Source organism: Ranitomeya variabilis, chromosome 2, assembly GCF_051348905.1.
Source record: "Ranitomeya variabilis isolate aRanVar5 chromosome 2, aRanVar5.hap1, whole genome shotgun sequence".
Taxonomy (NCBI): Eukaryota; Metazoa; Chordata; class Amphibia; order Anura; family Dendrobatidae; genus Ranitomeya; species Ranitomeya variabilis.
In genome coordinates this window covers 881,510,798-881,630,940 of record NC_135233.1, presented here as the reverse complement: position 1 = coordinate 881,630,940, position 120,143 = coordinate 881,510,798, and the positions used below count along the sequence as shown (strand labels likewise).

The 120,143-nt window shown below is 44.7% G+C and overlaps 1 protein-coding gene across 3 annotated transcripts; it reads left to right on the top strand.

Moving 5' to 3' along the window:
* The first annotated feature begins 7,564 nt into the window (after positions 1-7,564).
* On the top strand, positions 7,565-61,853 carry TMEM44 (transmembrane protein 44). Of its 3 annotated transcripts, none has more exons than XM_077290359.1 (10): positions 7,565-8,075; positions 10,660-10,786; positions 11,955-12,048; positions 29,920-30,074; positions 32,821-32,907; positions 33,752-33,922; positions 36,193-36,348; positions 36,858-36,956; positions 37,882-38,058; positions 61,077-61,853. In XM_077290359.1, the coding sequence occupies exons 2-10, from the start codon at positions 10,739-10,741 to the stop codon at positions 61,284-61,286; spliced, it is 1,197 nt and encodes a 398-aa protein (XP_077146474.1). In that variant the 5' UTR covers positions 7,565-8,075; positions 10,660-10,738; the 3' UTR covers positions 61,287-61,853. The 3 variants fall into 3 exon arrangements, with proteins under 3 accessions (XP_077146474.1, XP_077146472.1, XP_077146473.1); XM_077290357.1 differs by having other exon boundaries at positions 7,572-7,910; XM_077290358.1 differs by lacking the exon at positions 37,882-38,058 and having other exon boundaries at positions 7,572-7,910.
* Positions 61,854-120,143: the final 58,290 nt, after the last annotated feature.

Here is a 120,143-nt window from a genome sequence, read left to right as displayed (position 1 = left end):
TGGCATGGTTGTTGGTGCCAGAAGGGCTGGTCTGAGTATTTCAGAAACTGCTGATCTACTGGGATTTTCACGCACAACCATCTCTAGGGTTTACAGAGAATGGTCCGAAAAAGAAAAAAAATCCAGTGAGCGGCAGTTCTGTGGGCGGAAATGCCTTGTTGATGCCAGAGGTCAGAGGAGAATGGGCAGACTGGTTCGAGCTGATAGAAAGGCAACAGTGACTCAAATCGCCACCCGTTACAACCAAGGTAGGCCTAAGAGCATCTCTGAACGCACAGTGCGTCGAACTTTGAGGCAGATGGGCTACAGCAGCAGAAGACCACACCGGGTACCACTCCTTTCAGCTAAGAACAGGAAACTGAGGCTACAATTTGTACAAGCTCATCGAAATTGGACAGTAGAAGATTGGAAAAACGTTGCTTGGTCTGATGAGTCTCGATTTCTGCTGCGACATTCGGATGGTAGGGTCAGAATTTGGCGTAAACAACATGAAAGCATGGATCCATCCTGCCTTGTATGGAGCATCTTTGGGATGTGCAGCCGACAAATCTGCGGCAACTGTGTGATGCCATCATGTCAATATGGACCAAAATCTCTGAGGAATGCTTCCAGCACCTTGTTGAATCTATGCCACGAAGAATTGAGGCAGTTCTGAAGGCAAAAGGGGGTCCAACCCGTTACTAGCATGGTGTACCTAATAAAGTGGCCGGTGAGTGTATATCTCTGCCAACGTGTACTAAGAGCTTTTCTGTGCTGACACAGTGGAATATAGTCATATCTAGACCACATGGCAAGAGGACAACTGCCTGGCACTGCCTCCCATTCATTGCTTACCAGGCACAGATCTGTATATTTGTACCACTAATGTCTGATTTTAGAAGGATGGGGCACAAGGAAATTTTAATTTTTTCAAAGAAAAGATGATTCTGGCAGCGGCTTTCTCCAGCCCTTATGTATGGGAGAATCGGGTGAGCTAGCTGGTTGCCTAATGAAGGTTTGGCCAGCAGTATAGGTGTAGCCAGCAGAATGGCGTGGGGAGGTGAGGCAACTGCAGCTCCCATGGAGTGGCCCTAAAGTGACAGGCTGGTGAATCCGCTGAGCACCGTTTCTTCCCAGGAGAGCAGCACACTTAATGCTTCTTTATACTCAATGTCATCTCTGTCACTGCATTACTACACATAGATAGCGAGGGAGATAACAGAGATGTGTATAAAGAGATATTAAGAGCTCTGCTCCTTGGGGGAGGGACTTAGTGAGTCTTGTCCTGCTTATATGTGCAGTGGAGCCATCTGAGGAATATTCTCCACAATGGCAGCATATTACATTTCAGCTTCTTGCTTTTATTAGATACTAGAAATAGGCCCGATGCTATCGTATCGGGAGTGCGGGTAACAGCCGCGTCGTTACCGCGCATGCGCGGGTAGAGTGCGCAGTTGTGGCTGTTACTGCACCTGCGTGGGAATAGCGGAGACGTGTATGTCACTTGCGCAAGTGACACTGCCGCGGTGCCTTATGGGATTCGGGGACAGTGGCCGAAAGTCCCACCTGGTGATTATTTATATTGAAGTCACTCCCACATACCTTCCCTTGGTGAGCTCATTTGGGGTTAATTAATGAGATGTGGTTAAGTCCCAAAAAATTATGGGATCCACATTCTTCAGGATATCTGCCCCCTGCAGGTTCCCGGGGGGAAGTTAATGCCCTATTTTCCATCATGACTTTTGCTTTCTATAGATAGGAGACATGGCATATCCAACTTTGTCCACCTGGCTGATTTTAATTCTTGGCTGATCAGCAGGCCGTACAGTGATGTAAGTAAATGCGTTACATTCGCCACTTCGTCATAACGCTGAAAATATGTCTCCAATAACTATAGGACCTACGCCGGTCACATAAAAACAACATTCATAACTGGAATCTGACTGCAAAGAGTCTGCTTGTAGTTCTTTTGAACATAGGAAGAGTTATCTCCTCAGGTGAAAAATGTGTTGCCTCCCAGGGTCTTGTACACACTGAGTTGTCCGGACTGTGTGTCTTCTCTCCAGCAGACAACCCACATTAATTACTAGTGATGAGCGAGTGTACTCGTTGCTCGGGTTTTCCTGAGCATGCTCGGGTGGTCTCCGAGTATTTTGGCATGCTCGGAGATTTAGTTTTCGTCGCCTCAGCTGCATGAATTACGGCTGCTGCACAGGCTGAATACATGTGAGGATGCCTGTTTGTTAGGGAATTCCCACATATTCAGGCTGTCCAGCAGCCGTAAATCATGCAGCTGAGGCGACGAAAACTAAATCTCCGAGCATGCCAAAATACTCGGAGACCACCCGAGCATGCTCAGGAAAACCCGAGCAATAATGCTATTCACTCATCGCTATTAATTAACTGTTCACAGCAGGGGGTCACAGTGTAACGGGTCAGATGTTAAGAGCGCTAGTTCTTGTTCCCTTTCCAAGTTATAATGAAGCCATGCTTCAATCTTCAATATGAGGATGACATGTCTTCTCCCAACAAACGGTTTTGATATTGGTTTCATTTTACTTTTTACACGTATGACATATGTTATATATTTTATCAGAGAAATTTGAAATTTATCAGAGAAATCACTCAAATTTCTCAATTCACAAGTAAAACCTGTATTCAGTAAAGACAGACTGTTACATTACTGAGATAGGAGATGGCTGTTGCTGCTGATAAGATTCTATGCAGAGGGGAGAAGGAAAAGGGAGGAGCTCTGCCTCTAGCTCCTCCCCTCTGCATAGAATCTCATAAGCAGCAGTGGCCATCTCTATCTCAGTAATGGGAAAGTCTTCACTGAATACAGATTTTGTGAATTGAGAATTTTAAGTGTGAATATTATCAGTCCTGGTGGAGAAAGTAGCAGATTTCTCTCATAAGATATATAACAAAACTTTTTTCCATGTGTACTATTACACTTCACCGCACACTCTCACAGATGCAATTACTTTATTACCATGTGAAGGCAAAACAGACATGCATTCGGACTTTTATAGCTGAGGAATAGAAGCGACATACTATGTTTCGACCAAATCCCAGGTCTTTGTCCCACAATTGCTGGTGGAGAGGTTGTAGCAGGCGCTCCCCCACCAATGTGTAGTCTGCAGTGGACTACCCGCTACTGGAGCGCCCCCACACCGCCGCAGGGCCGAGGGGTACCCGGAGCCGGGCCTCTGGGTCTCAGTCCAGGAGTTGTCACGGTGGCTAGACCCGGTCCGTGGCCCTGTCTGTCGGTGGGGGACGTCCGGTGCAGTAAGTGGTGTTGTAACGGTGCAGTTGTGGGGGTGCAGGTCGCGGTAAATAACGAGGACACCAGGTTGCAGTCTCTTTACCTCTTTACTGGAGATCTCTGAGTCCTCAGTCCAGAATACGGTTCACCAGGCTGCGCAAGTCCGGCCGGTCCAATGGCACCTCCAGAGTTCTCTTCACAGGTGGAAATCGGTGCCTTCCTTCTTAGCGCTATGTGTTGTAGTCCTTCCCTGCTGTGCTTACGGAAAGTACCCCACAACTGTTGTGTCTGTTTCTTAAGTTCCCTCACAACTCGATTAAATGATGTTCTTCTAATCGTCCGTCCCTTCCTGATGTTACAGTTAGAACGGCACCCGTTTGTCGGGTAGGCCTGGAGTTCTTCCGGGACCCTAGAGACGCCCCTCTCCCGCAATTGCCTCCCAAGACTTCATAGGTGATATGTGTTAGACAGCCCGCCTTAAACTGACTGTCCTGCCGCTGTTTAGAGTATTGCTTGAAGCTGAATGTTATAATACTCCCTCGGCGTTCCGGCCACCGGTAGTGCGCCTCAGTAGGGTGTTGCTTCGGTCTTACAGCACGACCCCTACTGGAATTCTCCTATTGCTTGATCTCGTTTCTCACTCAGCACAATCTATCTCGCTTCTAGTCCTTTCTTGGGCCCCGCCGCTTCCCGGAGCTGGCGCGGACCCGTTACGTTCTTTCCAATGCCAAGCCTCTGTCAGGATCCCACCCCTGACAGAGACCCTACTGTCTCTTCCTCCACAACACCCTCTGCCACTAGGTGTTGCTTCGTCCAATCCAGTCAGCTTTCTGATCTAACTTCCTGCCTGACCCCCAGTTTACCCACTATGGTGGGGAGTGGCCTAATGAATAGAACCCTTAGCTCCCCCCGGAGGCCCAGCTGTGAAATGTATTGGTGTCTGTGATACCTGATCAGATGAACTCCTTCAGTGCCATCGGACGCACCATGGCTCCCCATAGTGGCGGAGCCACAGTACTGCAACGACCAGGACTCTGGGGCGCTGCACTACAACCTCTCTACCAGCGACTGATAAAGACCCGGGACTGTGTCGAAACGTAATATGTCTATTCTATTCCTGCAGCTATAACAGTCTAAACGCATGTCTGTTTTGCCTTCACGTGGTAATAAAGTAATGGCATGTGTGAAGTGCGAGTCTGTGATGAATTTCCTCTCTACATGTTGCGGGGGGCCAGCACCTCCTTCCACCCGCACATCGCAATTCTGACTGTGCACCAATCTGGAGCTGCCCTTTTATTTATAAACTGAATGGGCAGGACCACATTGATCATTTTTATAGCCCAAAGTTCACAGAACACTCCTTAATTCCCCTTTTTCTAGCAAAAATCATGCCGGAATTTCCAGGTTATAGGATCCGTCATGGAGAGCTGACTCATCGTCTACAAAGCAGTGACTGAATGGTTACCGCTCTCTTAAGGTACCGTCACACTCAGCAACTTTGCAACGAGAACGACAACGATCCGTGACGTTGCAGCGTCCTGGATAGCGATCTCGTTGTGTTTGACACGCAGCAGCGATCTGGATCCCGCTGTGCCATCGCTGGTCGGTGCTAGAATTCCAGAACTTTAGCCCCCGTCACACTAAGCGAGGTCGCTAGCGAGATCGCTGCTGAGTCACAAGTTTTGTGACGCAACAGCGACCTCAGTAGCGATCTCGCTATGTTTGACACGTAGCAGCGACCAGGCCCCTGCTGTGAGATCGCTGGTCGTGTCGGAATGGCCTGGACCTTTTTTTGATCGTTGAGGTCCCGCTGACATCGCTGAATCGGTGTGTGTGACACGGATTCAGCGATGTCTTCACTGGTAACCAGGGTAAACATCGGGTTACTAAGCACAGGGCCGCGCTTAGTAACCCGATGTTTACCCTGGTTACCATCGTAAATGTAAAAAAAAACCAAACAGTACATACTCACATTCCGGTGTCCGTCAGGTCGCTTGCCGTCTGCTTCCCGCCACTGACTGACTGCCGGCCGTAAAGTGAAAGCAGAGCACAGTGGTGACGTCACCGCTCTGCTGTTAGGGCCGGCGCTCAGTCAGTGCAGGAAGCGGACACCGGGGGACGCGAAGGTGAGTATGTAGTGTTTGTTTTTTTACATTTTACACTGGTAACCAGGGTAAACATTGGGTTACTAAGCGTGGCCCTGCGCTTAGTAACCCGATGTTTACCCTGGTTACCCGGGGACCTCGGCATCGTTGGTCGCTGGAGAACTGTCTGTGTGACAGCTCCCCAGCGACCACACAGCGACTAAACAGCGACGCTGCAGCGATCAGCATCGTTGTCTTTATCGCTGCAGCGTCGCTAAGTGTGACGGGGCCTTTTATTTCGTCGCCAGGTTGGCGTGTATCGTCATGTTTGACATCAAAAGCAACGACGCCAGCAATGAGCATAGGGGGTGTCGCAGCGTCTCCTTCTAGCCAGTCGGTACACTCCGGCTGCTTGACATGGAGCTAACAACCAGCGAGAATGAGAAGTGAGTCGCCGTTACGTCACTGGATCGCTCCTGCATCGTTCTGGAGCTGCTGTGTTTGACGTCTCTACAGCGACCTAAACAGCGACGCTCCAGCGATCTAGTTTAGGTCGGATCGTTGTCTATATAGCCGCAGCGTCGCTGAGTGTGACGGTACCTTAAGTACCATTTGTATTTTTTATGTGTCACCATCACACCAATTTGTGGTTTGCAACCTGACCACACACATTTACATTATGTTGTGCTGTCGCATGCTGCGATCTTCAGCCAATAAGCATCTGTCAGAGCCATAGATCCAGTGTGGACCTTTGCTGAAGGACGCAATCAGCCGGCCTTATAAATGGGACGGAGATTGGAAAGCAGTGCTCGGACTGGCTGGCGGCTCTCCCGACCCGAGCGTGATAGCGTCATGCAGTTCCATGCAGCTGTTACCCTCGGGCCAGCAGAGCCACCGGCCAGTCCATGCACTGCATTTTGATCTTGGTCCGTCTGACCTAAATTTGAATAATTGGTTTATTAGCAGCTGCAAAAAAGATTTTTAAAAAACATAATAAACGTGGATATGTCATAAATAATCATACTGTAATTTCCCCTGGGATTGATAAAGTGTATCGTATCGTATATGGCTGGCCTGCAGAATAAACCATAGGCCTGTGCAGTTACTGATCTGGAGGGCAGCCATCTCCTGGGTATGGCCGCCATCTCCTGTGTATGGCCGCCATCTCCTGTGTATGGCCGCCATCTCCTGTGTATGGCCGCCATCTCCTGTGTATGGCCGCCATCTGCTGTGTATGGCCGCCATCTCCTGTGTATGGCCGCCATCTCCTGTGTATGGCCGCCATCTCCTGTGTATGGCCGCCATCTCCTGTGTATGGCCGCCATCTCCTGTGTATGGCCGCCATCTGCTGTGTATGGCCGCCATCTCCTGTGTATGGCCGCCATCTCCTGTGTATGGCCGCCATCTCCTGTGTATGGCCGCCATCTCCTGTGTATGGCCGCCATCTCCTGTGTATGGCCGCCATCTCCTGTGTATGGCCGCCATCTCCTGTGTATGGCCGCCATCTCCTGTGTATGGCCGCCATCTCCTGTGTATGGCCGCCATCTGCTGTGTATGGCCGCCATCTGCTGTGTATGGCCGCCATCTGCTGTGTATGGCCGCCATCTGCTGTGTATGGCCGCCATCTGCTGTGTATGGCCGCCATCTGCTGTGTATGGCCGCCATCTCCTGTGTATGGCCGCCATCTCCTGTGTATGGCCGCCATCTGCTGTGTATGGCCGCCATCTCCTGTGTATGGCCGCCATCTCCTGTGTATGGCCGCCATCTCCTGTGTATGGCCGCCATCTCCTGTGTATGGCCGCCATCTGCTGTGTATGGCCGCCATCTGCTGTGTATGGCCGCCATCTCCTGTGTATGGCCGCCATCTCCTGTGTATGGCCGCCATCTGCTGTGTATGGCCGCCATCTCCTGTGTATGGCCGCCATCTCCTGTGTATGGCCGCCATCTCCTGTGTATGGCCGCCATCTCCTGTGTATGGCCGCCATCTCCTGTGTATGGCCGCCATCTCCTGTGTATGGCCAGCTTTAGGTTCCGATCACACATTTCTTTAGGATATGTGGCGAATCTCCCGATGCGTTGGTATATGGACCTTCTTATGTGATTGTCACATGATATGCAGCGCATCAGTCCTGGTGAGATGCATTTGGCTGGCCTTTATTGGGGTAGTCATAACCCCCAGTATGAGCAGAGCTATCAATGGCAGGATCCATAAATTGTAAGCTGCAGCCTTGAGCGCAGGTAAATCGTGTTTATGACAGGGAAGGGCAGAGGTGTGGCCAGGATGCACAGGTGGAGCAGAACCTAGTGCCTCACCTGTGGAGCCTGGAAGCAGCCACAGACCAGCATGAGGCAGAGGAGGATGCGCTGCGCTCCGGCATCTACGTTGTCCCCCAACAAGGTCTGACTGCGGAGGAGGAGGAGGAGGACATGGACAGGGTGGGGAACATCACCGTGCAGGAGGGTCGCGATCCCGGACTTTGGAACCTGGACTACCTGATCGCCTGCTTCGCTGAGGACAAGATCTGTGTGTCTTTCGGGCTCTGGCTGCTTTCCTGCTTGTTCTGGTTCACCTCATTCTCCCTGTAATGTCACCTGTTCATTCCTTGTTTAGTTTGGCTGCTTCTCTTGCAGGAAACGCTCACATGCTCTGTCCGGATAGTGGCAGGGAAGGGGTTACATTCCCTGTACAGCGTTGACTGAAGTCACTCTTGCCCCACATACTTGAGCAAACATTTCTGTGTAGCCAGGTTTGTGCTGTGTGTGTATATTACAATACTTGGTGTCACAGCGACTAATCTCATCTTAAAGCAGCACCCCAGCCCTTTTTTATTAACTTCAGCTCTGGAATGGGGTCACTAATCCGTGTTTCCTGCCCCTGGCATTATACTTACCAGCAGATATCTTCAGCTATTCCTGGCACCACTCCAGTCACACTGCGGCATCCTGTGACCGTAGCATCTGACTTCCAATTACAAATGTAGTGTAGTTTTTCTGATTCGCTATGTCTCTTTCCTCATGTGCAGGGCATTGCAGGACCTTAGGTATCCATGGTTACGTCCACTGATAAAGTGATAGCTAGTTGCTAGTGCTCATAACCATGGATACCTAAGGTCCTGGAATGCTTGCATATGAGGAAAGAGACGTAGAAAATCAGAAAAACTATACTACATTTCTAATTGGAGGTACTTTCTAATATTTATTATTATTTCACCTACTACATATTGGGATAGGATCTTGGAGATGGGAATACCCCTTTCAGCCTCCTTCAGACGTCCGTGTTTCCAGTACATACCGTTTCTGGGGTTTTTCCACAGATACCACCTGTACCCATTATAACCTAAGCTGCTGTGCACATGTCTGTGTTTTTGGCAGCACAGATAAGGGCTAATACGAGTCTGTGAAAACATACAGCACACAGATGGCATCCGTGTTTAACATAGCAAAGGATAAGAGAAGCTTTCCAATATATTTCTTTATAAATCTGTGAAAGACAGTGATGACACAGGGATGGAAACCGCTGCTGACCTAGTACCAGTTTTTCTGGTATGTGTGAATGAGGCCTTACACTGAGAAGGGACCTCTGACTCGCCCAGTGAATACTGGAGCCATCCGGCAGGTCACTGCAGAAGATGCCCGGAGCGGCGCCAACAGCAGAAGGCTGGAGCTGGCATGTATGATACTGGGGCAGGGAACTTTATGCTACTCTTCTGTATAGTGGGTGGGGTTTGATCATGAAAATTCATGATCCATATGTGACAATTTTAAGAATTTGGCACAATAATGTCAAGAAATGCCATAAGACAAAAAAGAAAAGTGACTAAAAGCCTATGATATTTTTAAATGGTGCAAATTAATCAGTTCATAAATTGGCTTAGAGGATTTTTCAGGAGAAAACAGACGTCTGTGATACAAGGGCTGTGCTTGGCTCGCGATGCCAGCCCTGACATCCGTCTGTAGAGGTGGCTGCCTCTCAGGTAATTATGGCTGGTTATTGCTGTCTGAGCACAGTCTGTATCATAGATGTGGGAACACAGCCTAAGGCTGAGGCCAGACAGTACAGTCAAGGCGGTGAATAAATAAAGTGTGCATGTTCGTGTGTGCAAATATTATAAGCAGTCAATTCGACACATTTTTTTTTCTACAAATGCACTGTCTGACCTTACCCCAATGGTATGCGCACACTGAGACCATGATTCATCAAGGCAAAAGGATCGTATTATCGCCAGATAGTCAGTTGCTCACCCAACTATGAATGATTTGAGTATTGCGGCGGCTCAGCGTGTACATGTACGTTATGTACGTGTAATGTGCTAGTTTGTAAATGCAGATGATATTGTAGATTAATCTATACATCTAGAAATGTGTTCTTTGGCATTCTCCGCTTCCTTGTATCCTACACAGCTCCCTCAGGCCCTGCGTTGGGATAGGAGGCATAATTCAATGTGTTATTTTTGGGGCAGATTGTTCCTTTCATAATACATGAATATGTGATGCACATGATACCGAGTAGTGAAGCTTTTATATGGCACCATCACTCGGAGGCTATCCCTTCTGAACTGTTTACTTGGGTGTCTCCTGCTTTACCGGTTCTGAAATAAATATCTCTGCCAGCTGCTATTCTTTACTAGAAATTAGAATTGGTGCAATCTGATTTGTAGGACCCAGACCAGCAGCCAGGTCAGTAATCTCTGGCCGCTGGACAGGAACAAGGAGAACCGCCTCTTACCTCCCAACATCCTCAACTCTTTGGATTAGTCGGCTTGGCATCACACTGCAACAATGATTTGGGCCTGCCCGCTAATTGAAAGAACAGCCCCGGATTCTGGTAGGTAGGAGGCAGTTCTAAATGCTCCCGTCCAACCTCCAGTGATTACTGATCTGGCCGCTGGACTGGGTCATGAGAATTGGTTTCCACCAAATTGACTAGATTTATATCACTAGTTGTGCATATTGAGTTTTAGTTCTCATACGCAGAAAATTGGGAAGAGATGATAATTCCAGGGTGAGATCCACTCCACAGATGAGGAATCCTCTTGTATGGCATTTAAATTCCAGCGTTGTAGGGTTCCTCCGGGGCTCTACAAATGGAGATGTTCTATAGAAGCCTAATACCCGGTGTCTGTGAACTCTAAGTATTTATGTCATAGGCTTGTTCTGCAGATCTTTTATTGCAAATTAACTGGAAATTATATTACCATACATAATCCTGGTTTGCTGGAATTATGAGAATCTGTCTGTGTTCATTTTGCCCATCAAATCGATGGACACAACGATGGCTCTGGAAATACTTTATTGTAGGAATTCTAAAATATTTTTTTCTATATCATTTAGACACTTCTACTTGAGGTGTAAGCGAAAGTCAAGCTATGAAGAATCAGTGTTCTGGAACATATATGGGTTTTTTGGTTCTATGTGTAATACAATTGGGGCCTTATTGTCAAAACAGCTTACTATTCAGGTATGTATGATGGGTAATCATTGATATTGTGTGTCACAGAAAACATGTTCTGTTGTGACCCCCTTCCCTATTGATTGGCCAAAAATTTGCACGCACAAAGATTGGTGTACAGGCTCAATAAAAAGCTATAAACCATTACCCTGGTCTGCGCAAGGTCTTGTAGACTTTTTATTGAGCCAGTACACCACGCTATGCAGGAGTCGATGCATCTGCCTGCTGAACAGAGTGTAACAGAGCAGATTTTTAGTAACTTATCGGGATCTCCGTACCCGCACCTCCACCAATTTGCAAAACAAGAAAGGGCCCCCATCCATATTAGACTGTTGCTAATATCAACAGACAGTCTATTAAGTGTATGTGGCCATTGACAGATGATTGTTGGTGGAGTTTACAATCTGGCATGTGCGATTTTTGAGCTGCCAATCCTTTGGTTCTCTAGAGACAAGTCACCGGCAGAGATGTCCGGCAGTAGCACTCACAGAGGGTACAGGGACGCTGTATATCAGAAAGTCAGGTGAGATAGCCATCAGCCAATCAATTGGCCAAACCATAGTTTAGTCAACAGCTATCTATGGGGGGTGATTCTAAAGTGTAACTATTGTTTTAATTTTTTATTTCAAAAATCAATAATTTAAGACAAAATAAGAAACTTTGTAATATATCAGAGAAATCTGCTCTTTTCGCCTCCTGGACTGATTATTCATTTTCAAGTAGTAACTACCATAGCATCTCAGTAATGTAACAATGTCTTCACTGAATACAGGTTTTACCCAGGAATTGAGAACTTTGAAAATGATCAATCAGTTCAGGAGGAGAAAGAAGCAGATGTCTCTGATAAGATATATTACAAAATTGCTTATTTTCATGTGTACTATGGATTGATTAAATAAAAATTAAAATGATGGTTATACTCTTTTTAGGTTTAGTAAATATTGTACGTAATAGTAATATTTGCCGTTTTTAAAGGCATTTTCCAGGAAATTAGATCGATGGCCTATTCTAGACCATGATTATGTGGAAAAACGGGTTGTCCCATCGCTGTGACCCCCCCCCCATACACATGCACGCAGGCATGCACCATCTCCCACCTATCATCCTAATGTAAATATACATATATTTTATTCCTTTATATTACTACTGTATCATTTGTTTTTGTTTGTGTTAACAGATCATCACTGGAGCGTATATGGCATTATCGGATGTTATAGACTTTGTGTTGACTTTATTCCCGGCATGTAACTCCAGCTTCAGAGTGAGGATAAGTAAGTAATGCATCATTGTTTCCCATTAGGTGTGGGGTTATGTATGTATTTTCACATGACCGTGTATGGCCAATATGGCTCCCCTTATTATCCGACCCCACCCACCAATTGTGATAAACCAATCACAATACAAATAAAAACGTGCACCAAATTCTTTTGGATAATTATGGCCACAGCGGCCAGTTTATTAACAAACAAACAAAAACATTTTTTTCAACATTAGCATAATTTATGCAAATTAGAGGGGAGGGTTCTTGGAGCCCACCGGGAAAAATTCTGGCTTAAATTATTTTGGCAAAACCAAAAAACATAAAACACCTCAATTTTACCCCCAGCCGTACCACCAGCTCGAGGGCACCATAATTCCCGTTTTGGGAGAAATTAACCACCACCAGCTCCCAGGGTAAACACCCCGTCCAGAGCCTGTAACCAAAAATGCCAGAACACCAAACCCGTTTGACTGTCCGGAATTTCCTTCAAATTCCTTCACCGCTGAATCCGCATAAACTCCAAGAACCCCACCCCCCGCCCCAGCCACTGTGACAAAAATAGTATTAACCCTTACACGTGCCAACTAACAATCCTCGCTCTCAATAGATCTACCCCGTCAACCCCAACTACAACTAACCACCTACAACAAACCCCAAAAAAGGGGGAGGGCGGGTGGGTCTCTCTCCAGGGCTTCCTAACTGCCAGTGTGCCACATTTTCCCGCACTTATCATTATATAGCACCCCCACTCACAACCCCTCCCACACCTCCTAACGGCCAATCAAATTCACTCAATTTTATTTAAAAAGAGCCCATGCCCAAGCACAGTCATGGGGGGCCTCCATTCAGCTCCGCCTATTCCTGCCCCCTCCTGGATTCATCTAAATAGAAGTATAGCACCATGGGCACATTTTGCAGATTTACGCACAAATTGTCTTTTGATTCTTAAGGCGGAGAGGTTAGATTCTTACAGATAGCATCTGACCGTTCTAGCATTCTAGACATTGGGGCAGATTTGCTAATACTCATGCACTGCTGCTCATTTTCTGTCTAGCATGTGTGTCTTACTTTTGTCCATAAATTGCACATACTATTTGGACACCTATCATAACCATCAAATCCAGGTTTTTCATGAAGCCCTATTGCTATAGATATGATATCCAGCAGCAAGCCATGCAGTCTGCCTTTTGCTAACATTCCTGAAAGAATTGGTCAGTCACTGAATTTTAGCATGATGCTGTTTTATAGGATGTCACATTGCAATCAAGCGAGCTCCTGAAACTTCTTTACTCCTAAAAATTCTATTATCAACTGTGTGTGTTACTATTGAAAAGTAAGGGTGTGAACTGCCCTGTCCCAGAAGACAGCATCGAATCACAAGAATAGTGTTGTGCAGCTATTGCGCTTTATTGTGTCATGCGGTTTTTAGTAATGTAACGTATGGTGGTGTAGGTACTGATGCTGCTGTGTAAATACGGTGAGGCTATGTGCACACGTTGCGGATTTTGCTGCGGATCCGCAGCGGATCTGCAGCTGCGGGTCCGCAGCAGCTTTCCATGCATTTACAGTACAATGTTAACCTATGGAAAACGCAATCCGCAGTGCACATGCTGCGGAAAAAAATGCGCGGAAACGCTGCGGGTTACATTCCGCAGCATGTCAATTCTTTGTGCGGATTCCGCTGCGGTTTACACCTGCTCCTCTATAAGAATCTGCAGGTGGAATCCGCACAAAAACCGCATACAATCCACGGTAAATCCGCAGGTAAAACGCAGTGCCTTTTACCTGCGGATTTATGAAATCCGCTGTGGAAAAATCCACAGCCCTCAAAAATACATGTGCACATACCCTAAAGGTAATGCCTTATTGTGAGTAACATGCTCAGGTATAGAATAAGCACAGGATAACATGTAGGTGAGTGCTTAGGTTAGTAGAGAGTGACTGTAGATCATTAGGGCAAGATATAGATAAAGGGGTTTCCCACAAACATAGTACATTTTAATGAATAGCTCTTGGAATAAAAATAAGTTCCACAATTGGATGTGTTAAAGAAAAATGTTCCTGTGCTGAGATCTTATAAATGTGCCCTACTGTGTAATGGCTGTGTCTGACCATAGAGGAACATGGTCTGATCATACCACATCTGCTGGGCATGGGGGGGAAAGCAAAAGTGTGTTCAGACAGCATGTGATCGCAAATCATTCTTTTTGTGAGGTTAAACATTTTGCTGTCTGTTTTTAAGCAATGTTTTACCTGAATGAAAGAATCATTAGCGATCCCCTGCTGTAAGCTTTGTATACTGTATTTTGCTTTCTCCCCTGAACAGGAGATTAACTGCTTTCCGAAATCGGGCGTAAATTAACACCGATGTCGGACACCCTCCCTTTGATGTGGGCTCCGTCGGTGAACAGCTGACATGTGCCCAGAACAGCCGTGGGTGGAATCTCAATCCATCCGCGACTATTGACCCATTATATGCCGCTGTCAAACGCTGACAGCGGCATTTAACATGCACTTCCAGCAATCGCGCCGGAAATCCACCCATCGGTGATCCCAGTCACGCGATCGCGGGTCACCGATGGATTGGCATGACAACCAGAGGTCCACTAGAGACCTCTATGGTTGTCACTGCCGGATTGCTATGAGCGCCGCCTGGTGGTCGGCGATCATAGCAAGTGAGGTATTCTGCTATATACAGGTGATCTGATCATCGCTCGTATGTAGCAGAGCTGATCGGGTTGTGGCAGCTTCTAGTCTCCCTTGGAGACATTGAACCATGCCAAAAGTTTAAAAAGATGAAAATATATTATTGTGAGGCTGTGGCCTCTTACAGTTAGGGGGCGCTGCTTGTGCTCCCCAGAATGTGCATGCAGACGGATGAAGTCCAAGGGGTATGGGTGTGTCAGGTGTGCGAGGTGCACGTCAGTGTCAGCCTGGTGTGGGCGGATGTGCAGAGCAGAGGCCTGCAGAGCACTGGCTAAGTGCATGGAGGCACAGGCCAGCGGAGCAAGTGTGGCGCCCCAGGGTCCTGGTCGTCACAGTATCATTGCTTTCCTCCCGGGGAGAGTGATGTTACGTTTGAAGGCAAGAAGGGATAACTGTAACCAGGTACCACAAACATGCAACACATTCACACTCCAGGCCACCAGGGGGAGCTTTTGATCCTATTTACTAGGTGACTCCCCATATATATAAGGTAGTTTTGGAGGGAAAGTAGTCAGTCAGAGCTGGAGAACAGTTCTTGGCAGGAGACAGACTGGATCAGTCTGAGGCAGAAGAGGGTTTACGGAGCTGTGTAGCCACAGTGCAGCAGTTCCCGGAAAGAGACATTCAGAAAGCCGAATCGATTGCAGTGAACGTGCAGGAGAGCAAAGCACAGGAGAGGATATCAGGAGGAGACCAGCCTTGAGCAGGCTGCTTCCTTCTGAGGCGCAGAGACCGGTAGCCGAAACACCGAGGTTGTAAGGACCTCTATGACTTACATCAGAGACCAGCAGGACAGCTGAACTCCAAGTTACCTGTCCGACCTAATACCCAGGAGGCAAGGTGACATCCTTAGATGCTGGGGCGTGCTAGAGTCCTTATAAACCGGCTCAAGTCACCAGTCATACGGGTTATGTCCTATCCTATCCGGAGGACAGAGAAAGAGATAACATCTGTGAGGACCTTATGTGAAGCCATAGGCAGTAAGGGACTACACCACCACGGCGCTAGAGGAAGGCTTTGATTTCCACCTGGATAAGGGGACTGCTAACTTGCCTCCAAGCCGGCCAGACCCTGCCTGCCCTGTGATCCGGTGTCCTGGACTGTGGCTGCCTGAAGTCAACAGTAAACAAGGTAAAGAGACTGCAAACCTGTGTCCTCGTTCTTTACTGCGCCATTCACCATCTTCCATCCACACACCGGGAGCCCTAGGGATATACTTCACCTGTGGGAAGTTATACCATCTAGCTGCCATAACATCACCCCAGAGGACCCCTTAAAGCAGCATCAGTCCCCACTGACCGAATACCACAGGTGGCGTCACGAACATAAACTTCATTCCCTTCAAAGACCTTTCCCTTTTACATGGGCGCCCTGGGCCACGGCCCGGGTAGCCACCGTGACATCCTCCTGTGTACTCAGGACCCGGTACAGAATACCCCATGGCCCAGGCGGGGCGACTCACCAGCACCCAGGGCAGCTGAATAGCCAGGCACCCGCAGCGTATACAGTGATGCAAGTCATCCATGGTACTGGTCTCGGATGTGGACAAGTCCTGCGCCCGGAGGTGGATCTCCTGTGCCCGAAAGAGGACTAGCATGTGTAACGATTGCAAACAGGTGGATATGATGCCCGGCTGCTATCCGGAGGATATCCTGGGCTGTGTACGGCTGTGTGAGTAAAGAGACTGTAAGAGACTGTGATACAGCGATGCAGGACACCCACGAGAACTAGTCAGAGGAGGGCTGGCGTGTGTAGTGTCTGCAACATATGAGGCTGTGTGTATGGAGATGGTAATATGGCGTGCGGTCGCCCAGGGAAACTTGACAAGTGAAGTCTGGCCTGTTTAGGGACCGCAATCTAAAGCCATATGATTTGTATTGCTATGAACTGGTGTAAACTGAATACTGATAATATACACCGAAGTTATATGCATTTGTGTGAATTGGACTTTAATGCTGTGAAGAAACACATTAAAAGAGAGTTTTGTGTTTGAACTTCGTGGGTCACTGCCTCTTCACTGCGCATGATGCTACTACAATCTTACTATATATATATATATATATATATATATATATTATATCTATATATACATGGACCCGTAGAAGCGCAAACGCGCGAAACGGCCGTTGTCCGTCTCGTCCCTGCACATCCCTGCTCCCCTCACAAGCCCAAGCCGTCTCTGTGCCACATCCTATCATGGATATGTGTGTTCAAATAAAGAACTGAAGAAATAGATGGGGTGAGTGCTGCAATTCTTTCTCTTTTTCATGCAATATATATATATATCTATATCTATATCTCAAATCACCCCATTCAAAAAAAAAAAAATCAAACATACACGTAGGGTTGAGCGAAACGGATCTGACAAATTCAAAAATCGCCGACTTTCGGCAAAGTCGGGTTTCATGAAACCCAACCCGATCCTAGTGTGGGATCGGCATTGAGGTCGGCGATATGCGCACAAAAGTCGCGCTTCGTATGACGCTTTCAGTGCCATTTTTCAGCCAATGAAGGAGGACACAGAGTGTGGGCAGCGTGATGACATAGGTCTCGGTCTCCACCATCTAAGGGTACCGTCACACAGTGCAATTTTGATCGCTACAACGGCACGATTCGTGACGTTCCAGCGATGCATTTACGATATCGCTGTGTCTGACACGCTACTGCGATCCGGATCCCCGCTGAGAATCGTACGTCGTAGCAGATCGTTTGAAACTTTCTTTCGTCGTCTAGTGTCCTGCTGTGGCGGCATGATTGCATTGTGTGACACAGGTTGTATACGATGTGCGCACAGTAACCAACGGCTTCTACATTGCAAATACGTCATGAAATTATCGCTCCAGCGCCGTGTATTGCAACGTGTGACCGCAGTATACGACGCTGGAGCGATACTTATACGACGCTGCAACGTCACGAATCGTGCCGTCGTAGCGATGAAAATGGCACTGTGTGACGGTACCCTTAGAGAAGGGCATGACAGTGATTGGCTTGCTTTCTGCGGCGTCACAGGGGCTATAAAGGGGCGTGCACGCCGACCGCCATCTTACTTCTGCCGATCTTAGCATAGGGAGAGGTTGCTGCATCTTCATCAGAAGAAGGGATATAGTTAGGGAGGGAAGATTAACCCCCAAACTGCTTGTGCTGTAGCGATTTCTACTGTCCAACACTACCTTTTTTTTGCAGGGACAGTGGAGGGTATATTTTTGTGCATCAGCTCTGTAGCTTATTAGGCTGCCTTATAAGGCTCCCTGATAGCTGCATTGCTGTTTGCACGCTGCTGTGCAAACCAACCGCTTTTTTAAAAGCAAAAATCCTGTTGCTCCTTTCTGCACAGTTATCTTGTTTTTGTCCACACTTTTGTGTGCAGCAGTCCTTTTTATTGCTGCCATACTTGTCCTGAGATCATTGTAGGGAGATTGAAATTGTACTACAGTCCTTGTAATTTTTCATATATCTTCCAGCCACTTTCTGCCACTTACATTGTGTTGTTTTATACTGGGCTGCCTGAGTTTTGGTTCAGTCTTCCCCCAAAAAAGGTGAGATTCAAATTCTCACAAAGTGGATATACTTCAGTCCTGTTAGTTTGTCGTATGTCAGCCAGCCACTTTCTGCCACTTAGATTGCGTTGTTATATACATTGGGCCTGAGTTTTGGTTCAGTCTCCCCCCCCCCCCCCCCCCCCCCCCCCAAAAAAAAAGGGAGATTTAAATTCTCCACAAGTTTATATACACCTTCTACCTTGTTTTACAGTACCATATAACGGTTGTTATTTTGGTTAGATTTTCCAAAAAATGAGGAAGTCTGCTGGAAGAGCCCATGGGCGGTGGTTGCCAGCTGGTACTGATGGTGATGGTGGACGTGGGTGGGCCCAATCTTGGGCGACGGCATTGGCACAGGGTCCCTCAAAGTACAATGAAGTGTCTGACGGTGGTGGTGCACAACCAACGTCAGACACACCGTCGTAATATGAGGGGCCCTGTGCCAGTACCACCGCCCACGAGAGAGTGTTCCCCCCCCCCCCCCCCCAGCTCGAACAGTGCTCTACCACTTGCAATACTCACCTCTCCCTCCTCCACCACTGTGTAGTCTGTGCTGTTAAATCCTTCAATGGCACTGCCAACACAAATTTGTTGAAATGATAGTTAAAATATACAGGGGCCCTGGCCTCCATTTAGACCAGTTAATACTTTGCGCCTACTACCACTGTCTGCTACTCAGCAGAGGAGCCCACCCCTGTACCTAGCTATGACACCTGTTTTATTTATGAACAATTTTTTGGCAGACATTTACCCACTTTATTATTTGGGCCTACTAACTGTGTCTGCCACTCATTACAGTTTTCCTCCACTGAACAAAGCAATGCCGCCTGTTTAGTCCTGTTACCACATTTGAACTGCATTTAGCCTACTTTATTATTTGGGCCTATATCTGTGTTTCCTCCTCATCCTGCCCATTGCCCAGCCACTGCTAGATGAGTTTGCTGGTACATTGACCCAGACCACTACATTCCCCTTGCACTCTACACAGCCAGTATCTGACCCTGCTGAAAGTCTGGTTCCCCTTCCCGCATACTATACCACCTTACACAGGGACAAAGAGGAAGGTGCAGATGAAAGTGCAGGTTCCTTCATCAGGTGTGTCGTAGCTGTTTTCATTCTGACCCAAAATGTCAGCTGACATATCACCAGTGAGACCCAAATCAAGTAGTTACGCCCGTCATTTTACAAGCGCGCTTGGAGACAAAGGACACCTCACACATATTCCTGTGAGCAAGTCACTTTTATCTGATATATAAAAAGCCAAAGCAATGTTTTATACCATTTACATCAAATGCATTTCCATGTAACTCATGTAGCCCCCACCATCACCCAGGGTCATATTCTATTTACCATAGCTCAGAACATGTTGTGACTGACTATTGAGAACATACATGATAAGAAGTGTAGTCTCCTTGAAGGGGGAGACCATCAGACTACTGCGTCAACAGATTCTAGTAATTCTAACACTTAAAGGTAAAAGGCACTTAAAGGCAAACTATTAACCCTTCTATAACAATTTCCCCCTTTTGTAAATGGTATAACCTTTGCTACGGGGTCAGCTGATGTCCACAAAGGAACTACTGTCTCATGGGTCTAGTACCCACAAGGGGGCTTTCTACCTGCTTCGCCCATCCACCCTCAGTGTGGACACTCACCTTCCCCGTCAGCAGTGGCCATACGGGGCCTATGATACTCTACAGAAGGTTCAGCCTTAGGTAATACATATATTAGCGCTTTTACGGCTACATAAAACAATAAGCAAAGCAATAAAATTTGCATACAAGTCTGGAAAATACCAAAAATAATCCATCCTGCTAGGCCGCTAAGCCAATCGGCTGGATTTAAAAAGGAGTCTCTATATTGTATTAGTCTCATTAAGAGCCTTAAGGAACCTAGAAAACCTGAGTCCAAGTCTCATTGTGTATGCTGTGTGGTGTTAATACCCTCCTTGGCTCCTGGGGTATGGCAAAGTACAGCATAGTCCTTGCAGATACTGGGCTGTGTATACAGATCCAACAGTCCAGCAGTTTTGTCCTTGTCGACATTTAAAAGTTTATCCAGTGTCTCTGTAAGGTGCAAACATCCTACCACTGCCAGCAAGGTGATTAGAACAACAGTCTTTCTGCTAGTGAAAATATCTTTTTGCAGTGACTGGCATGGATCCAGGTGGGCGTTCCCTCAAGTGAATGTGGTCAGCTGGACTTTATAAAGGGCCGTCAAACCGTGGATATAGGCTCCTTCTCACGTGTCTGTGTATGACCACCCAATCACCTGGAATCAGAAGATGTGCGTCTGCACTGGCATTAAGATCTGGAATGGATGAAAACACATGTTTATGCACCACATTAAGTATTTTCTGCAAGGCCTGGACATGGGCTGTCATAGCACCGTGTTGCATTTGTAGCACCTGTGGGAAGTACAGACCAGTCTCTGGCAAACTACTAAACAGGACTTCAAAAGGGGACAAGCCTGTCTTTCTATTTGGAGTGTGTCTGACTGACAAGAGTGCAAGAGACAAGCACTCTATCCCGCTCTTTCCTGTGTCTGCCATGGCCTCTGAATTTTCAGTTTAAGTGTCCCATTTAGGCTCTCCACTTTCCCACTACTTTGTTGTCTATATGGTGCATGATATGCTTGCTGTACTCCCAGGGCCTGCATGACTTCCCTCAATATTTCTCCCGTGAAGTGTGTACCCCTATCGCTCTCTGCGGTTTCTGGGACACGATACCTGCAGATCAGTTCTTTCATTAGTTTGTCTGCAGTCACTTTAGCATTTGCACATTTTACCGGATAGGCTTCCAGCCAACCAGAGAAGAGATCTACACATACTAGGACATTTTTCACACACTCCTACCTTGGGTAGCTGTATGTAGTCAGTCTGCAGTCTCTGAAACGGGTAGAGAGGCCTGGGTGTCGCTTTCTTAGGGATTTTTTTTAATGTTTTACCAGGGTTGTGCTGTGCACAGATGAGGCATGACCGTACGAGCTTTGCTGCTGCGTAACTGAAACCAGGAGCGATCCAGAAGGCATCTACCATGGACACATGTGACATTTTGAGGTGTGAGTGGGGCCAAGTGTTGCTTGTGCCATAATTAGGAACAGGGACCTTGGTATATACAATTTATCCTTATTCTCCCAAAACTCTTCTTGAGTTTAGCTCAGCTCCCATTTTCCCCCGTGGTCCTTCTCTGTTTGGGCAGCTGGAGGGATTTCAGGACATCTAGGCTCAGTGTGGCTGGAATACGCTGACTCTCCGCCACCGTCCACTGCTCCCTAGGCCGCCGTGCTGCTACTTTAGCAGCATCGTCCGCCCTTCTGTTGCCCTCTACCTCCACAGAGTCACCGTCCGTGTGTGCTGTTACCTTGACGATGCCAACCTAGACTGGTAACGTCAATGCCTCCACTAATTGTTTCACCAGCTCTGCATTTTTAATGGGCTTACCGGCTGATGTAAGAAACGTTCTGCTTCTCCAGACAGGGTGATAATCATGGGATATTCCCCATGCACAATTCGAATCTTGTGTAAATATTAGCGACTTTACCTGCAGCAGCTCTACACGCCTCAGTGAGTGCCCTCAACTCTGCCTCCTGTACCGACATGTGAGGAGGGAGTGGTTCAACTCGGATTACCTCATGTGAGGATACTACTGCATGTCCAGTGTAGAATTGCCCATCCTGGTGGTATTTGGAGCCATCTATAAAAATAAAAAACCTCAACATATGCATTCGGAACAGGTTTTTCATGAACATATGTAAAACATACTGTCTCCTGACTCATCAGTTCCTATGCAGTCATGTCAACGTACCAGTGTACTTTTTTTTTTTTTTTCTAATGCTGTCACCAATTCCCCCTTTTCTGAATCCACAGGCAGATAAGTGGCTGGATTCAGAACACTATGTCTTTTGAGGGTGACGTATTCAGGAATTAGTATTAGAACAAATTCGAGTCTGATCTGTCTTATCCATAGACAGGTGTTTTGGTTGTACTTGTATGAGTATGGCATTAATGTCATGTAGGGAACAAATTGTCAAACGAAAGTCAGTGTGAGCTCACATGCCTAGCACTAATACAGCAGCTCTTACAACACAGACACACGTAGGAGACCCTCTAATCACTGGGTCTAATTGTGCTGAGTAGTAAGCTATTGGTCTCTGTTCCTCTCCACGTTGCTGTGTCAGTACTGTGGTAGCATGTCCTCCCTGCTCTGTTCAAAATAAGAAAAATGGCTGATCATAGTTTGGAATGCCTAAGGCCGGGGCTTGACACAATGAGCAGCTTCAGAGAATAGAAGGAATCAATTGCTTTTTGATTGTAGGGGTTTGATGACAACCTGTCATTGAGTGGTTGCATCATTTGTGAAGCAGACCTTAACCAAGGCCTACAGTAGGTCACCAAACCTAGGAAAATACGTAGATGCTGGTGTGACCTGGGTAAAGGGAGATTTTGTATTGCCTGTTTTCTGTCTTCAGTCAGGTGTCTTGTACATTCAGCAATACAATGTCCTAAAAATGTCACCTTTTGTTTGTAATACTGTAATTTGTCACGTGAGACCTTGCAACCCTTCTCTGCCAAAAAACACAGCAAGGAAACTATAGCTGTAGCAGGACGTCTGGTCCGGGCAGCAGAGCAAGAGGTCATCCACGTACTGCAATAGTACAGTCTGTGGATGAGGTGGTTGCCACTGCTCAAGAATCCCTGCAATCGCTGTTGAATAGATGGTTGGGGAGTTCTTTCCCCCTTTTGGGAGGACCGTCCAACAGTATTTACCTTCGTGAGTAAAAAAGAAAAGATGCCGTCAGTCAGGGTGCAGGGGTACAGAAAAGAATGCATTTGCCAAATTAATGACTGTGAAACATTTTGTGACCGTACGGTGTGTGTATTAGGGACAATTGAGATCACACTCACTGTAACATCATTAATGGCCTGTAAGTCCTGAACTATTCTGTGTCAGGGGAACCCTTGGGTCCTTTTTTTTTTTTTTTTTTTTTTTCCTTCTTAATGGGATACAAAGGGGTGTTGCAGGGGGAAGATCTTTGCACCAGAACCCCTGCCTTAACGCACTGTTTAATATCCCTGCTCAGGGACATTAATTTGACTAGACTTAAGGGGGTATTGCTTTAACCAAAGAGGAGTGGTTCCTTCTTTTAATTTAATCAAAACAAGGGGGAATGGGCAGTCGACCCACATCAGATTTTCCCCTTGCCCAAACGGTGTCTGGCACCTGACTCTTTTTCCTGTCCTCAGACATTCTGGTGTCAGGCATTACCTTCACCACTCTTGCCATATACACCATTTTTGAAATATTACACAAGTGTTTATATAAATCAGACACTAATGTCCAAATACTATTTATACCCGTATTTGATTGGGTAGAGTACCTCTTAAGAAAACTAAATTTGATTTACAGAATATGTTACCAAAAGAAAATTATATATATGAAAATATATATATTTACGAAAGATACTGAGTTATAAAATGGGAGAGCACAATGCCATAGGCCACAGCAAAGCACACACTTATTTTAAGAAGGTAGTAGCCCTATGTAAATCCATAACTAACAGTTCCAAATATAAAAAGAAGGGATTTGAAAAATACCAAATACCAGTTACTTGCAATAAGGTATAGGAAGTGGAAAAGACAAATAAACAGTGACTATGGTTTGAGCCAATATAATGAATGGCTAAAAAACTATATATCATATGAAGACAACCTAGATATACACGGTAACTATACCACCTTGTGTAAGGAAACTACTAAACTGGCAAATGAATGGAATTAAGCGTAACTATAATTGGGCATGATTTACCTGTGGTATAATGTGCACGTGGAAGACCATGGCGTCCCTCTGCACCAAGTGTTTATATGAAAGGGGACTTGTGACTGTAATACCCTCAGGAGAGTACTATATGATGGCCTAGCCAGCACTCAACTCTGCTCCCAGCAAATCCATAGGGGTATTGTCACTAACAGTAACTTTGTAAGCAGCTCTTCTAAGCACGATCTCGTGATTCTAGTCTTATTTGTTTAGTCATAGGGGCTTCAGTCGCTTGTCCTTCTACACTCACGCATTCCACAGTCTCGTCAGTAATCATGTCTGGCATTATCAAGTCTTTGTGTACCACAGTTCCAGCTGCCTCAGTGTCAATCAAGAATTCTGTCTCTTTCCCTCCCGGCATTGGTATGGTGGCCATCAAGGACGGACCAGGTCCGGAGGGGACAAGAACAGGGCACACATTTGTCACTGGGTTGTCAGTTTCCTAGTCTGAAGGTGAAGGAAGTGGTATATTGATGTCTGAGTGTCCATTTTCTCCACAATTCCAGCACTTTACTGTTTCTAAGTCTTTAGGTCCCTCATTACGTCTCTACTGTTTTCCTTGTACTCCAGCATACATGACACGTAGTCTTATTGTCCTAGTTTGTTCAACTCCTTTAGCAACTTTCAGGAGATCTTTTGGATCTACATTCCTCCATTCAGGTCTAGCTGTCTGTACTGCGTCTCGTAAGTCTTTGGTCATACCGTCAATGAATGTATTTACCAATACTTTAACATCAAGTGAGTTTACTGGACTGTACCCCATGTCTTCCCATTTCAGCTGTAACCGTCTAAAGTACATCTCTACACTCTCTCCTTTTGTCACATCCGTAAAAGTCTTAATTTGCATCTTAGTACGTCACCTGTTTTTGTGCTCACTAACTCCCTAGGCCTGCCCAGGTGGGTGCACTTATACGTCCATCATATTGTCTTTATCTGAAAAATGGGAAAGGTTGGTTCTTAGGGTCAGCCAATTGTTCCAGCATAGCTAGCTAGTCAGAGGGCCTCCAGGGATAACACTCCTGTATCTGTTTTACCCTACCTGTTGTGGTTGGTTCTCTGGTGGTGGGGGTGACTAGATGACCGGTTGGGGGTGACATGACATGCTGGTCTACAGCTCCTTCCCAAAAGGATTACTGTCAGCCTACTCCCAAAAGTTAATGTCCCCACTATCCACCAACCACAATCCTGTGTCAGCTTCTTATGTCACTACATGTGATCTTGTCCGGACAGGATTCAGTGTAATTCTCTTAGGTCGGGTTGCAGCACAGATCATACAAGTATTTCTCCAGTCTGGGTTTGTCTGACCACAGTCCATCTGTCTTGTCTGGGTCTCTGGTTATACAAAGGTATGACCGTAGCAGTAATGTGTCAGTCATAGTCGGACTTTTAAGCATCAAAACATTCATAATACACCTTACTTTCGTCCTTTGTCTGTGCCTTTTTGTACAACAAAACATCCACTCACTGGCATTTTTGCCTTTTTTCAATATTGGTTTCACATCTTTCACTGCTTCCTTTTTCCAATCTATACAGCGGTTTTTGGATCCCATTGGGGGCCCTGACTGCACACAGAATAAGTTGCCCATGGCTTCAACTTATCCGCTCAACAACACCGAGCAGGTTCCCTACCTACCACTCGGTGGACTTAAAGGATTTTACCGAGCAGGTTCACTACCTACCACTCGGTAAATCAGCTGGCTAGCACAGCTCCATGGACGGCAAGGTTACACCACCTAATGCCGTAGACTGACTGTAGCAGGTTACTCCGTACACTACATCAGCCGTGCAGTTGGTTACCTCCTCTGCTGATCCTCAATTTGCTATATCAATCACTCAACTTGAAGCAGGTGAATATTTTACCAATCTTTTCAATCACTTACAAGTTTTCCTCTAAAAATAGGCACAGTTCTTTATCACTTTCAATTTCATACAGTACTTATTGCTTTAAAAACAAATCTCTCAGCGTGTACCAAACCAAGGACAATATTTGAGCGTAGCTCCATGCCCCCCCTCCTCTAGCCCACAGCACCGAGGGGAGAAATTACAAGCAATTAGCGCAGGGGTCCGCTTCCCCCCTCCCATCTGGTATTTTGCACAGATAAGAGCTTGGTGACACCAACATTCATCCTCTCGGAATTAAAAACAATTTCTCTATACAGGCAAATCACTGCACAACTTGAATAAGCTGATTCTGACCGCGTCCGGCCAAACCACATATAGACATATCCACAACTCATTCATCCTGGACCTTCAACAACAGTTAGATAAGTAATGATACCTTCAACAACAGTTAGATAAGTAATGATACTTATGTGATGACTCATTCATACATGCTCATTCAGGGATTGTTTTTTTTTCCTTTCACTTTTTAGTTGATTTTACAAGAAGAAAATCCCTTATCTCAATCAGAGCTTCTCATGGACATACATACAAGGTTCACACAGCCTGCCTATTTTGCACTTTGGAATTAACACAACTCTATATAAATAAAACTGCAGCAGTGTCCACTGACACTCTGAAAACACTTTAAGGCCAAACAACAAAAACCACGGCCTTATACAAAATACAGCTTCATATAATGTACTGCCAATCCAAAATGACCAAAATAACAACACTGCACAGAGCCTATCCCAGCTCTTGTATTACACACACTAAACAAATACACAACCAATTAGGATATTGACAAATAATACAGATAACAATTATCACAATTATCATCTTATAACTCTATTATTCAACTCTCATACGGACATAACACAAAACTCACTGGTGATGTGTGGATTCTTTGAACCGTGTTTACAGCCTTTTACCCAGAGGTATGGAGAAATCCGGAAGAGAGATTGCAGGTGCAAACAGATTGTAAGAATAATATTTCTCACCTTTCTGCAGCTGTCGTTTGCATGTCCAATCTATCTCTCAGGAAGCTCCCACATACGGATTCCGAATAGGCTGGTTACACGGCCCCACGTTGGGCGCCAAAACTGTCGTAGCTGTTTTCATTCTGACCCAAAATGTCAGCTGACATATCACCAGTGAGACCCAAATCAAGTAGTTACGCCCGTCATTTTACAAGCGCGCTTGGAGACAAAGGACACCTCACACATATTCCTGTGAGCAAGTCACTTTTATCTGATATATAAAAAGCCAAAGCAATGTTTTATACCATATACATCAAATGCATTTCAATGTAACTCATGTAGCCCCCACCATCACCCAGGGTCATATTCTATTTACCATAGCTCAGAACATGTTGTGACTGACTATTGAGAACATACATGATAAGAAGTGTAGTCTCCTTGAAGGGGGAGACCATCAGACTACTGCGTCAACAGATTCTAGTAATTCTAACACTTAATGGTAAAAGTCACTTAAAGGCAAACTATTAACCCTTCTATAACAGGTGGGTGGGGGGGCATACTCGTTGGCGACGTCACTGGCACATGGCCCCTCATAGTACGCAAAAGTGTCTCTGCCAGTGGGAGGCGCCACCCGCCGTCAAACACACTGCCGTACTATGAGGGGCCCTGTGCCAGTGCCAACGAGTGGGCCCCCCCCTGCTTGCTCAGGATCACAGCACTTGCAAAGTTGAAATACTTACCTCTCCCTGCTCCACCGCCGTGACGTATTCCGCGTTTCATGGGCCCACGAAAATCTTGAGCCAGCCCTACCCCCCCCCCCACAACTTTAGCCAAATGACCCCAGTTTTCAATGCCTAACTATTATTATAAAGTAAATTAAGATTGGCAAGCTTAAGTAATAAGAATTGATGTTTTTGGCATTAAAATGGGCACTGTAGGTTTTTTTTCTGTCCTCCACTCACTGCCGACTTTGATTCCCCATTGGGTTTCGTGTTTCAGTCGGCCCCCGACTTTTCGCAATAATCGGCCGATTTCACCCGACCCGACTTTTGACAAAGTCGGGTTTCGCAAAACCCGACTCGATCAGAAAAAAGTAAGTCGCTCAACTCTACATACACGTATTTGGTATTGCCACGTTCAGAATCGCCTGATCTATCAATAAAAAAAAAAAAAAAAGGATTAACCTGATCGCTAAACAGTGTAGTGAGAAAAAAGTCAAAACTCCAGAATTACGTTTTTTTTTTTCTCGCCGCAACATTGCATTTAAATGCAATAACAGGCGAACAAAACGTATCTGCACCACAATGGTATAATTTAAAACGTCAGCTCAGCAGCACTCAAAAAAAAAAAAAAAAGCCCTCACCCAACCAGAGATCACACACACATACACACACACAAAAAAAATGAAGACTCTACAGGTATCGGAAAATTGCACAATTTTTTTCTTTTTTTCTTTTTTTTTAACAAACTTTTGAATTTTTTTCACCACTTAGATAAAAAAGAACCTAGACATGTTTGGTGTCTATGAACTCATAATGACCTGGAGAATCATAATGGCAGGTCAGGTTTAGCATTTAGTAAACATGGTGGAACAAAAAAAAAGTGTGGGATTGCACTTTTTTTTGCAATTTTACCGCACTTGGAATTTTGTTTCCCGTTTTCAAGTGCACAACATGATAAAACCAATGGTGTCGTTCAAAAGTACAACTCATCCTTCAAAAAACAAGCCCTCACATGGCCATATTGACTAAAGAATAAAAAGTTATGGCTCTGGGGAGGAGGGGAGCAAAAAATGAAAATGCAAAACCAGAAATGCCTATGGTCGTTAAGGAATTAAAATTATCTTCGTTTCTGGGAAAACCCCTTTAAGTGTTTGGTTCTGCAGTGGGAGGGGCTAGAACAAAAAGAAAAGGGAACCACTACCGGGTTTAGGCAGCTAGAAGAGTTTGTTTGCTAAGTGACAAAGTGAAGTTTAAGTTGCAGTGAGCTAATAGCAGAAGTGAGTACAAAGTGTTCTGGGCGGTATGAGGCTTTACAAGACTCTCTGCGGACATTCCTGCAATGTCTGGAACTTACGGCTCGATACAGGTGCTATGGAGAGCACCTTATCCCCTACTGTATAGAAGAACAAGAACCTGGAGCCGCATGAGGGAAATGAAATGGATCTCAGATATACTGTGGGACTGAAAGGGAAATCCTGGGGTTGACGGGATCAAAGGATATAGGGATAGTTCAGGAAGAATGGAAAGTAAAGTGGGAAATGTACTGTGTTACTGATCCACACACAGTCCTGACACTCAATGACACCAAACAAAAATGGGGTGAACAATAACAGATTGTGAGCCAGGCCCTCTCTTCCAACATTGGGGTCTGATCTCATCTTCTCAGTGAGTGGGATTTGTCCCCCATAGGAATAATTTTGCAGAAAGCCTTCTCGAAGAGTGGAAGCTGTTTTTAGCTACAAAGGGGAAAACCAACTCAATATTAATGCCTATTTATTTATTGTGGAATGCCGTAAAAGCTCCTGTAGGTTTAATGCCGTAGGTGTCCCAATACATTTGCATTATATGGGTGCATATAGTGTATATCATTCTGCTACAATAACAGTCTATTCAAATGTAACCAGAACTGTGTGCAAGGCTTTACCAGGCAGTAGAATGCTACTGTAAATCTACGCTAACATCAGTAGTATATATTAAAGCCCATCTCCAATCAAACGCTGTCTCCCCAGCTAGTAGTTAGTGTGGTACAGGTAGTAGATGGCTGCCATATGCAGGGTGCTCAATAATCCAGTCCTCTGGTTAACAGGTCACTGTGCACAGCACTCATGTTTTTTCTTATGTGGGGGAGTAACAGAATATTTCATTTTAACTTTGTTTTTTGCTGCTTGGTAAAACTGGGTTGAGGTGGGCATAATTAGAACATCATTGTCTTTTTTTTTTTTTTTTCTCCCTTTATGCAGGAAACTCCAGAAGAAAACAGAAGCCTGTATTTTCTGCTCTGTCAATCTCTATACTTATAAGTTTAGGGTACTGTTATTCCTTAGTAGAAAATGACCGTCCTTCTTTTGATTTGTCTCACGCTCCTCGTAGAAGGCTACTCGGGACAATGCTGCAGGTAATTGTCTACATTAAGAATGCTAATCTGAAACTTTACTATAAGAGTGTATCCTTCCGGGGTACCCAAAGTGTATGAAATCCATTGTTCTATTTTCAAGACCTACAGGGAGCCATTTTTTAACGGCTTTACACCACAGTAGTGGTGTTAAAGTGCAATTTTTTTTTTATTTTTTTTTCTTATTGATTTTTTTTTTGCCACATTATTTATTAATAATAATAATAATAATATTAATTCCATGGTGCTGTACATGAGAAAAGGGGTTATGTACAGGGTTATAGATAACGTTTACTGTAAACAAATTTGCAATGAGAGACTGGTACAGAGAGGAGAGGACCCTGTCCTTGCGGACTTACATTCTACGGGATAATGGGGAAGACAGAAGGTCCGGGTATAATTTAGTATAATAATTTACTAAGATTATAGCATGGGGTGTAATAGGAGAGGGTGTCTTATTTTATTATAATTAACAACAAAAATTATATCGGAAATAGTGTTGAGCATTCCGATACCGCAAGTATCGGGTATCGGCCGATATTTGCTGTATCGGAATTCCGATACCGAGATCCGATACTTTTGTGGTATCGGTATCGAAACAACATTAATGTAAAAATGTGTAAAAGAGAGAATTAAAATAAAAAAATATTGCTATACTCACCTCTCCGACACAGCCTGCACCTTACCGAGGGAAGCGGCAGCGTTCTTTGTTTAAAATTCGCGCTTTTCTTTCCTTACGTGAAGTCCCGGCTTTGTGATTGGTTGCGTCGCAGTCACATGGGCGACGCAACCAATCACAGCAAGCCGTGACGTAATTTCAGGTCCTTAAGGATTTTAAAATTACATCCCGGCTTTGTGATTGGTTGCGTCGCAGTCACATGGGCGACGCAACCAATCACAAGCCGTGACGTCACGGGAGGCTGGACACGCGCGCATTTTAAAATGCGCGCTTGTCCAGCCTCCCGTGACGTCCCGGCTTGTGATTGGTTGCGATCAACCAATCACAAGCCGGGAGGCTGGACACGCGCGCATTTTAAAATGCGCGCTTGTCCAGCCTCCCGTGACGTCCCGGCTTGTGATTGGTTGCGATCAACCAATCACAAGCCGGGAGGCTGGACACGCGCGCATTTTAAAATGCGCGCTTGTCCAGCCTCCCGTGACGTCCCGGCTTGTGATTGGTTGATCGCGACGCAACCAATCACAAGCCGGGAGGCTGGACAAGCGCGCATTTTAAAATGCGCGCGTGTCCAGCCTCCCGGCTTGTGATTGGTTGACCGCGACGCAACCAATCACAAAGCCGGGACGTAATTTTAAAATCCTGAAGGACCTGAAATTACGTCACGGCTTGCTGTGATTGGTTGCGTCGCCCATGTGACTGCGACGCAACCAATCACAACGCCGGAACGTAATTTTAAAATCCTGAAGGACCTGAAATTACGTCACGGCTTGCTGTGATTGGTTGCGTCCCGGCCACATAGGCGGCACGCGACCAATCACAAGCCGGGACTTCACGTAAAGGAAAGAAAAGCGCGAATTTTAAACAAAGAACGCTGCCGCTTCCCTCGGTAAGGTGCAGGCTGCGTCGGAGAGGTGAGTATAGCAATATTTTTTATTTTAATTCTTTATTTTACACATTAATATGGATCCCAGGGCCTGAAGGAGAGTTTCCTCTCCTTCAGACCCTGGGAACCATCAGGGATACCGTCCGATACATGAGTCCCATTGACTTGTATCGGTATCGGATTGGATCTGATACTTTGCCGGTATCGGCCGATACTTTCCGATACCGATACTTTCAAGTATCGGACGGTATCGCTCAACACTAATGGGAAACTATGCCTGGTGTAGATTTCAGTTTGTGGGGCACAAGCTATCCGAGATCCACATAAAATATGGACGTATTGGAAAGTCCCAAATACATAATACATTATCTAAAACCTGTACTTATGAAGGTAAATCTCATCTTACTGTGGTAGAGAGACTTTTATTATAGCACTGTTAAAGGGTTTATCCAGGACTAATTCATTTTTTTTTTTTACTACAAGCCTAAGAACTTTTACTATCTCCCTGTTGTGCCCAGCACCGATCTTTGCAGGTACAGAATGGTCACAAACAGCTCCAGCCAGTGATTCAGCATCTTCCACGGACGCCACATTGACAGAGCAGCTGCTTCACTTCCACTCCGCTCTGTTGATGGTGTGTGGCTGCTGACGTCATGCTGATTGTTTTCTGGCTCCCCACTGCCTAACTGTGGGGAGCCGTCTGTCAGTCAGCATGTCGTCGGCAGTCATGCCCTGTACACATAGCAGCCTGTAAGAAGAAGAGCTGCTCTGTCATTGTGGAGCAGTTGAATTTCTGGAGTAGCGGTCGGTGACTGTTCTGAGCCTGCTCTTCTGTTAGCAGCTACATGATTGTTAGTTTTTAGGCCCATATTAAAAAAAATAAAAATAAAATAGTCTTAGACAAGCCTTTGAAGCTCAACATTTTACACCATGATCACTTGTTCTGCTTCATTCTATTTTCCACAATAGTAGAAAGATTTTGGTATTAAATGTATATTTGGACTTATCAGCGCTAGAGACTGGGGGATTATAAGAACGGAAGGGCAGCAGCAAGGGTGAATTTATGTAAGAAGGTGAACATGACCGGCCTGCTACAACAGCTGCTGTGACCACACACTCAGCACCTCTCTACAGCTAACAATAACATGACAACTTGATGACAAGGCCTTTATGTCATCGTGTTCTAGGAAAATACAGATGTTGTGGGCTTTACGCTTGGGATTGTTGCCGTTCTTGTCTCCTGGACAGTGAAAGTGCCTGTCATCACAAGAGTGGTAAGTTCCCCATCGAAAACGTCACCGCCTGTGTAGATGCCAATTGCTGATAGGAAAAGGACGAGACCTGCACAATTACCGGTATGTCCCTGGACGTTTGTGTTATGATGGTTGTCCAGCACGGAGTCCCTTTGTCCTGTGTGCAGGATACAGTTTGCTTTGTGAACCTCCCTTTGTACAAAGCTTTGTATTCTATGATTATTGCATTTGCACCTTTTGTTGCTTTTCCTATATTTGTCCCAATATCAATCCCCAAACACCAGGAGATTGGGAACTCACTGGCAATAAGCCGTCCATATATACCGCAAAGCTGAGCTGTTGTGCACGTATTGCTGTGCAGACATCTCCGGACATCTACATACCACACATTACATAGGGGATCTTCAGCTCTTCGTTTAGGGTAGGTTTAGTTGATATTCAAGTTTTTCCAGTGAGCGTTTGGGTGAAAGTCACAGTATGTAAAACATTTCTGCTGTGGGCTGTGCTGGATCATTTTGTGCACTTCTACCTATAGTGTGTGGATTTGTTTTATCATAAATGTTGCTAATTATTAGTGGTTGACAATGATCAGTGGATACTTAATAAAAGTGAAAGAAAAGACAAAGGAGTTTTAGGTTTTTTTTTATTAATGCAAAAATCGACATAAATGACATAGTGCAGCTGCTCCGTGCCCATTTCTGAGCAGCAGTTGTTCCGGCGGTGTTGTGGTACAGAACAGGGTGTGTTCCTGACACCCAAAGCAATTCCGCTGTATGTTCAGAAATGACTATTATCAGATTCTATACTCTATATCTGCAAATGGGGTTTGTGTTTCACACTAATCTGTTCGCACATTTGTCTGCAGTGCAGAGGACAGATGTTCCCGGTCATTCGCGTGTGGGCCGTGCTGTTTTCAGCCTTGGCGAGTTTGATGTATGCAGCTGCCATCATGTCACATGATCGCCGCTCGGAATATTTTGTCAAAGCGATCCCTTGGTTCCTTATATCAATGGGCGCTGCTGCCCTGGACGTTGCTGTATCCTTTACACAGAGCCGAGCAGCTTACTTTATTATATGTGACTATTTCAAGATTTTAACTATTCTATTGATAGCTTTTCATTAGGGTAGAACATCAGTTTCTCATGGTGGTCTCATTCCTGGGACCTCTACTGATCAACCAAATTGTGAGACCATATTGCCCCAGTGAATTGGACTCAGCAGCTGTAAAATATTTTGTTTCGGTCTGCCTCTGTTCTCCTAATATCTGTATTTTCATTATTTTCAGCACATTGCCATGGGGACCAGCCACTTATTTTACACAGAATGGGCACAGTGTTTTACTTTACAAGCTCTTTCCTACAGAGCTTGTAAGACCTGCACTGAGGCCACCTGGGATCTCTAGTTTCCAATCCCATCTACCTCTCCCCAACCCTACTGCACTTCTGCATAGTGTTAATGTAGGAAAGTAATGCAAGCTGTGTGCTGGAATGTAGGTTAAAGGTTAGATTATTCCAGCAACAGACCACAGGAACAGATACAGTGAAATGTCTGGGACCAGCCCAGTATTTGGAGGGGGCATGTCAAGCAAAGGGGAAGCATTTAATTGTTTAGTCAGACACAATAAGTATGAGGTTTCGGTTCAAGCTGCTGGAGGCACGTGGAGTAGATATTGTTCTACCAACATTACTTTGTACCAAATTTCCAGGCACTGAGAAGTCTGCCTTAATCCCTTCCATACAGACAAAGCCGGATGGGGAACCACGTGAGGGGAAACATAGCGGATCTCGGTGATGCTGTTGGGCCAGATGAGAAATCCCTGGTGCTGACAAGAGGATCAAACATAGAGACAGTCCGAGCTGAACATAAGCAGTGGCTAGAAATCTACTGTGTTGATGAAACTGGAACTGGAGGGTGCTGTGCCAGAAACTGTGTGTTAAAGACTGTTGTATCTGAACTGAGCAGTAAAGTTGAATTTGTTATAAAGAACCAGGCGTCCTCTGATGTGTGTGCAGCTGATCAGCGGAGACTTCTGGCCTGAAAGTGAGTGCAAAGCAAACCTCATAGCACAATACATATGGACTGGGACATTAGTTGTGGGGTGCGAGGATGCGAAGAAGCAGCGGCTCGCCCATGGCTACCATCCTGGACACCTTACAACTGGACAGTTCAAGTTCATCAGATTGCAGCCAGCAGTATCAGGCACAACACTCTTTGTTTCTTTAACACAGTCCATTTCCAACATTGCTACTTCTCCTCCTGTCCCTCAGTGCACCCATGATCCTCTACCTTCCCTTCTCACAGTTCCATTTCCGTCGTCTCCTGTATGCGAAAGGATAAGGAACTCCTCCTAGTACCTTTACCTGAGCTCCAGATATTGCAGGAATGGTAAGGGTATGTGCACACAATCAGGAATTGGCAGATCTTTGGATGGACACATGCCGGCTATTGAACTCTGGTGAATCTGCATGTGTTCATTGAACCGTGCAGATTCACCGCATCCAATACATTGTACGGGTGACATTTATTTTGCGGAGGCTCACGTCTCCGCAAGGTAAATAAACATGCTGTGGCTTCTCCAGTTTCTTGAAATCCCATCCACTATGCTGTAACATCTGGACTCTGCGGTTGGATGGTGCATAATTATTCAGAGTCCAACCCGCAGCGTTTACTGATCGTGTGCACATACCCCAAGAGATTTCAGTAAGGCCTCCCACTGCCATGAACGACAGTTCCTTGCTGTCACCAGCAGTCCACTGCACTTGTACTTGACCCCGGTTACTGCACTTCCCTACCTGACTATCAGAAAGTCGTCTGCTTTATACTAGCATTAGCCCTATCCCATTGTGGGCTAGTCCCAAACATTAGCTGGCTGTACATTACCTTATGTCCCCAGCTAATTACAGTTAGTCTTATACCAGTATGTTATAGGCCTACTGTCCTAAATTCTAATCTAGATCTCACCCTATGCTGTATACATATGTGTATGTATACAGGTTACACTTAAGTATTACCTCTACATTACTCATGTTCTATACATTATCAGATAACAATACCTTAATATATATATATATATATATATATATATATATATATATATATATATATATACTTATATATACTATGTTGACTGCAGCTTCAGAGGTAGGAATGTGTTAGTACAGTCCAACATTCTTACACAAGGTGACACCTGTAATTGACAGGCTAGAATAAAATGAGGATTGAAATATATACACGGTCTCTTGATTATATCTTGCCCTTCTGTCAGTATGAAATCTGGTGTCATCCTTGACATTGTCATATCTGCAGTTAGTGTTTCTGTCTTGTATAATGAAGAATAAGCTGGTACAGCAGCTGGGACTTGTATTGGATGCATCACTGAATGAAGAAAGCTGTGAGCTGCTAGCGGTGGAAGAACAAATGGTAGAAGGGGCACGAATCCCTAGCACTACCACTGATGCAAAGGTTGGTTGTAATGTTTATTTGTAGGACATTCTAAAGGGTTAGAGCTATAAGAGGCTTCAGATATACAGCTTCTATCAAGTCATCGTCATGATGCAAAGAGGACCTGTCAGTAGGTGGAACGTGGCCAGATTTTGCTCTTAAATTCTTCCCTCTAATCCTGAATATTCCATTAGTTTTGGAGTTTTTATTTTTTATCTGTCATACACTTCCAGATATATGACCATTTTCATTTAGTTCTAATTTTTAGGGTCTTTTTCAAGGGAGCGATGCTTACAGGATTCTCTGGGATCTTGTCTTTAGGCTGCTCTACATTGCTACCCCGTGAGGGTCCAAATCTCTGGAGACATGTGCTAGTTAAAAAAACTGTTCAAGGGAGCAGCGTATATACTGTATAATAAAAGCAAAAACTGCCCATTCTTCTGACCTGGTGACAGTTCCTCTTTAAGCAAAGCTCTGTTTATGGACAATCATTAAGTAATAACTGTTTATTGTCAAACCCTGTTTTCCAGACCTCAAACTGGACCCCCCTGAATATGGCTCCTAACAGATATTTAAGCAAGGTATCACTTAGCCGTTTTGTGAGGCTGAGTGTTGAGAAAGTGCAAGAGGTAATAATAATAATCTTTCTCTTCAACAGCACATTTTTTTTTGTTTTGTTTTCTTTTTTTTTTAATCTGCCAATTCTAGAATGAAAAATATAGATGCCAAACCATTGACCCACAAAACAATCCCAGTATGACAGTATGGCCAAAGGATTCCGGAATTCAGTTTTGGATACTACAAAGTTGCATTTAGATGATAGAAATTGTATGGGGACAGAATAACTTTCCTATGATCAGGCTGTCATCATACAGCAAAGATATTGTGTGTAGCACATCGCCTGTTGTACATAGTTGATGGACTGCAAACAACTATTTTTTTTTTGACCGTGTAAACATCTAATCTATCGGTGAACAAGAGTATGTACCATTCACTTCCAGGTGTATAAGGCTATGTGCCCACAATCCGGAACTGCTGCGGGTTGGACGCTGCATATTTATACAGCATCCAACTCGCAGCGTCCAGATGTTACAGTATAGTGGATTGGATTTTTAGACATCCCATGCCCACTATGCGTCCACCAACGCCCGTGGATCACTTACAGACACTGACATGCGGCGCGTCTTTCAAGACAGCAGCATGTCAATTTCTCTTGCGGAGACACTGGGAAGCGAGCGTGGTCAATCAGAAGGCCCCCAATATGCATATCAGGTGGCATAATGGGGCATCAAACTCTTGGCCACACCAAGGGTGCACCGTAGTCCTATCATTTGTGCACGAATTAAATTATTTTTTCAGTCACTGAACCAGTAACAGATATAGTGCTGGCATGGTTTTTATAAAGGACTGTCTCCTTATGGATATTTAGTGGAGAGTACTGAAGAACATGCTATTTTCTAAAGACTGATCTGTTATAGGATACATTTTATATAAATTAAGAATGTGTTTTGACCCAGTACTGAAACTCGCCCATTTTTTTTTTTTAATATTCAGAATGATATGGGAGCAGTGAGACTCCCTGGGGATGGACAGACTACCCCTATGCACATTAATCATCAGGAACCTGTCGGTTACCTTGACCTGTCTGTGTATCCGCCTCCGCGTATCACGCACTCTACAAATTCCCCATCCTGCTCATCTGATGCATCTTCCAATACTACTGACCTAGAGGTTTGTAGTCTCTTTTCTGTTATCTAATATATAAAGCTGAATGTATGTGTGTGTGTGTGTGTGTGTGTGTGTGTGTGTATGTATGTATGTGTGTATGTCCGGGATTGGCATCTGAACCGTCGCAGCTACAGCCACAAAATTTTGCACAGTCACACGTCTGGACCCCGAGAGCGTCATAGCCTATGTTGTGAGGTGAAATTTTAACCCCGCGCTTTCCAATTCACCAAACAATTTTGCCCCTATCTACATAATGGGGAAAAAGTGAAAGGAAAAGTGTTGGAGGCGTCGCAGCTACAGGCACAATTTTGCAGTCACACGTCTGGACTCCGAGAGCGTCAAAGCTATGTTGTGAGGTGAAATTTTAACCCCGCGCTTTCCAATTCACCAAACAATTTTGCCCCTATCTACATAATGGGGAAAAAATGAAAGGAAAAGTGTTGGAGGCAAATTAACAGCTGCCAGATGTGAACAAGGGGGACTTAAAGAATGAGAGCGATGGCGCCAAAGAGTATATACTGTACAGTTGCTAAGGTGGGGCCCCAACATGGGATAATCACCACACCACCACGGGGATATGAACACACACACAAAATGCGCCACACACTACCACGTGCTCGAACACATATACCACCGTCAGCGCACATTTCCCCACACATACACCAACCTCGCCACATCAAAGTCGAAACACAAAAGTCGCCGCTCAAAACTCGCCACGCGCAAAACTCTCCACATGCAAAACTCGCCACATGGAAAACTCGCCACACGCGGAAAAATTGCCACATGCACAAAAGTTGCAACACATGCAAAAGTTGCCTCACACAAAACTTGCACATACTCAAAAGGCACCACACATAAAACTCGCCACGCGCAAAACTCGCCATGCGCAAAACTTGCTGCACACAACTTGCTACACTAACCTGTCACATGCAACTCGACACACAAAAAGTTGCTACACGCATGTCGCCACACAAAACTCATCTCACAAAAGTCGCTACATGCATGTCGCCACACGCAACTCAACACACACAACTTGACACACGAAACTCGCCCTAAAACACACACAAGTCTGGTATTATCCTTCAAAAAAAAAAATCTGATTAATAAGCAGACAAACTACAAGAGCAACAAATGTACCATATAGGAATCCGGCAGCTGTCAGTCACATGACCAGTCTATTATGTGTATGTGTGAGCTAATATATACTGCCAGGGGGTGGGCTTCCTGTAGGCTGGGGATTTATCAGGCTGCCAATTTAGCTTACAAATACTGAGGTAAAAATACTGACCAAATAACGTGTGAACGAGGTCTAATACAGGAGGAGATGACATACAGATATATACTATATACAGGAGGAGATGACATACAGGTATATACTATATACAGGAGGACATGACACACAGGTATATACTATATACAGGAGGAGCTGACACACAGATATATACTATATACAGGAGAGATGACACACAGGTATATACTATTTACAGGGGAGATGACACACAGGTATATACTATACACAGGAGGAGATGACATACAGGTATATACTATATACAGGAGGAGATGACACACAGGTATATACTATATAGAGGAGGAGATGACATACAGGTACATACTACATACAGGAGGAGATGACATACAGGTATATACTATATACAGGAGGAGATGACACACAGATATATACTATATATAGGAGAGATGACACACAGGTATATACTATTTACAGGGGAGATGACACACAGGTATATACTATACACAGGAGGAGATGACATACAGGTATATACTATATACAGGAGGAGATGACACACAGGTATATACTATTTACAGGGGAGATGACACACAGATATATACTATATACAGGAGGAGATGACACACAGATATATACTATATACAGGAGAGATGACACACAGGTATATACTATATAGAGGAGGAGATGACATACAGGTATATACTATATACAGGAGGAGATGACATACAGGTATATACTATATACAGGAGGAGATGACACACAGATATATACTATATATAGGTGAGATGACACACAGGTATATACTATATACAGGAGATTACATACAGGTATATCTAATATATAAAGCTAAATGTGTGTATGTATGTATGTATGTATGTATGTGTGTATGTCCGGGATTGGCATCTGCACTATCGCAGCTACAGCCACAAAATTTTGCACAGTCACACGTCTGGACCCCGAGAGCGTCATAGGCTATGTTGTGAGGTGAAATTTCAACCCCGCGCGTTCCAATTCACCAAACAATTTTGCCCCTATCTACATAATGGGGGGAAAAAGTGAAGGGAAAAGTGTTGGAGGAAAATTGACAGCTGCCAGATGTGAACAATGGGGACTTAAAGAATGAGAGCGATGGCGCCAAAGAGTATATACCGTACAGTTGCTAAGGTGGGGCCCCGACATGGGATACCACACACGGGGATATGAACACACACACAAAATGCGCCACACACTACCACGTGCTTGAACACATATACCACCCTCAGCACACATTTCACCACACACACACCAACCTCGCCACATAAAAGTCGAAACACAAAAGTCACCACTCAAAACTCGCCACGCGCAAAACTCGCTACATGCAAAACTCGCCATATGCAAAACTAGGCTCACGCAAAACTCGCCACACGTGCAAAACTCACCTCATGGAAAACTCACCTCATGCAAAACTTGCACACACAGAAAAATTGCCACATGTACAAAAGTTGCACCACATGCAAAAGTTGCCTCACACAAAACTTGCACATACTCAAAACGCACCACACATAAAACTCGCCACGCGCAAAACTCGCCATGCACAAATCTTGCTGCACACAACTTGCTACACTAACCTGTCACATGCAACTCGACACACAAAAAGTTGCTACACGCATGTCGCCACACAAAACTCATCTCACAAAAGTCGCTACATGCATGTCGCCACACGCAACTCAACACACACAACTTGACACATGAAACTCGCCCTAAAACACACACAAGTCTGGTATTGTCCTTCAAAAATAAAAATCTGATTAATAAGCAGACAAACTACAAGAGCAACAATTGTACCATATAGGAAATACAGCAGCTGTCAGTCACATGACCTGTCTATTATGTGTATGTGTGAGCTAATATATACTGCCAGGGGGGAGGGCTTCCTGTTGGCTGGGGATTTATCAGGCTGCCAATAGCAACCAATCACAGCTCAGCTTCTATTTTGCTACAGTTAATTAACCTGAGCTCTGATTGGTTAATATAGGCAACAAAGACATTCTCAGTATAACAAAGCTAATATATGTTAAGAAATGCTTCTATTAGCTTAGTTTTTGCCTTTTAATAATTACATTTCTATCTATTTGTTTTGTGGTTTTTGTGTGCAGAATAAATTTTTGTTAACACATTCTATTTTGCGAACAGCAGTCATTAACCCGGGCGAAGCCGGGTAGTACAGCTAGTTTATTATATATTTTGTAGCATGCAATGTTTAATATCTCGATACGCAAAAAAAGGTAACTGTTGGGAAAAGCAAAAGCTAGGAAAATGCTTTGTAAAGATTATTAACGATCCAATCATTTTGAGATCTGTTAAAGGAGAATACAATTTCAGCAAATGCATTTCTTTGTATGCTATTTAGTCATACAATATTACAAAATACTGTTGGATCAGTTCCTTGCAGTTCTCAAGATCTCTGCCTCCTAGCATTTAAAGGGAATGTCTGCAGGTTTTTGCTACCTCATCTGAGAGCAGTATGATTTAGGAAAAGAAACCCTGAATCCAACAATGTATCATTTAGTTTACTGTGTGCAGCAGTTATGACACTCTCCAGAGTTCTTAGATGTAACATGAAGTACAGCTGAGAAAGATAACCCCACCCTGCCAGGCTCTCTATGTACTTAGTCTATTTACAGTGTGCTGCTTATCACAAGTAGAGGCGGAGTCGGATGACTTTAACCCCTTTGATACAGGCTGAGCTCACATCTTTTCTGGCACATGACAGCTGATTTGAGACAGCTGTGGGAGACCAGAGGTAGGGTAAATGTTATTCCGGGCGTGGAACCCGAGGATCCCGAGTCAGGGATACCTGCCGTAGGGGTCGCCAACATAGGGACAGAGTGTAACCCGATAGATTTCCCCTAGAGATATTTGCAGGAGAGGTCAAGGAGACCCCACTGATCCCCGATCTAGAAGTGTCCCCTGGTAAGTTCGGGACAGCTCAGCTCCAGGATCCCACTCTGGCCCAGGCACTAGAAAGGATCATAGAAATAAATGGAGTGGCTCAGTAACCGGGTGTCGCGGCAGTTTTTCCCCCGCATGGGCAAATAAAATCCAGGATGAGGTGGTGGAAGAAGGTATTGCCCCAATCCTACCATCGCACACAAAATGGCTCACACCCACATGCTGGGAGTGCACTTGGGGGGCCAAAAAGAGACAGGAGCGCCTACTGCAGCGTTTTGTTTTCTTTGGTCTGGGGTCTACGCGGAGGTCCAGAGGTACTGTGATACATGTCCAGAGTGACAACTAACCTCACCCACCATGAACTACTGGAGTCCATTGGTACCTCTGCCCATCATAGAGGTACCTTTTGAGCAGATTGCGATGGATCTGGTAGGGCCCATAGTAAAATCTGCCCGGGGCCACCAACACATATTAGTGGTCGTAGAGTACACCACCTGGTACCTGGAGGCCATTACACTTTGGCACACCTCAGCTAAGCTTAGAGCCCAGGAATTGTTTGCCATGTTCTGTCGCCTTGGGCTACGGAAGGAGATCCTTACTGATCAGGGGACTCCTCCTTTTATGTCCAAGGTGACGAAGGAACTGTGCAGACTCCTCAAGGTAAAGCAGTTGCGCACGTCGTTGTATCACTCCCAGACCGACAGATTAGTTGAGCGCTTCGACAAAACCCTCAAGTCTATGCTCAAAAAGGAGGTCTTCCAAGGAAGGTAGGGATTGGGACATGTTATTGCCCTATCTTATGTTCACTATCCATGAGGTACTACAGGAATCAACAGGGTTTTCTCCTTGTGAGCTATTGTATGGCCAGCATCCGAGGGGGTTGCTGGATGTAGCAAAGGAGACATGGGAACAGGAGCCAACACCACATAGGAGTGTAATCGAGCATGTGGCAAGTATGCAGGACCGGATTGCGACAATCAGACCCATAGTAAAGGAGCATCTGAGGGATGCCCATGACGCACATATAACAAAAGGGCCACAGTCAGATCCTTTAAGGAAGGGAATCTGGTGCTAGTGCCCAACGCAGAGAGTAAATTTATGGCCAAGTGGCAAGGTCTATATGAGGTTCGTGAAAAAGTGGGGGAAGTGAACTACCGAGTTTACCAGCCCGGGAAGAGAAAACCCGAACAGGTATATCATGTGAACCTAATAAAAGAATGGAAAGGACTACTCGGTCACGGGCCAAGGACAAGGCTGAGAGAGGTAAAAATAGGAGACACTCTCTCAAAACAGCAGCATCGAGAGGTCCTGAAATTAGTACAAGAGAATGCAGATATATTCTCAGAACTACCCAGTCGTACCTCTGTCATCTAGCATGACAGGGCGAGCCCCACAAAAGGGTGCGAATGAAACCATATTGTGTGCCCTAGGCCCGGAGACAAGCCATCGCGAGTGAGGTAAAACAAATGCTCCAGCTGGGAGTAATTGAGGAATCCCGGAGTGACTGGGCTAGCCCGATTGTGTTAATTCCAAAGCCGGATGGATCATTACGGTTCTGTAATGACTTCCGTAAATGAAATGAGGTGTCAAAGTTCAATCTTTATCCAATGCCCCGGGTGGATGAGCCCAGTACTTTACCACGCTCGATCTGACCAAGGGTTATTGGCAGGTGCCTCGTAGAGTCAGCAAAAGAAAAGACCGCCTTCATAACACCGGACATAACAACGCCCTTTGGACTACATAGGGCACCAGCCACGTTTCAGAGGTTGATGGACATAGTGCTAGAACCTCATCGGAGTATGCGTCCGCGTACTTGGATGACATCATCATCTTTAGTACTGACTGGTATACCGACTTGTCCCGGATACAAGCGGTAGTAGATTCGTTCAGAGGCACAGGCGTGATGGCGAATCCCAAGAAATGCGTGATAGGGCTCGAGGAAGCCTGGTGCTTGGGATATGTGATCGGCCGTTGGGTTATCAAACCCCAAATAAATAAAATCGAGGCCATTCAGAACTGGCACTGACCTGTTACCACCAAACAGGTGACAGCGTTTCTCGGAATTAGCGGGTATTACTGGTGGTTTATACCTAATATTTCAGGGAGAACAGTACCCCTAACGAATCTCCTCAAGGGAAAAAAGTCGGTCATGGTTTGGTGGAACCCGCAGGCAGAGGAAGCGTATCTATCCATGAAGGTGGTGCTGTGCTGACAGCCCGTCCTCATTAGCCCCAACTTCCAGAAACGCTTCATCATACAGATGATGCATCTAACATGGGCCTAGGAGCGGTCCTGTCGCAGGAGGTGAATGGGGAGGAACTTCCGGTCACCTACCTAAGTAGGAAACTCACCCCGACTGAGAAAAATTATAGCGGCGTGGAGGAGGAGTGCCTCGCCATTAAGTGGACCTTGGAGTCCCTACGCTGTTATTTACTCGGTCGACCGTTTCCCTTGGTGACAGATCATTCACCCTTGATATGGATAAGAAATGCTAAAGAGAGGAATGCTCGGGTCACCAGATAGATTCTATCTTTGCAGAATTTTAATTTCACCATGGAACATCGAAGGGAAGTCACAGGGAAATGCGAATGCCCTGTCACGTGCCCCCTGTATGGTGACAAATGTTCAACCCCACAAGTTTGAACGGAGAAGGGGGGGTTTATGTGAGGCAGTGAGAGGTGTTATATGCGAGGGTCGCTATGTGTGCCCAGAATGCGCACAGCAGAGTATTAAATCCGCTGGAGTGCATTGCAGTCACAGGCATAGCTGTGGCTGCAGTGCAAAATAAAAGTGTGGATCTGGTCAAGTTATTTGACCAAGGCAATGTTTAGTAAAACCTGTTAAGGGTTTTTATTTTTGGAGTGAACTACAGGATGGTAGTGGGGCAGTTCGCTCCCTCCCGGCCAGGTTTTACAACCCACAGATTCCGTTTAAAAACCCTGCAGCAAAGGGTTGGTGTGTGTTAGTTTTGGTTTGCAAAATTGCAGAGCAGGTGGCTCTGCAAAGCTCAGCCTGTGTGAAGTAACATGGAGCCAAGCGAAGCCAAAAGGCCTGGCACCCCTAGCATGGTGGTGCAGTCACCCACGGCAACCGGTCTCCGATACGGACTGTCTTGATTCCCGTCTGCGATCTGGAGGATACCGTGTGCTGTTTACTTTGTGAGTGCTGGACATTAAAAGACGTTTGTTTTGAACTATCCTGGATCACTGCCTGTCACACTGCACCAACCCTGCTGCACTGCAGTGTACATACAGCTCTGGCAAAAATTAAGAGACCACTGCAAAATTTTCAGTTTGTCTGAATTTTCTTTTATAGGTATATTTTTGAGTAAAATGTAAATTTGTAAATTGTTCTTTTATTCTATAACTGCTTAAATTTTTGTACCAGGAGTGGCATAAGGTCACCCAAAAGCAGTGCGAAAGACTGGTGGAAAGCATGCCAAGACGCATGAAAGCTGTGACTAAAAATCATGGTTATTCCACCAAATATTGATTTCTGAACTCTTCTTGAGTTAAAATATTAGTATTGTTGTTTCTAAATGATTATGAACTTTTTGTTTTGTTTTTTGCATTATTTAAGGTCTGCAAGCAAAGCATTTTGTTATTTTGACTATTTCTCATTTTCAGAAAATAAATACAAACTTTATTGCTTGGAACTTCAGAGACATGTTGTCAGTAGTTTATAGAATAAAAGAACAATTTACATTTTACTCAAATATACCTATAAAGAGAAAAATCAGACAAACTGAAAATTTTGCAATGGTCTCTTAATTTTTGCCAGAGCTGTATATACAGTACCGGACAAAAGTTTGAACACACACGTTCATGCAATGTTTTTCCGTGCTTTCATTGGGATGTTACTCCTGTATGTCCAAAAAGTAAATACTATGTTACACACTTCTGTATTCATAACACAAAGCAATCCATCATGGCATATGACCGCCAGAATAGGAAAAGACTTCAACTCAAATGATATAAAAACATAATGTTTTATTGAAAAATATACAAAAACATGTACCATAAAAAGATCAAGAAAACCTCCAAGAAAGTGGGTCAGAGACACAGCAATATCCACCAAAAGCCTTGTGGGGTACCAAAATAAATGTATTGTATACTAATGATAAATGTAGAAACCCAAATCTATAGGGTAAAGGATGGATAACAACATGGAGAGCACAATAAAGGTAAAATGCTAGTCCACAAGTTTAGAAGGATATGAAATCCTACATTATCTCACTACTCCTAGCTATATAATTCCAGAGAGACCATATCCCTAATATACAGTCAGCAAAAATTGCAAAAGATATGGAAAGATAAATAGTGTGTTACCTAAATGCAGGGTGAGATTACAGTACATAGGGAAGGCTGTGTCTGCCCCACACCTTTTCATTGGGATGTGCACATTAATAAATTCTAACTGAAGGCAGCAAGACCACAAAAGAACACAGAAGGGAACAAGGAACAACAAACGTGTAAAACAAACCAGAGGTTGTTTAACCTTGGATTCCTCAGAATACCACCCTTTCATTCTGACCGCCTTACACCCCGTTGGCATTCTCTCAAGCAGCTTCATCACGGAGTCCCCTGGAATGGGTTTCCAACAGTCTTTAAGAAGTTCTCAGAGGTGCCGAGCACTTGTTGACTGATTTTTCTTCATTCTGTGGTCTTACTCATTTCAAACCATCTCAATTAGGTTGAGGCTGGGTGACTTATAACGACAATGTCATGTTAGGCAGTACTACATCCCTCCCCTTCTTGGTCACATAGCCCTTACATAGCCTAGAGGATTGTTTTGGGTCGTTATCCTATTTCAAACACTGCAAACCAGATGGCATGGCATGGCATGTCATTGCAGAATGTCAGTTTAACTTAAAATTGCCAAAAGTGTCATCAACAAAGTATCCTCACATTAATAAACCTCCCCCTCCATGCTTCATGGTGGGCATCACACATGTAAAAAAAAACAAAAACATATTTTCAGCATCTCACAAACGCTTGGCGGTTGGTACCAAAAATCTCAAATTTTTACTGTTAAGACCACAGTACATGTTTCTAATAATTGAATGTCCAGTCCTTGTATTGCTTGGTCTAAAAATTCTCCTCTTGTTTGTGGCTGTTATTTTCTTGTTGGCAGACAAATGATGTTGAGATATGTTTGTGCATCACTTAAAGGGAACCTGTCACCCCCAAAATGGCTGGTGAGGTAAGCTCACCGGCATCAGGGGCTTATCTACAGCATTCTGTAATGCTGTAGATAAGCCGCCGATGTTACCTGAAAGAGGAGAAAAAGACGTTAGATTATACTCACCCAGGGGCGGTCCCGCTCTGGTCCGCGTCCGATGGGTGTCTCCGGTCCGCTCCGGCGCCTCCCATCTTCATTCCATGGCGTCCTCTTCGGGTCTTTACGCCGCGGCTCCGGCGCAGGCATACTTTGTCTGCCCTGTTGAGGGCAGAGCAAAGTACTGCAGTGCGCAGGCGCCGGAAAGGTCAGAGAGGCCCGGCGCCTGCACAATGCAGTACTTTGCTCTGCCCTCAATAGGGCAGACAAAGTACGCCTGCGCCGGAGCCGCGGCGCGAAGACCCGAAGAGGACGTCATGGAACGAAGATGGGAGGCGCCGGAGCGGACCGGAGACACCCATCAGACGCGGACCAGAGCGGGACCGCCCCTGGGTGAGTATAATCTAACGTCTTTTTCTCCTCTTTCAGGATACATCGGGGGCTTATCTACAGCATTACAGAATGCTGTAGATAAGCCCCTGATGCCGGTGAGCTTACCTCACCAGCCATTTTGGGGGTGACAGGTGCCCTTTAAAGTGAACCTGTCATCAGGATTTTGCTACAGGCATTGTCAGCTTGGCGCTGTTATACCGATTAAAATGATACCCGAGTTGAAGAAATAAGTCTTGTGGTTCTTGTTTAACCTGAGTTTGCAGTTTTGAGATAATGAGATTCTCGTGCTTCAGGACGTGCTTGTGGGCATGTCCTTTTTTTTTTTTTTTTTTGGTGCTTTGGTCTTATTGTCATCATTCTGGCTTAAATGACAGGTCACTGAATCTTCAGTGAAATATGTAATAGAAACCTGGCACTCAACTTTTTTGTAGATGCTATTTTAATAATTCCAAGCGGAGGTACAGTAACAGCAATGCAAAACGTTTCGGTCATAAGTATGTGACCTTCATCAGTTGCATAAAGTGATTGCTGGTGGTGTGAATAGCCCTGTAATATAAGGCACTGTTCAGTGTACTCGGGTATGGGCACAGCCCTGTTGTGGTGCTGCTGACGCGGTATCCACACCACAATCTGTCTAACAGTGATAATATTCACGCCACCAGCAATCACTTTATGCAATTGATGAAGGTCACATACTTATGACCGAAACGTTTTGCATTGCTGTTACTGTACCTCCGCTTGGAATTATTAAAATAGCATCTACAAAAAAGTTGAGTGCCAGGTTTCTATAATATATTTCACTACGGTTTTGGAAACCTACCTGGGCACCATCATACCGAGCTGTGCACACGTTTTTTGTTCACACTGAATCTTCAGTGACCTGCCCTCTATTTTAAATACTGCGCTTGCACAGGTAATATTGTTGTAGTCTAAGAAAAAAAAATTTACTCCAGCAAAATGGCGCTGGTAGCTTCTATCGGCAAGCGATGCTCTTAATCTACACAAGCTCCATCCACTGGGGAGAGGTGCTTGCTCAGATTGAGAGCATCGCTTGCTGATGCATGCGCCACCAGCTCCATTTTGTTGGAGCAAAAAAATAAATTAGGTTCCATCAAAATAGATTCTACTGCGCATGCGTTGCTGCTATCAGCAAGCAATAGATGCTACTGCGCATGCAACGGCGCCATTTTCCTGGAGCCAATTTTTTTTTAAACACCAAAATATTAACTCGGTTTTGTACAAACCTATGGCTGTCTTGACAACTCATTGGCGCGGGCACACTGATGGGTGTATGGAATGACGCGTCCCTCTGCCAGTGCGTGTTAAATCCCGCTGTCAGAGATTGACAGCGGAAATTAACAAGTTTTCAACTGTGGAAGCTCCAATCCACCCGCGCACATGATAGCTGAATAAATGCTATCATTCTACATCCCCACATCCATGTGTCGTGGTCTGTGATGCCTGGACCTGCCGGGTGTCTTCTAACCTAAACTCAAAAGCTTAACAAGCATAAATGAGGCTGTCAAGTTTGAGTCAGGAGACAAAGGGGGCCATGCATTACAGTCCATACTCTGACCCCGACACATGGATGTGTGAATCTGGTGTAACGCTAATTAAAACTGATCAGAGAACGGTGACTGAATAAAGGTGCAGCGCCTATGTAGTGGGCAATACCCCCAATACACAATGCCAGAAAATATATTGACAAGGCCGCCACTTCTATAGTATTGATTAATGTACAGACGTTCCTCTATGCGACTGTATAATAATCTGTGCATGTGGTCATATCCACCACTAGAGGACACTGTGTGCAAGAGAAATGTAAAAAGGACAGTTTTCAAAGATTTGGCAAAAGATCCCAGAAACAGGCAGACTATGTACCCACGATCAGGAATTGTAGTAGCTTTTTGGTCGCAGCGTATTTTCATATATTCCTGATCGTGGGCACGCAGCCTTTTTAGCTTTAGTAAGTGAATCCAAATACCTCTTATTTCCTTCATTATAGATCAACACATAATTATGATATCATGGACAGTAAAATTCCTGCCCCCCTTGTGTTTGAGGCATTTCCCCAACCTCGGCCACAAATTGTTAAATTAAAGGGAACCTGTTAGCAAAAAAAAACCAAAACAGTATTTACTGTACCTGCAGCCATAGTGCAGTTGACGTGGTTGCATCACACTGATTGCTCACAGCTCCGATGCCGCGTCAATGACTGGAAGTGAGTGGCTGCAGGGAGAATATAACTTCATTTCCCCCCTGCAGCCATACTTCCAAGTTAAGCTGCCACATAGGTTCATAATGCCTATTTGCCTGCAGATCACCACCATGGCTTCAGGTAAATACCACTTTTTTTTTGCTGACAGATTTCCCTTAAAATTTTCATGTACTGATGAATTAAAAAACTGTTAATCTGTGTATTTCCAGCATGTTGCTGTGCAAGGTTTGATGTATGTAGAGAGCCACATAGATAGCAGCTGCATTGCATCTATCAATTTGTAGACCTTACCCTGAGTTAAATAATGGTTGGAGAATGTCTGAGTGAACAGGAATGTGGCAATTAACAAATATTACTGTTCCTTTCCCGCACAGATAAATTGTATTGCACACTATTTTTTGCATACCCTAACATGATTATTTGTGTCCAAAGAAACACAACTTTTGCCCATCTCCAACTAAGTTCTACATATTGGAGTGACAAGATGATTGGAGCTAGAGTTTAGGAGCACTCCACATGGATAATCTTTTACTTCTTAAGCCCCCCATACTCATTAGACTAATGTTGGCCGAACCTGTCGATATTAACAAATTCAGCTCTAATGTTCATGGGGCACCGGTCAACTGATCTTCTGGGAAGATGGGGATGTCCGATTTCGGACTGCCAATTGCTTAGATCTCCTGGAAATAAGCTGCCATTAAAGAAGTTTGTCAGTGGCTTTCTCGTAGAGAACACAGGAGTGCTCCTGTGTATGGAAGAGCGGGCCGAGATGGCGGTCAGCCAAACGATTGGCCAAAATCCATCTTGTGTGTATGGTCGGCTTTAGAAGAGTCTTTTGACAACAAGCTAATCACAAGGTTTCACCCTGCTGGGAACCTGAGTGATTAGCTGTGGTGTATGTGGAATAGTAACCGAATGTGTTACCCTGCTGCTCAGGGAAAAGTGTTACACGGTGGCCATTCAAATACATAGGTTATAGTAAGAGACTCTACTTGTAAACACTTCATTTTGGCCAAGGCATTACATAACCAAATATAAATTAACAACTTAACCATGCTAAATTTTAAAAAAATCATCCGAAACGATAAATTGGCAAATATTGTTACATTTAGAAGTACAACCAAGATATAAAATTAGTTCACTAAATCATCTGTAAATCCATAACCATAGAACCTGCCAAACGCAACTTAGCCCAATACGCTCACGTCCATTAACCATCAATCCTCTGTCCATCCATTACCTGGACAACTAACCCCAACCAGCCATCTTGCCTTTAAAAACTTTGTTGCCGCCAATGATGAGTGAAGTTACGCAGATTTGATATTATAAACTCAAGTGCATCAAACACCAGTAAAAGGGGGAATATGAAAGCCATTAGAAAAACCTTCAATTAGCATTTGGCCATCTTGCGGTTTGGATACCACTCTAGTCTAGCTGGCATGCTCTAGCTTTAGGGATGTCAAGGCTTTTGTTAAAATATTCCTTTTGCGGAGGGCTGACTGGGCAAGTAAGCTCTTTTAAACCACGTTATAGTGGAAAAAAAATGACGAACGGCTTCACAGGAGCGCCAAGCTGGTGTTAGGGGTGGTTAAAACGGAAGATACGCTGCAGCTCCAGCCGGATGCCTCGCAAGAGGATCAAACAAGAAGGGACAAAAACTGCCACCTGAGGAAGACGGAGCTATTCTGTTGAAACGCGTTGTGGAAACTAATGAATGAAGATTTTATATCAACTCACCGTCTTGCATGCACTCCTATGACCAGTTTTTTTGTCCCTTCTTCTTTTAAACCACGTTGACATAGGGTGCGCCCCTCCACAAAAGAGACACTCATGTTACTATTTGCATGCATTTACATTGTGAATCATTAAATGCAAAACAAGTCCCATTATTTAAATTAAAATTAGCCTGAGGGGAAGAGTTCTTTTCCCCCATTACCCTGGAAGGCAGCTTTTTTGTGTGTCTAATTTAGCCAGGAACTCCTTAGAGGCTGGCAGCAGTGACAGCAGTTCTAAAAAAAATGTATGCCAAGTTTTTTCCTTTCCAGTCATAGCTAAATGAAAACCTAATGGTGAAACGCGACCTATAAGAGCTTCCTTGTATCAGGTTTCCTCTATTTCTTAAATGCTTGGAGCTACTGGGGTGACTACGGAGTCCAGCTCCCCTCCTTCTAGCCCCTCTACCCCCTCCTTTAGTGCCTCCATAATTCTGACACATCTGCGACACAGGGGGACTGGCTGCAGCATAAAAAGGGTACCGTTTTGGGGGAAGTAAAATACCCTGCAGGGAAGCTACACATGTTTATAATTGGGATTGGACAGCAGGAAGTTCGGCTTGGGGTGGGGGGGGTACTGCACTCACCATTAGCGATAGCACTTCTTGACCGGTGGTCGACCAAGCCCTAGCCAGCTGACAAATGTGATGCTGCGCCATCCCGGGGTCCTCAATCCATGCATCGATGATGAGGAATACTGGATTCTTCTTTTCTTTGGCCATGCTCCAATTTGAATGCCCGGACCCTCCAATTACATCATCGCGACCTCCGGTGCCGCTCCAGTGACGTCAACTTTTGGGTTATTTCTCATCCTCACTGCTGCATTCAGACTGCCGGCGGCTTCCGAAGGGGAAATCGGGACCCGCTGAAGACATCCTATTCGACTCTTCATATGTACAAGGAGGTCTTCCATCTTCTGGACACTTTGGCAGCTTCAGGCAGAAAGCGCTGATGGTCTGAAAAGGACCCTCATCTCTGCCACCTTTTTTATCCCCACAGCATCCCTTATTTACAAACACGATGAAGGAGAGAAACTAGCAGCACTGTGCTTTTAAATATGGTGTGCTAGAGGAAGGGACTGGTGGTTCAGACTAATCGAAGTAGAAACCTCAACACCACAAAAAAGAAAATGGGACTGTATGTCTTGCTGCAGTGTTATTTATTTTCATCTTGCAAGGAGTCAAAGCAGGTATAGTCCAACGTTTCGACAGAACAGTCTTTGTCAAGGACATCTGTGTTTAGCAAAACCAGGAACCAAGAAAAGCAGCAGAGTGTAAGCTACAGCATTGCTTTTGCTACACGCATATCCTTGACAAAGACCATTCTCGATGGAAACGTTGGTCCATATCTGTTTTGACTAATTGGCGGATCAAAATAAAGAACACTGCAGGAACAACTACGGTCCAATTTTCTTTTTTTGTGGTTTCTACTTCGATTATTTACAAATACACTATATCCATCACAAATTGTCACCAGGGAAAACAAAATTCTTTTCCCAAGTGACAATTCATGACTGGTCAATCTTCCTACCAACCACCATGTCCTGGGCAGGTTATCGCAGCACATGGAGATTAGAAAAAAACAGCAGGAAAACTCTTTTCTCGCCAATTACCTGCTTCAGAAGGGAGTACACATTGTGTTATAATAATGCCATGTGCTATCCTCCTAAAGGGTCTGGGGATCATCATTGGATAAGAACCCAAACAAAGAACTCCCTTCTATTAACCAAGAATTCACTAATAAGGTTTATATAAATGGATTTTTTTTTATAGTAGGTAACACCTAAATATGTGGACAAGAAAACAAGTCTAAGTATATATTGATTTTTATTTTTTCTATATGCTGCCCCAAATACACTGCCTCCCTTCTCCTCTTCTTCTACTGTCTCAGATTTTGGAGTACATAGGACTCCCACTCCTCTACCAATCAGTGAGGTCTTTTACCCTCTTACTCAGAGGTATCTGTAAATTAGTGCAATTTTTTTTCTTACTGTTGAATTTAACTGCCACATACAGGGTTAATATTATTATTATTATTATTATTATTATTATTATTATTATTATATTTTTTTATTATTATTAAGAAGTCAAAACATTTTGATGTCCTAATGGAAAATCTTGTGATATGTCATCAAAGGACACCACTAACTACTCCCCCCAGCACACTACCCCATCAACCTAAATGACATCACTTTTATATTTTTGCACCATGTCTATATTACATCTGTTTGGAAATATGAAGACTTTCCACACTTGTAGAAATGAATTCTAATGAAACATTACATAATGTTTTTCCAGATGTTCACTTTACAATAGCAAACCTATTGGACCATAGATGGCTGTCGGCATAAACGCCTGACTCGCTCATACATTTTGCTGAGTGAGCATGGGTTATTAATGAGATAATGGGAATAGAGCTGGGTGTACACATGAAGTAGCTGTCTGTCCAACATTGGTTTGGTAGATGGCTCTATCTCCCGATTCCCTCATGCTCAAGTGTTCATGATTTCAAATGGGAAAGAGAAAGCTGGTGCCAATATCCTCTGGCAGCGGATTATATTCCATAAAAACAAAAGTATTGGTTGTCGAATTTCCAACTACCTGATCCTTCTCTTGATATTATTTGTCACATGTATTGAGATCCCAATACTCATTAGATGGCTTATTGCTCCTGTGGAATTTGGAGGATTTGATTGACTTTATTCAATCTGTATAGGGACTGTCACGCCCTGCCAGACACCTCTGATGAGAACAAAGGGACCATGTGGAAATCCACATATGCTTGAAATTTCCTTCCCCTGACATCATCTATCCAAGGAGAGCCGGGACAGCCATATACTCATTGAGGAGCTTTCCGGTCTCAAAAAAATGTTCAACTTGTGTGTAGGCACATTATGTGTAATTCAAAGCTTACATATTGGAGCAGGTTTGATGTAGTTTATTTTCAGGAAGTCTCAGAGAACTCATTTACTCTTTTTTCACTACTCCCGCTCCCCCTCGCCCCACCTTAGGGGACTGTAAATTTACATACATTTTGGGCCCCGTGCTCAGGGGCCACCCACCAGGAGCTACACTACCTTTAACTATATCGGAGTGCACAGCGCACCAACATGGGTAAACCAGGGCTGCACAGCTCACCGATATGGGTAAGCCAGGGCTGCACAGCATGGGACAATATGGAGAAATGGGGGTACAGGATTGAGAATTGGGAGTATGTGGGGACCATATGGAGTAGTCGGAGTGTGAGGGGATTGTATGGAAAAGTAGGGGAACAGTATGTAGAGATGGGAGCGTGGGGGGACAGTATAGAGATGTGAGAGCATGGGTACAGTATGGAGAAGTGAGCGCTTCAGGGACAATATGGAGAAGTGCGGTCACAGTATGGAGAAGTTGGATTTATGTACTGACAGTGGATCTAGTAATGGATTCATATACTGACCTTGGTACAGATCGTGTACAAATATACCAATCCATACTGATCAGAGGTTGTCACCAATGCGGTCACCACTTTGCCACTGGTTCCTTACTGTGGCTGACGCCAGCTTCCGAAGTCGGAAAGGCAAGCGCCTTAGAGACCCGAAGTTTATGTGAACTTTTATTGTATATGAGGGATGTTAACGTGAAGTACATTATCATGTGGGCAGTATGCAGATTAGAAAAAGTGTGGTTCTAGTGCTGTATTAATCTACTGACAGTGGTTCTGGCACTGCATTCATTTACCAACCGAGGTTCTGATGCTGCATTTATGTACTGATTATGGTTCTTGTGCAGCATTCATGTACTGATGGTGGTTCTCTGTATAGGGGAGCTGTTGGCCCACCATACTGTGTATAGGGAAGCTGTGTTGCATTATATTGTGTATAGAGTATTGTAGCCATCAAAGGTGTAAAATGTTTACACTTTTCTAAAGCATTTATCTTTTCAAGGGAGCAATTTTCAGCATCTAGCAGGCACAAATGAGGCATTTTAATTTGTAAGGGACACAGTGGTGGCATTATTAGTAGTGATGAGCGAGTATACTCGTTGCTCAGGTGATCTCCGAGTATTTGTAAGTGCTCGGAGATTTAGTTGTCATTGCCTCAGCTGCATGATTTACAGCTGATAGACAGCTTGATTCCCTAGCAGTCAGGCAACCCCCACATGTACTCAGCTGGCTAGCAGCTGTAAATCATGCAGCTGAGTGAGCAAAAACTAAATCTCCGAGCACTCACAAATACTCGGAGACCACCTGAGCGTGCTCGGGAAAACCCGAGCAATGAGTACACTCGCTCATCACTAATTATGTGAAATAGTAAGAGGAGCTCTGGTTTTGTGCCACACAGAAGGTGCCCCATATGACAGAATGACAGGAGTGGCTCAGTATTGGGGTATCTGTAGGCAGAGCCATTTATGCAAGTTGAGTATAGATGAGGATGGAGCTGGAAATGTGAGAAGTCAAATGTGTCTAGGTTGTTATAGCTGCAGACGAGTCGTGACTGGAAGAAGTTGTCACATCGGTCAGGGCCAGATGCAAAAGACTGAAAAATGAACGACTCCACCAGAAACCACGTCAGCTGTAATTTACTATATATAACTGCAGTATAGTTTACTTGTATGGTCTGCAGGTCTGATATCTACCACTATGCAGTCACCATATGGTGGTAATGTCAGTGGTGGTCGTTGTGTTTTGAGATTTATTTTCTGTAACAGCGCGGTCATCTGCTCAGGTTCCTCTATACACATGATCAGGGTTCACCACCGTAGTTGTACACATAGTTACCTGGTTAGGGGCCTACTCAAATGTTTCACCCCTCCTTTACTGAACCTCTAGCTATACCTCTGCTACTGCTGATTGACTGCAGTGCTCACATGGCATAATATGACGAGAGCACTGGGAGATCCAACGTTGATATTGCTGATGTGCAAAGTGAGCATCTGGAGAATAAGTATTTAAGAAGAGATTGTTTGTTTGATTTGTGGACAGTCCCATTAATAATATATTGCATATTAGTACCTTCCCACAAAAGGACATATCTCGATATAAAGAGGTCTCCATAACAAAACCTTCATATATAAGCTTGATCAAACCTCTCACATTGTTTTGTTAAGATTAGTGATGAGCGAATATACTCGTTACTCGAGATTTCCCTAGCATGCTCGGGTGTCCTCCGAGTATTTTTTAGTGCTCGGAGATTTAGTTTTCATCGCCGCAGCTGAATGATTTACAAGATAAAACATGTTCTGAAAATATTGTTCACACAAGTAGAAAGAACGGTTACACTTTAAATATATCTTGGCAATGGAAAACAAAGCCGCAGACCGTCACTCATTTGCGATTATTTTATGGCGTTAATGACTAAGACTATCAATTTGCATGGTCCATAGTTTTGCTAGATCTTAAGAGAATGGAAGCCATTTACTATTCTCAAAAAGGACCCTTTCCCTGAAATAAAATGCTGCGGTTACGTCTGCCCCTCCGGGTAATTCTCAAGGAAAACTGTTTGAACATTTGTCCAACATTTTTCCATTCCCATTTCATGTTTTGTTTTTTTTTTTGTCAACTCTTCATTTCTTAACTAATTCATTGGTGGTCATCCTATTAGAAATTTATTACAGCTGTTGTCCACCACATTATAATCTGAAAAACATGATCCTAATAAGGATTAATTTACTTAGGCAAGCACTGATTTCGATTCTGATAAAGGAAATCTGCCACCAGCGCCGACTTACCCCCCCCGCCAGCACCGACTTATTCAACTATACCAGGGTCATAGACCCCGGTACAGTTCAATGCAATGATGTAGGATATAACGAAGTGATACATAAGTGAGTATAAATAAAACCTACAGTTCCATGTACAACCACAGTTAACACAGTGATTACCATATGTGCAGCAACAGGGCCAAACCGAAGTGCAAAGATAAATGCAACATGTTGGGGGAAAAAAGTGCGTTGCATTGAAACTCCTTTCCACATAATTGTGCGTGTTGGCAAAAACCATGTACGGTCATAGTTAGACATTTTCAGGTCTCTCTAGAGATGCTCAATTGGGTTTAGGTCAGGACTCTGGCTGGGCCAGTCAAGAATGGTCACAGAGTTGTTCTGAAGCCACTCATATGTTATTTTAGCTGTGTGCTTGGGGTCATTGTCTTGTTGGAAGGTGAAGCTTCTGCCACGTCTGAAGTCCAGAGCACTCTGGAGGAAGTTTTCATCCAGGATATCTCTGTACTTGGCCACATATGGTCTCACAATGGGGCTGTGGATCTCATCCCAGTACCTAATGGCAGTCAGGGTACCTCTGACTAGCACAAGGAGGGCTGTGTGGCCCTCCAAAGAAATGCCTTTCCACACCATTACTGACCCACTGCCAAACCGGTCATGCTGGAGGATGTTGAAGGCAGCAGAATGTTTTCTCCAAGGGGACTCCAGATTGTCACATCTGTCACATGTGCTCAGTGTGACTCTGCCCTCATCCGTGAAGAGCAAAGGGTGCCAATGTCTAACCTGCAAATCTTGGTGTACTCTGGCAAATGTCAGCTTCCCTGAGCAGTGTTGGGCTGTAAGCAAAACACCCACTTGTGGATGTCGGGCCCTCTAACACCCTCATGGAGTCTGTTTCTCACAGTTTGAGCAGACACATGAATGTTAGTGGACTGCTGGAGGTAATTTTGTAGGGCTCTGGCACTGCTCCTCCTGTTCCTCTTTGCACAAAGAAGGAGGTAGCAGTTCTGCGGTTGAGTTGTTGCCCTACTACAGAACCCCTATCATGTCTTCTGGTGTACTGGCCTATCTCCTGGTATCTGCTCCATGCTCTGGACACTACGCTGACAGACATAGCTACACTTCTTGCCACAGCTCACATTGATGTGCCATCTTGGATGAGCTGCACTACCTGAGCAACTTCTGTGGGTTAAAAACACCGCCTCATGCTACTGTATAGTACCCCTAGGGGTGAGAACAATGACAAAATGCAAAAGTGATCAAGACAGTAGCCAAAAAGGATGAGACCAGAGAAACGGCCTGTGGTCACCCCTGCAGAATCACTCCTTTTATAGGGATTGTCTAGCTAATTGCCCATAATTTCTACCTGTTGTCTGTTCCATTTGCACAACAGCAGGAGAAATTGATTCACAATCGGCGTTGCTTCATAACTGGGCAAGTTGATTTCACAGAAGTGTGATTGACTTGGAGTTACAGTGTATTGTGTAAGTGTTCCCTTCATTTTTTTGAGCTGTGTTTATACACATTATACAGACACATGACCTGTACAGATATACGTGCAGCGCCCCAGGATCCTGGTCGTTGCAGTACTGACGCTCCGCCACTAAGGGGAGTGATGGTACGTCTGATGGCACTTAAGGAGTTCACCTGACCAGGTATCACAGTCACACATTACACTTCACACTCTGGCCACCAGGGGGAGCAAAGGCTTCTATGTATTAGGCCACTCCTCACAATCTGGTAAAAGTGGGGGCTGGATAGGAAGTTAGTCAGAAGCTGACTGGGTTGGATCCAGGCAACATCCTGTGGCAGAGGGTGTTGCAGGGGAAGATACAGGGGGGTCTCTGTCAGGGGTGGGATCCTGACAGTGGCCTAGCGAACAGAACAGAACGTTACGGAGCCGCGCCTGCACCCGTTGCGGCGGCATCCTAAGAAAGGAAACAAAGAGAAGTTTATTGTGGAGAAGTGAGAAACGAGATCACAGCAAAAAAGGAGATAAAGCCAGTAGGAGTCGTGCCGTAAGATCGAGGCAACATCCTACTGAGGCGCATAGCCGGTGGCCGGAACGCCAAGGAAGTATTAGGCTCCAAGCATTACTTCAAACAGCGGCAGGACAGTTAATTTTAGGTTGGCTGTGTCACCTAAATCACCTAAGCAGACATAGGGGGCAATTGTGGGAGAGGGGCGATGCTAGGGTCCCGGAAGAACTCCAGGCCTACCCGTCATACGGGTGCGTCCTATCCATATCATCTGGGGGACGGAGAAAGTACATCAGAACAGATACGAGTTGTGAGAGAAGAACATCAGATACAGACACAACAGTTGTGAGGACTATCCCGTGGTGCTCAGCAGGGAGGTACTACAACACACAGGCACTAGAAGGAAGGCACTGATTTCCACCTGCAAAGGAAACTCTGGATGTGCCTTCGGACCGGCCGGTCTCAGCCAGCCCTGTTAGCAGTACTCTGGATTGAGGATCCTGAAGCCTTCAGTAAAAGGTAAAGAGACTGCAACCCTGTGTCCTCGTTATTCATCGCGACTTGCACCACGCACCACCATCACACCTTTCATTGGACGCCCCTTAGCAGGGTCACGGACCGGGTCTAGCCACCGTGACAACCCCAGGACCGAGACAGAGAGGCCCGGTACGGAGTACCCCGCGGCCCTGCGTCTGGGGGGCGCTCCATACACATTATACTGTATACACACATATACAGACATATACACATTACACTTGATCTGTACATATACACATACACATATTATACATATACAGACAAATGAGCTGTACATATACATGTACAGTGGGGAAGTCCTGACATTGAAAATCAGCAGCTAGAGAGATGCTGGTATACAGGAGACCTACTGTCAGCCTTGCCCTGTCTCGACTGCTGAGCTGCCTGTACATTACAGGAGGGGGAGGATGTGTTGTGCAGCCACAGAAGAGAAAGAGCTGTCATCTCTCGCCTTTCCCCAGGGCGGCTGTATTCTCTTACAGACCTGGCTCCACTGACCTCTTCCTCTATTCTTTAAAGCCCCTATCCCCCGTTCATCATATACTCCCCCCAACCCTGTGACGCTGCGCCATTGCTCTGCATATAGATATCTCTGCTGTGACGTAACCAAAGAAAAGGACCACTGAGCGGGGAGGAGGAGCTGCAGTCCTAATGACAGCCCCATCATGCAGGGGAGTGTCTGTCAAACCCTGCACAGCGGCGTTCATAGAAGATAAAGTTTAATTGTTTTGAAAAAAAAAAAAGAATCAACCTACAGATTCGGGGCTGTTCACTTATGATCCAGTGCCCAGGACCCAGATCTATCGTATGTTCCTAGTGACTCCCCTGCTGCAGTGAATCTGCAAAATATATGTCTTGATAGGGAAAAGGGCATAAAAACGAAACATTCACAGGGATATATTTAGTAAAAAATATTGAAAATCCAGTCCTATTTAAATGTGTTTCTATTACTTTTTTTTTAATTTTTAGTGGGATTTTGAAGATTTAGATCAAAATTGGAGAAAGGACTCTGAATTTCCAAGTATACAACCCAACGATAGCTGTGTCTTAAAAGCCATCAATATTACTCCTGAACAACCGATCTCATCCACCATCTGGCAGAGCTTCAAAAACCCAGTGTCCTCTACAAGCAATAAGAACACACAATGTGCGGACCTGACCAAAATAGAACAAAGGTGAAAGAAAACAAAAAAGAAAATTGTTTGACTGAGCATCGGAAAAAGGATGTTTTGACTCCATTCCTCCAGTCATTACCCATTACAATAATTGCCAACTGTTTGCACAGAACATACAACGTCTGGGATGTAAAGTGGGTGAATTAAGAAAGCTGGTAACTTCATCAGGAATTTTTTTTTTTTTTTTTTATTATAACCCACATACTACTTTCTTGCATCAGTTTTTTTTTCCCATCAGTTTTTTTTTCCCACGGGAAGATGAATATTTTTTGTATACTTAATTTAAAATGTGAATTTTCTCGGTATATTTTCTATGCTTTGAAACTCACCGTATTTTTGAAATTTATAAATGAGATACAATATTTTGTATTGCTTCCTCATACTATAATGTTTTATTCAATTATTTTTTTCCTGTTTCAGTTTATAAAAATGAAGTTTACTTCTCCCGATGAGCATTCATGCCCATGCAAGATCTGTTGTCCTGTGTTGTAAGACCGGTTTTGTACTGATAGGATATTTATCATTCATAGTGGTTTTTCAGAATAAAGACCAATTTAAATGAACCAATAAATGTGTAAACGATCAATGTTGAGATTGAGACAAACAGTCTGTACAAGATGCCAGCGGATCTATGACTGTTGATGAGCCGATGTGGTCATTTAATGGCCGGCTTACATAGGTTGACCGCACCGCCATGCACGCTGAATGATCATTCTGTACACATAGAACACCATGATATCGATAGCAGGTGTCCAAATTTACAAGGAATAACGTGCTGCTGAATGCTATTATTTTTAAGCAAGCTTAAAAAGCATCTTGGCCAATGAAAGTGTTTGCTTCTTTGTCTGTTGACTGCCGGCCTATTTACCTAGGCCTATAATCAGGAAACAGACGTTTTGGGCACACTCCTTTCCAATTATCAACCTGTCAAAATTGGTCTGTACACCATAATTGTTTAAAGAAATCTTTTATATCCAATTTGTCTATTTGCTAAAGAAATCCCTCGCTGTGTGATGGAATGGGCACACACAATCGGCGAGCAACGATCATTTTTTGCTCTCATAAACTACTTCATGCATGATGAATGAGCCTTTTTGGACATATAATTTTGTGGTTCCCCCCATTTACATTACACAATGATTGTGCACAATGAGCGGTCAGCATTTGAACCTTAAAAATTACTAACTCTTCTTGTGTGTTTGAGAAATATATTTGTCCTGGCCACAATTTCACCGATATGATACAGGCTTCCCCTCTGTAGACCTCTAGAACTGTCTGCTGTCCCAGAAAATGAAAGATCCCTCTGCAGCTCGGCCCTGTTTAACCTGGTTCTTCAGCGGGGTGGGGTGCTGCATGAACTCTTAGCTTTTTCTGTGAGTCCAGTGATCCTGAACTGTAACAGACAGCCATGAATGTGGCAAGTGGAGAAAGTGCATTTCTATTTAACCCTTTCCCGTCTGGGCGATTTTCCATGGGGACGAGACATGGACTGTCCACTACATCTAATATTGGGATGGGATTAATGCTGCACATGCAGTTTTATCTGCGGGCTGCATGCTGTAGCGCAGGACCTGAATAGACCGATAAACTGTGTGGGGAAAAAATGAATTCTGACAAATTTTCTGTTCATTTAAATCGTCCCGACTTAGTGGTGGACCTTAGAGAGAGCTGTCAATCAAAGTTATACTCCAAAAAAAAAGAAAAACAAGGGATATAAATGAATACACGTTTAACTAAATCTTTTCCCCAAAATGTATATATTAATCTACTATGTTCTACTCTTTTAGATCAGAAAACAGGACAGGTTTCCAAAGTGTGCTATGTTTGCTTGCACTATTGATATATAAGGAAAAATGATTACATTTATATACAGGAAAGAAATATATCTTGGTACCGTGTTAGCCAGTAGATAGAAAAATATTTAGAAACATTCCTTATCTAAGAACTGGCCCAATATTTATGGACGTAACTGTTTATCACCCATGGTAATTCTGCATCATGTCACCTGGCTTATCCATGGTTTGTTTTTTTTTTTTTTTTTTTCCCCTCACCCTTTTTTTTTTCTTCCTATACTATGTTGTGCATAAATATGTGATTCTTCAGAATTTGTTTTAGTCTTTGCCTGATGAAGAGACGTATGTAGTCTCGAAAGCTTGCAATTTGTTACCATCTTTTCAGTTAGCCATTAAAAGGTATCAACCACTGAGGACTCTCAATTCTAAATATTTTTCTACATTTATATACAATTGTAAACCACCAACCCTTCAGGGGAGTCATTTGTACAATGTAAAATTTCTACATGAATATTTTCACTATTAGATGCATATTTTTACTTTGGAAAAATCCTGCAAACACCTATTTTATTCCCAAATATAGAGCTCAGAAAAAAATATATACTTGCAGCTGATGCTACAATGGTACGAAGTAGCACTGTCCGGGTCGCTCAATCGTCTTTTTCCCTCTTCTTCCTGTGGGGAGGGAAAGTGACCACTGTAGCCAATTGGTGTTGGAGGAGGAAGACCAGTGGGGGACTCAGGCAACGATACCAAGAAAAGGTGGGGGATTGATGGGTGAATACAGATGTAATTATTTTGTTCTTCCCAGACTATGCAAGGCCCAGTTTAAAAAAAAAATAAATTAATTAAAAAAAAAAAAAGGTGATCGTAACAAAGTCAGTCAAGGAAAGATTACAGAACTTGTCATTTCATAATGAAGAATAGGAATTGGATATAGCGTAGCAGCTGGTCTGAAATCTTTTTTTGTTTTCTAAATTCTACAAGCCCTGCCATGTTCACCCACCACTGCTTCCCAGTAGTATCTCCATTACCCATATACATTCTTTGGGGCTAATATGTCAGTATGCTGCTATATATTTTCTCTTGGTTACCTGTGCTATGATGGCTACTCTCTAGTCACGTTCTGTGTCTTGTTAGGTGTCAGTAGGCACTGCTAGAATTCCATTCTAACTGCTCTTTATCATTATATCACTATACTAGAGACTGTGCTCCTCATGTTGATAATAATTATTTTTATGAGGTGTAACTTTACTAAAGCGATACAGAGCCTTCATCCTTTATTCTGGATGTCAGCAGTAGTTGTAGTCGGTGCAATCTAGTTTACCTGTTTTCATATTTGGATTTAAATAAAGATGAATTACTTTTTATTATGGTTATCTTCTTATTTTTGGGGCATAATTAATGTTAGCCTTCATGTGATTGAAAATGAGCTATAAGAAGTGCCATTTATATTACTTATTGGACATTTGAGGAATACTAACCCATATATATATATATATATATATATATATATATATATATATATATATATATATATATATATATATATATATATTACTAGATGGTAGCCCGATTCTAATGCATCGGGTATTCTAGAATATGTATGTAGTTTATTTATGAAGATTTTAGAATACATTGAATACACAGGATTCGGCCGGCTGCGACCAATTAGCGAATGGACTGCGCATGTCACACGTAGTATATAGCACAGCCCACGTAGTATATTGCACAGCCACGTAGTATATAGCACAGCCCACAGAGTGTATAACAGCCCACATAGCATATAACACAGCCACATAGTATATAACAGCCCACGCACGCAGTATATAACACAGGCCACGTAGTGTATAACACAAATATATAGAAAAATAAGGCTAAAAGCCACAGCCAGCTCACCAACAGACCGAAAGAGCACGGAGATCTCGTCCAGACCAAGACGTGCAGCAATGGAAGATGAGGAAAAGGTGTGTACTCCAGCTCCTAAAATCTTGAAATTCTTTATTGGTGCATATAAATATAGCGTGATTAAAATCCTTGCACAAAGGTGGATGCAGTCATGAGGATAGACAACGCGTTTCGATCTATGCGATCTTAATCATGTCTAACAGCATATGAACATTGCCAGTATTTATAGTACTAAGAAACCAATCACTGTGGATTTCACAATCACATGACTGAGAAGTCGCAGGTCCTATTATATAACCATCTAACAATAAAACTAAGTATAGATATAAAAACCATTCAACAATAATGATATAATATTTCGTTTTTCTTATTTAAACCTAACGGTGATCTTGTTTGTAAAGTGCATATCCAATACGCATCCCTGGTTAGGAGGCGTCTTTTGATATCCTCACCACGATTTAAGCATTTAACCAATTCTATGCCCTGAACAGCCATCGCTGCAATATTACCTCCGTGGCAAGTAGCAAAATGTTTGGCAACCATAGATACATTTCTATTACCACCATAAAAATTACTTGTGTCTCTTATGTGTTCAGAGATTCTCGTTTTGAGCTTCCTGGTGGTACATCCCACATATGAAACTTTACACTGTGTACAATTGATCTTATATACCACGTTATTAGAGTGGCAATTTATGAAATCTCTAATTTTAGAGTTTTTAGAGTTGTCATAATTAGAAAATATATTGCCTGATTGACTTGATGCACATGTGCTACATGCGGTAGTGCCGCATTTATAGAAGCTTTTGCATTCCAACCATGTATTAGATCTGGATTTGGATGTACAGGTCCTTCTCAAAAAATTAGCATATAGTGTTAAATTTCATTATTTACCATAATGTAATGATTACAATTAAACTTTCATATATTATAGATTCATTATCCACCAACTGAAATTTGTCAGGTCTTTTATTGTTTTAATACTGATGATTTTGGCATACAACTCCTGATAACCCAAAAAACCTGTCTCAATAAATTAGCATATTTCACCCGTCCAATCAAATAAAAGTGTTTTTTAATAACAAACAAAAAAACAATCAAATAATAATGTTCAGTTATGCACTCAATACCTGGTCGGGAATCCTTTGGCAGAAATGACTGCTTCAATGCGGCGTGGCATGGAGGCAATCAGCCTGTGACACTGCTGAGATGTTATGGAGGCCCAGGATGCTTCAATAGCGGCCTTAAGCTCATCCAGAGTGTTGGGTCTTGCGTCTCTCAACTTTCTCTTCACAATATCCCACAGATTCTCTATGGGGTTCAGGTCAGGAGAGTTGGCAGGCCAATTGAGCACAGTAATACCATGGTCAGTAAACCATTTACTAGTGGTTTTGGCACTGTGAGCAGGTGCCAGGTCGTGCTGAAAAATGAAATCTTCATCTCCATAAAGCATTTCAGCCGATGGAAGCATGAAGTGCTCCAAAATCTCCTGATAGCTAGCTGCATTGACCCTGCCCTTGATGAAACACAGTGGACCAACACCAGCAGCTGACATGGCACCCCACACCATCACTGACTGTGGGTACTTGACACTGGACTTCAGGCATTTTGGCATTTCCTTCTCCCCAGTCTTCCTCCAGACTCTGGCACCTTGATTTCCGAATGACATGCAAAATTTGCTTTCATCAGAAAAAAGTACTTGGGACCACTTAGCAACAGTCCAGTGCTGCTTCTCTGTAGCCCAGGTCAGGCGCTTCTGCCGCTGTTTATGGTTCAAAAGTGGCTTTACCTGGGGAATGCGGCACCTGTAGCCCATTTCCTGCACACGCCTGTGCACGGTGGCTCTGGATGTTTCCACACCAGACTCAGTCCACAATCTTCCTCAGGGTCCGGTCACCTCTTCTCGTTGTACAGCGTTTTCTGCCACATTGTTTCCTTCCAACAGACTTACCATTGAGGTGCCTTGATACAGCACTCTGGGAACAGCCTATTTGTTGAGAAATTTCTTTCTGGGTCTTACCCTCTTGCTTGAGGGTGTCAATGATGGCCTTCTTAACATCTGTCAGGTCGCTAGTCTTACCCATGATGGGGGTTTTGAGTAATGAACCAGGCAGGGAGTTTTTAAAAGCCTCAGGTATCTTTTGCATGTGTTTAGAGTTAATTAGTTGATTCAGAAGATTAGGGTAATAGGTCATTTGGAGAACCTTTTCTTGATATGCTAATTTATTGAGACAGGTTTTTTGGGTTATCAGGAGTTGTATGCCAAAATCATCAGTATTAAAACAATAAAAGACCTGACAAATTTCAGTTGGTGGATAATGAATCTATAGTATATGAAAGTTTAATTGTAAATAGATATAAATCACCTGCGCTGGTTGATGGTATAGATAGTGTAGGACCTGTATGATGGTTACACTATAGGAAAACTAGAAAAGGGCTAAATATATTGGATTGGCAGGACGCCAAATGTTAAATGTTCGTTACACCAGTGCACAGAAATAAATATTAAGATCGGAGTGAATCACAGCTAGAAGCAATTAGTTAGGTTAACCTGATCATAGGTATAAACACATGCACTTACTAGATACTGTGCCTCAATGGTTCCGATGCTGTAAAAGGTAGCGGTCCTCCTTGCAAGAGGGTGCCTGCAAATTGCACCGTAAAATTGCGAGGAAATGACAGGACTAGCTGGGCTACGGGCGTTATAGATGGCGCGGTGCAGCAGTGAGTAAATGCCGCCAGCTCCTGGCGTGCTCCGGCCGGAAGCTACGCCGGAGCAGTGGCGGAGTGTGTAGGGGGCGTGCTACCTGTTGTGACGTCACAAGGTTTGGAGGCGGGCGCGTGTCAGGGGCAACCAATCCGACGCGTTTCGAAGGATACACTCCTTCTTCGTCAGGGCCCTGACGAAGAAGGAGTGTATCCTTCGAAACGCGTCGGATTGGTTGCCCCTGACACGCGCCCGCCTCCAAACCTTGTGACGTCACAACAGGTAGCACGCCCCCTACACACTCCGCCACTGCTCCGGCGTAGCTTCCGGCCGGAGCACGCCAGGAGCTGGCGGCATTTACTCACTGCTGCACCGCGCCATCTATAACGCCCGTAGCCCAGCTAGTCCTGTCATTTCCTCGCAATTTTACGGTGCAATTTGCAGGCACCCTCTTGCAAGGAGGACCGCTACCTTTTACAGCATCGGAACCATTGAGGCACAGTATCTAGTAAGTGCATGTGTTTATACCTATGATCAGGTTAACCTAACTAATTGCTTCTAGCTGTGATTCACTCCGATCTTAATATTTATTTCTGTGCACTGGTGTAACGAACATTTAACATTTGGCGTCCTGCCAATCCAATATATTTAGCCCTTTTCTAGTTTTCCTATAGTGTAACCATCATACAGGTCCTACACTATCTATACCATCAACCAGCGCAGGTGATTTATATCTATTTATTATTTTCCTTGTTTTACTTCAGACAGAGTTCAGCACAGACTCTGTCACATCACCAGCTGCTTCGATTTCTTTAGCCCCCCTAATTTTTGCCTGTTGGTGCAGCGCCAGTGTATATTTTCCTCAAAGTTTAATTGTAATCATTACATTATGGTAAATAATGAAATTTAACACTATATGCTAATTTTTTGAGAAGGACCTGTATATTGACTTGGAGAAATTATATCCCCTATGGTTGGAGCTCTTCTGGCTACTATATTTATATCGTCATTTAGTATATTTGACAAAATGTCATCCTGTTCTAAAATTGGTAGCCGCTTCTGTATAATGGATTTGATCTCATTAAAATGGGAACTATACTGAAGGCAAACATATGGTTTATTTTGCTTAGCTGCCCTATTTTTTTTAGATTTAAGATTAGATTTTAATAAATTCTCCCTATCTACTATATTTCGGGCTCTTTTTAGACACCATTTAGGATAACTGCGCTCATCTATTCGTATTTCCAAATTGTCAAACTCTCTTCATCTATTGCTTTGCTGCAATTTCTCTTGAGTCTGGTGAATTCTCCCACCGGTATGGATTTAATTGTGTGGGAGGGGTGACTACTCTTGGCGTGTAGAACCGTATTTCCACTCATGGGGTTAATATGTGTTTTACTATGGATAGATTTACCGCACTCACCCTCCAATTCCAGATCAAGAAACGATATACACTTTTTGTTGTGCCTGTACGTGAACCTAATACCAAAATCATTACCATTAACATGTTCCATGAATTCCGGTATGGCAGACACATCGCCTCCCCAAATAATGAGGGTGTCGTCGATGTATCTGCCATACCAGAACAAAAAATCAAGAAACGGGTTATCAACAGAATAAATGTACATAGATTCCCAAAAAGCCATAGTCAGGTTAGCAAGCAATGGGGAGTACTTAGCTCCCATAGGAACTCCAGTCCTTTGTCTGTAAATTGTCTTATGAAGTGAAAAAACATTATGCTTAAGTAAAAAAAATGTCACTTGCAACATGTACTGTATCAGATCCTGTGAATAAAGATTATAGTTATTAAGATGAAACTCCAAGGCTCTCATGGCAACATCATGTGGTATGCTTGTGTAAAGTGAAATTACATCACAACAGAGCCACGAAAGTTTTTAGTACTTCTCTAGAGTCCTTGATGTAACCTGGCATCCTTCTTACTAACGGTTGCAATAATGAATCCAACCACTCACACATATGTTCAGTCATAGATCTGACCCCTGAAACTATGGGTCTAATGGGTGGTATGCCATTACCCTTATAACACAGGCCACGTAGTGTATAACACAGCCATGTAGTATATTGAACAGGCCACGTAGTACATTGCACAGGCCACGCAGTACATTGCACAGCCCACGTAGTACATTGCACAGCCCACGTAGTATATAGCACAGACCACGTAGTATATAGCACAGCCCACACAGTATATAGCACAGCCCACGTAGTATACTGCACAGCCCACGCAGTATAGAGCACAGCCCACGTAGTATATAGTCCAGCCCACGTAGTATATAGCCCAGCCCACGAAGTATATTGCACAGCCCACGTAGTATATTGCACAGCCCACGTAGTATATAGTCCAGCCCACGCAGTATATTGCCCAGCCCACATAGTATATTGCACAGCCCACGTAGTATATAGCAATGGGGGCATCATATCCCTGTTAAAAAAATAATAATTAAAATAAAAAATAGTTATATACTCCCCTTCCAGAGCCCCCGGATCTAGGCGAAGCGTTTACCGATGCTCCTCGCGTGCTCCGGTCCCAAGAGTGCATTGCGGTCTCGCGAGATGATGACGTAGCGTCGCAAGGAGCGGGGAAGGCCTGTTGTGGATCCGAGGGGCCGACGGACGGTGAGTATATAACGATCGATTTTTTTTTTTTATTATTATTATTTTTAACATTAGATCTTTTTACTATTGATGCTGCATAGGCAGCATCAATAGTAAAAAGTTGGTCACACAGGGTTAATAGCAGCGTTAACGGAGTGCATTACACCGCGGCATAACGCGGTCCGTTAGCGCTGCCATTAACCGTGTGTGAGTGCTGACTAGAGGGGATTATGGAGCGGGCACTGTCTGCGGGGAGGAAGGAGCGGCCATTTTGCCGCCGGACTGTGCCCGTCACTGATTGGTCGTGGCAAAACAATCAGCGACTTGGATTTCCATGACAGACAGAGGCCGCGACCAATGAATATCCATGACAGACAGACAGAAAGACGGAAGTGACCCTTAGACAACTATATAGTAGATGATGGTCTCTCTCTCGATTGTGTGTGTTTAATATATATATATATATATATATATATACACATTATACAGTACCGAGCAAAAGTTTGGACACACCCCTTCATTTAAAGATTTTTCTGTATTTTCATGACTATGAAAATTGGAAATTCACACTGAAGGCATCAAAACTATGAATTACCACATGTGGAATTATATACTTAACAAAAAGTGTGAAACAACTGAAATTGTCTTATATTCTAGATTCTTCAAAGTAGCCATCTTTTGCTTTGATGACTGCATTGCACTCTCTTGGCATTTTCTTGATGAGCTTCAAGAGGTAGTCACTGGGAATGGTCTTCCAACAATCTTGAAGGAGTTCCCAGAGATGCTTAGCACTTGTTGGCCCTTCTGCCTTCACTCTGCAGTCCAGCTCACCCCAAACCATCTCGATTGGGTTTAGGTCTGGTAACTGTGGAGGCCAGGTCATCTGGCATAGCACCTCATCACTCTCCTTCTTGGTCAAATAGCCCTTACAGCCTGGAGGTGTGTTTGGGGTCATTGTCCTGTTGAAAAATAAATGATGGTCCAACTAAACGCAAACCGGATGGAATAGCATGCCGCTGCAAGATGCTGTGGTAGCCATGCTGGTTCAGTCTGCCTTCAATTTTGAATAAATCCCCAACAGTGTCACCAGCAAAGCACCTCCACACCATCACACCTCCTCCTCCATGCTTCACGGTGGGAACCAGGCATGTAGAGTCCATCCGTTCACCTTTTCTGCGTCGCACAAAGACACGTGGTTGGAACCAAAGATCTCAAATTTGGACTCATCACATTATATGGGGCATAATATTCTATGGAGCATCTTTTGGGGCCATCAACATTTGTGCAGCATTATATGGGGCATAATATTCTATGGAGCATCTTATGGGGACCATCATTAACCTTTTATGCAGCATTATATGGGGCATATTTTAATATGGAGCATCTTATGGGGCCTATCATGAACTTTATGGAGCATTATATGGGGCTCCTGATTGAATATGGATATTCAGAAACACTTAACCTACTGATGACTCAATTAATTTTACTTTTATTGGTATCTATTTTTATTTTTGAAATTTGCCAGTAGCTGCTGCATTTCCCATCCTAGGCTTATACTGTGGCAAAATTAGGGGTCTCAGTTTATACTTTGGTCGGCTTATACTCGAGTATATACGGTGCTTACAAATCCTGTGGTGGTGCGGCGGGGCTCTGTGGTGTGGTGGTAGCGGGCTGTGCTCCGGGGCAGTGGCAGCGGTTCTCTGTGCTCCATGGGGGGCTTCGCTGGCATTTCGTCAAAGCCCTGAGGCCCCCGCACATCCGTTGCTGCCATGTTGCGGTGGCCTCCGGGAAGATGGCCACCGGGCCTAAGGCAGCGCATGCTCAGATTCAGATCTCATCTCGAGATCTCGGGAGATGAGATCTCGGGACGAGATCTCGTTCCCGAGATTTGAATCTGAGCATGCACCGCCCCCGGGCCGGCAGCTTTCTTCCCAGAGGTCACCATAACATGACAGCAACGGATGTGCGGGGGCCTCTGGGCTTTGACAAAATGTCAGTGGAGCCCCCCACGGAGCACAGAGAGCTTCTGCCCCGGAGCACAACCCCCTGCCCCGGAGCACAGAGCCCCTGCCCCAGCACAGAGCCCCTGCTGCAGTACAGAGCCACCACCCCTGCACAGAGCATCCACCCCTGCCCCAGCACAGAGCCGCCGCCACCTCACCAGCTTGGGATGAGATTTCCCGGAGGCCACCGCACCAGCCTGAGCACCGAACGACCCCTGGGACCACTCCTCTGCCTGTGCCGATCCCTTCCCTGGTATGCTTAATTCGGACTGTAAGACCGACCCCCATTTGACATTTTTTCCCCTATTTTCCTTTGGAAAATTTGAGGTACGTCTTGTGGTCCGGCGGAGCCCCCCAAGGAGCACAGAGAGCCACTGCCACTGCATCGGAGGACAGCCCCACTGCTCTGGATCACAGCCCCCCTGCCCTGGAGCACAGAGCCCCTGCCCCAGCACAGAGCCGCTACCCCTGCACAGAGCCGCCACCCCTGCCCCAGCACAGAGCCACCGCACCAGCTTGGGATGGGATTTCCCGGAGGCCACCGCACCATCCTGGGGCACTGAATGACACCTGTGCCGATCCCTTCCCTTGTAAGCTGAATTTGGAGTGTAAGACGGACCCCCATTTGACACTTTATTTTTTCCTGTATTTTCCTTCTGAAAATTTGGGGTGCATCTTATGGTCCGGTGTGTCTTATATTCCGAAAAATACTGTATATAGTATGATGGCCCCCACTGCCTGTTCATATAAAAAATAATAAAGTTTATACTCACTTCATCTTGATTCCCGGCACCGCAGCCTGTGCTAGCATTTCTTCTGCGATGTTGCTAGCAGTGTGTCAAGAGTGGGAGAAGAGGGTTGCATTGACAATCCAACACAATGTGCAGCACTTTGAACACATTTTACAAGTGGTCATAAACTTGTAAATAACTCATGAAAGAATAAAGTTATGTTTAAACCAAGAACACCATTGTTTTTCTTGTGAAATCCTCATTAAGTTTGATGTGTCACATGACCCTCTTTCCATTGGAAAAAATAAAGTTGGATCAAAAATAGCCGACTTCAAAATGGTCACCACCCATCTTGAAAAGTTTCCCCCTCCCATATACTAATGTGCCACAAACAGGAAGTTGATATCACCAACCATTCCCATTTTATTTAGGTGTATCCATATAAATGGCCCACCCTGTATTTGAAAGGATGATCAGGGTATATAATGCTTTCATCAGAGTAAAAGGGGGATACTTGAATTCCTCCAAAGTTTAACACATATTCTGTTTGCTTCACACATGTTTACTTACTCTTGGTTTCCATGTATTCCTTTGTGTCTTTGAATCTAAAATGTGCACATTCCAAAAAAAAACCAGGTCATATGTGCCCAAACATTTGACTGGTACTATAGCCCTGTAAGATAAAATTTGGCTTCCTGTTGCTGTCACTGATAGGGCTCTCAGCATTTGGAATATGAAATAAGCCTAAGCTGACAAATCATAAAACATGCAATAATGGAACAGCACTAAAAGTAATGGCCATGCAGCCGACATAAAAGAAAATATCAGGTAAGTATTGAATATGGAGCTGTGATTTATTTTTTCTTTAAAATCCTTTTGGAATTATATACTTCTGCAAAATAAGTAACTGTGGAACCTGGAGTTTCTACTTATCAATGCTTGTGTTTTTCAGAATGAAGCGTTAAAATTATCTGTTTTTGCTAGCCTTGGGGTTCTGCTGACCTGAGGTTGTTTTCCTTCCATCATTGTATACGATTATTACAGCCACCTTTTGTAATGGCTTATTCATAACACACGTACACAGAACCTCTCTGCCAATGATCTACTACATTCTTTATCATTTGGCTTATGTCAACTCCAGTCTTCTGAAATCCTGCTCATAAACATGGCAAATTATTTACCCACATGGATCCAAGGCCATTTACTTCATTCCTATATTCTTCTGCTTTTCATTTTTATTTTTGCCTGCTTTACTATATTTGCTAAACACATGACATTTGCATTGACACTTGTATCTGTATTCAAAATACTGACTTAGTGCTGTAGATTGCCAATTTGACAAATGACGGAGGTCTTGTGCTGAGGTCATTGTGCTCATTCATTCTGTTGCTAACCATATTGTTGCTAATACCTGTTACACTTAGGTAAATCTTTTTTTTAATGCAAGCTATATGAGCCTGTAAGTTTTGTTTGTCTTACTTTTATTTAATAGTTGCAATGTTTAATTATACCAACAGTTTAACAAATATTCTTTTACCAGAACAAAACGTTTGCAAACGCATTTGCAGAATGCATTACAGTAAAAATATGTAAAAGTTCCACCTTGTTCACTTGCATCTTGTTATGTAGCAATGACCATACAGGAAAGAAATATATCTTTGTACCGTGTTAGCCAGTAGATAGAAAAATGTTTAGAACTGAGAGTCCTCAGTGGTTGATACCTTTTAATGGCTAACTGAAAAGATGGTAACAAATTGCAAGCTTTCGAGACTACATACGTCTCTTCATCTGTCTTTGCCTGATGAAGAGACGTATGTAGTCTCGAAAGCTTGCAATTTGTTACCATCTTTTCAGTTAGCCATTAAAAGGTATCAACCACTGAGGACTCTCAGTTCTAAACATTTTTTTGTTGCATAACCAGGCAGATTTGTCACTTGTTATGGAAGGCGACAATACATGTAATGACGTACATTTCCTGTTGGAATTTAAGAAAAAAATCTAGGCCAAGAACTTTTTAGCCGTATTTGCTTTCTCTGATCAGCTGAGGTCTGCAAATAGTACAGTAAATGAAATCACATTGCTGGAATTAGCAAGGAGATTTGGAATCTCGGTACAAAGTCTGAGTGCCAAATGATAATCTGTTGAGTTATGAAATGAACTATACAATATGACAATGTTGGTGACTTAAAATAGAAAAAAAGCTCTACAGCTTTTCAGAGACACATTGAGGTCACGTATATAAGCAAATAAGGTTTCCGTTCTATGTGGCGGCAGTTGTCATTTCTTTGTAAATTTACAGCTCATATAAATCCGTTCTACGAGAGCTTCTCTGTTAAGCTGCAGACATTCTTTTCTATTTAACAATCAGTTCTATCTTCAACTTAGTGGTGCCTTGGTGGGGGCTACATTCCCCCTATCTCTTGTTAATATGCATGTGGAATTGTGGGAGAAAAACTATTTTTCTTTTGTTATATTTATATCCTGTATGGTCGCTACATAGATGATCATCTCTTCTCCCAGGACACCAGTTAGACATCATAACATCAATTGAATTGGATTTTTGAGAAGCTTTTAGAACGAAACAAAATCACATTTTTACATGTTTTGTATTTCAGTTTAATAAAACTATAAACAGTTTAGCAACTGAAGGCAGGGCTGGCTCCAGGTTTTCCTGGGCCCCTTGAATACATACCTCTATTCATGGTACACAGATAAGAAATATAGGTATAGTACAATGCCAAAGATTTCACTTCTTGCCTTAGAATCATAGAATCATAAAATGTTTGTTAGAGTTGGAAGGGACAGACATCCTGTTTAACTCACTGCTCAATGCAAAATTCACTAAACCATCTCGGCCTTTGTTTGAAGTCTTCCATTGAAGGAGAACTTATCACCTCTTGTGGCAATTTGTTCCACTCATCGATACCCTCACTGTCAATGTTGAGTCCTTATCTGTCCCTGGCTTCCTAACTGTAGGAATCCAAGTGAAATGACACGCAGCACGAAAGGTTGTGTGATCATTTACAGGGAAAGCCCAGGAGCGCGTCTGACTCACTGAGCTCTACCCCTCCTTTATAAAAAGAGTTAGACATTTTACAGACATGCGCACAAGCGCTCATATTACACATCCTTTTACAATAACAGTCTATACAAGAGATAAGGTTCAGCTTCTAGTATGTAGGTAAAAGGTTACACTATCAAAAAGGAATGCGTCCATAAAAGGAAATGTCAATTTTGCTCTAGTTTCTTGATAAAAAAACCAGATGTCTCAGCAGAAAGACACAATGGATTCTTTCAGTCTAATCTCCACAATTCCCCCCTTTGACATATTCCTTTTATTTATTACCATAGGGCCAAAGACAAAGCCTTTATTTTTGGTATTACACATACACACACTTATATTATTAATAAGAGAATCAAATCTAGTATTAATTCTTCTATTGCAAATTATTTTCTTCTTTAGCAGTATACTAAAATATAAAAACAAAAATTAGTACAGTAATATTAATTAGAATCACTAGAGGATAACATAAGAAGGAAGAAAAAAAAAAAAACTTTATACTCTTGCATCTATTACACAAAGTTTATCTGTGCATACTGAGATACCCTTGAGCACAATCTGGAATAGTACGTATATGACTACAATAATCATAACTATATGTATTATGCTCTGCATAATCCCAGCAACCCACCCACCGATTCCTCTGAACCAGTTGGCTGGGTTAAGAAAAGAAAAGGTATCTGACCACCAGTTATCCTTATTCTGGTCATTATCTTTGTCATACTGATCTCTGAGTCGTTGTACGTCCTTTAATTTAAATCTCATACTCATAGTACTATTCGGGTCTATATAATGACAGCAGGTGGGTCCGATGATTTGACACATACCTCCTTGTGAGGCAGTTAGGTAATCCAATACCAGAGTATGTTGGTTGATGACTATTATAAGCTGATTCTGTACTGCTATACTAGTGTTTAGTATATCCAATATATCCCAAATTTGATCATCTAGATAGTCTGTGGCCCTAACCAGTTTATCCCACATTTGTGTAATCATAGGGTAAATAAAAATAGAACTGACAATTTTATTGGCTATACCCATTTGCACTATGTGTGGTCTCCCCGAGGGACGTGGTGAGTTATCTGCAGCTCTTTTATACAGTGTGTGCTTGGGCACGGCTTGCATATTCACTTGTTTGTTCGAAATTATGAAAGTAGCCGGGGTTAGGCGTCCTAATGTACAAGTACCCTTTATACCTACGGGAAGCCATTTATATGCTCCTTCTCCGCATATCCAAAATGTACCCTCAGGCAGATCCCACAAAGCTGAGTGCTGCAATACCAATCTGTGAGCCAAATCCACAAATCTAGATACATTCTGAAGCATACACCAAGAGGGTTTTTGTCCCAAAGGGCTACAGTACCCGGCTGCGGGATTTCCACATACAGGCATTCCATTCATATATTCATCGGATTCATTACAAACCAGGTTCCCCAGTTTGCTTGTACAATCTCTTTCATTACCTTGAGGGAACAACTCAGAATGTTCCCAATTTCTATTGTGTATGTATCTTTCCAATACTACAGGTTTGAAAGCATCAGAGGAAGGGACGGTTGTACTGAAACTGAGCTGTAGATTTTCAGTGGGGACCTGTCCTAGATCAGTTAATCCAGTCTTATTCCTAGGTACCCATTTTCCTCCCCTGAATGCTAAATATTGTAGATGTGTATTACTCCCTGAGAGATTACCCTGCCACCAAGGAAATTCTACCCATCCCACAATTGGTATGGCGATTGTAGTATTCCACAGCCTAGCATTACCAGTTTGGTTGTTGGCCAGTTTGTCTGAACAATTAGGCCAAGCGAATATTTCTTCTGCTGATACGGGAACTGCTAGAAAAGGTATACTTGTGGCTGATACCGGTGAATGGGTACAGATCCAACAATCTGCCAGGGGTTGTGTATTATTTAACAAGTCATGCACTAATTTTCTATGATGTTGTACGAATCTATTGTTCAAAGGGGTTAGAGAATTTAGTCTTTCCCATGCCTTTGTCGTGGTTAATACTATTAACATCAATATCATGAGTTTTGTACTGCTTTTTTGCAGTGGCTTGCATGTATCCATGATGCCTTTCCTTCAAGCTTGACTGATGTAGGTGTTGTCAACAGGACTTGGAAGGGTCCGTCAAATCTTGGTTCAAGAGCCTTTCTGGTGTGTCTTTTTACATAGACTTGATCACCTGGTTCCAACTTGTGACTTCCTTCAATGTTGTCAGGATCTGGAAGGGAAGCAAAAACTTGTGCATGCACCTTAGTTAATTGTTTCTGAAGATTTTGCACATAAGAAGTCAATGACTCAATATTTAACACAAGTTGTTGTGGAAAATAACATCCTAAATTGGCAGTCCTGCCAAACAAAATTTCATATGGAGACAGTTTAGTCTTACCCCTTGGGGTATTGCGTATTGAGTAAAGGGCCAGTGGAAGGCATTCTGTCCAAGGCTTTCCTGTTTCAGCCATGGCTTTCTGTATTTTTAATTTTAAAGTTCCATTCATGCGTTCCACCTTACCAGAACTTTGAGGATGGTATGGAGTGTGTAACTGACTTTCAACACCCAACATTTTCAGTACATTTTGAAATATTTCTCCAGTGAAATGAGTACCCCTATCTGACTCGATCACTTCAGGGAGACCGTAACGGGGTATCAGTTCGGCAACTAGCTTTACAGCAGTGTTTTTAGCTGAAGCCTTCCGAACTGGATAGGCCTCTGGCCACCCTGAGAACATGTCCACACACACCAACACATACTCATACCCATTACTTTTTGGCAGCTGGATAAAGTCTATTTGTAATCGCTGAAACGGATAGAGAGGTCGGACGTGGTGCTTCATAGGGGTCTTTGTCGTCTGTCCGGGATTATGTGCCAGGCATATAGCGCATGCAGCACAATAGTCTCTTGCGTAATTGCCAAAACCTGGAGCCAACCAGACTTGCTTTGCCAGTAGTGTCATTGCATTTGCAGACACATGAGTAGGGTGGTGTAGTCCACCAACTACAATCGGGTACCAGGCTCTAGGTAGACATATTAGTCCATCTTTCTTCCAAATTCCTGCTTGTTCTTCTGCCCCTTCCTTTTTCCACCTGTCCCTCTCCTCTTCTCCTGCATCTTCCTGTGCTTGTCTCAGTCTATCTTCAGTATTTTCTGTGGGGTTTACAGTATGAACCTGCTGTAAGGGTTTGACCGCTGCTGCCTTGGCTGCTTTATCAGCCCTATCATTTCCCCTAGATTCCCTAGTGTCGAGTCTCACATGTGCAGCTACCTTGATTACTGCTACTTCTTTTGTTTCTTGTACAGCCTCTAAGATCTGTTTGATCAGAGAAGCATGTTTTACAGGTTGGCCTGACGCTGTCATGTAACCTCTAGCTCTCCAGATTACTCCAAAGTCAAACACAATACCATGTGCATACCTAGAATCAGTGTATATATTAGCTGTCTGATTCTCAGCTATTTTTAGCGCTTCAATCAATGCTGTTAGTTCTGCTTCTTGTGCAGACTGTTTTGGTGGAAGTGGTTCTGCTTTGAGAGTTTCAGATTCTGACACAACTGCATACCCTGTATGGAAGTTACCTGTGTCATCTGCAAACCTACTACCATCTATAAACAGCTCTAAATCTGGATTTTGAAGTGGTGTTTCGGATACATTGGGTAAGCCTGCTGTTTCTTGTAAAATGAGCTCTGTACAATCATGTGTGTCTGTAGGGAAAAAATTTGCGTGTGGATCAGTGTCCTTATTCCCCCCTTCAGACTCGAGAGGTAGCAGTGTAGCTAAATTGAGAGTCTGAAGCCTTGCAAATGTGATAGTAGAGGGAAGCAGCAAAGAACACTGTAGCCGCAAATGTCTGGCCATGGAAATGTGTTTTGGTTGGACCTGGTTTAATATCCCATAAACATCATGCGTAGTTTGAACTGTGAGTGGATGCTCTAGAACAATTTCTGATGCTTTGTCCAACAATAGTGAGACAGCAACAACTACACGTACACAGGTTGGCGCTGCCCTAGCGACTGGATCTAACCTTGCTGAAAGATATGCAATTGGTCTTTGTTTCCCTGCATGCTTCTGGGTAAGAACTCCTGTAGCATGGGAATCAACTTCTGCAGCCATAAGCTGAAATGGTTTGGTGTAGTCTGGTAGCCCTAACGCTGGAGCTGAAACAAGGGCATCTTTTAATTGTTGGAACGAAATCTGACCTTCTTTTGTCAACAAATAAGGTTCACTTTTTACACAGTCATACAGTGGTTGCATTAGTTGACTGGCATGTATAATCCATTGTCTACAATGAGACACTATTCCTAAAAATGCTCGTAGCTGTTTATGATTTCTAGGCTCATTCATCTGTCTTATTGCTTCAGTTCTTTGAGGTGTAAGATGCTTTTTACCTTGAGAAATGCAATGACCTAGAAAGACCACTTTGATCTGACAAACTTGTAGCTTTTGTCTATTCACTTTACACCCTTCTTTTTCTAGAAAACATAGTAAACTTACAGTGGACCTTTCTGCAGTTTCTAAATCTGGGCAGCAAAGTAGTAGGTCATCCACATACTGCAAAATTACTACCTGTGATTCAGGTTCAAACCTTTGAAGAACTGTTTGTAAGGCATTTGAATAAAGAGTAGGGGAGTGTATCATTCCCTGTGGAAGGCGTGTCCACGCCAACTGTTTGCCCTTAAATGTAAATGCAAACAAATGCCAACTATCTTGGTGTAAAGGAACCGAGAAAAATGCATTTGAAAGATCTATTACAGTAAACACTTGAGAACTGGCTGGTATCTGTGATAGTAACGTATGAGGATTGGGTACAACTGGGGTGATTGGATCTAGAACTTTGTTTATTTCTCTTAGATCATGTACCATACGATATTTGGGCATAGAACCCTTATCAAGAGTTCTCTTCTTGACTGGATACAGAGGAGTGTTAGCAGGTGATTGTATCTCTACCAGAACTCCTTTCTCTCTATATCCCTCTATCTGTTTTGTAATTGCTAATTCCTGCTGGGCACTCACAGGGTATTGTCTGAGCTGTGGGAGAACAGCTCCTGGTTGCACAGATAATTTTACAGGAGAAATATGCAATAATCCCACATCAGTGTCACCCTGTGCCCACAGTGTTTCTGGGATCATTGAGAGGTCTAGATCTGTGGTGTACTCTTTTTCTTCAGTATAATCCTCAAAAGCCTGAATTCTGACATATTGTTCTAATGATTCTGCATCATCAGGGATAGTCAGCATAACTGTGCCATCTTCCCTAAATTTGATGTTAGCTTCTAATTTCTTTAGTACATCAGTTCCTAACAGACATGTTGGGGCACCTCTGGCATACAAAAATCTGGATGCAAAACATTTAGGTCCTAATGAGACCTCTAGGGGCACAGTATATGGCAGTGTTCGAATTACCCCATCATAACCCTCAGCAAAAGTTGTTTGTTCTGAAATATCTTCCGGATTCGGAAGAAAATCTTGATTCAAAATTGAGGAAGTTGCACCTGTATCTATCAAAAATGGAATCTCTCTCCCCCCCACATTCACCTGTATCATAGGTCTTCTAGCTGGTAGGGAAGTTTGTAACACATCGAGTCAATCTGAATCTGGTATGGGACCATCTATGATGGTAGATTTCTGCTGGTTGTCCGTTTGGGAAGGGTTATTTCTGGGAACAAATTTGCCTGACTTTATATCTGCCAACTTCTTCCTGCACTCTCTTTGGAAATGACCTGGCTTTTTACAGTAGTGGCAAGGAAAATTGTGTCTCACTCTTCCTCCTGTATTAGCTTGTGCTATTCTAACAGGCTTACGATTCTCTCTCATATCCATGGCTATTCCTAAACATCGTTGTTTCACAATATTTGGTTGTTCAATTGTTCTCCAATCTGGAGTAGAGGATTTAAATTTTTCTCTGATTTTCGGATCTAGCCCCTCTATTAATTGTTTTGTAAAAAGTCTCCTTACTGAAGCATCAGTCAAATCCAATCCTTCATCCCTAAAGCTATTTTCTAGTTCTTGACTATATTCTTCAATACTTTGCCCAAATTTCTGCATAATCACACCTGTAGACCCCCTTTCCCTCTGTTTTCCTCTCATGAAAATTATTAATGCCTCTGTGAACTGGGTACCTGATGCTTCTGTCTGTAAGGCACCCCCTTCTGCCACTGGTCTATTGGGCTGTAGGTGTGTCAATAATTCCTGAAAAAGTCCGGGGGACATTTTCATTCTACATAATTCTTCCCCGTCCGCCCAGACCCCAGCATGAGTCTGCATGATTTGTTGTATATACTGCGCAAATCGGATAGGATATTGAGTGGGATCAGGCGCATTATGCAGGAGGGACATACCCTCGGCAGGGGACCAAGGAAAGTATTGTCTGGTCTGATGATATCTGGTGTTCATTACCCCGTCAGCACCAGCTTCTCTAAAAGGTCTTGGTACTACCCTAACAGGGGCAAGTACAGCGCCATATCTAGGTGTACCACAGGCTAGGCAATCATTTCTCCAATCTGGATTTTGTTGTCCACAGTGTGAACATTCCCATCCTCCTACCCCACCAAGATTGGGATACAAGGCTGGAAATTGTTTTCCTCCTTCTGCTCTTCCAGATGGTACAAATGATTGGGCTTTTGGATCTAGGTAAGGTGGCGGGATTATGTCACAACTTTTTCCCTTCCCCATGATCCATTTGGAAGTGTCTGGATCATACTTCCAATTCTCCTCTTTAGCTGTTTTTGAGACCTCTATCATACAGTGTATGATTTCTTCCCACCCATTGTCTTTGATAATTCCACCTCGTTCTTTACTCAGTCTTTCCCATTCTGTACTGAACATAAGTGCTTCTGAAATTCCCAATTTTTCTCTTACCCTTCTAATCTGCCTTCTGACTGTCTTTCCACATCTTTCCTGTATGATATCTGCTGCTTCCACTTGTCCTAAGACAGTTTTGGTCTGTTTATTTCCCATTTTTCTTTTCAATATTAGCTATGACTACCCTAGGTGACGTTTGGACAATCACTTACTCTATGGTGATGTCTCGTTGCCTTCTCTCCTAGGGAGCTAAAATATTGAAGGGCCAAAGAAGCAAAATGGGGGCACCACGGTCAGTGGGACTCAAACCTAGGCCCAAGGACCATTGTAAAGCATATAGAAAAAGAAAAGAGTAGGCCTAACAAAGTGGGAGTCACCACCATATAAATAACAAGATAACAACTTTATTTCACACATATGCAAGAGACAGAACATTTAAAAACATTAAAAAACAAAGGGATGTGACATATCCCTATATGAACAAAAAGGCCCATAATACGGCCACATTATGCCGTATTATGGGCCTTTTTGTTCATATAGGGATATGTCACATCCCTTTGTTTTTTAATGTTTTTAAATGTTCTGTCTCTTGCATATGTGTGAAATAAAGTTGTTATCTTGTTATTTATATGGTGGTGACTCCCACTTTGTTAGGCCTACTCTTTTCTTTTTCTATATGCTTTAAAATATTGAAGGGCTTGTCTGCTCCGTTTCTTCTAATATGCAGGACGTACTTAAGTGCTATTATGCACACAGACAGACCCAGCAACACCATACAGATCACAAAACTTTCTGTGTCAGTTAGCATACTTGTCCCAGGCTCATGAAAACCCGCGTCCTGGGCTCATTCTATCAAACCTTATCCAGAAATGAAGGAAGTTAAGCACTTAATTGGAGTCAAGCATGGGCGGAGGTCTCCCAGAAGGACGCTACCACATGACCCAGTTAGGCTGACTTCCGTGTATAAGGCTTATACCCCAACTATTTCGGCTTATTTTTCTACGCACTTTTGCTCTTCTTTCACAACATACCACAACCTTCACACTGTTCACACACTGCCAGGGACAGGACTCATAAGTCTATACAATATGGTAACCCGAGTTTTATAGGTATCTACTCACTACTAGACTAACCCAGCGTGACACGGCTCATAGAGATCTTTCGGATAATACAGGGCAGATAAAAGAGAACTAATAATGTCTCTTACCTGGCCAGGTTTTTCAGTTCATTTGCCGTCCATTATCCCAGATCTCCGTTGTCCGTATCCGCAGGTAAATCTCGAGCAAATACTCTTATCTCAGGTCCCTGTTCGGTGCACCAGAGAAATGTTGAGTCCTTATCTGTCCCTGGCTTCCTAACTGTAGGAATCCAAGTGAAATGACACGCAGCACGAAAGGTTGTGTGATCATTTACAGGGAAAGCCCAGGAGCGCGTCTGACTCACTGAGCTCTACCCCTCCTTTATAAAAAGAGTTAGACATTTTACAGACATGCGCACAAGCGCTCATATTACACATCCTTTTACAATAACAGTCTATACAAGAGATAAGGTTCAGCTTCTAGTATGTAGGTAAAAGGTTACACTATCAAAAAGGAATGCGTCCATAAAAGGAAATGTCAATTTTGCTCTAGTTTCTTGATAAAAAAACCAGATGTCTCAGCAGAAAGACACAATGGATTCTTTCAGTCTAATCTCCACAGTCAAAAAGTTTTCCTAATATCTAATCTGTGTCTCCTCTCTTTCAGTTTCATTCCATTGCTTCTCATGCTTCCATGTGCAAATGAGAATAAGAATGATCCCGCTACATTGTTATATCCCTTCAGATATTTGTAGACCATTATTAAGTCTCCTCTTAGCCATTTTTTTGTAAGTTATACATTCCCAGATCCTTTAACCGTTCCTCGTAGGACATACTTTGCAATCCGCTCACCATCCTGGTAGCTCTTCTTTGAACTTGCTCCAGTTTATCAATGTCTTTTTTTAAATGTGGTACTCAGAACTGAACACAGTATTCCAGATGAGGCCTGACTAAGGTAGAGGGGGATAATTACATCACGTGATCTAGACTCTGATTCCCTTAATACATCCTAGAACTGTGTTTGCCTTTCTTGCTGCATCACACTGTTGACTCATGTGTAGTCTGTGATCTATTAGTATACCAAAGTCTTTTTCACATGTGCTGCTGCTTAGTTCTATTCCTCCCACTCTGTAGATGTATTTTTTTTTCTTGCCCAGCTGTGGAATCTTGCATTTCTAAAAAAAATGGTTGCACATCCAATTGGAAGAGTGTTTCAAGTGGAGTGCCACTATATGAGTGATATTGTAAATATTGTAAATTCTACAACAGTTCAGAAATAAGCAAATCATTGCAGCGCACAGTACAAAGAGTGCCTGCAGACTTTATAATTTTGGACCGTACAGTATAATCCTCCATACAGTATGATGGGCACCACATAGTCCTAGAAAAACCAAAACCAAAAACAGGCAAAGATGCTTACTTATCTAACTAGGCATCAATACAAATGCACGAACAGGGTGCAGAGGACCCAAGTAAAATGGCAACTGCATAGGTGCAATAGTACCAAATGAGACAGCCAGACTTCAATCAGGGATTGGGCGTGTGGCCCACCAGTGCAAAAAAAAATATTATCTGTATGTGGCAATGTTCACACAAGGAATGCAGAGCATCTGGTTCTCAGCCTATTAATGATGCCCTATGGCTAGTTGTCCAGTGCTAACTATAATGCATCCCGTGTGAACAGAGGCCACAGTTTACAGAACCATTTGGGCCCAACTGCACCCCGAAAAAAATATATAAAGTGCACAAAATCATATCAATATACAGTGCCTTGCGAAAGTATTCGGACCCCTGGAACTTTTCAACCTTTTCCCACATATCATGCTTCAAACATAAAGATTCCAAATGTAAATTTTTGGTGAAGAATCAACAACAAGTGGAACACAATTGTGAAGTTGAACGAAATTTATTGCTTATTTTAAATTTTTGTGGAAGTTCAAAAACTGAAAGGTGGGGCGTGCAATATTATTTGGCCCCTTTAACTTAATACTTTGTTGCCCCACCTTTTTCTGCGATTACAGCTGCAAGTAGCTTGGGGTATGTCTCTATCAGTTTTGTACATCAAGAGACTGAAATTCTTGCCCATTCTTCCTTGGCAAACAGCTCGAGCTCAGTGAGGTTTGATGGAGATCGTTTGTGAACAGCTGCTTTCAGCTCTTTCCACAGATTCTCGATTGGATTGGGGTCTGGACTTTGACTTGGCCATTTTAACACCTGGATACGTTTATTTGTGAACCATTCCATTGTAGATTTTGCTCTATGTTTGGGATCATTGTCTTGTTGGAAGACAAATCTCCATCCCAGCTTTAGGTCTTTTGCAGACTCCAACAGGTTTTCTTCAAGAATGGTCCTGTATTTGTCTCCATCCATCTTCCCATCATTTTAACCATCTTCCCTGTCCCTGGTGAAGAAAAGCAGGTCCAAACCATGATGCTGCCACCACCATGTTTGAAAGTGGGGATGGTGTGTTCAGGGTGATGAGCTGTGTTGCCTTTACACCAAACATATAGTTTGGCATTGTTGCCATAAAGTTTGATTTTGGTTTCATCTGACCAGAGCACCTTCTTCCACATGTTTGGTGTGTCTCCCAGGTGGCTTGTTGCAAACTTTAAACAACACTTTTTATGGATATCTTTGAGAAATTGCTTTCTTCTTGCCCCTCTTCCATAAAGGCCAGATTTGTGCAGTGTACGACTGATTGTTGTCCTATGGACAGACTGTCCCACCTTAGCTTTAGATCTCTGCAGTTCATCCAGAGTGATCATGGGCCTCTTGGCTGCATCTCTGATCAGTCTTCAACTTGTTTGAGATGAAAGTTTAGAGGGACGGCCGGGTCTTGGTAGATTTGCAGTGGTATGATACTCCTTCCATTTCAATATGATCGCTTGCACAGTGCTCCTTGGGATGTTTAAAGTTTTGGAAATCATTTTGTATCCAAATCCGGCTTTAAACTTCTCCACAACAGTATCACGGACCTGCCTGTTGTGTTCCTAGGTCTTCATGATGCTCTTAGTGCTTCATACGGAACCCTGAGACTATCGGAGCAAGTGTATTTATACGGAGACTTGATTACACACAGGTGGATTATAGTTATCATCATTAGGCATTTAGGACAACATTGGATCATTCAGAGATCCACAATGAACTTCTGGAGTGAGTTTGCTGCACTGAAAGTAAAGGGGCCGAATAATATTGCTCGCCCCACTTTTCAGTTTTTGAATTTCCACAAAAATTTAAAATAACCAATAAATTTTGTTCAGCTTCACAATTGTGTTCCACTTGTTGATTCTTCACCAAAAAATTACATTTGGTATCTTTATGTTTGAAGCATGATATGTGGAAAAAGGTTGAAAAGTTCCAGGGGGCGAATACTTTCGCAAGGCACTGTATGTAAGGTATTGGTTGATATTCTGGCCATAATATGTAACCTGGCAACCCGCAACACTTGCCAGTCCTACTCTAACATAACCACAAAAAGAGGAAAAAATACTCCAGTATAACATACACCACATAGTCCTCCACACAATATTATGGGCACCATATATTATTATTATTATTTATTTATATAGCACCATTAATTCCATTGTGCTGTACATGAGAAACGTTACATACAGGGTTATAGATATCATTTACAGTACACAAATTTATGATGACATACTGGTACAGAGGGGAGAGGACCCTGTCCTTGCGGACTTACATTCTACGGGATACTGAGGAAGTGACAGAAGGTCGGGGATGTGGCAGCTCTGGTGATGGTGAGGTGGCAGCTCGGGCGGTTGGTGAGGCGGCAGCTCGGGCGGTTGGTGAGGCTGCAGAATAGTTATTGAAGGCTGTAGGCTTTCCTGAAGAGGTGGGTTTTCAGGTTCCATCTGAAGGATCCGAGGGTGGTGGATAATCGGATGTGTTGAGGCGTGGAATTCCAGAGGAGGGAATATTCGGGAGAAATCTTGGAGGCGGTTGTGTGAGGAACGAATAAGTGCGGAGGAGAGCAGGAGGTCTTGGGAGGATCGATATATGTATATGTGTATATATATAGTGTATAGTCCTCTATACAGCATTATAGGCACCACATGGTCCTCCATACAGAATTATGGGCCGCATATAATGCTCCATATAGAAGTATGGGCACCACATAGTCCTACATACAGTATAATGGGCTCCATATAGTGCTCCATACAGTATAATGGCCCCACACAGTGTTCCATATAGTATAGTGACCCATATATTGCTCCATACAGTATAGTGACCCCATATATTGCTCCATACAGTATAATAGGCCCCATATATTGCTCCATACAGTATAATGGGTCCCATATTTTTTTTTTTTTATTAAAATAAATTTTTATTAAGAATAACAAGATAAAGGACTTACAACATTCTTATTTTTAATACAAGTCATACCCTCCACCCCCCATCCCTCAAACCATCCCCTTTAGACCCTCCTCCCCCCCTCCCATCCCATTAGAGCAGCTCATCTTGTTTATTTCTTTCAACATAAATCCAATAAAATATCTAATCCTTCAATCAGTAATATAAGCCACAATTTACATTACTATTAATTAGTTCCGTTAGTTACTTTTCCCCTATAATACTTCATCCCATGGCAATCCACGGAGACCACATTTTATCGAACGTTTCAGTTTTCCCTCTTTTTTTATAAAATCCCTTTTCCAGTGTCAGACCCTGTTTCACATACTGGAGGAATTCTCCTCTTGACGGTGGTTCCTCCCTAATCCAATTTCGAGCAATAACCTTCCTTGCCATGTATAATAGTCTGGCAATAGCTATTTTAAAATGATTATCCACTCCAATCTCATCTACACATCCCAGCAAACACACAACTGGATCCCTAGGTACCTTACATCCGTATGCACCATCCACACGGCTCAAGATTACCACCCAAAAGGCAGCCAGTCTCGGACACGTCCACAACATATGAAATATATCGGCATCCACCGTTTTACATCTTGGGCATTCTGAATCGTCACGTATACCAGCCTTATAAAGCACCATCGGTGACCTATAGACCCTATGTATCACATAGAGCTGTGACATTCTATACGGCTCACTCAATGACAGTTGTGGCACCCATTCCAGCACCGACTCCCATGTCTCATTCTCCAATGGACCTAGATCCTTTTCCCATTTAGCTCTTGCCACCACTGGAAATCCCAACAGAAAAACATGCAACAAATCTTTGTACAGAGTAGATATGACTCCCCCATTTGGTACATGTATTGTATCCCTTTAACCTGCCATTCTTTCAGTACCCCCATTGCCGCGAGCTCCTGTAAATTGCTATTATGCCATATCGGTGAGAATTTAGTCAAACTCTTGACCCCCCGTATATATCTCAGCCTACCCCACAGTTTGCGTATCAGTAACATAGTCGGGTATAGTTTCCCCAAAGCCCCCAGGGATCCATCCTCCAAACATTGTACCGCTGGCCTTCTTTTTGTCACTACTTCCATCAGCCGCTGCACCGCTCCAGATGACCCTTCACACGCCCAGCCTTTTAAATGTTGACTTTGGGCTGCAAGAAAATACATTTCGGGATTAGGCAATGCCAATCCTCCATCTTCTTTGGGTCGCTGAAGTGTCTCCAGTTTGATACGCGGGTGTTGTCTCCCCCATATTAAATTCCTAAACAGAGAATTAATCTGTCTAAATCTCCCGCGTGGTATCCAAACTGGTGTATTATGAAGGATATATAGTATTTTCGGCATCAAGATCATTTTAATTAGGTTCACCCTACCTACCACAGACAAATGCAATTTAAGCCAAGCATCCACTTTCACTTTAAGAACATCCAAGACTGGAATCAGATTTTTATGAATATAGTCAGTAACAGGCAAAGACACCCATATTCCAAGATACTTAAACTGGTTAGTCACCTCCAGTCGCCCTTCCTCCAGCGGTTCCCCATCATCATCATCTACCTTAAGCAGGACCGACTTACTCCAGTTTATTTGGAGCCCTGACACCAATCCGAAACGTTCAATAATCCCAATGGCACCCTCCAAGGACTTCCCCGGATCAGCCAAAAATAACAGAATATCATCTGCATATAGCGCCACTTTTTCTTCAATCATCTCATATTTAAACCCCGTCACCTCATCAGACCGTCGCAGCTTAGCAGCCAGAGGCTCCACAGCCAGAGCAAACAGAAGAGGAGAAAGCGGACACCCCTGTCTCGTCCCTCTAGCCAGTTGTATAGTCCTTGACAATTCTCCATTTACCCTGACCCTAGCCATCGGCATCGAGTACAGCAGTTGAATCCAGGATATAAACTGTGGTCCAAACCCCATGCACCGCAACACCTGTCAGAGATATCCCCACTCTACACTATCAAACGCCTTGTGGGCGTCTAAAGATGCAATAACTCTCTGGCCATAGTTGTCAGCTCTGAGTTACAGATTCATATACAACCTTCGTAAGTTGATCGCAGTAGATCTATCAGTCATAAAACCAGACTGGTCCGAGTGCACCAGGCCGGAAATGACAGCCGTCAATCTCATCGCCAACACCTTAGCCAGGATTTTAACGTCTATAGTAACCAAGGAGATCGGCCGATATGAATCCGGCTGTGTCGGATCCTTCCCTTCCTTGGGAATCACCACTATGGTGGCCTCCCGCATAGATGCCGGTAATCGACCACTCCTCCTTGCCTCCTCCAGAAGCATCTTTAATTTAGGAATCAACACTTCCCCAAAGCTTTTATAGATTTCAGCAGGAAAACCATCTACTCCAGGTGCCTTCCCATTAGCCATAGATTGCAACGCCCGACCCAGTTCCTCCTCCGTGATAGGAGCCTCTAAATCCTCTCTATCCGTTTCACTCAACCTTGGGAGCTCCAAATCCCCAAGGAACAACATCGTATCCTCCATCGACCCACTCACCCGAGAGGAGTATAGATCTGCATAGAAATCCGCAAAGATTTCCAGAATCTCTGAAGTCTCAGAGACAGCCACACCTCCCCCCGATACCAGAGAGTGAACAAAAGAAGTACTTCTCTGAGCAGCAGCCACCGTCGATAACAAATGGCCCACAGATTCACCCTCTTGGTAAAAAAACAGATTCATAAAATCTCTCTTCCTTTCAGCCTTATCCAACAATACCTCCTTCAGCTGCTTCTGAGCTGCCTTCAACCTCCTCTCAACCTCCGGGGTTCCTTGTATTACCATCTCATCTTCAGCCATCCTCAAACCATCAATCGCCAACTTCTCTGTCTCTTTCGACTTTCTCTTACACCTGCTAATATCCCTAAACAACAGACCCCTCAGATACGCCTTCATTGCTTCCCACACAGTCAGGACATCCACACTTCCCTCGTTTATTTAAAAAAATTCCACCAACTCCTTCCCTATCCGCTCCAAGTCCATACTGTGTAGCCAGTTAGGGTGAATCTTCCACTCCCTCCTGCTCCCCATCCGTGTCCCCATTGGCCGAAATTCCACCTCAACTGGACTATGGTCTGAGAGGGCCCTAGGCAAATATTTCACATCCCTTACCATCGTATCAATTAACCCGTTACCCAGCGTCAAGTCAATCCTAGACAAAGTGCCATGAGCTGGCGAATAGCATGAGTACCCCCTTTCCTCACTATGTCTAACTCTCCATAAGTCAATCAAACCTACTTCCTGAACATAAGTCCCAAACGTAGTGATATGTCCCCCTGTTCTATTCTGGGGATTTTTGTTTTTGTCCCAAAAGTCATCACAGATGTTATTAAGATCACCAATAATTAAAGTTGGCAGCGGTTCCATTCGTTCTACCCCCTCCAGTACCTCTCTTATCTTCTTACTTGAATACGGGGGTGGAATATACATTGCCACTATACACAACACCACTCCATTCATTTTACATTGCACCATCACATACTGACCATCCACATCCTCTTTCACCATTACCTCCTCATATTGCACTCCTGCAGGTATTAACACAGATGCCCCCCTAGAATACGAAGAGAAAGTAGAATGATATGCCCTCTGTATCCACCGCCTATTCAACACCTCCACTCTATCTCGCACTAAATGTGTCTCTAACAAGCATATCATTGAGACTTTCTGTTCTCGGACATACTGTAGACTTGCTGCCCGTCGTGTCCTATCCGCCAATCCCCTCACATTCCAACTTAATATTTTAATACAATGTCCCATCATGTGACTTATCATTTCTCACAGTAATCAATTTCCCAAGTATGAGCTGCCCCATCCCTCCCACCCCCCCAATGTAACACATTCTTCCTCTCATCAAGAGTGGGGCTCCACTGCCCATTGCGGACACTCTCCCTTACTTTACCCTCACCATTTGCGTCCCGCTACCATACCAGCCACAATCTCCCCCAACTTTCACTTTATTATAACTTAACATTTCAATTTATATGAGCATATAAAAGAAGCACCGAACCACTTTACAGTACTCGGAGTAACCCTCCTCCCCCATACTTTATAATCGGTACTATCTCCTCCAGCCTTTCCCTTAACATGGCTCATCAAAACTTCCCAACAGATGCACAACTTTTTTAACCAGTGCTAACGAATACGGGTCTCCCCTCCACTAGCAGAAAAACAAATCTCAACTGGATCTCGCCAAAATATCAGTCACCCATTCCTTTAAGCTTTTTCTCATTGGTATCAAGCCACTGGGTAGCGTCCTCCGGTGTGAGAAAAAAGTGAGTCTTATTAAAAGCCACCATTCTCAGCTTGGCGGGAAACATCACTGAATACTGTACTCCCAGCTCTCTCAGACGTCGCTTGACACCAGTAAACTTCATCCGCTGCTTCTGAACTGCAGCGGAATAATCCGGATAAATGGCGACTTTTTGATCTCCAGCCGTCAGATCCTCCATCTCTCTAGCCTTTCTGAGGATAATGTCTCTGTCCCTGTAATTAAGTATTTTAGCAAGCATGGTACGAGGGTTCGCTCCTGGGACTGGGGGTTGTGATGGGACCCTATGAGCCCGTTCCACCGCAAAGACTTTTGTCAGCACCTGGCTCCCAATCTTCTCCAGCAACCAGTTTTCAACAAATTCTGTGGGATTTCTCCCTTCAATCTTTTCAGGCAGTCCCACTATGCGTATATTATTCCTTCTGGATCTATTTTCCAGATCCTCATTTTTGGCAGCGAGCTCGGCTATTGCTTGTACAAACTTCTTTTCAGCTTTCTGTAGCTTAACTATGTGATCTTCTGCCGTGCTCACCCTCTCCTCCACCACTCCTATACGTTTATCCATTTTCTGCAGGGCTGCATTAATCTGTGCCGTGTCCCCTTTAACCTCCTGCATATGCTGGGCCAAGGAGTTTAGGGATTGCTGGCACAAGGAAATCATAGTGATAACATCCCTAAGGGTTGGTTCCTCTCCTTGCGACACATCTTCAGGTCCCCCACTAGCCCCCGCCATATTGCCTCCTTTACCCTTTTGTACCTCATGCTGCTCAGCCGTGGCTTGTTCCTCCTCTTCCTGGTCAGCTTCAGCTCCGGATTCTTTCTCTGCCTCACCAGCAGCTTCCACTCTGGCGAACTGCTGCAGCTTTGCAGCGACCTCCATGCGCCGCTGGCATGCGGCGTTCTCCTTTTCGGCATTCTCCCTCACTTCGGCGCCATCTTGGCCGGCTCCTGCATCGCCGGTGCCAGCATCCTTTTGCCGCCTCCTCGTCATCGCTGCCGCCTCCGGACCCGCCGCTCTGCACCTCTGCACTCACCGGCCCTTCAGCCAGCCGTATTTTAAGGAAAGGTGCCCGAAAATCGGGGTTTAAGCAGGATTTTTATCCTTCTGGCAGCGGGAGCGCTCTTCCCTGCATCCGCTCACATGGCCAGCTAGGACACGCCCCCAATGGGTCCCATATTTTGAACTATACAGAATAATAGCTCCATATATTCTTTCATACAGGATAATGTGCCCCATATAATGCTCCATACAGTTTAAGGGGCCCCATATATTGCTCAATACAGTATAATGGGCCACATATATTGCTCAATACAGTATAATGGGTCCCATATATTGCTCCATACAGTATATATGAGTCCCATATATTGCTCCATGCAGTACATATGGGTCCCATATATTGCTCCATACAGTATATAATGGCTCATTATATTACTCTATACAGTATAATGGGCCCAATATATTACTCCATACAGTATAATGGGCCCCACATATTGCTCCATACAGTAAAATGGCTGCTGACAGTGCTCCATACAGTATAGTGGACCTATATATAGCTTCATACAGTGTAATGGCCCCATATATTGTTCCACACAGTATGAACCCCAAATATTGCTCCACACAGTAAAATGGCCCCATACAGTGCTCCATACAGTATAGTGGTCCCATGTATTTCTCCATACAGGATAATGGCCCCCATATATTGTTCCATACAGTATAATAGGTCCCTTATATTGCTCCATACAGTATAATAGGCCCCATATAATGCTTCATAGAGTATAATGGACCCCATATAATGCTCAATACAGTATAATGGGCCCCATATATTGCTCCATACAGTATAATGGGCCCCATATAATGCTCCATGCACAGAAAAAATAATCAAATACCTATCCCGTTCGACGCAGTGTTGGGCTCCTCAGCGTCTTCTGACTTTCTGCAGTGCTCAGCACAGCAAGGCTGAAGACACTGGAGCTGCGGGAAATGAGGAGAGGTGAGTATTTATGCGAGGGGGCGGTGCCAGCACTGGCATCGTGCTCCCCTGACTCATGGGCCCCTTAGCATGCTGGTGTCCCTGATGGTGAGTGGGCCTCCCATTTTTCCAGTAACCTGGCACTTGTCCTACTGTGGACGCTGACCCTGACTGCAGCCAATGTTATACTGCATATTACATCCTACCCTCCTGCTTACATTTTATAAACTATTCTGAATGGTGAAGTGACTCTTGTGAGAACAAATTGTCCCTCTTTATTCACATTCTCTTTGATAACATAAGTGAACAATGAAAATTTCATAGTGGGTCCCAAATAGAGCCACAAGTATTGGAAGATATGCTGAAGAACTATAACAATACAAGAAATTAGACCAGTCAAATGCTGGTCTCCTGAATGATGCATACAGTTTTCAAGTATTAATTCTTGACAATACACAGAATTTAACATGTTAACCTTTATGCATTCCATACACATTTGAGCAATGGTGGCTGAACTCACCGATATCCAGTTTCAGGCAGAAATCTAATGTGTTTAAGAGGTCCAGACAATTTTTCAGGGGAAATGATGATCCAGCATGTCTCATTTCAGACTGATAAAAGTATTGCTCACCTGTAGAAAACATCTCATAGAGAACACAGGAGCACTCCGCTGAGTGATAACTCTTGTTCATGGGAGAGATGGCCACTCACAAGAAAGGTGATACCTTGATCGGTGGGCATCCGACCACTGGAATATGCATTGATTGGCAGAATGAGAAACTTTTATCCCCATCAGAATAGAACGGCAATGCACATGTGACCAGTGCCCTATTTATTCCCTATGGGGCAGTTGAGTGCTGCGCCTGCGCTTGACTTTTTCCTATGGCCCCATAGAGAATCAATGGAGAGGTATTTAGGTGTCTGACTTGCTGCACCATTTGTATCTGGGAAAAAAAGTTCCACAATATGACGACTGGTAGGAATCCCACCACAAGGACCTGCACCTATCTCCAAATTATCACCCATCCGGTGGATAACTTTTTTTCACTGAACAACCCCTTTAAGTCAGCCCCTCTTGTATATATACAGTACATCTGCTGCAGAGAAGAGGTGATCATAGCAGTTTAAATGAGCTATTAGTAAATTCCCTTCATACATATGCTGACACGGGAAACTCTATACTGTGTCGGGTACAACTCAAAAGAGGATTGGTTGGGCTGCAGCTTATAGCTCAAGTGCTGAGTGAGCACCTTTGGAATATAAAGAATATTCGTAAGTTGTATAACTTATGAATTTAAGCAAATTTGAGAACAATTCTTTTTAGCTGGATAACCCTTTCATTAGTACAGGACAAATAAGGGAATATAACAGAGATATTGAGCAACATTACATTGTAACACTTCCTGTCTAACTCAAGACCTGTCAGTTATCACGTGACAACACGTGCACCGACTGTTGATGTAAGTTCCTTTTCCGTGTCTCTTTTGGTCACAAAAGGTAGAGCAAATAGGAAAAAAAGAACAGATACCTGATGATTTTTTTAAACTGTGGAGCAGGAATTACTCCATATCATTAATATCTTTCTATGTTGTATATATACAGTACAGACCAAAAGTTTGGACACACCTTCTCATTTAAAGATTTTATTGTATTTTCGTGACTATGAAAATTATACATTCACACTGAAAGCCTCAAAACTATGAATTAACACATGTGGAATTATATACTTAACAAAAAAGTGTGAAACAACTGAAATTGTCTTATATTCTAGGTTCTTCAAAGTAGCCACCTTTTGCTTTGATGACTGCTTTGCACACTCTTGGCATTCTCTTGATGAGATTCAAGAGGTAGTCACCGGGAATGGTTTTCACTTCACAGGTGTTCTCTGTCAGGTTTAATAAGTGGGATTTCTTGCCTTATAAATGGGGTTGGGACCATCAGTTGTGTTGTGCAGAAGTCTGGTGGATACACAGCTGATAGTCCTACTGAATAGACTGTTAGCTGCTTTTTTCTTGCCATAATACAAATTCTAAGTAAAGAAAAACGAGTGGCCATCATTTCTTTAAGAAATGAAGGTCAGTCAGTCCGAAAAATTGGGAAAACTTTGAAAGTGTCCCCAAGTGCAGTGGCAAAAACCATCAAGCGCTACAAAGAAACTGGCTCACATGAGGACCGCCCCAGAAAAGGAAGACCAAGAGTCACCTCTGTTTCTGAGGACGTTTATCCGAGTCACCAGCCTCAGAAATCGCAGGTTAACAGTAGCTCAGATTAGAGACCAGGTCAATGCCACACAGAGTTCTAGCAGCAGACACATCTCTACAACAACTGTTAAGAGGAGACTTTGTGCAGCAGGCCTTCATGGTAAAATAGCCGCTAGGAAACCACTGCTAAGGACAGGCAACAAGCAGAAGAGACTTGTTTGGGCTAAAGAACACAAGGAATGGACATTAGACCAGTGGAAATCTGTGCTTTGGTCTGATGAGTCCAAATTTGAGATCTTTGGTTTCAAACACCTTGTCTTTGTGCGACGCAGAAAAGGTGAACGGATGGACTCTACATGCTTGGTTCCCACCGTGAAGCATGGAGGAGGAGGTGTGATGGTGTGGGGGTGCTTTGCTGGTGACACTGTTGGGGATTTATTCAAAATTGAAGGCATACTGAACCAGCATGGCTACCACAGCATCTTGCAGCGGCATGCTATTCCATCCGGTTTGCGTTTAGTTGGACCATCATTTATTTTTCAACAGGACAATGACCCCAAACACACCTCCAGGCTGTGTAAGGGCTATTTGACCAAGAAGGAGAGTGATGGGGTGCTACGCCAGATGACCTGGCCAGTCACCAAACCTGAACCCAATCGAGATGGTTTGGGGTGAGCTGGACCGCAGAGTGAAGGCAAAAGGGCCAACAAGTGCTAAGCATCTCTGGGAACTCCTTCAAGATTGTTGGAAGACCATTTCCGGAGTCTACCTCTTGAAGCTCATCAAGAGAATGACAAAAGTGTGCAAAGCAGTCATCAAAGCAAAAGGTGGCTACTTTGAAGAATCTAGAATATAAGACATAATTTCAGTTGTTTCACACTTTTTTGTTAAGTATATAATTCCACATGTGTTAATTCATAGTTTTGATGCCTTCAGTGTGAATGTACAATTTTCATAGTCATGAAAATACAGAAAAATCTTTAAATGAGAAGGTGTGTCCAAACTATGGTCTGTACTGTATATATTGCAAACACACAGCTTAAAAAAATTAGGAGAACATTTATATCGCACATTGGATCTCGATGAATGAATAATTCAAGTTAAAAATCTTGACTGATTGTTGCATGCACGCCACTCAGTATATGATGGCGATACAAAGGAAGCATTAGTTCTTTGGAATCCTGGGGAAATCTCAGTCAGGGAGACCATTAATCATATTTCTTAACAGGAGAGGGGAGGTAATAGTTTACAGGCACAAAGCTAAGTAACCGTTCTGAGCTGAAGTTGATCACACCGGTTTTATTCAAGCTTCTTTTCATCACCTCCCTTTATTCAGTGCTTCATCAACAAATATGAAAGTCTCTTTACAGATATCTGCTCTTCACACATAACAACTTCTCTTCACGCACACTGTCTTAACCTAAGCAGAACTATAACTTGGTCATGCAGTGAGGTGGAGGGAGGGGGATGAGTCCAGTGCAGTAGCTCTCTCACTTCTATCTTGAGTAGGAGGAATTGTCGACTGGTGGATCTGCGGCAGTCGCACTATGTGCTTATAAATATTTTACATCAGGTGAGCAGTTACATTACTGGCGAATCTTCTCTTAAATTGTGAGATAAGACACAATCTGCGCTTTTTCTTTCCTACAAGGTATATTACTTCTATCTTGAGGTAATAAAGATGCTCTTGGCTGTCTTGACTGCTTCTTTGATTACAGAAATTGCTTCTGTGGAAGAACTGGTCTATATAGCTTGTCTGATTTCAGTCTGTCAGGAAGTTCTCTTAACAACTTAAGGTACCTTCACACTAAACGACTTTGCAGCGATAACGACGGCGATCCGTGACGTTGCAGCGTCCTGGATAGCGATATCGTTGTGTTTGACACGCAGCAGCGATCTGGATCCTGCTGTGATATCGCTGGTCATTGCTGAAAGTTCAGAACTTTATTTGGTCGTCAGATCGGCGTGTATCGTCGTGTTTGACAGCAAAAGCAACGATGCCAGCGATGTTTTACAATGGTAACCAGGGTAAATATCGGGTTACTAAGCGCAGGGCTGCGCTTAGTAACCCGATATTTACCCTGGTTACCATTGTAAAAGTAAAAAAAAAAAACACTACATACTCACCCTCTGATGTCTGTCACGTCCCCCGGCGTCCGTGCTGCTGCTCAGAGCTTCCTGCACTGAATGTGTCAGTGCCGGCCGTAAAGCAAAGCACAGCGGTGACGTCACTTACACAGTGCAGGGAAGCGGACGCCGGGGGACGCAAATGTAAGTATGTAGTGTTTGTTTTTTTACATTTACAATGGTAACCAGGGTAAACATCGGGTTACTAAGCGCGGCCCTGCGCTTAGCAACCCGATGTTTACCCTGGTTACCCGGGGACTTCGGCATCGTTGGTCGCTGGAGAGCTGTCTGTGTGACAGCTCTCCAGCGACCACACAGCGACGCTGCAGCGATCGGCATCGTTGTCGATATCGCTGCAGCGTCGCTTAGTGTGAAGGTACCTTTACTCTTGGCTCTCCTGGACACAATAACAACTTTCCCAGTATCCCCTGGGGCTGAGCTAACCACTCCCTGTCTGCTATAACCAATTTAACCCCTATAGTTGCTTGATCACCATCAGAGGGGTGGTGAGCATATACAGAATTTGTTTGTTCGTATTTAGGGTGTGATTCGTTTTATTTAGAATATCTGGTGCTATTTAGAAGGTCTGCTGCCTAATTTAGAGAGTGTGTATAATTATTTAATTGGGGGTTCTAGTGCTTTAGGGATGTCACACTGTAGAGAAATCACCTTTATTCTCATTTGCACATGGAAACGCGAAAAGCAATGAGATGAAACTGAAAGGGAGAAGATACAGATTAGATATTAGATAAACCTTTTTGACACTGAGGGTGGTGAATGAGTAGAAAAGGCTAGCACGAGAGGTGGTGAGTTCTCCTTCAATGGAAGTCTTCAAACGGGCTGGACAGACATCTCTTTGAGATGGTTTAGTGAATCCTGCATTGTGCAGGGGGTTGGACACAATGACCCTGGAGTTCCATTCCAACTTTAACATTCTATGATTCTATTGTATGATTAAGGGGTCTGCTACTTAATTAACTTCATCTAGGTGTCTGGTGGCTAAATATCTTAATTAAATGAGTCTTGCTCCTAATTCATCTTATTTAGGAGGTCTGGTGACTAATTTGGTTGTTGTGGTGCCTTGCATCTTATTAATTTCTCTTAGAATATTCATATACATGACAACGAAACTACTGTAACAGCACATTTTTTAATTAATTTATGGGGTCGGTGTCTAAATATATCAATATATTGAGGGCTTTGTGGTTCGGTATCTTTCAGTTACCTCCCTGCTTTGTAGCCACATCCTGAGTCTTCTTATTAGGGCAAGTGCACACGACCGTTCTTCTGTACATTTGAGTAAAAAGGGGCAATTATGCTGATCAGTTGAATGGCCACCAAGGTCTCCCCCCTTAGACTTTATCTGAAGGCAATTGTCTATGCAGTGAAGATGTGAGATGTGCAGCATCTGAAACATGGGATACTGGAAGCCTGTGCTAGCATTTCTTCTACGGTGTTGCTATCAGTGTGTCAAGAGTGGGAGAAGAGAGTTGCATTGACAATCCAACACAATGGGCAGCACTTTGAACACATTTTATAAGTGGTCATAAACTTGTAAATAACTCATGAATGAATAAAGTTACATTAAAACCAAGCACATCATTGTTTTTTGTGAAATTCTCAATAAGTTCGAAGTTTTGAAGTCGGCCATTTTGGATCCAACTTTATTTTTCCAATGGGAAAAGTGTACACATGACACTTTTCCCATTGGAAAAAATAAAGTTGGATCCAAAATGGCCGACTTCAAAATGGCCACCATGGTCACCACCCATCTTGAAAAGTTTTCCCCCTCCCATATACTAATGTGCCACAAACAGGAAGTTAATATCACCAATTATTCCCATTTTATTTAGGTGTATCCATATAAATGGCCCACTCTGTATATATATGTTTGTATGTGTCAGCCAGATACCCTCATTAATAAAATGGTACATAAAGAGTTAAAAAAAGACACACACACACGAAATTTGTGTGAAATGCAATATCTGCTTATTTTTCAAAAATTTTTGAAAAAAAAATTGCGTGGGCTCGCGCATAATTTCCATAACCAGCAGAGGGAAAGCCGACAGCTGAGGGCTGTTGTTAATATTCTGGGAAGGAGCCAATAGCCATAAAGGTTCCCAGGTTGTTAATATCAGCTCACAGATGTTTGCTTAGCCTTTACTGCCTAGTTTACAGGGGAATCCCAGAAAAAAATTGACCTGGGGTCTCCGTATTAAATCAAACCAGCAAAGGCTAAGCAGACAGCTGCGGGCTGATATTAATAGCCTGGGAAGGGGCCATGTATATTGGCACCCCTCCAGGCTAAAAACATCAGCTCTACTGCCCCAGAAATGGCACATCTTATAGATGCACCAATTTTGGCACTTAGCCTCTCTCTTCCCACTTGCCCTATAGTGGTGGCAAGTGGGGTAATATTTGTGGGGTTGATGTCACCTGTGTATTGTCCAGTGATATCGAGCCCACGGATTAGTAATGGAGAAGCGTCAATAAGACACCTATTCATTACTAATCCTATAGTTACATGGTAAATAAAGACACAGCCAGAATAAAGTCCTTTAATAATCTTAATTAACCATACTTACTGCATCACCTAATCCCCGAATCCCACGATCTCCTGCAACAAAAATAAAATAATAAACCAACACAAATACTCCCTGTCCGCCGTAGTCCATTTACCAAGTGTCCCACGACGATCTCACGTGTAGAACAGTCACATCGGGAGACTGAAAGGGAACTATCACACACTCAAAAGCTAGCAACAGTCTCAGATAAACCCATCAACCACCTTCTCCTACAAACCAACAACCACCTCCAGCATTGCAACATAAGCTAGCTCTGACAATGAGTGCTAGCTAGGGCCTAGTTTATATAGGAGATGGGAGTGGCTAACAGTGCACAGCTGAGAGCCAAAACACTCCAGGAACTCTCAACAGAGCAGATTAGCTCCTGCACTGCCAAAAGAAATTTACACCGTTTAATAAGAAGGTGAAGTGTTTCTAATCCGTTTGACCTCGATAAAATAATAAAGCCTATGCTCACCTCCTGTGTTGGCGCTGTTCCCGCAGTATTAGCACTTGCTCTCCCTGGGGCTGTGATGTGGTGTTGTGAAAAGTGATGCTGGCTCCCAATTAGTGCTGGCATCACTGTCTCCATCTTCGGACATATTGAACATGAAGCGTAAGCCAGGGATCAGCTTCTGCCTGGCCTTCCTCTTCATGTTCCGTTTGTCCAAATGCGGAGACAGTGACGCCAGCGCTGTTTGGGCACGGATATCACGTGTCATTCGACCAACAAAGCCGGTATGGGAGGGGAGCATATGCTTTATTATTTTATAGGGGCCAAACATTTAATTTAAGAAGAGGTTGTCCTTGTAGTGGACAACCCCTTTAAGGTTTATGGCACTGTAGCCAACCTCCCTGGATGTGGCCACAAGAGAAAAATTGATAAATTGAAGAGACAAACAATATGAATCCTAACAAAAGAGCCCAGAACAACTTTCAAAGAAATTAGAGGTGAACTCCAAGATCAAGGTACACCAATGTCAGCTCGCTCCAACCATTGCTGGGTAACCTAAAGTGAACTTCATGGAAGGCGACCGAGAAGGAAACCACTGTTGAAAGCAAATCATAAACATATCAAGACTAAAATTTGCCATAATGCATTTTGACAAGCCATAAAGCTTCTAGAAGAATATCCTTTAGATAAGACAACACTAGAGCGTCTTATTATGTCCCATTAGATTCATGTTCGAATGGACAAAAATTAAGCATACAAAAAAAAATACCATTGTACCTACTGTGAAACATGGAGGAGGATTGGTTTTGTTTTGGGGCTGTTTTTCTGCATCTACCACATTGTGTTTTGAATCTGTGCAGGGTACAATGAAATCTCAAGGCATTCTGAACCAAAAGATGATTCCCACTATCCTAAAGCTTGGTCTAAGTTACAAGTCAGGGGTACTCAAACAGGATAATGTCCCAAAGCACAGAGCTAAAAACATCCAAGAATTGCTAAGCTATTAGCAAACAAGCTATGAATTGGCCAATTTATGCACCAAGAACCTTCATTTTTATAAGTATATTCTTATCTAATATATAATTGCCTAGAATACTACTTCCTGCAATTTGTGCCAACTTCCGTGGCTTTGTCCGGAGCTATTGTCCGGAGCTAATGTCCGGAGCTAATGTCCGTAGCTAATGTCCGCAGATAAGTGACGTCACCAGTGTCCTACACCCAGGCAGAGCACAGTGGCCCCAGGCAGAACATGGGGCCCCAGGCAGAGCACAGGGGCCCCAGGCAGAGCACAGGGGCCCCAGGCAGCATATGGGGCCCCAGGCAGAGCACAGGGGCCCCAGGCAGCATATGGGGCCCCAGGCAGAGCACAGTGGCCCCAGGCAGAGCACACACCAAATCGGAGGCCGAGGGGCCCCGCCAACCAAATCAGAGGCCGAGGAGCCCCACCCACCAAATCGAAGGCCGAGCGGCCCCGCCCACCAAAGCGGAGGCCATGGGGCCCGGCCCCGCCCACCAAAGCGGAGGCCGAGGGGCCCCGACCACCACATCGGAGGCCGAGGGGCCCCGCCCACCAAATCGGAGGCCGAGGGTCCCCGCCCACCAAATCGGAGGCCGAGGGTCCCCGCCCACCAAATCGGAGGCTGAGGGTCCCCGCCCACCAAATTGGAGGCTGAGGGGCCCCGCCCACCAAATCGAAGGCCGAGCGGCCCCGCCCACCAAAGCGGGGGTCGAGGGGCCCGGCCCCGCCCACCAAAGCGGAGGCCGAGGGGCCCCGACCACCACATCGGAGGCCGAGGGGCCCCGCCCACCAAATCGGAGGCCGAGGGTCCCCACCCACCAAATCGGAGGCCGAGGGTCCCCGCCCACCAAATCTGAGGCCGAGGGTCCCCGCCCACCAAATCGGAGGCCGAGGGTCCCCGCCCACCAAATCGGAGGCCGAGGGGCCCCGCCCACCAAATCGGAGGCCGAGGGGCCCCGCCCACCAAATCGGAGGCCGAGGGGCCCCGCCCACCAAATCGGAGGCCGAGGGTCCCCGCTCACCAAATCGGAGGCCGAGGGGCCCCGCCCACCAAATCGGAGGCCGAGGGGCCCCGCCCACCAAATCGGAGGCCGAGAGTCCCCGCCCACCAAATCGGAGGATAAGGGGCCCCGCCCACCAAATCGGAGGCCGAGGGGCCCCACCAACCAAATCGGAGGCCGAGGAGCCCCGCCCACAAAATCGAAGGCCGAGCGGCCCCGCCCACCAAAGCGGAGGCCGAGGGTCCCCGCCCACCAAATCGGAGGCCGAGGGTCCCCGCCCACCAAATCTGAGGCCGAGGGTCCCCGCCCACCAAATCGGAGGCCGAGGGTCCCCGCCCACCAAATCGGAGGCCGAGGGGCCCCGCCCACCAAATCGGAGGCCGAGGGGCCCCGCCCACCAAATCGGAGGCCGAGGGGCCCCGCCCACCAAATCGGAGGCCGAGGGTCCCCGCTCACCAAATCGGAGGCCGAGGGGCCCCGCCCACCAAATCGGAGGCCGAGGGGCCCCGCCCACCAAATCGGAGGCCGAGAGTTCCCGCCCACCAAATCGGAGGATAAGGGGCCCCGCCCACCAAATCGGAGGCCGAGGGGCCCCACCAACCAAATCGGAGGCCGAGGAGCCCCGCCCACAAAATCGAAGGCCGAGCGGCCCCGCCCACCAAAGCGGAGGCAGAGGGACCCCGCCCACCAAATCGGAGGCCGTGGGGCCCCGCCAACCAAATCGGAGGCCGAGGAGCCCCGCCCACCAAAAGTAAGTGCGCCCCCGGGTGCAAAAGTAAGTGCGCCCCCGGGTGCAAAAGTAAGTGCGCCCCCGGGTGCAAAAGTAAGTGCGCCCCCGGGTGCAAAAGTAAGTGCGCCCCCGGGTGCAAAAGTAAGTGCGCCCCCGGGTGCAAAAGTGCGCCTCCGGGTGCAAAAGTAAGTGCGCCCCCGGGTGCAAAAGTAAGCGCGCCCCCGGCCCCGGGTGCAAAAGTAAGCGCGCCCCCCAGTCCCGTGTGTGAAAAGTGCTGCTGTAAAGCTGGTAGCGCTGTTCAAGCACCATGTATTTCCTTCAGGAAATGCCCATCTAATATATAATTGCCTAGAATACTACTTCCTGCAATTTGTGCCAACTTCCGTGGCTTTGTCCGGAGCTAATGTCCGGAGCTAATGTCCGGAGTTAATGTCCGGAGCTAATGTCCGGAGCTAATGTCCGGAGATAAGTGACGTCACCAGTGTCCTACACCCAGGCAGAGCACAGGGGCCCCAGGCAGCATATGGGGCCCCAGGCAGAGCACAGTGGCCCCAGGCAGAGCACAGTGGCCCCAGGCAGAGCACAGGGGCCCCAGGCAGCATATGGGGCCCCAGGCAGAGCACAGTGGTCCCAGGCAGAGCACAGGGGCCCCAGGCAGCCTATGGGGCCCCAGGCAGAGCACAGTGGCCCCAGGCAGACCACAGGGGCCCAAGGCAGCATTTGGGGCCCCAGGCAGAGCACAGGGGCCCCAGGCAGCATATGGGGCCCCAGGCAGAGCACAGTGGCCCCAGGCAGAGCACAGGGGCCCCAGGCAGAGCACAGGGGCCCCAGGCAGAGCACAGGGGCCCCAGGCAGCATATGGGGCCCCAGGCAGAGCACAGGGGCCCCAGGCAGAGCACAGGGGCCCCAGGCAGCATATGGGGCCCCAGGCAGAGCACAGGGGCCCCAGGCAGCATATGGGGCCCCAAGCAGAGCACAGTGGTCCCAGGCAGAGCACAGGGGCCCCAGGCAGAAAATGGGGCCCCAGGCAGAGCACAGGGGCCCCAGGCAGAGCACAGGGGCCCCAGGCAGCATATGGGGCCCCAGGCAGAGCACAGGGGCCCCAGGCAGCATATGGGGCCCCAGGCAGAGCACAGTGGCCCCAGGCAGCATATGGGGCCCCAGGCAGAGCACAGTGGCCCCAGGCAGAGCACAGGGGTCCCATGCAGCATATGGGGCCCCAGGCAGAGCACAGTGGTCCCAGGCAGAGCACAGGGGCCCCAGGCAGCTTATGGGGCCCCAGGCAGAGCACAGTGGCCCCAGGCAGAACATGGGGCCCCAGGCAGAGCACAGTGGCCCCCGGCAGAGCACAGGGGTTCCAGGCAGAACATGGGGCCCCAGGCAGAGCACAGGGGCCCCAGGCAGCATATGGGGCCCCAGGCAGAGCACAGGGGCCCCAGGCAGCATATGGGGCCCCAGGCAGAGCACAGTGGCCCCAGGCAGAGCACAGGGGCCCCAGGCAGTATATGGGGCCCCAGGCAGAGCACAGTGGTCCCAGGCAGAGCACAGGGGCCCAAGGCAGCATATGGGGCCCCAGGCAGAGCACAGTGGTCCCAGGCAGAGCACAGGGGCCCCAGGCAGCCTATGGGGCCCCAGGCAGAGCACAGTGGCCCCAGGCAGAACATGGGGCCCCAGGCAGAGCACAGGGGCCCCAGGCAGAGCACAGGGGCCCCAGGCAGCATATGGGGCCCCAGGCAGAGCACAGTGGTCCCAGGTAGAGCACAGGGGCCCCAGGCAGCCTATGGGGCCCCAGGCAGAGCACAGGGGCCCCAGGCAGCATATGGGGCCCCAGGCAGAGCACAGGGGCCCCAGGCAGCATATGGGGCCCCAGGCAGAGCACAGTGGCCCCAGGCAGACCACAGGGGCCCCAGGCAGAACATGGGGCCCCAGGCAGAGCACAGGGGCCCCAGGCAGCATATGGGGCCCCAGGCAGAGCACAGGGGCCCCAGGCAGCATATGGGGCCCCAGGCAGAGCACAGTGGTCCCAGGCAGAGCACAGGGGCCCCAGGCAGAAAATGGGGCCCCAGGCAGAGCACAGGGGCCCCAGGCAGAGCACAGGGGCCCCAGGCAGCATATGGGGCCCCAGGCAGAGCACAGGGGCCCCAGGCAGCATATGGGGCCCCAGGCAGAGCACAGTGGCCCCAGGCAGCATATGGGGCCCCAGGCAGAGCACAGTGGCCCCAGGCCGAGCACAGGGGTCCCATGCAGCATATGGGGCCCCAGGCAGAGCACAGTGGTCCCAGGCAGAGCACAGGGGCCCCAGGCAGCTTATGGGGCCCCAGGCAGAGCACAGTGGCCCCAGGCAGAACATGGGGCCCCAGGCAGAGCACAGTGGCCCCCGGCAGAGCACAGGGGTTCCAGGCAGAACATGGGGCCCCAGGCAGAGCACAGGGGCCCCAGGCAGCATATGGGGCCCCAGGCAGAGCACAGGGGCCCCAGGCAGCATATGGGGCCCCAGGCAGAGCACAGTGGCCCCAGGCAGAGCACAGGGGCCCCAGGCAGCATATGGGGCCCCAGGCAGAGCACAGTGGTCCCAGGCAGAGCACAGGGGCCCCAGGCAGCATATGGGGCCCCAGGCAGAGCACAGTGGTCCCAGGCAGAGCACAGGGGCCCCAGGCAGCCTATGGGGCCCCAGGCAGAGCACAGTGGCCCCAGGCAGAACATGGGGCCCCAGGCAGAGCACAGGGGCCCCAGGCAGAGCACAGGGGCCCCAGGCAGCATATGGGGCCCCAGGCAGAGCACAGTGGTCCCAGGTAGAGCACAGGGGCCCCAGGCAGCCTATGGGGCCCCAGGCAGAGCACAGGGGCCCCAGGCAGCATATGGGGCCCCAGGCAGAGCACAGGGGCCCCAGGCAGCATATGGGGCCCCAGGCAGAGCACAGTGGCCCCAGGCAGACCACAGGGGCCCCAGGCAGAACATGGGGCCCCAGGCAGAGCACAGGGGCCCCAGGCAGCATATGGGGCCCCAGGCAGAGCACAGGGGCCCCAGGCAGCATATGGGGCCCCAGGTAGAGCACAGCGATATTTTGGACCACTGTGCGGTGTTTGACCCCCTGTGTGATGTCTGGGGCCCTGTTCTTAAGTATATTAAAGATTAAAGTAGCGTATATTAAAGTATATTATAGATCAAATTTGACACGTTTATGAGCACCATTGAGTGATATACTCAAGAATGACATAATTTTTCAACATTTTATGGTTTCAAACTGTAAACACTCAGAGTTTTTTTTACTTCAACCAGAAAACCTTAACGGTTCATAAAAAACTTGACTGTTCAGGATATGATAAAAGTCATAGTATTCTGAATCTTTAACTTATAAAGATACCTTTACATGGGGTGATTATTGGTTCCAGAGAGGCTTTCGGCCGATAATCGTACACATGGCTGGTGACAGGACAATACAATATAAACGTTCAAAGGTAAACACTGATAACATTAAAATCTAATATATAATTGCCTAGAATACTACTTCCGGCAATTTGTGCCAACTTCCGTGGCTTTGTCCGGAGATAATGTCCGGAGATAAGTGACGTCACCAGCGTCCTACACCCGCTCAGGGTGGACAAAGATATATGCCTTCGTGGTGCGCGGCACTTTTCTGATTGGTTGCCGCCTGCCGCGAGCGACCAATCAGAAATGTGCCGTACTGTCAAGAATTGTCAAGAGCTGGTGAGTGCAGCCATTTTTTGTTCTTTCTTACTATTATTTATTAATTGTATTATTCTTACATTTGAATAAATAAAGTATATATGGATTCTAGACTCCCGATTCTTTAGAATCGGGCTGCCATCTAGTATACTATATTCCCTATCAGTATGTCTTTGGAGTGTGGGAGGAAACCAGAGAAACCGCAGGAAACCCATGCAAACACATGGAGATCATACATACTCCTTGCAGATGTTGTCCTTGGTGGGATTTGAACCCAGGACCGCAAGGCTGCAGTGCTAACCACTGAGCCACTGTGAGAACAGATTATTACATTAAATAAACAAAACATTTAAGATGAAGATAAATGTTAGTTTCAGACCATCCCTTTAACAATCATGCCGTGATCTGGCTACTTCAGTGACTATACAGTCCAATCCTTAACCATTGCATGAAATATCATCAAATCATACATGTAGCCAATAAGTCATCTGCAATTATACAGTACATGCCTTATATGGAAACAATAAGAGTAATCCATTCTAATACTATATCACACATATTACTAATATAATAGCAAGCTTTGTGCACACAGTACATTTCTCTCCTAAAACCACAAAAAAAACTATACATTGCACGTAGTTATCCCAGTACAAGGCCATACAGAATCCCCTGGGCCGTGAAAGTACAGAGATAAGCTATTATTATTATTTATTATAATAGCCCCATTTATTCAATGGCGCTTTACATGTGAACCACAGTGATCATAAATACAGGGTCCTGAGTACCCTGTTTGGAGCAGTGATGGACATGAGCACTGGAGATCCATTCAGAGTTTTTTAATACTGATAACAGTAACTGAGTGAAATACTCTTACGAACTTAACACACACTCACTCACGGGTATCGGAAAAAGGGAAGACCTACTACAGGGAGATGCAACTGTTCCTTGAACAGACTAGAAAGATCCTAGCCGCCCAACTCAAAAGCACCACCTCAGACCTGGCTCCCTAAAAGGCCACCGAGGGGTTTCTCATACCTCTTGAGTAAGCACAGGGGAGGCCACAACACACTGTCAACAAGAGGAGAGGAAAGTGTGCAGAAAGATACGAAAACACAGAGTAAAAAGATTAAAACACGCTCATATAGGGCTAAAGCGAGCCAAAAGTAAATAGAACAAGTATAACCTCCCAGAAACCTAAAGAAGTGAAAGGAAAAGGAACTGGGAAGGAAAACAAACAGACTCACTGCAGAAATTCAAATGGTGTTTACCATGCAAGGTTAGCTGAAGGCCTGAGCTCTTAAACCCAACTCCATCAAGAGGTATAGCCAGCAATGAAGTGCAGTGAAGCATAAACATCTAAAACCCAACCCAGAATGTGATAGGGCAGACCAAAACTGGAAAATGTAAAACACCTGGAGAGTATCAAACTGAGAAGGGGGAGCAAACACAATTGGAACCATTAGCATTTAGATAGGAAAGAAAAGGCAATAGCTCACCAAACAGGGGAACTGACCATGCAGCAACAGGTCAGCGGATCGAATTTCCAAACTGACCCTTGACACTCGCAGGGCCAAGACAAGGTATTTTGGTGTCCTTGGCAGATGAGTGCTGCTTTGCCCCTTTCCCTGTGTTTAAGTGCATTTCCGTCTATAAAACGTGAATGCATTTTAATACAGGAAGGTCTCCTGATTCTCTGTGAGCTGCAAGAAATCATTTGGTGGTCCGCATGTGGCCTGCGGGCTGTATGTTGTGCCGCCTCCATCTCTTATATCTTGATTAGCAGTGGGTGCTGGGTGGAGCAATACAGTTGTGTCATTGCTCTGCCCAATGTCCGTGGCGCCACTGCCATCAAGATGCAGACTGGAACTAGCCTGCTCCGTGCTGGTGCTTACATCAATTGCAATCGTATGTTAAAGACACCATACCATTGAGTACAGGCAGTGAATGACAGACGGTGTGCAGCCAGAGCGTGGTGAGCACCCAGTGTTAATAACTCACTGACACTGCTCACCTGTGCCAGCTCCTCACCCCGGCTGTCGTGTGCTGAATTCCGGCAGCCAGCACAGCACTGACCATATATACAGTATATATATTTTTTTCAAACTGTGCTTCAGTAGGGATACAAGAGGTAGCTCCATAGGCAGGTGCCTACCGTACCTAACCCTCGTCCCAGCCCTGACTACTTGGCTATCCACATCAGTCCATCAGTCCAATAGTTTTTGTAAGTAGTGACAGTGTCCATGCTTGACTATTCAAACCAGGTTTTTGGGACTCCTGTTGATCAGTAGTATTAGGCTAAAATTAACGAGAAAAGGTTTCATGTAACATTTTTTAATATAAAATAATCTTACAGAATGTATGAGAATAATGAAACTTAACAAAAGAATCCCATATCCAGTGCACTAAGGAAAACCCTCTCCAAAGCTTTGCAGTGATTCTCGAGAAACATAAGATGAATTGCCTACATTAACTTGAAATCTGGAGAATGAGACAATGGAGAGATTGGAGGAGACAATGAAAGGAAATTCTTTGGCTGTATTGCCTTTTCCCATTAAGATAAGATAGTGAAGGGACTTCATTTATTTTCACCCAGTATACACCACAATGAGAATGTCTGCTCTGACTAATGTGCTTAAGTGGACCTCAATCAGAGGTTCAAAGTCAATGACCATTTGTAAAAATGACAATAGAGGGAATTCGGGAGTGAAGAAAGATTAAGTGTGGTTATCCAGATGTTAAGCATGTTCCCATACAATTTGCAACCAATGAACCACTATTTATACTGTATTTTAACAGAACAAATATTTTGATATATGGGAATGTTTATTCCTTACAATTCATTAATGAATATAATTGGCACTAAAAACAGTAATAATTACATTTTATAAGATCTAAATTCATACAAGGGGGAAACTCTTGTTAGGGTGAACACAAACAAGTAATTGAAAGGTCCTTCAGTAGTCAATCACTATTTTATAGTTACAGATGGACTAGAGATTGTGCCAAATGGCACACAAAACATAGAGCTGTTTGGTTAACCTTACATTAACCCCTTCATGCTGCAGCCCATTTTTGTTTTTGCGTTTGTTTTTTGCTCCCCTTCTTCCAAGAGCCATAACTTTTTTATTTCTCCATCAATATGGCCATGTGAGAGCTTGTTTTTTGCGGGACGAGTTGTACTTTAGGACGACATCATTGGTTTTACCATATCCTGTACTGGTAAACAGGAAAAAATTTGAAGTGCTATGAAATTGCAAAAAAAGTGCAATTTCACAACTTTTTTTGTTGTTTTTTTACCATGTTCACTGTATGCTAAAACTAACCTGTTATTATGAATCTCCAGGTCATTATGAGTTTGTAGATACCAAACATGTATAGGTTCTTTTTTATTTAAGTGGTAAAAAAAAATCCAAAGTTTGTTAAAAACATTTTATGAGATCTGTGGCTGGGTGAGTGCTTTTTTTTGCGTGCCGAGCTGACATTTTTAATTATACAATTTTGGTGTAGATATGATCATTTGATCGCCTGTTATGGCATTTTAATGCAATGTTGCGACAACCAAAAATACATAATTCTGACGTTTTAACTTTTTTTTTTTTGCTGCGCCATTTACCAATTGGATTACTTCTTTTCATATCTTGATAGATCGGGTTATTCTGAATGCATCGATAACAAATATTTGTATTTTTTTTTTTATTTGTTTTATTGTGAATGGGGCGAATGGGGGGGGGGGTGACTTTAACTTTTATTTTTTTTAATTTTTTTAATTTTTTTAAAAACATTTTTTCTTTACTTTTCATTTGCTTCAATAAACTCCATGATCAGATTGCCATTGTGTGTAGCAGAAATGCTCACTTGCTATGGGCGCTCATAGCAATCTGACACTGACAACCACAGGAGTCTCCTGCAGACCCTGAATTGTCATGCCAACCAATCGGCGACCCAAGGTCATGTGACATGGGTGCCGATGGTTGTTAGTAATTAGTGTTGTCCCAAATGCGTACAATGTGAGGATCACGGGAAAGGGAGTGGAACATAAAACTCGAGCATGTGTGCCAGACTGCCAACAGCCAAGACTTCCCTGTCCCCACCAAAGGGTTGACTGCCCATGTTGTCCTCCTCGTCCTCCTTCTCATCCTCTATCTCCTCGTTTTCAGGCAATCCAAGCTGGACAGATGGGATGAAGGTTGTGTGGGTACTACTGTGTTATGGTTCTGGTGGTTAGGAACACATGAACTGACCTGATAGGTAAACCAAAAGTAAGGACAAGCTCTGGGAATGTGGGAACTATACTGACCGCAATCCTGATCCTATCAACACACACTATAGGCGCGTACCTGACTCGGCCTAGACGCCTCTTCACAGCCTGAGAAACTAGCTACCCCTAGAGAGAAACAAAGCCTCACTTGCCTCAGAGAAATATCCCCCAAAGTGTAGACAGCCCCCACAAATAATAATGGTGAGTTAAGGGGAAAACACAAACATCGAAATGAAAACAGGTTTTAGCAAATGAGGCCCGCTAATAACTAAATAGTCAGAATATAGCAAGGAATCTGTGCGGTCAGTATAAAATACTACAAAATTATCCACGCAGAGAATACAAAAAGACCCCCACACCGACTCACGATGTGAGGGGTGCAACTCTGCACCCAGAGCTTTCCAGCTAGCAATAAAATAGCATATAAGCAAGCTGGACTGAACTCATAATATACTGAGAAACATTTTCAAAAATCAATGAGCAAAAATGGACTAGCATGAACTTAGCTTCTCCACGAGGAGACAGGTCACAAGGGAAGTCCCAGAGAGATCTGAACCAGTACTGAATACAACGACAGCTGGCAACAAGTAAAAGTCCAGATGGAGTTAAATAGGCAGCAAGCCTAGCAGGAAACGAGGCAGCTGGAGTCCAGCTACAGGCCAGCCGTAACACTCAAAGCCACCAGAGGGAGCCCATGAACAGAACTCACAAAGTACCACTCATGACCACAGGAGGGAGCCCGAGAACGGAATTCACAACACTACTGCCTGTAGCGCAGGCAACCAGCTCCTGTTCCTCCTCCTCCTCATTATCACCCAATTCATGTCATCTCTCCCCTTGTGCTCTGCTGTCCTCGCTCTGCATGTCACCTTCCAATATTGTGTCTGTGACTTCATTGTCCATCACCTCGTCATGCACTTCCAACACCCATTGCCCGCCCCCTGTCATAACAACACCACTTGTTGGAAATTGTGTCTCATCATCATCGACCTCTCACGACAGTAATTGCATTTTCCCACCATGGCCTTCTTGAGAGCATGGCTGCTCAAATATTTGGGCATCACTATATGCGATCTCCTCATGTCCTGCTTGAAATGGGCAGGGCGAGAGGCCAGAATCTATAAATGGAAATATGAACAGCTCTTCTTAGTGTCCAAGTGTGGGATCACTTGTCTCTGGGCACTAGGCATGGTAGGAGGAAGGAGAGTCAGGGTGAGGATTATGTGGTCCAGAATCACGGCTACTGAGACTGGACCATGTGGACGACAGAGTGATGCTGGCAAACTGACTGGATGCATTATTGCTATCCAGCCAACAACCTTTTCACACTGGTTTGACTTCAATAGTGGTGTTCCGCCCCCACCTAGAAAGTGGAACAGGAAGCTAGATCGACATGATGTGTCTGAATAATGTGGTCCCGTAAAAGGCACAGTTTTACCTTGCCCACAACCTTGGCCTCTGTGCTCACCATAAGCATCATGTCCACTTCCCCATCCCTTACCACGCGCCTTGCCCATTTTAAACTATGTATAATATATCCCTGTTGAGAAAACGTTACAGAATTACAATGGCAGGAAAATTATCCCACTTCAGATGGAATTCATAAACTGCAGTATCAATATAGCGATGTTATTTTTAACCAAACAAGTTTTTTGGGTGTTTTGAGGCACAACTGGAGCACGATAAATGCCATATAAAATTTCACTGCTGAAAAAAATTGCAGCTTAACAATCACAGGAAAATTTGCCCACTTCAGATGGACTTATAAGACTGTAGTATAAATATAGTGATGTTATTTCTAACCAAACAAGTGTTTTTTTTGTGTTCAAGGCACAACTGGAGCATGATAAATGCCGTCTTAAATTTCACTGCTGAAAAAACTGCAGTATTACAATCGAAGGGAAATTGGTCCACCTGTCATGAATCCCCAATGGCTAGGGATAGCACAGGATAAGCAAAGTAATAATAAATATCGGACGAGCTCTAGGGTGATGGAACCTGGGCTGACCGCTGCCCTACGCCTGACAAACGCAACTAGAGATAGCCAGGGAGCGTGCCTACGTTGGTTCTAGACGCCACGCACCAGCCTAAGAGCTAACTAGTACTGCAGAGAAAACAAAGACCTCACTTGCCTCCAGAGGAATCAACCCCAAAGGTACAGTTGCCCCCCACATGTATTGACGGTGAAATGAGAGGAAGGCACACACATAGAGATGATGTATATAGCTTTAGCAAATAGAGGCCCGCTGAAAACTAGAAAGCAGAATGACACAAAAGGGGACTGAGCGGTCAGCAAAAAACCCTAATCAAAAAAACCATCCTGAGATTACAAGAACCCATGTGCCAACTCATGGCACATGGGGAGAACCTCAGTCCACTAGAGCAACCAGCTAACAAAGAGACATTCTAAGCAAGCTGGACAAAAAACCAAACAACTGAAAATCAGCACTTAGCTTATCCTGAAAGATCTGGGAGCAGGTAGGCAGGAACCAAACAGAGCACATCTGAACACATTGATAGCCGGCAAGGGAAATGACAGAAAGGCCAGGTAAAATAGGAAACACCCAGCCTCTGATGGACAGATGGAAACCAAAGGCCGCAACCCACCAAAGTCACCCAGTACCAGCAGTAACCACCAGAGGGAGCCCGCAAACAGAATCCACAACAGTACCCCCCCCTTGAGGAGGGGTCACCGAACCCTCACGAGAACTCCCAGGGCGATCAGGGTGAGCTCTATGGAAGGCGCGGACCAAATCAGTCGCATGAACATCGGAGGCGACCACCCAGGAATTGTCCTCCTGACCATAACCCTTCCACTTAACCAAATACTGGAGTTTGCGTCTGGAAACACGAGAATCCAAGATCTTTTCAACAACATACTCCAATTCTCCCTCCACCAGCACCGGAGCAGGAGGCTCGACCGAAGGAACAACAGGCACCTCATACCTCCGCAACAACGACCGATGGAACACATTATGAATAGCGAACGATGCTGGGAGATCCAAACGGAAAGATACAGGGTTAAGAATCTCCGAGATCCTATAAGGACCGATGAACCGAGGCTTGAACTTAGGAGAAGAGACCTTCATAGGGACAAAACGAGAAGACAACCACACCAAGTCCCCAACAAGAAGTCGGGGACCCACGCGGCGACGGCGATTAGCAAACTGCTGAGTCTTCTCCTGAGATAACTTCAAATTGTCCACCACCTGATTCCAAATGTGATGTAGCCTGTCCACCACCACGTCCACTCCAGGACAATCCGAAGGCTCCACCTGACCAGAGGAAAAACGAGGATGAAACCCCGAATTACAAAAAAAAAGGAGAGACCAACGTGGCCGAACTAGCCCGATTATTAAGAGCAAATTCGGCCAGTGGCAAAAAAGCAACCCAGTCATCCTGATCAGCAGAAACAAAACACCTCAAATAAGTTTCCAAGGTCTGATTAGTTCGCTCCGTCTGGCCATTCGTCTGAGGATGGAATGCAGACGAGAAAGACAAATCAATGCCCATCTTGGCACAAAACGTCCGCCAAAATCTAGACACAAACTGGGATCCCCTGTCAGAAACGATATTCTCCGGAATCCCATGCAAACGAACCACGTTCTGAAAAAACAAAGGAACCAACTCAGAGGAGGAGGGCAACTTAGGCAAGGGCACCAAATGAACCATCTTAGAAAAGCGGTCACACACAACCCAGATAACGGACATTTTCTGTGAAACCGGGAGATCAGAAATAAAATCCATGGAAATGTGCGTCCAAGGCCTCTTCGGGATGGGCAAGGATAACAACAACCCACTAGCCCGTGAACAGCAAGGCTTAGCTCGAGCACACACTTCACAAGACTGCACAAAGGTACGCACATCCCTAGACAAGGAAGGCCACCAAAAAGACCTGGCCACCAAGTCTCTTGTACCAAATATTCCAGGATGACCAGCCAACACAGAAGAATGGACCTCGGAGATGACTCTACTGGTCCAATCATCTGGAACAAACAGTCTTTCTGGTGGACATCGATCCGGTTTATCCACCTGAAACTCCTGCAATGCGCGTCGCAAGTCTGGGGATACGGCGGACAATATTACCCCATCCCTAAGGATACCAGCAGGCCCAGTGTCTCCAGGAGAGTCAGGCACAAAACTCCTGGAAAGAGCATCTGCCTTCACATTCTTTGAACCTGGCAGGTATGAAACCACGAAATTGAAACGAGAAAAAAATAACGACCAACGAGCCTGTCTAGGATTCAAACGCCTGGCAGACTCAAGGTAAATGAGATTCTTGTGATCAGTCAAGACCACCACACGATGTTTAGCACCCTCAAGCCAATGACGCCACTCCTCAAATGCCCACTTCATGGCCAAAAGCTCCCAATTACCCACATCATAATTGCGCTCGGCGGGCGAGAATTTTCTAGAGAAGAAAGCACATGGCTTCATCACCGAGCCATTAGAACTTCTCTGTGACAAAACCGCCCCCGCTCCAATCTCGGAAGCATCAACCTCCACCTGAAAAGGAAGTGAAACATCTGGTTGACACAACACAGGAGCAGAAGAAAACCGGCGCTTAAGTTCCCGAAAGGCCTCCACGGCCGCAGGAGACCAATCAGCAACATCAGCACCCTTTTTAGTCAAATCAGTCAAAGGTTTAACAATACTGGAAAAATTAGCAATGAACCGACGATAAAAATTAGCAAACCCCAAGAACTTCTGAAGGCTCTTAACAGATGTAGGTTGTGTCCAGTCACAAATAGCCTGAACCTTAACGGGATCCATCTCAATAGTAGAAGGAGAAAAAATGTACCCCAAAAAAGAAATCTTCTGGACTCCGAAGAGACACTTTGAGCCCTTCACAAACAGAGAATTGGCCCGCAAAACCTGAAACACCTTCCTGACCTGTAGAACATGAGACTCCCAGTCATCAGAAAACACCAAAATATCATCCAAATACACAATCATAAACTTATCCAGATATTCACGGAAAATATTGTGCATAAAGGACTGAAAGACTGACGGAGCATTGGAGAGTCCAAAAGGCATTACCAAATACTCAAAATGGCCCTCAGGCGTATTAACTGCGGTTTTCCACTCATCACCCTGTTTTATCCGCACCAGATTATACGCACCACGAAGATCTATTTTAGTGAACCACCTAGCCCCCTTAATGCGAGCAAACAAATCAGTAAATAATGGCAATGGATACTGGTATTTGACTGTAATCTTATTCAGAAGGCGATAATCTATACAAGGCCTCAGGGAACCATCTTTTTTTGCCACGAAAAAAAAACCTGCTCCCAGAGGGGACGAAGATGGACGAATATGTCCCTTTTCCAAGGACTCCTTAATATAATTCCGCATAGCAGTATGCTCTGGCAGTGACAGATTAAATAAACGACCCTTAGGGAACTTACTGCCAGGAATCAATTCTATAGCACAGTCACACTCTCTATGAGGAGGGAGCGAATTGAGCTTAGGCTCCTCAAAAACATCCCTATAATCCGACAAAAACACAGGGATCTCCGAAGGAGTAGATGAAGCGATAGAAATCGGAGGTGCATCATCATGAACCCCCTGACATCCCCAGCTTAGCACAGACATTGTTTTCCAGTCCAAGACAGGATTATGAGTTTGTAACCATGGCAGACCAAGCACTAGTACATCATGTAAATTATACAGTACAAGGAAGCGAATCACCTCCTGATGAACGGGAGTCATGCGCATGGTCACTTGTGTCCAATACTGCGGTTTATTCATAGCCAATGGTGTAGAATCAATTCCCTTCAGAGGAATAGGAACTTCCAGAGGCTCAAGACTAAAACCGCAGCGTTTAGCAAATGACCAATCCATAAGACTCAAGGCAGCGCCTGAATCCACATAGGCATCGACGGAAATGGAAGACAGTGAAAAAATCAGAGTCACAGACAAAATGAACTTAGACTGCAGAGTATCAATGGCAAAAGATTTATCAACCCTTTTTGTGCGTTTAGAGCATGCTGATATAACATGAGCTGAATCACCACAATAAAAACACAAACCATTTTTCCGCCTATAATTTTGCCGTTCACTTCTGGACTGAATTCTATCACATTGCATAATCTCAGGTGCCTGTTCAGAAGACACCGCCAACTGGTGCACGGGTTTGCGCTCCCGTAAACGCCGATCAATCTGAATGGCCATAGCCATAGACTCATTCAGACCTGTAGGCGCAGGGAACCCCACCATAATATCCTTAATGGCCTCAGAAAGACCATTTCTGAAGTTTGCAGCCAGGGCGCACTCATTCCACTGAGTAAGCACCGACCATTTCCGAAATTTCTGACAATATATTTCCGCTTCATCATGCCCCTGAGAGAGGGCTAATAAAGCCTTTTCAGCCTGAATCTCTAGGTTAGGTTCCTCATAGAGCAATCCCAATGCCAGAAAAAAACGCATCCACACTGAGCAATGCAGGATCCCCTGGTGCCAATGCAAATGCCCAATTCTGAGGGTCGCCCCGTAGGAACGATATAACAATCTTGACCTGTTGAGCAGGGTCTCCAGAGGAGCGAGATTTCAAAGAGAGAAACAATTTACAATTGTTCCTGAAATTCAGGAAGGTAGATCTATCTCCAGAAAAAAACTCTGGAATAGGAATTCTAGGTTCAGACATGGGAGTGTGAACAACGAAATCCTGTATGTTTTGAACCTTTGCCGCGAGATTACTCAGGCCAAACTCTGGACATCCATGATAAACAGCTAAGATCAGAGCCATTCAAGGGTTAAGAGGAGGTAAGAAGCAGCTAGACAGCAATTAAGGGCTAGGCAGCAAAACTCTGAAGGAAAAAAAAAATAAAATTTTCCTTGAACACTTCTTTTTCTCCTGCTTCAGCCCAAACAATTAACACTTTGTGGGCCGGCTATACTGTCATGAATCCCCAATGGCTAGGGATAGCACAGGATAAGCAAAGTAATAATAAATATCGGACGAGCTCTAGGGTGATGGAACCTGGGCTGACCGCTGCCCTACGCCTGACAAACGCAACTAGAGATAGCCAGGGAGCGTGCCTACGTTGGTTCTAGACGCCACGCACCAGCCTAAGAGCTAACTAGTACTGCAGAGAAAACAAAGACCTCACTTGCCTCCAGAGGAATCAACCCCAAAGGTACAGTTGCCCCCCACATGTATTGACGGTGAAATGAGAGGAAGGCACACACATAGAGATGATGTATATAGCTTTAGCAAATAGAGGCCCGCTGAAAACTAGAAAGCAGAATGACACAAAAGGGGACTGAGCGGTCAGCAAAAAACCCTAATCAAAAAAACCATCCTGAGATTACAAGAACCCATGTGCCAACTCATGGCACATGGGGAGAACCTCAGTCCACTAGAGCAACCAGCTAACAAAGAGACATTCTAAGCAAGCTGGACAAAAAACCAAACAACTGAAAATCAGCACTTAGCTTATCCTGAAAGATCTGGGAGCAGGTAGGCAGGAACCAAACAGAGCACATCTGAAC

Coding starts and splice junctions, on each gene's coding strand:
- TMEM44 (XM_077290357.1), top strand. CDS start 7,756: ATGGACAGGGTGGGGAACATCACCGTGCAGGAGGGTCGCGATCCCGGA. Junction 36,349..36,857: donor GCACTACCACTGATGCAAAG/GTTGGTTGTAAT, acceptor CCTGTTTTCCAG/ACCTCAAACTGGACCCCCCT. Junction 36,957..37,881: donor GTGTTGAGAAAGTGCAAGAG/GTAATAATAATA, acceptor TTTAATATTCAG/AATGATATGGGAGCAGTGAG.